We start from the raw sequence: 143024 nt of genomic DNA, 5'->3' as shown, positions 1-143024 counted from the left end.
GGGTGCTGGTAACATAGGTGGGAGGTAGGTTGGGCTGCTGTTAACATAGTTGATAGTTAGGTAGGGTGCTGGTAACATAAGTGGTAGGTAGGTAGCGGTGCTAGCAACATAGGTGGTAGGTAGGTAGGGGTGCTGGTAACATAGGTGGTAGATAGGTAGAGTGCTGGTAACATAGGTGGTAGGTAGGTAGGTTGCTGATAACATAGGTTGTAGGCAGGTAGGTAGGGGTGCTAGTAACATAGGTGGTAGGTAGGTAGGGGTGCTACTAACATAGGTGGTAGGTAGGTAGGGGTGTTGGTAACATAGGTGGTAGGTAGGTAGGGGTATTGGTAACATAGGTGGTAGGTAGGTAGGGGTGTTGGTAACATAGGTGGTAGGTAAGTAGGGGTGTTAGTAACATAGGTGGGAGGTAGGTAGGGCTGCTGGTAACATAGGTGGTAGGTAGGTAGGGGTGCTGGTAACACAGGTGTAGGTAGGTAGGGGTGCTAGTAACATAGGTGGTAGGTAGGTATGGTTGCTGGTAACATAGGTGGTAGGTAGGGGTGCTGGTAACATAGGTGGTAGGTAGGCAGGGTGCTGGTAACATAGGTGGTAGGTAGGTAGGTAGCGGTGCTGGTAACATAGGTGGTAGGTAGTTAGGGGTGCTGGTAACATAGGTGGAAGGTAGGTATGGTGCTGGTAACATAGGTGGTAGGTAGGTAGGGTGCTGGAAACATAGGTTGTAGGTAGGTATGGTGCTGGTAACATAGGTGGTAGGTAGGTTGGGCTGCTGTTAACATAGTTGATAGTTAGGTAGGGTGCTGGTAACATGAGTGGTAGGTAGGTAGCGGTGCTAGTAACATAGGTGGTAGGTAGGTAGCGGTGCTGGTAACATAGGTGGTAGGTAGGTAGAGTGCTGGTAATATGAGTGGTAGGTAGGTAGGGGTGCTAGTAACATAGGTGGTAGGTAGGTAGGGGTGCTACTAACATAGGTGGTAGGTAGGTAGGTAGGGGTGTTGGTAACATGGGTGGTAGGTAGGTAGGGGTATTGGTAACATAGGTGGTAGGTAGGTAGGGGTGTTGGTAACATAGGTGGTAGGTAAGTAGGGGTGTTAGTAACATAGGTGGTAGGTAGGTAGGGCTGCTGGTAACATAGGTGGTAGGTAGGTAGGGGTGCTGGTAACACAGGTGTAGGTAGGTAGGGGTGCTAGTAACATAGGTGGTAGGTAGGTATGGTTGCTGGTAACATAGGTGGTAGGTAGGGGTGCTGGTAACATAGGTGGTAGGTAGGCAGGGTGCTGGTAACATAGTGGTAGGTAGGTAGCGGTGCTGGTAACATAGGTGGTAGGTAGGTAGATAGGGGAGCTGGTAACATAGGTGGTAGGTAGGTAGGGGTGTTGGTAACATAGGTGGTAAGTAGGTAGGGTGCTGGTAACATATGTGGTAGGTAGGTAGGGGTGCTGGTAACATAGGTGGTAGTTAGTTAGGTAGGGGTGTTGGTAATATAGGTGGTAGGTAGGGGTGCTGGTAACATAGGTGGTAGGTAGGGTGCTGGTAACATAGGTGGTAGGTAGATAGGGTGCTCTTAACATAGGTGGTAGGTAGGTAGGGGTGCTGGTAACATAGGTGGTAGGTAGGTAGGGGTGCTGGTAACATAGGTGGTAGGTAGGGTGCTGGTAACATAGGTGGTAAGTAGGTAGGGTGCTCTTAACATAGGTGGTAGGTAGGTAGGGGTGCTGGTAACATAGGTGGTAGGTAGGTAGGGCTGCTGGTAACATAGGTGGTAGGTAGGTAGGGCGCTGGTAACATTGGTGGTAGGTATGTAGAGTACTGGTAACATAGGTGATAGGCAGGTAGGGTACTGGTAACATAGGTGGTAGGCAGGTAGGGTGCTGGTAACATAGGTGTTAGGTAGCTAGGTGTGCTGGTAACATAGGTGGTAGGTAGGTAGGGTGCTGGTAACATAGGTGGTAGGTAGGTATGGCTGCTGGTAACATAGGTGGTAGGTAGGTAGGTAGGGTGCTGGTAACATAGGTGGTAGGTAGGTAGGGTACTGGTAACATAGGTGGTAAGCAGGTAGGGTGCTGGTAACATAGGTGGTAGGTAGGTAGGGGTGCTGGTAACATACGTCGGTAGGTAGGTAGGGGTGCTGGTAACATAGGTGGTAGGGACTTAGGGTGCTGGTAACATAGGTGGTAAGGAGGTAGGGTGCTGGTAACATAGGTGGCAGGTAGGTAGGGGTGCTCGTAACATAGGTGGTAGGTAGGTAGGGTGCTGGTAACATACTTGGTAGGTAGGTAGGGTACAGGTAACATAGGTGGTAGGCAGATACGGTGTTGGTAACATAGGTGGTAGGTAGGTAGGGTACTGGTAACATAGGTGGTAAGCAGGTAGGGTGCTGGTAACATAGGTGGTAAGTAGGTAGGGTGCTCTTAACATAGGTGGTAGGTAGGTAGGGGTGCTGGTAACATAGGTGGTAGGTAGGTAGGGCTGCTGGTAACATAGGTGGTAGGTAGGTAGGGCGCTGGTAACATTGGTGGTAGGTATGTAGAGTACTGGTAACATAGGTGATAGGCAGGTAGGGTACTGGTAACATAGGTGGTAGGCAGGTAGGGTGCTGGTAACATAGGTGTTAGGTAGCTAGGTGTGCTGGTAACATAGGTGGTAGGTAGGTAGGGTGCTGGTAACATAGGTGGCAGGTAGGTATGGCTGCTGGTAACATAGGTGGTAGGTAGGTAGGTAGGGTGCTGGTAACATAGGTGGTAGGTAGGTAGGGTACTGGTAACATAGGTGGTAAGCAGGTAGGGTGCTGGTAACATAGGTGGTAGGTAGGTAGGGGTGCTGGTAACATACGTCGGTAGGTAGGTAGGGGTGCTGGTAACATAGGTGGTAGGGACTTAGGGTGCTGGTAACATAGGTGGTAAGGAGGTAGGGTGCTGGTAACATAGGTGGTAGGTAGGTAGGGGTGCTCGTAACATAGGTGGTAGGTAGGTAGGGTGCTGGTAACATACTTGGTAGGTAGGTAGGGTACAGGTAACATAGGTGGTAGGCAGATACGGTGTTGGTAACATAGGTGGTAGGTAGGTATGGTTGCTGGTAACATAGGTGGTAGGTAGGGGTGCTGGTAACATAGGTGGTTGGTAGGCAGGGTGCTGGTAACATAGGTGGTAGGTAGGTAGCGGTGCTGGTAACATAGGTGGTAGGTAGGTAGATAGGGGTGCTGGTAACATAGGTGGTAAGTAGGTAGGGTGCTGGTAACATACGTGGTAGGTAGGTACGGGTGCTGGTAACATAGGTGGTAGTTAGTTAGGTAGGGGTGTTGGTAATATAGGTGGTAGGTAGGTAGGGGTGCTGGTAACATAGGTGGTAGGTAGGGTGCTGGTAACATAGGTGGTAGGTAGGTAGGGTGCTCTTAACATAGGTGGTAGGTAGGTAGAGTGCTGGTAACATAGGTGGTAGGTAGGTAGGGTGCTGATAACATAGGTGGTAGGTAGGTAGGGTGCTGGTAACATTGGTGGTAGGTATGTAGGGTACTGCTAACATAGGTGGTAGGCAGGTAGGGTGCTGGTAACATAGGTGATAGGTAGCTAGGGGTGCTGGTAACATAGGTGGTATGTAGGTAGGGGTGCTGGTAACATACGTCGGTAGGTAAGTAGGGGTGCTGGTAACAGAGGTGGTAGGGAGGTAGGGTGCTGGTAACATAGGTGGTAGGGAGGTAGCCTTCTGGTAACATAGGTGGTAGGTAGGTAGGGGTGCTGGTAACATAGGTGGTAGGTACGTAGGGGTGCTGGTAACATAGGTGGTAGGTAGTTAGGGTGCTGGTAACATTGGTGGTAGGTATGTAGGGTACTGGTAACATAGGTGGTAGGCAGGTAGGGTGCTGGTAACATAAGTGATAGGTAGCTAGGGGTGCTGGTAACATAGGTGGTAGGTAGGTAGGGGTGCTGGTAACATACGTCGGTAGGTAGGTAGGGGTGCTGGTAACATAGGTGGTAGGTAGGTAGAGTGCTGGTAACATAGGTGGTAGGTAGGGTGCTGATAACATAGGTGGTAGGTAGGTAGGGTGCTGGTAACATTGGTGGTATGTATGTAGGGTACTGGTAACATAGGTGGTAGGCAGGTAGGGTGCTGGTAACATAGGTGGTAGGTAGGTAGGGGTGCTGGTAACATACGTCGGTAGGTAGGTAGGGGTGCTGGTAACATAGGTGGTAGGGAGGTAGGGTGCTGGTAACATAGGTGGTAGGGAGGTAGGGTGCTGGTAACATAGGTGGTAGGTAGGTAGGGGTGCTGGTAACATAGGTGGTAGGTAGGTAGGGGTGCTGGTAACATAGGTTGTAGGTAGGTATGATGCTGGTAACATAGGTGGTAGGTAGGTAGGGTGCTGGTAACATAGGTGGTAGGTAGGTGTGCTGGTAACATAGGTGGTAGGTAGGTAGGGTGCTGGTAACATAGGTGGTAGGTAGCTAGGGGTGCTGGTAACATAGGTGGTAGGTAGGTAGGGTGCTGATAACATAGGTGGTAGGTAGGTAGGGTGCTGGTAACATTGCTGGTAGGTATGTAGGGTACTGGTAACATAGGTGGTAGTCAGTTAGGGTGCTGGTAACATAGGTGATAGGTAGCTAGGGGTGCTGGTAACATAGGTGGTAGGTAGGTAGGGGTGCTGGTAACATACGTCGGTAGGTAGGTAGGGGTGCTGATAACATAGGTGGTAGGGAGGTAGGGTGCTGGTAACATAGGTGGTAGGGAGGTAGGGTGCTGGTAACATAGGTGGTAGGTAGGTATGGGTGCTGGTAACATAGGTGGTAGGTAGGTAGGGGTGCTGGTAACATAGGTGGTAGGTAGGTAGGGTGCTGGTAACATAGGTGGTAGGTAGGTAGGGTGCTGGTAACATAGGTGGTAAGTAAGTAGGCTGCTGGTAACATAGGTGGTAGGTAGGTAGGGGTGCTGGTAACATAGGTGGTAGGTAGGTAGGGTGCTGGTAACATAGGTGGTAGGTAGGTAGGGGCGCGGGTAACATAGGTGGTAGGTCGGTAGGGGCGCTGGTAACATAGGTGGTAGGTAGGTAGGGTGCTGGTAACATAGGTGGTAGGTAGGTAGGTAGGGGTGCTAGTAACATAGGTGGTAGGTAGGTAGCGGTGCTAGTAACATTGGTGGTAGGTAGGTAGGGTTCTGGTAACATAGGTGGTAGGTAGCTAGGGGTGCTGGTAACATAGGTGGTAGGTAGGTAGGGTGCTGATAACATAGGTGGTAGGTAGGTAGGGTGCTGGTAACATTGCTGGTAGGTATGTAGGGTTCTGGTAACATAGGTGGTAGGTAGGTGTGCTGGTAACATAGGTGGTAGGTAGGTAGGGTGCTGGTAACATAGGTGGTAGGTAGCTAGGGGTGCTGGTAACATAGGTGGTAGGTAGGTAGGGTGCTGATAACATAGGTGGTAGGTAGGTAGGGTGCTGGTAACATTGCTGGTAGGTATGTAGGGTACTGGTAACATAGGTGGTAGTCAGTTAGGGTGCTGGTAACATAGGTGATAGGTAGCTAGGGGTGCTGGTAACATAGGTGGTAGGTAGGTAGGGGTGCTGGTAACATACGTCGGTAGGTAGGTAGGGGTGCTGATAACATAGGTGGTAGGGAGGTAGGGTGCTGGTAACATAGGTGGTAGGGAGGTAGGGTGCTGGTAACATAGGTGGTAGGTAGGTATGGGTGCTGGTAACATAGGTGGTAGGTAGGTAGGGGTGCTGGTAACATAGGTGGTAGGTAGGTAGGGTGCTGGTAACATAGGTGGTAGGTAGGTAGGGTGCTGGTAACATAGGTGGTAAGTAAGTAGGCTGCTGGTAACATAGGTGGTAGGTAGGTAGGGGTGCTGGTAACATAGGTGGTAGGTAGGTAGGGTGCTGGTAACATAGGTGGTAGGTAGGTAGGGGCGCGGGTAACATAGGTGGTAGGTCGGTAGGGGCGCTGGTAACATAGGTGGTAGGTAGGTAGGGTGCTGGTAACATAGGTGGTAGGTAGGTAGGTAGGGGTGCTAGTAACATAGGTGGTAGGTAGGTAGCGGTGCTAGTAACATTGGTGGTAGGTAGGTAGGGTTCTGGTAACATAGGTGGTAGGTAGGGATGCTGATAACATAGGTGGTAGGTAGGTAGGGGTGCTGGTAACATAGGTGGTAGGTAGGTAGGGGTGCTGGTAACATAGGTGGTAGGGAGGTAGGGTGCTGTTAACATAGGTGGTAGGTAGGTAGGGTGCTGGTAAAATAGGTGGTAGGTAGGTAGGGGTGCTGGTAACATAGGTGGAAGGTAGGTATGGTGCGTGTAACATAGGTGGTAGGTAGGTAGGGTGCTGGTAACATAGGTTGTAGGTACGTAGGGTGCTGGTAACATAAGTGGTAGGTAGGTAGGGGTGCTGTTAACATAGGTGGTAGGTAGGTAGGGTGCTGGTAACATAGATGGTAGGTAGGTAGGTAGCGGTGCTAGTAACATAGGTGGTAGGTAGGTAGGGGTGCTGGTAACATAGGTGGTAGGTAGGTAGCGGTGCTAGTAACATAGGTGGTAGGTAGGTAGGGTGCTGATAACATAGGTGGTAGGTAGGTAGGTAGGGGTGCTAGCAACATAGGTGGTAGGTAGGTAGGGGTGCTACTAACCTAGGTGGTAGGTAGGTAGGGGTGTTGGTAACATAGGTGGTAGGTAAGTAGGGGTGTTGGTAACATAGGTGGTAGGTAAGTAGAGGTGTTAGTAACATAGGTGGTAGGTAGGTAGGGCTGCTGGTAACATAGGTGGTAGGTAGGTAGAGTTGCTGGTAACATAGGTGTAGGTATGTAGGGGTGCTAGTAACATAGGTGGTAGGTAGGTAGGAGTGCTGGTAACATAGGTGGTAGGTAGGTAGGGGTGCTGGTAACATAGGTGGTAGGTAGGGGTGCTGGTAACATAGGTGGTAGGTAGGTAGGGGTGCTGGTAACATAGGTGGTAGGTAGGGGTGCTGGTAACATAGGTGGTAGGTAGGTAGGGGTGCTAGTAACATAGGTGGTAGGTAGGTAGGGTACTGGGTACTGGTAACATAGGTGGTAGGTAGGTAGGGCTGCTGGTAACATAGGTGGTAGTTAGGTAGGTAGGGGTGCTAGTGACATAGGTGGTAGGTAGGTTAGGGCTGCTGGTAACATAGGTGGTAGGTAGGTAGGTAGGGGTGTTGGTAACATAGGTGGTACGTAGGTAGGAGTGCTGGTAACATAGGTGGTAGGTAGGGGTGCTGGTAACATAGGTGGTAGGTAGGTAGGGTGCTGATAACATAGGTGGTAGGGAGGTAGGGGTGCTGGTAACATAGGTGGTAGGTAGGTAGGGTGCTGGTAACATAGGTGGTAGGTAGGTAGGGTGCTGATAACATAGGTGGTAGGTAGGTAGGTAGGGGTGCTGTTAACATAGGTGGTAGGGAGATAGGGGTGCTGGTAACATAGGTGGTAGGTAGGTAGGGGTGCTGGTAACATAGGTGGTAGGTAGGGTGCTGGTAACATAGGTGGTAGGTAGGTAGGGGTGCTGTTAACATAGGTGGTAGGGAGATAGGGGTGCTGGTAACATAGGTGGTAGGTAGGTAGGGGTGCTGGTAACATAGGTGGTAGGTAGGGTGCTGGTAACATAGGTGGTAGCTAGGTAGGTAGGGGGGTGCAGTGCAGCAGAGAGGGCGATGCGCTCCGTGCAGACTCCGCGTCCCGCCCGGGCGGTGCCCGCGGGGCTTGGAGCCGCGCGCTATCGACTCGGGGATCTGCAGACCCCAGCACCGCGGGGGGCGGGGCAGGGGGGGGGGACTCACGCGCCGTGGATGAGAGAGAAGAGGAGCTCGTGGCGACGGCTCTTTGATGATGATGATGTGTGTACGCGTGTTTGTATGTGTATGTATGTGTGTATTTGTTGAGGAGCGGTGGCGCAATGGTTAGCGCACTGCGCTACGAACCCAGCGACCCGAGTTGGATTCCCGCTCACAAACAATAATAGTGGGGAATATTTGAACCGGTCCTGGGTCTTCCGTCGGTCGACTAAGTCTCAAATGAGTACCTGGTGCGGTGTCTAATAAACATCGCCACTCGGGAGACAAAAACGGCCGGGCGTGGTGCTGGCCACCCACCCCCTCGTTTTACCGTGCCGGCTCTCATAGGTGCTCACTAACAGCACTTGCCCCAACAGTCTCTGTAAGGCTATACGGGGGATCTTTGTCTTTGTTTTGCGTACATGAAAGTTAACGAATTACAAAGATCCCCCGTATAGTCGCACAGACTTGTAGGGGCAAGTGTCGTGGGCAAGTGCTGTTTGCGTGTACATATGAGTGCACGCCCGTGTGTGTGCGTAATCTTAAACAAATTTCCCGTGTGTGCGCAATCTTAAACAAATATGAATGCACGCCCGTGTGTGTGCGTAATCTTAAACAAATTTCCATCTGTCAAAGACTATACGATGGATATTTGACTTCAAAATGCCAAATTATCCGCCTGTTTAAATGAGCATAGATGGATAGTCCACGTTCCTATGGCGGGATCCAGTCTATCGATAGGACGAACCGTTTATTTTCAGGGCACCGGGAGAGCCCACAACGAAATCGACTTCTCTACGTGAAAGGAGTATCAGCACGAATTTCGAGAATAGGAGGCCAATGTATATTTAAAAATCGAACATAAAATTACTTTAGAGCACGGTCCATTTTGACTATGGGCCTCTAACACCATTTGTTTTACGGGCCGTACCCTGCTGATGAGACACAGATCACCCGAAACCAAATGTTTTGCTGAATATGTTTATCAAGAAGGACTTTCAGCTGATCGACTCACACGTGATATTTGTTGGTAGCGAAACAAACCCGTTTGAATATTTATGGGATTACAGTCATTCATAATGTTCTATTAAACTCTACTTTGTCCGTGCATCATCATTATTGTGACGCGTTCATTTAAGACTTGGCTATTATGGGTTGTTGTTGATCTATTGCAGCAAAGTCAATAAAGCTATCATGGTGACGAAACAAGATGACCACAATGCAGCTCTTCAGGGACTCAATCGCCCCTAACCCTGCCAAGGATCGTCCCCTCAACGATGACGACTTATGAATGTTTACGATTTGCGTTAACAACCCACAATTTATCCCCACATAGGAACACCAGGTGCTGTGTGATCTCGGAGGTTGAGAGGCGGACGGCAGATGGCAGTACAGCGATGGATTATTGAATGCATCTGTACGGAGCACTGATAATGTACCGCCTCGGATGCATTGCCGTCTCCTCCTCCTCCACACACACGCGAGACGCAACCCGCTTCCTTCATGGTTTTGGCCAAACATCCAAAATGCATCAGGGCCCTCCTGATTAAAGATTACCGAGGCCTCGTGGAAGATTTGCCTGTGCGCATCATTGGCATTAGGTCGTCTGGCTCGTTGATGATGCTTATCACTTGACTGTCCCCCCCCACCCCATCTCTCCCCCCACCCCATCTCTCCCCACCACCCTCAGCCCAACCCGTTCCGTCTCCCCGCTGCGTGGCGCCCGTCTCCCAGTGGGGACTCAACACCCCATCCCCTCGGCCCCCACACTCGGGCCCCTCCGTCTCTCCCACGGCCCAGGCTCTGAGCTGGCGGTGTCGGGAGGGGGGGGAATACGGGGTGGGTGGGGTGGGAGGGGGGAGTGTTGGAAGGTTCCTCGGCTCCTTCAAAGTGGGGAGGGCGGGGGGCTATTTGCTTAACATTACGCGGCCATTAGGCGGAGAATGCGCGGAGGAGAGTTTGACTCTTCACGCTGTGCCCCGCGGGCCTAATGATGCCGCCCCCCTCCCCGCCAACTCCTCCCCGCCAACTGTAATCGGGACTCAAGGACTTGGAGCGTCGCGCACTCCCACGAACACCCCTTCTCCTCCTCCCTCCTCCTCCTCCATACGCAGCCCAAACAAAGACAAAGATCCCCCGTACAGGCTGTTGGGACAAGTGGCGTTAGCCAGTAGCACCTATGAAGGTCGGCACGGCAACACGATGGGGTGGGTGGCCAACGCCACACCCGGCCGCCTTTGTCTCCCCAGTGGCGATGTTATTACGCACCGCACTTGGTAATTATTTTAGGCTGAGTCGACCTAGGGGAGGCCCAGGACTCGGGTCGCCAGGTTCGTAGCGCAGCGCGCTAACCGCTACACTACCGCTCCCCACACACACGCACATCGCCCAACAAATATACTCGGCTACGGCTCACATCAGTGGCGAGTTTTATATGAACCGATCCCAGGCCATCTCCCCAGTACACCAGCCCGTACTGACCAGCGTGGGGAAGTATGGTCAAGTAATCCCCAACAAACCGGACTGCAGTGGCGAGGTCTTCAACAGAGAAGGCTTTAAACTCATGTTAATTTTTCGATTTAAAGCTTTTGTGACTGCAAGGATTCATCTTCTTTGGTTTTTTCGGTAAAGTCACGTAGAATGAGAATAAAATAATAAATTGATAAAATAAAATAACACAATAATATTCTCACGACGTTTCGGCCATAACACAAGCGGCCTTCATCAGGTGAAAGGACCTGATGAAGGCCGCTTGTGTTGTGGCCGAAACGTCGTGAGAATATTATTGTGTTATTTTATTTTATCAATTTATTATTTTATTCTCATGTTAATTTGTTTTAATTATTCTACAATGACACTGTTGTTTTTAAACATAACTACTGATCGATACAGTTCCCCTTAAAACGTGCTGACACACCTCCACCTATTTGTATCGTGAGCATAATCATCTATATTCGATGTATATGGGCGCCACGCTGGCGAGATGTTAACCAAGGCCGTAGCCATGGAGTCAACCTTGGGGGGTACCAAACCTTCCAGGGGGTCTGGGGGTCCCGTCCCCCCCCCCCTCCCCAGAAAAAATCTAAACTAATTTCCTACCATTTCCTGCCTAAAATATAAAAAATTTCACTGACACATAGGATGGACTTTCTTTTTTACAATAATATCTAATAGTTGTCTAATACATTGCTGTTTGTCTTTTTTTACCTTTTCTTGTTGCATTGCATGTAATGGCAGAGAGGTTAGGTATTCATAAAGTACAACCATAACCACAATCATATAAACATAAATCTATTTCATAGCAATATATTGCCATATATTATAAATTACGGCATTGATGTTAACTACCTCGCCTGGTATGCTTGGAGGTTGTGGGTTCGATCGCGACCCTGACGCCTGCTGTATATTTGGAGTTTGCGTGTCTCTCCGCGTGGTCGCGTGGATTTTTCTCTGGGTTCTCCGCTTTTTTTCTCCCTCCACATGTAGAATCGACATCACGCGTTTAGAGTATTTGGCTGATTTTAATGTCCACTCGATAAGCCACTTTGATGCGCTATCAATTGTGGCCAGGTCGCGTCTGAAAAAAGTGCGATATAGCTCAGTGGGGGCTTACCTGGTAAAATAAAAAAAATGAATCGGTGAAATTCTGCTTCCCATGCCCAATTTACAAAATCAAATAAATTATTAATTCTCCAAGGCGGAGGGAGGTGGGCCAAGGAGGGGGGAAGCCCCAGGACAGTGGAGTGGTGAGGTAGCGGGGCGTATGGGGGAAGAGGTAAGTTCTCAAAACTCCTCTCGATCACCTCCGGTTTTCTTCCCCATCAACCCCAACTCTAACCACCGCCCATCCCCTTACTGCCCCCCTCCCCCACCACCCCCCCCCCCCCCCAACAGGCCGTCTTTCTTCGCCCGAGGTTAAGAGGCTGCTGCTGCTTTATGGGAGTCATTGGGTTTATGTCTCCTCTCCATGAACATGAAAGGAGAGAGGCGCTCTCCTATTAAGCGAGCCGGGACAATGGTGTGTTAAACGCTCGCAGCAAATAGGCGGCAGTGTCATCGTCTATAACAATACTTTGCTACCTCTTTGGCAATCCACTGCTGGATGAAAGGCCCCTTTCTCTCTCTCTCTTTCTCTGCCGACGCGGGTGTTGTGCGGCCACACATCACTACCGCTGGTTTAGTGCGGGTTCCTGCTGAAATGTGTATCGGTAGATCCAGGACCGATTCAATATTCATTTGCCCACTAATGCTAGCCGTGGCCCGGAATTGAACTCGGGTAAGCCGGATTCATTGCGCCGTGCGATAATCACTGTGCCATCGCTCGTGCACGACGTTACATAAACCACTCGTGTACGTTTGTAAAAAAAAAGCAGAGCTTTTAAAACTCGCCAACAAATGAACTAGAACAATCCACGTCGTCTCTTTTTGAGAGATGGTTAAATTCACTGACGTTTAATCTGCCTTGAGCTGTGATGATTGTCGTCTGCAGCGGTGATGTCGCGACTTTCTCAAGCACGCAGCCCTGGGAATCGCACCTGTGACAATGGACAATGCGTGGCGAGTGGGCGGTGAGTGTGACAATGGGTGGGTGAGTGTGTGTGATTGGGTGGGTGAGTTTATCAGTGGGCGGGTGAGTGAGTGACTGGGTGAGTGTGTCAGTGGGTGGGTGAGTGTGTGTGATTCAGTGGGTGAGTATATCAGTGGGCGGGTGAGTGAGTGACTGGGTGAGTGTGTCAGTGGGTGGGTGAGTGTGTGACTGGGTCAGTAAATATGTGGATTTCTGAGTGAGTGGGCAAATTTGCGAATGACTGCGTCAGTGGGTATATGGGTGACTGAGTGGGTGTAGGTATGGGTGAGCGGGTGAGCGATTGGGTGGATGTGAGTGGGTATGTTCGTAAGTGCGTCAATTGGTGAATGAGTGTGTGAGTGTGTGTTTAAGTGAGTGGATGATTCAATGGAATTGTACAGCTATAGCGGCTGCATGAAAGTGGTCACGGAAAAAAGAACTTGCCCAACTGTGTTTCAATTAACGAGCGCTAACCACGAGGCAATTGCATGTATTTAGGTAGGTAGATATGTGGCACAGTGGATATCACATTGTGATATTTTAACCGTTCCTGGGTCATATCCCCCCGTTCACCAACCCGCACTGACCAGCATGTTGAAGTGTGGTAAAACAACGCCCCAAATGATCGAGACAGACCTTCATCCAGCAGTGGATTGACAAAGGACTTTTACACGTGTTATGTGATGTATGAACCGTACTGAGATGCCTTTGGCACATCCCAACACAGATCTGACGGGGCAAGTGCTGTTGGCGAGCACCTTTGAAGGCCGACACTGCACACGAGGGAGTGTGTGGCCAACACCACGCCCGGCCGCCTTTGTCTACCCAGTGGCGATGTTTACACACCGCACGAGGTACTCGTCTGAAGGCCGCGTAAACCTAGGGGAGGCCCAGTACCGGTTCAGATAATCGTCACCGATGTTGTCCATCAGCGGGGATCAAACTCGGGTCGCCCGCTTCGAAGCGCAGTGTGCTAATCAGTACACCACCGCTCCCTACGATTATGAATATACGCACGCGCGCAGCTATAACCGCACAAACGCAGATGCACGCACATACGTAGAGCACACGCACACACACACACGGCTGCATACACACGTCCATACAAAGAGACAGATTCCCCCGTATAGCCTTAGCAGACTGTTGGCCCAAGTGCTGTTAGCGAGCACGCGCACACACGCACGCGCGCGCACACGTGCGCACACGCAAGCACGCGCGCTCCCAACACCGCGAGTGGCCGCGAGTCCCGTGCCTGGGAGATTGTTTACGGCTCGTGTTGACAGCCCTCACATTTCACACGTCTACCGAGTCGCGAGTTCCTCCGCGAAGAGGAAGGGAGTGGCGGAGAGAGGAGGGGAGGGAAGGATGAACGAAGGGGGTTGTGGAGAGGGAGGTGGGGGGTGGGGGAGGGGAGGGGTGGAGGACGTACGGAGGGAGTGAAGGAATGGTGGGGGGGGGGGGTTGTGAAGGGAGGGGATAAAACGGAGGTGATTGAGGAAATCGTGGATTGGGGGAGGGAGGGAAGGAAGGAAGGAGGGAAGGCAGATGGACGTTAGTAAGAGATGGAATGAATGGAGAAGATGGAGTGAATGAGGGAGAGAGGGAGGGTAGAGGGGATGGAGGGAAGGTGTATATGTCGGTTATGGACGAGAAGGAGTTAATGGAGAGGTTGGAGGGAAGGATTGAGTGAATGAGGGAGAGAAGGATGAATTAAGGGATGGAGGGGGAGGGAGGACCCCCACTACCCCGCCCCCCACAGACGCGGCGGCGCCACAACTTCGCGGCGTCGCCGCTCGGAAGTCGCTCGCTCCCAGAGTCGCTCAAATCGCCCTGCCAGACATCGGCGAGTGCCCTTTGATCCCTTGGGGCCCAATGACTTCATAATTAACCGCCCACCGCAAACAGCCCGGGCTGTCCGCGACCCCCCTTATAAGGTCCGCCGCCTCCCCAGCCGGGTCCCAGCAGACAGCAGCGCGCACCACAGTACCATGAAGAAGAGCATGTTCTCCTCGGTGGAGTGGCTGGCGGGCCTCAGCTGTGGAGAGAAGGAGCGGGGAGCGGTGCAGATGACGGTGGCTGGGGAGCTGTCGCCATCCGCTTCCTTCTTGTCATCACCATCACCGTCGTCATCGTCGTCATCGTCGTCATACTATTCCTTGTCATCATCATCTTCGTCGTCGTCGTCGTCGTCATCATTCTTCATCTCGTCGCAGTCATCGTTGGACGAACAGCGGCGCGCAGGATCGACCTCGCCTGACTTTCGTCCCAACTCGTGCCCCAGCAGCCCAGGTGAGATGGACAACTCGCGCGTGTAGATCATCGTCATTCACTCATTGCTCACGTTGTCTCAAGGATGGTCGGTGGCAATTGCTGAACCTACTTGGATGACATTCAAGGCGGGACCGCACTGAGCTATGGGTCTCTGTCGGGTTCTCACCTCCCCGAGTCTCAAGACATATTTGAAGGAGGGTCCTGAATTGTTTCACCAACTTTCAGTTTTACTTGGACATTCTTTTTTTACATTTAAGAGTTTTGATTCGTGTGGGATTTAAAGCCGAGTAGCCCGGAAGAAAACAACCACCACCACGCTTACAAAAATATCAGCTGTTACAGACGGATTCACGAATTCCCCTGGCTATAACGCCATCTCACAAACAGCTGTAAATCATTGTTTCATACGCTACGACCAAACACAATAAATATTAATATATTTAAGAACAGCCTATTTTCACCAAATTGCAAACCATCAATCAACTCTCGTGATTAAACCGGTTCACCTACACGACTCTCTGCAACCCATCCAGCATCATCACAATTGATGATTGATCATCACAATTCATGGTGCTGGGCGCAATCTCCAGCCAAACGTGGAATTGCATTGCCATCGTGTTGCTAGATTTTCAACGCAACCGGTTTCGCTGAAAGTCGCGACCAGTCGGTACATTTGCCCACGTGACGACTTGCCTTGTTTGTTTTGCGTCGGATGGTGGAGGGCGGATGGTTCGTCATTTGACATGACGCCTACGCACGATCGAACGCAAACAGAAACGCAATCATGAGTGAACCGCTGAGGAGTCTCGTGTCAAGTTGACGAGTCATTTTACCCGGTATCAGGAGCTGCACTCGCGCACGTGAGTGGCGAGTCCGCGTCTCGCGCGCCAACGTGGATTTGTCGCGACTCCCAACTTCATCTCCATCTCCACCCTCCCTTCCCGCAGCAGGTTCCCAGCACTCGAGCAGAAGCAGTAGCCCCGCGCCCTGCAGCAGCGGCAGTAGCCCCGCAGCAACAGCAGCAGCTACAAGCGTTGGCGTCACGGATGAGGAGGAGGCGGAGGAGGAGGCGGAGGAGGAGGAGGGAGACGCGCCGCGCCACGGACCGCGCCGCGCCGCCGGCTTCTGCCGCCGCGCGCGCACCGCGTTCAGCACCGCGCAGCTCGCGGAGCTCGAGAGCAGCTTCCGCCGCAGGAGATATCTCAGCGTGGCGGAGCGCGGGGAGCTGGGCCGCCAGCTCGGCATGAGCGACCTGCAGGTGAGGAGGCGGGCACACGTCGTCATGGTCATCGTCACGACTTCGTGCAGTCCACGTGGTAGCAGCACGTTAGCAGTGGATCATCTCTGCACGATGAGTCATCATCGTGCAGAGATGAGTCACCATCGTGCCGCCCACACCGGGCGGGTTGCGGACAGATGGACAGGGCAAAATGCGTGTCTCCAACTTTAATTGGAAAGCGAGACTGTATATGGAATGTACACACGGTCTCCACTGTTGTGCCGTTCGTGGGGGTATTTTGACCATACTTCACCACGCCGCTGGTCAGTACGATTTGGTGAAAGGAGAGTACCAAGAATCGGAAGGGATATTACTCTCCAATATGTGAGCCGTGGTCAGGAATCAAACTCAGGTTGCCGAATTCGGAGCGCAGTGCGCTCGCTCACCACTGCCCCACCACTGCCCCCCTCCCACCATCAATACACAACAATTAAACAACACAAATAATATTTAGCATTGTGGCAGTGACCCTGAAGACAATAATCTAATGATGTGCCCCCCCCCCGCCCCCCTGCAGGTGAAGACCTGGTTCCAGAACCGCCGCATGAAGCAGAAGCGCGAGGAGTTGGGGGCGCGGGGTGGGGGCGCGTTCCCCCACGTCCCCGCCCCCCCGCTGTTCCCCCTCGCCCCGCCCCTCGCCTCGTGGTTGACGCCCCTAGGGGCTCTGACCCCGCCCCTCTCAGCACCCCCCGCGTTCGCAGCCCCGCCCTGCTGCCCGTACCTGCTCCTCTACTAGGAGCCCGGACTCGGACCAAAGTGCCGGGGTCAAAAGGGCAGCAACGGGAGCAGAACCCAAAATCGGACAGCGCTGCTGCTCCTGCTGCTGCCCTCTGTGGTGCGATATACGGAGATGGGGGGGGTGAAGGGATACGCGGAGGGAGATGGAGGAAGAGAGGCAACGAAAGGTTGAGTGGGACATTGAGGGAGATAGGGGAGAGTTATTGACCCACCAGCCCTAACCATGACCCTGGGTAGCTCCTGCTCCGCTGGCGGCGTCTGTGTGTCTGGAGACGGAGTTCGCTGCTTCGGGTCGCACGCCGCTCCACGGGCATCGCACGTGGTGCGTCAAAGCGTGGGTAATTCCCCGGCTCTTCCAAGAACGTCTGGCCAGCGTGGAAGAGTAGGCCAAACACGCCCTGTGGCTCCACGTTGGTGGAAACCTTATCTGCCAGCAGGAGTGTGAGCGGGCCATTACTGGGCTGCACCTTAATATTAATTACGTGTCTTTGGATGTACTTGGCGTGATGGAAGGAGGTTTGTGTTACAATAATTACGGAAATCGTGCAATATCGGCGAGGTTTTTCTTTCGTATGGCTGCTAATGTAGATGCAGAGCTACTGACTGGAATTTCACATTCAGGTGGTCAAGCCAGACAACCGCGTCAGGAGTAAACGGAATGTAATCGCTGTGATGTCCCCGCCGTAACTGTGGATCGGGGCATTGCGTTGTACGGTCTGTTCTGGATGACCACAGTCGCACACTACTGGAGAGTTTTTTTTTTTAATTGCACATTTGTGCATCAGGTATCCGCATCTGCTGCTGCCATGCTTTGTGCAGTGGGTGATGCGGTTTAGGGGGAGGACCATGGGGCTTCGTGGAAGATCAAACCGCGTCAGGAGCCAGCGGAGTGTATATCGCTGTGATTTCCCCTTCGTATTTGTGGATCGGGGGCATTGCGTTGTTATACGTTGTTAGGGTCCCGTTCTGGATGACCACAGTCGGCGAAGTTTGAACCCCCCCCCGCCCCCCACGTCGCTCTCTCAATCGGTTAATTGTCTATCGACGGGGTCACGCAGTGACCTCTTTCAACGTGGTGGGATCTGGCGAGGTCAGACTGTGGGCCCCCTTCCTTTCTCCCGACTCACTTTCACTGAAATAGCCACGGATGTGTTTAAACCCGTACACAAAAAACAATGTGTAGGCTACAACTGTTTACTGTCATTATATTAGTTTTCGTTGCGTCGTGTATTGGGTTTTAAGGAAGACCGTTCCACAGTGACGGTATTAATAAATACAAATGTCAAGGTTACAATACTCACAATTAAGTTATCATGCGTCTTGCTTTAATACCGCCCCCAAAGGGGGGGGGGGGGGTTCGCTCAACTTGATGCTCCTCTGTTGATACGATAGCCAGATGCGTTCATCCGTTAATCGGGCTTGGTGCACGGTAGACCACAGGTTAATTTTAACGAGTGAATGTTTTAAAATTATTTTCTTAACATGTTGTTACTTGTTTAGCTGTTGATTCAGGGCGCCCGTGTGGCTGACTTGGCCCCTGTGCGTCGCATCACGTTGCGTTACCCCCCCCTCCCCCCCCCCATATTTCCCTATCGACGTCTCGCAACAGTATTCTGTGTTTACATTTGTTTCGCTTGTTGTGTTCCCATTGTTTACGTTTTTGTTTGTAAATTTTAATGCACGGGTCGCCTCCAACCCCACGTGAATTTTCCTGTTTGGTAATTATTATAATTGTTAATTTCTCCATTGTGTGTGGGTTTTTTTTTAATATATATACAACAGAATTGGATTTTGTTTCGTGAAAACTGATGTTGAAACCTGCTTCTGGCGAACTTTGTTTCAATATTCTGGGCTGTGACTTTTTATACACGACCCACGCTCCCTCTCCACCACGGTTTGATTTGTCACGCGCGGTAAATATTGTGTGCGGGTTGAACGCGAAGTTTGAATCTCGCTGCATGCGCGTGCATAAATATGTCTTTATCGGGACGGAGAAGCGGGTGAAACGAACAGCAGACTTCACGAGAGGGCCTGCATATTTATTTTACACGTGGTTTACAATTTAATCAAGACTCGGCCTTGGGCCCTCCCCTAGGTCGACTGAGCCTCAAAATTAGTACCTGGTGCGATATGTAAATATCGCAACTGAGGAGGCAAAGGCGGTCGGGCGTGGTGCTGACCACCCACCACCAGGTGCTCACGAACAGCACTTGCCCCAAAAATCTGCAAGGCTGTACGGGAGAGCTTTGTCTTTAAATATATGTGCAGGGTGGCCCAAAGAAAAGGCTCATGAGGTTATTTTATTCATATTAACCCTGGCAGTTAAACATTTTCATTGCTTATCTTTTAAGTTAATATTGTATCTATTATTAATATATCGTTATTCTTCCTGTGAGATTACCACAAATCCGTCCTTTACATAACTCGAACCAAGAACCCTGAATGAATTGAGCGAAACATGATTCATTTTCAAACATTACACCTGTGATATTTTTGTTAAAGTCCTACATTCGTTTGAAAAGAGAATTCATGCACGCATTCATGATGACGGAGGTCACTTTGAGGATGTGTTAAAATAAATGAAATAACCCTACCTGTCCTGACGCCACCCTCTATATATCGTCAGTTAATTAAGACCGGTGTATATTTGTGATGCGATTACGATGTCCGGCTTGTATATGAACGATCCTGAAATCAACCCTAAATTCGCAAGACTTTGCTTTTCATTTATTCGGATGTATAATGCGCTGTTAAGAAGGGCCAATTGCCAGAAACTTCGCCTACTATACAATATATATGCCCTAATCCCTTTTAAGACCGCATTGTTCTTGACGAATGTGTTTCATTTTTGGGACATTTTGACGACATGTAAAAGATCCGGAAATAAAACAATATATAAACATCTGAATTTGTCCATAAAAACCCAGAATCCGAAAGATTTCATCTCGAGACCCATTATTGGCGTATATACTTACACGGAGGGCAGCGGCTCACACACGGCGCTATGAACTGGTCGGCCCGAGTTCGATTACAGACCACGGCTAAGATCAGCGGTGATTGATATCTGAACTGGTTCAGGGTTCCCCTGCGTTTCACTTCAGTTTAGTTTAAAATTAAAAAAAATTGTTTTTTTAGTTTGAAACCGCATTGACCGTGCAACGTGGCGGGGATTCGTCTAGCAGTAGATTGGCAATATGTGCTCTCTATGTTATAACAATTAATGTTATCTATATATATAAAAGGGAAATTTGTGAATATGTGGGTCTGTTCGAAATGTTTAGCATACTTCCCAACATGCAACAAACTTGAAATTTGGCATGTGGGTAGCTTCCAGATTGTACACAATGCAAAACGTATAAAAATAGACTTTTGTATTTTGGGAGGGGAGGGCGCATTAATGGATATATTTTGCACGGCAAGTAAGCTGTGACGTCACATCTGTGATGTCACCCGCATGCGGCAGCGTCACGCAGTGTGCCTGCTGACGTCACGCATCCCCCCCCCCCCCCCAACCCTCCGCGTTGGCCGTGTATTAATCCAAGACAAGAATCCCAATCTCGGGCGAAGCCGGGTAGTAAAGCTAGTGTACCTATATATTTGTAACAATTGAGTTTATGTGCATGCGGTTAGCATTCCGCGTACACCCAACTCTGCAAATAGGAATGTGAGCGGCTCATTTTCAAACTACTTATTTACATTTTACGGTCCCTTTTCATGGCAATAGATTAAATTAAAGTCACGCAAGATTTGCTCGATTGCAAGACGCCCCCTGTTTCAAACAATGGTAGCGCTCGAATCACATCGCCTTTCTTTCTTGACAATGCGGATATTATTGACCCCCTTGCTGTAAATGCAAACATCTTCAAGCTGCAATGATGACTCACTGCGACTCGGTGAGACCCATCGTCTGACATGACCGACCACCCACTCTCACCGGCTTTCGACAACTCGTTACGGCTCTCTCGTAAACCTCCTGAAACAGGCCAGTGGGCAGAAACGTCGAGATCTCGCCTTCCTCTGGCGGTGACCGTGACAACGGAGGTGTTCTTTACGTGTTAACGTAAATGCCGCATAAATGTGACATTTGAGGCAGCGCGGTTTCGGTTAACGTTTTAAAATTTAAATAATGGCCGTTATTTGACGTGAAAAAAGACAAATGAACAGCACCCCACGCTCATTCAAGTAGCGGAGACTGCATTTTATGATTTAGATAGCGTAAAGATGCCTCTGCTGAATGATTTTCATGATTTATTCAGGGAAACCTCCCCAAGTCTCGAGACTGCTTTCCATAAGGGGTATTTTTCTTCTCTCGTTACTGCGGCTGATGCAGACACAGATCAACGACTGTAATTTCACATGCAGGTGGTCAGGCCCAGATAGCCGTGTCAGGAGCAGAGCGGGGAGCGTATCGCAACTGATGTCTCCTTTGTATTTGTGTATCGGGCATCGAGCCGTTACACGTTCCGGATGACCCTAGTCGCACACTGGAGAGTTTTACATTTTCCATTTGTGCATCAGGTGTCCGCATCTGCCACGATTTGTGCAGTAGATGCGGTTTAGGATGGACCACGACCCTCGTGGAACATCAAACCCCAGCGATCTTCTGCGTTCGCGAGACTTTCTCCACATTTGTTTTTACAGAACGCTGCTCGGGCTGGCTTAGAGTAGGGATTATGGGAACAAGGCACTGCCACTATAGTACACTATACAAATACTTCCAACAATAATGATCCTACATGTATATTATTGTACCCTGTGTTGCCTATAACTCTATGTTTATAACAAAACAAAACTTCGGGCAAAAATCAGACGACAATGACGTGGCGTGCAAAGAATGATTGCCGGAACGGTCTTCCGGAGTGTTGGGAGTCAACAAGACATCTCTGGTCATACACTGCATGGGATTACACCACGGATTAGCACTGTTGTCGACGTACGGTGCGAAAGAAGTTCAACATTCCTCCATACACCAATTATTTTTCGGATGATGCTGCGTTGGCGGTTGCGCACAAGGCACGATTAACAACTCGACACATTCGTCAACAACCACACCGTGATGTAATATGTATGTAATAGGCAACATTCCGGGAAATTACCCCTTCTTCCTGCCATGTAAAGAAGGGTTATTGCCCGCGACGTGTTGAGTTGATGAACGCGTAGAGAGTTTTTTTTTTATTTCCATTATTAATCGTGCTTGTGCGTCACTGCCGTCGCAGTAGCAGCAGCAGCAGCTGCTGCACCATCTACACAATCTCCGTACATCAGCGTCCGCACGCGAATCTTCGCGTGATCCACCAACCACGGCCCCTAAACCACGACGGCGGATCTCGGGCGTGCGCCAACCCGCCCGGTGTCCCGGAGCGAGAGAGGCGGTGCCGAGAGGGTGAGCGAGGGCCCGGACAGCGTAGAGGGGCGTGGGAACATTGCGGCCGCTAATCGTGGAGATTAATCTAATCCACTACCCCTACCACCCCACGTCCCCCCCACCCCAGACCCCAGAAAATTAAATAAAGGAAGGAGCGATAAATAAATAAATAACACGCCAAGAGTGCAGGCCTCGCTGCGTCCCAGACGGGCGAGGTGTTTTCGGCTGACGAGGCTCTGGCGCCGGCAGCCCCCTGCAGCGAGCGTTAACCCCTTCAAAGGGGTTCCTCCCTCCAGCCCGAGCCGTTCCCTCTCCTCCCCCCACTCCCCACCTCCATAGCCGCCCCCACTCCCCCCCCCCCCCGCTGAGTTATTTGGCCGTCGTTAGGGGCGTCCATTCACGTGCCTCTGCGGGCAATTAGGCCGCTGCTGCTGGTGTTTTGTGCCCGCTCCGTGCGTCTGAATGGGCCGCTTTGCACAGGTTAATTACTGATCATGGGCGGCGAGTCCACCGCGCTGTGTGGTGGTGGATGTGGGTCCTTTAATTCAAGCAGGTATCGAAGGGAAATTGAGATTAGAGCGTGTTTGGTTGTGTTGCAACAGTGCGGTGGACATGGGGCCTTTATTTCGTCATGCGCATGGCATGACGAAATATATATTATCATAGTATGTTTTTTGTTTGCATTTTGACTGCAGGTATTGTGGTTAATGCAGACATGAATCCTTGTAAAAAGGTTTCAGTTTTGTTGCCAGAAAAAAGGGGAAACCCCCTATTATTACATTTTGGTACTGGCAAAGGAGATCTAAATTTCGATTTAAAGCTTTCGTGACTACAATGATTCATCTTCTTTGGTTCTTTCGGTAAAGTCACGTAGAATTGTATTGTGTTATTTTATTTTATCAATTTATTATTTTATTCTCATTCTACGTGACTTTACCGAAAGAACCAAAGAAGAAAAAGGAGATCTAATGATGTAGATGCTCACCCCGAGCCCTCACTACTTTGATAGTGCATTGTCTTTGAGCTGTACGCCTTTTGGCGTCCTCTGGTCGAGCACCAATTGGGTGGAGGCTCAAAAGAAAGCTGTCCCTTGGTGTGGAGCAATCAGTTTCAAGGACAATGCATATATTATCATAGTATTTCTTTGTTTGCATTTTGACTGCAGGTATTGTGGTTAATGCAGACATGAATCCTCGTAAAAAGGTTTCAGTTTTGTTGCCAGAAAAAAGGGGGAAAACCCTATTATTACATTTTGGTACTGGCAAAGGAGGTCTAATGATGCGCATGGGATTGTTCAGGGGCTAGCTGCCAATGTCGTGGTCTGCTTGCCGCGATGAGAGAAACCTTCAGGAGTAGTCTTGCTGCTCCTCCTCCGTCGAAGGAGTGCTGACTACGGTGGTTAACTATACGCTCCGTTATATTCTGTTTAAACCAGGTAATTAGAACGCGTGTAGAGCATGTATTGAAGGACAACTGAGATTCGCGTATGTGGTACTTTATTTGGCATGAGAGATCGAGCGGTGATGTAATTGCAGAGGGAAAAGTGATTGCGTTTCATCAATGTTCATTTTTTAAAGTTGTGTTTTGTGAGATTGCAACTTGGATCCGATGTAATGACACCCTCCGTGGAATGTAAATCCGCTTCTTTGGAGCTGTTTTTTTATGTTCAGTTTGTTGTCCTTACCCCGCACCTCAGGTTAGCACAGTTGGCGACATACGGCGCGAAAGAAGTTCAACGTACATACCCACAACGGATTGCCCCTTGACCATGATGTCACGCGTTACAAATGGCTTGCTGTGTCGAACACATTCGCTCGTCGAGAACGATCTTCAGACAATCGTTTCAGGATCACTGCGTGTCCAGGCATGCCCCACGGTGGTTCGCAGCAAGCTTCATGAGTAAACATACTTTAAAGTTTAGATAAAGTCCGTCATTCTAAATTTGAAGCTTTCGTGACTGCAGGAATCCATACTCTTTAGTTCTTTCGGTAATGTCACGTAGGTAGAAAGAACCAAAGAGTAAAGCCCGTCATTGTAAAAACTCAAATTTTATTATCTTAAAACGCATTAGGTAAAACAAAAACTCTCCAACGTGCCACTGTGGTCATCCAGACCATGCAATGCATAACGATGCAATGCCCGATACATAAATACAAAGACATTACAGCGACACATTCCGCTGCTCCTGACGCTGTTATCTGGCTTAACCACTAGAACGTGAAATTGTAGCTGTTGGTCTGCATCTACATCAGCCATACGAAATAACATTATAGATAATAACATTATAGAAACCAAACATTATATATATATTTTTATTGTATCTACTGACGTCACCTACCTGCATATCTTACTTCCCAGTCACCTTCATCCACCTCCATCCCCCCCCTCCACATCGCTCTCTTCCCCAGTTTCCTTCAACCACCGTCTCTCTGCATCTCCCCCAATCGCTTTCTCCGTATTTCAACCTTTTTGTCGCTTAAAAGCTGAAATCGTTGAAGAATCCATTTGGGATCTCATATCACCGTTGAAACAACAATGTTTCCGTGAAAATAATGATGGTGATGATGATACATCCTTTATATATCCAGAAAGATTTTTGAGACTTTTTTTTTAGACTGAGTCTTGAGACTCTTTTTTCCCAAGACATTAAGAAGTTTGGTCAATTCTATGAATCCGTGTGGGAGGAAACAGGGGCACACAGAGAACACTCCACCGTGCCTACATGCATACGGAGGTCATTCTCAACGCTCCACACACACGTAGAATAAAAAAAAAATCCATCGTTATATTGCCATCCCCTGATCACTTCGGTGTCCACTATACAGCATCTGTTATTCCCAGGCAGACTTGCATACTAGTGTAGAGATACGTGGAGACGCCTTGCCTGTTTAATCATCATGTTGGGCATAACGCCCTGAGCAATTATCGACAGGAAAGCACAGGAGACAGAGAGTATGAATATATGTTGAACTTTTTTCGCACCGTACGTAGCCAACCGCGCTAATCGCGGAGGTGCGAGTGTCGGAGACTTGGAGGCGCCTTTCCTGATAGTCATCATCTGGGAGCAAAAGCTCTAGGCAACGATTTGACAGACAAAAGAGGAGCGACCTCCGATTAGCACCGTTGGCTACGTACGGTGCGAAAGAAGTTCTACAAGTGGAGAGAGGGAGAGCAGGAGCGGAGTTCTGAGTGTGGAGTTACTGAAGCGTGCTGTCTGCTGTATGACCGATTTCGTTACCTGTGGGTCATCAATGAAGTGACATTTACTGGTCACAGCGTGAGCTGGGTCCCTTCACGAGTACTAAACACGTTTGGTGATGCTGCGTTGGCAGTGGTGGACCATAAACTAAAAACTGTACATTTGTCAATAACGCTGCAATAATTCAATAATACGTAACACGTGACGCTTCGGGCAACGACTCTACCTCATAGCACATGAAGGGTCATTCCCCGAAGCGTCGCACATTGTAGATGTAACATTTGAAGGCCACGCGGTGTTGTTGTATGACGAAAGTATCGAGATGCGTTTCATTTTAAATGCCGCCTGTGCAAATACACCACGTGACAATGCGCGCTCGCAAACCGCAGTGAGGGCTGTCGCGGAGTGAGAGAGGTGGCACATGCAGTGACAGGACAAAAAATATATATTTATTAAAATACAATTTAAAATTCACATCTTGAAATATAAACGCGCATCGCACTCCCCATCAGCAACGTACCGTAGAAATATTATACAATATAAATATGTTATTAATTCGACGTTACGGAACTCGTACGACGTGAATAGTGCAATAGAAAAACCTCGCCAGGCCAGGTGACAATGTACACGTGATCAGCGGAGCTAAATCGGCTGGAGCGGTCGCGCATCGCTTTGCGCATTGCCACGCCGAAACCCCCTCAAACCCAAGTTCGATTCGCGGCCGCGACTCTCGTGACATAATTCAGCGCCGAGTGAAACCTGAACCGGTCGTGGACCACCACCAAACTACTCAACAACCCCCGCCACCCACCACCCATCATCACCAACCGGCATTGTGAGGTATGGTCGAAAAGTCACGTAGGTATAAAATAAAATACGGAGTTTCGAGTGCAACACAAGCAATCATCATCATCATGTGGAAAACTTCGGCAATAATATTTTTTATTGCTGTGGTTTTCCCACCTGATGATGATTACTTGTGTTGCAATTATTTATTTTATTTTATACCTACGTGACTTTACCGAAAGAACCGAAGAATATGGATTCCTTGCGGTCACGAAAGCTTCAAATCTAGATTATGGTCGAAAACATATCACGAAAACATCCGCACAGCTGACACGGCGTTGATGGGCCGACAGTCAACCATCAGTTGAGCAATGGCTCGACCCGTGTGTTGTTTGTCAATAGATGTTGTGAGCTCGTGTTTGATTTGCAGGCCTTGCCCAGCCCATTACGCTCTTGGCATCACGTGAATTGACGACGAGGCTCCGTTAGGAACGCTCGCGAAGCAGTGCACAGAGATGAAAAAATACTGATCTAGTAGGTTCCCCCCCCCCATCCCACCGCGAACCCCCCCCCCCTCTCCCCGCATATTGCACATTTTTTTATGATCCCATCACGATCATCGTCATCTCCAGGGTTGCATCAGCCACCTTGAAGAAGAAACGAAACGGCTCTTCTCCGGCAGCTAACCACCCCGGTTATGTGACCCGGCCTGCCCCCGGCGAGAGTTCGCAGCTCCACGGGGAGGCAGACGTTTAAGATGCGTCTCTGTTGGTCGGATTCCTCCACTACAAATACTTAAATATCCTGATCCTGGCCGTTATGTCGCTCGAGTGACGTCACGCCACTCAATATTATTCTCTCATTCCGCCATCCACCTCCAACCCACCTCCATCGCTCCCGATGTCCTCCACACATCTCTCCCCCACCCCCCCCCCCCCCCCATCTTCATCTCTGTGCATCTCCCCCAATACATTGCTTAGTCTCTTCCCGTGTGCGCCCCCCCCCCCCCCACCAATACTATATTTACATTTCCCACCCCGCCCCCCCCCCCATTCTCCCTCCCATCTCCTTTGAGCTACATCGAAGGACTGCTTCGTTATTCACGTGCATTGCGGCCTTTCAAATAACGTTTTTTTTACCGAATTCAATATAAATGGCTCTTCATGTTATGTTAGTTGCCGACCCCTGGTCTACATCAATCTACTCCCATCTCAGACAGGCAGCAGCGGGAGCAGCAGCAGCAGCAGCGGGAGCAGTAGCGGGAGCAGCAGCAGCAGGAGCAGCGCTGTCCGATCTTGGGTTCTGCTCCCGTTGCTGCCCTTTTGACCCCGGCACTTTGGTCCGAGTCCGGGCTCCTAGTAGAGGAGCAGGTACGGGCAGCAGGGCGGGGCCGCGAACGCGGGGGGTGCTGAGAGGGGCGGGGCCCGAGCCCCCAGCGGCGCCAACCACGAGGCGAGGGGCGGGGCGAGGGGGAACAGCGGGGGGGCGGGGACGTGGGGGAACGCGCCCCCACCCCGCGCCCCCAACTCCTCGCGCTTCTGCTTCATGCGGCGGTTCTGGAACCAGGTCTTCACCTGCAGGGGGGCGGGGGGGGCACATCATTAGATTATTGTTTTCAGGGTCACTGCCACAATGCTAAATATTATTTGTGTTGTTTAATTGTTGTGTATTGATGGTGGGAGGGGGGCAGTGGTGGGGCAGTGGTGAGCGAGCGCACTGCGCTCCGAATTCGGCAACCTGAGTTTGATTCCTCACCACGGCTCACATATTGGAGAGTAATATCCCTTCCGATTCTTGGTACTCTCCTTTCACCAAATCGTACTGACCAGCGGCGTGGTGAAGTATGGTCAAAATACCCCCACGAACGGCACAACAGTGGAGACCGTGTGTACATTCCATATACAGTCTCGCTTTCCAATTAAAGTTGGAAACACGCATTTTGCCCTGTCCATCTGTCCGCAACCCGCCCGGTGTGGGCGGCACGATGGTAACTCATCTCTGCACGATGATGACTCATCGTGCAGAGATGATCCACTGCTAACGTGCTGCTACCACGTGGACTGCACGAAGTCGTGACGATGACCATGACGACGTGTGCCCGCCTCCTCACCTGCAGGTCGCTCATGCCGAGCTGGCGGCCCAGCTCCCCGCGCTCCGCCACGCTGAGATATCTCCTGCGGCGGAAGCTGCTCTCGAGCTCCGCGAGCTGCGCGGTGCTAAACGCGGTGCGCGCGCGGCGGCAGAAGCCGGCGGCGCGGCGCGGTCCGTGGCGCGGCGCGTCTCCCTCCTCCGCCTCCTCCTCCTCCTCATCCGTGACGCCAACGCTTGTAGCTGCTGCTGTTGCTGCGGGGCTACTGCTGCTACTGCAGGGCGCGGGGCTACTGCTTCTGCTCGAGTGCTGGGAACCTGCTGCGGGAAGGAAGGGTGGAGATGGAGATGAAGTTGGGAGTCGCGACAAATCCACGTTGGCGCGCGAGACGCGGACTCGCCACTCACGTGCGCGAGTGCAGCTCCTGATACCGGGTAAAATGACTCGAACTGGAAATGAGAATTCACAGCGTAGTTGTGACACGGCAGTGCGGCAAGTGGACGGGTCTGTACAGCGTACGTGCAATGGGGTGTACTCCGGGTAGTACGGTTTAAATCCCAAACGAAGCAAAACTGAAATTTGGCCAAACTTCCCAACAATGCAGGACCCTTCTTAAAATAAGTCTTGAGACTCGGGAAGGTGAAAGACCAACTGAGGCCCACACGCTCAGTGCGCTCTCGCCTTGAATGTCATCCAAGTAGGTTCAGCAATTGCCACCGACCATCCTTGAGACAACGTGAGCAATGAGTGAATGACGATGATCTACACGCGCGAGTTGTCCATCTCACCTGGGCTGCTGGGGCACGAGTTGGGACGAAAGTCAGGCGAGGTTGATCCTGCGCGCCGCTGTTCGTCCAACGATGACTGCGACGAGATGAAGAATGATGACGACGACGACAAAGATGATGATGACAAGGAATAGTATGACGACGATGACGACGACGACGACGGTGATGGTGATGACAAGAAGGAAGCGGATGGCGACAGCTCCCCAGCCACCGTCATCTGCACCGCTCCCCGCTCTTTCTCTCCACAGCTGAGGCCCGCCAGCCACTCCACCGAGGAGAACATGCTCTTCTTCATGGTAGCAGACAGATCCTCGCCGCTTGCAGGAGAGCGAATGAGCCCGGCTTTCGTGTGCAACGAGGCTCATGTACCCTTAAGGGGCGTGGGGTGGAGGAGGCGGGGGAGGGGGTGTGGGCTCTCGTGGAAAGGGGTGAGGCGCGGTTTAAGGGATGGTGGGGGGGGGTATTGCAGACAAGGTGGGGGCACAACGTTAGATTAGCGTATAATTAATCGGCTCGGATCAAAAGAAATTTGCCGGTAGGCTGATACCGACTGATTGTCAATTTCCCATCGCCTCTCAATGAATGCAAGGCGCCGTAGAGTCTGGGAGGGAGGGAGGTGGGGGAGAACCGGTGGGGGGGGGGGGGTGCTACCCGGTGGCCTTCGAGAACAAATGCTCGTAATTACAACATTGACGCGACCCCTCTAATTCCACCGAAGCGCCACGTAAACTGGCGGCAATTAGCCATGCCTTTGTGTTCCTGGCCAAGGTTTCCCTCAGCCTCCTCCGCCACCACGACCCACGTAACTCTCGTCTCGAGAGACAAAGGAGGAGAGATGGAACACACCGAACACGTACACGTGCGCGCACTTGAATGCTTTGTTCGTAAATTCGATTTCCGAAAGTATTTAAAGGAAGGTCTCACTTAAAGAAAAAAAACATGACAAACAAGACAATGAAATACAGTCAATGAAATCTCTCATTTAAATAAACATTCACAATATATACTCTCTATAGAACAGATTGGCCGTTCCTGACAAATATAATGCAGCAGAATGATTTCAAGGAAGCGAACTCTGGGCCGGTTTCTACCGTCAGTGCTCTCTGTCAATCCACGACTGGATGCATCAACCATCACGTGAAATCCGGCCATCCTCACATCAGCGGCTTTTGGCTCGCCATCGAACAAAGGTGGTGGTCACTTCATCCTGCGGCGCATTCAGACGCGCTTCTGCGGCCGCGTGGAACTCTCTTCCTTCCGATATGAGGAAGCCACTGAGGACTTAGCCACTTTTAAATCATCTAGATTGAAAACTAATTTCTTTAGAACTGCCTTTTGTGCTCAGTGTGTTGCCCTTCCCCCGCACCTCCGATGAGCACGGTTGGCCTTGTACGGTGCGAAAGATGTTCAGCATATATACACATAAAATGCCTCCCCAACGCGGTGTCGTATATCGTGGGGGGGGATGTTTAACCATATACTTCAACCATGCTTGCGAGTGCGGGTTGGTGGTGAAGGAGCGTGTGGGCCTGTACCGGTTCGGGTATCACGGCTGGGGTCCTGTATGCCGACGTTACAATTGGGCCGATGGCTCGAACAAGGTGGCTCCAAAACGAGACGGGAGGCGATGTAAAATGAGCAACGATACACACGTTGGAGTAAAACGAATCGATAATTGACGGGTTATTTAGCGGTGCCGCTGGTGCTGCGTTGGGAATGATGCGCAGGCGCAGTTAACACGACCTAAAACACATTCACTGTGTGGCCTTACAAGGAAAATTATCTATACATATAAAGGCGACGTTTTGGGGCAATTGCCCTATTTCATAGTTCGATCCTATTTAAATCAATTATATTTTAAATTAAATATGTGCGCTGAAGAAGGGCCGAAACGTTTTCCTTTCAAGGGCACACACAGAGTCTTATTGACGAATACGCTGATTCTTTTCCTTAAAGGATCGATTATTGAACCCATTAGCGACAATTCCGATATATATAATTGTAGGTGGTATATCGAAACACTGTAATCGCCAGGAGCGTACACATCTACACCAGTTCCACGGACCAGAATCGGAATCCGATGAGCTATAAAGCTCTTTTTTGTTACAAATGTCCAGTCCGGGGCAGGTCAAAACGTGACACCAACAAACGATGAAAAAAAAACACCACGATAGGAGTGCAAAGCCTCGGGAAGGATAGAAAAGGCAGCATCGCACGGCAGGAACGATTCGCGGACACACCGCTTGAGAATCACTGAGCCGGGCCATCGGGTCGTTACTCGTCTGCTGCTACTGCTGCTGGTATCGATGTCTCGCTGTTTATCCGTGGTAAGTGGTGGTCGTGACCCCCCGCAGAGCCCCCCCTCCCTCCCTCCCCCATCCCGGCACCCCCCGCCGCCCCCCCTTCACCCGCGCCTCCTCATCCTCTTCGCCCGGCGGGTGCCCGGCGCCACGAGGCCATTTCCCGACTCACACCTTCCCCGGGACTCCGCCGCGCATCAAAGGCACCGCTCCTCCTCCTCCTCCCTCCTCCACCCCCCCCCCCCCCCCACCGTGATAGGCGCTCGCTAACAATTAGAGCGGATTGAAGCGGCACCCCCGGAGCAGACGCATTACGGGCGAGAAGTGCACACGGACCACGTGTGCGTTTTAAAAAAAAAGCGATGTGGAGAAGGGCTACTGCCCCACAACGTCGCCTATGATATTATTATTGTTATTTTTTTACGGCTGTGTGATTCAGGAATGTTCTGAGTGTTATTTTTTTTTTCAAACACCGTAGCTGAGCACAGCCCCAACAAAGGCCCTGAATGCCAAGCGGTCAGCAACAAGCAACGCCACTAAAATTGTACAAGCTAAGAGTCTCAGACGATTCTTGATTTGAGCAAAGCTACACGAATACGGGCAAAGTGACGAAGGGAAGGAAGTGTTGTGACCTGCAGTGTGGTGAGTGGGTGGATGAGTGTGAGTGAGCGAGTGGATGTATAAATGAGAGGATGAGCGAGTTGTCCTGCAGCGTGGTGGTTGGACACAGTGTAGATGAGACGAAACAGCCAGTGCCTTGTAAACCGAGTCCTCAACATGAGTAGAGGAATAAACGAGTGAAGTTCAGGGAAACAATCACCACGATAATAGCGATAAAAGAGTGATAAGAAGGCGGATGATCGACCGCCATTCAGTGAGTGACCGACCGCCATTGAGTGATTGCGTACGTGCAAACATGCCCCTCGCCCATCCTCTTTGTCTTCCCGATGCCATGATGTCTGATTGCTTTTTAGCCTCCCCCCCCCAGCTTTCTGTACACCCTCCAGCTAGGACCAGGCCTATCCCAACCCCTCCTCATCAACCCCTCTTGTTTTACTATCGTAAAAAAACTACAATAGCACTTACCATAACCCAATTCTTCAATTCAAATCATTATCAACCTGCTATGTACAATTTTATAATCCCTGTAAAGATATAATAACCATCAACCACGGTATATTCACTTGCGATGTAACAATGCAATGCACACGAGCTGATTCAATCGCTCCATCTCCCAGGCGGACGAAGGTCTCGGACGCGTTCCAATTCCTTGACTGCTACGCCGCTACTGTTCCTGACATAGTCGGCCAGCTTCCCTTCTAGTAAGCGATCGGATCTTCCCAGTTCCACTTACTTTCCTGAACAGTTTATAACATGCGGATGGTTAAAGACACCCTCCGATCAGCACGGTTCGGCTACGTACGGTGCGGAAGAAGTTCAACGTACGTATATGTTCTCTCGACCACGTGATGCACTTTGTCTCGCAATGTGATTCCACGCCCGCAATATCTCCAGGCTGATCTGCGCACCTTTTAGTTTGCGTTCAGTCCACATCTTTTTTAAGTGACCAAAATAAATGGGAGGCATTTATTTCAGTCCCATCTATTTGACTAACACGTGTGCAGTGTGCAGAAGAAAATTGTATCACGAATAAATTTGATTATGACCTTGGTGCGTGCAGAACGCAGCATGGGCAGCTCTATTGTCAATCCACTGCTGGATTAATACCTCCCCATACCGTGACGGTCATGGGAGGTTTTTTTGTACCATACTTCACCATCCTGGTCAGGGAGGTTAGAAAAAGAGGGGAGGTCCATGATTATAATATCACTCGCTAATGATGTTAGCCGCGGCCAGGTATCGAACAGAGGAGGCCAGGTTCTTGGCTTAATCCCTAAACCACTGCGCCACATATCCCCTTGTATAAACAAGCGAATGTGTTATACGGTGCCCCATAATATAGGTTGAGTGGTCTTGACAATAATATCTGGCAACCCACTAGCATTTGCTAATCAAGCGTAACTCTGGTGATGAGACAGAGAAGGTCAAAACCGGTCCAGAATCCATTGCTCGCTTAAATAAATGCCGATGGATAATATTGATCTTGAAAGCCTATATATGCCAATAGAGGAGACATTTTTTCGTTTTAAATGTGTATACCTTTTGGGACACAGAACAAAGTTTCGATTTCTTTTACCCATATATTTATTTTACCTATCATATAGCGCTGCCCGGGGCTGAGGTTCGGAAAATACCACCTTACTTCTGCCGCCGGAAATATTACAATAGCAATAAAGCCACGTTCTTATGTGAATAAAAGCGGGTGCCACGGTGGCGAGGAGATGTTAACTACCTCGCCTGGTATACAGGAGGTCGTGGGTTCGACCCTGACGCCTGCTGTATATTTGCGGGTTGCATGTCTCTCCCCATGGTCGCGTGAATGTTTTGCCGGGTCCTACAGTTTTTTTCCTCCACATTTAAAAATGTGCGTTTAGAGTATGTGGCTGTTATAAATGTCCACATTATAAGCCACTTCCTTGAGCTATTAATTATTTGTGAAAGCCAGATCGCTTCAGAAAAAGAGCTATATAGCTCAGTGGGTCTTACTTGATAAAGTAAAAAAATAGTTTTAGTTGATAGTTTTGTGTCGTTTACTTTGAGCTATATTCGATAGCAGTCCATTGAGACAAAGAATATCTTGTGAAGGGGGGCGGTTGTGTCAGTAACCGTGGTTCGTCAGACACACCGCAAACAAGAGCGGTAGTGCAAATATGTCGAGTGATCCATCCTCGCTCCGAATCCCAGCTCACACCCCCCTCCCCAACCTTCGCCAGCCAAGTCCCTCCTCGCGTTAAACAAAGAGAGTTTGTGGTGGGGATTCTCGTCTGGGCGTTAAGTCTCCGTAAACGACTACGTGCCAGTCGGGAGGAGCTAGGCGGGTGCCAGTTGCCATGAAATAACAAACGCGAGTACAAACGAATGCAGAACAATAACAAGACCAACAACAGCTGGGCGCAAAGAAGCATGCAGGATTGTGTTCCACTGAGATGTAGAAAGAGGAAAGCGCGAACGAGAGAACATACGCCGGTTAATAACAATCACACACACACGTACATTCAAACTGTTAAGAATTGTCAGCGTGGGGCTGGTCAGGATACGCCGCTGGAAGTGATGATGACTGATGGGCGCCGCGGTGGCGAGACGTTAACTACCTCGCCAGATATACGGAAGGCAGGGGCGGAGCCACAGGGGGGGCTGGGGGGGAGGCTCAGCCCCCCCTGAAATTTTGGAAAAGTCGGTAATCGGGATAACCGGATATCTGGCTGCTGCAAAATGCTGCAGGCTGCCACCTTGTACTGCCCTGCAGGCTGCCACCTTATGCTGCCCTGCAGGCTGCCACCCTGTGCTGCCCTGCAGGCTACCACCTTGTGCTGCCCTGCAGGCTGCCACCTTGTGTGCTGCCCTGCAGGCTACCACCTTGTGTGCTGCCCTGCAGGTTGCCACCTTGTACTGCTCTGCAGGCTGCCACCTTGTGCTGCCCTGCTGGCTGCCACCTTGTGCTGTCCTGCTGGCTGCCACCTCGTGCTGCCCTGCAGGTTGCCACCTCGTGCTGCCCTGCAGGCTGCCACCCTGTGCTGCCCTGCAGGCTACCACTTTGTACTGCTCTGCAGGCTGCCACCTTGTGTGCTGCCCTGCAGGTTGCCACCTTGTGCGCTGCTCTGCAGGCTGCTACCTTGTGTGCTGCCCTGCAGGTTGCCACCTTGTGCGCTGCCCTGCAGGTTGCCACGTCGTGTGCTGCTCTGCAGGCTGCCACCTTGTGTGCTGCCCTGCAGGTTGCCACCTTGTGTGCTGCCCTGCAGGTTGCCACCTTGTGCGCTGCTCTGCAGGCTGCCACCTTGTGTGCTGCCCTGCAGGCTGCCACCTTGTGCGCTGCTCTGCAGGCTGTCACCTTGTGTGCTGCCCTGCAGGTTGCCACCTTGTGCTGCCCTGCTGGCTGCCACCTCGTGCTGCCCTGCTGGCTGCCACCTTGTACTGCCCTGCAGGCTGCCACCTCGTGCTGCCCTGCAGGCTGCCACCTCGTGCTGCCCTGTAGGCTGCCACCTCGTGCTGCCCTGCAGGCTGCCACCTTGTGTGCTGCCCTGCAGGCTGCCACCTTGTGCTGCCCTGCAGGCTGCCACCTTGTGCTGCCCTGCAGGCTGCCACCTCGTGCTGCCCTGCAGGCTGCTTTCGAACTTATCGAACTCAGCGACATCAGCGGCTCCGACCTATTAATAAACTCCGCGTTCAAATCCAATAAAATTTGTTTTATACATTTGTGGCGCCCATTGGAAAACATAAACACTGGATATCTTAGAATATTGAAGTCAGCCCCCCCAAAGTCAAAATGCTGGCTCCGCACCTGACGGAAGTTATGGTTTAGATCCCGACCCTGATGTGTGTATATTTGTAGATTGTATATCTCTCTCCCCGTGCTCGCGTGGATTTTTTTATCCGGGACCTCCGGTTTTCCCCTCCACATTTGTGTGCTATAAATATCCATGATAAGCTATTTAATTGAACTATCATTTCTGACCAGGTCGCTTCGGGGAAAGCGTTATATAGTGGGCCTTACCTGGTAAAATAAAATAAAAATTTGAGTAAAAAATAGTTTCGTTTAATAACGGCAGTGCAGTCAAGGAATGGAACGCTCACACGAATTGCGCTACCACCAAGGGGGAGATGGAGCGACGAAATCAGTTCGTGTGCAGGTGCTGCGTGGATCATCACATCGCACGAAAACTTGAGAAGAGTTGGCGGCATTTGGGGAGATGAGGCCTTAATCCAGCAGTAGATTTACCATGGCTGATGACGATCCTATTCTTATTTCGTATGCCTGCTGATGTAGATGCAGAGCAACGACTACAAGCCAGACAACCGCGTCAGGAACAGCGGAGTGTATCGTTGTGATGTCTACATATTTGAGGATCGGGCATTGCGTCGCATGGCCTGTTCTGGATGGCCACAGTCGCGTACTGGAGAGTTTTTAATGTTCCATTTGTGCATCAGGTATCCGCACCTGCCATGGTTTGTGTGGATGCGTCCACACACATGATGATGATGATCACGAGAACAAATAGCGCCGCTCTCTGGGCAAGATACAATGCAGCACTAATCCAGTAACAAGGACAGACACTTTTACGCACGCGCGACAATTGCGCTGATGCGCAACCTAACCAGATTTTCTCACGTTTCCCAAACAAGGTGGAACGCGTTTATGCATCAGCTTCATCCATCTGTCTGTCCGTCTGTCTGTATCCAGGGAAACACACAGTGTGGAGCACAGGCGGGTGCATCTGCTAGGCACCTCGGTCAACCCATAACACCTGGGACCTGTCCCGTGACCTCCTGCCAGCAGCGAACCTTCGATACTTCACGTGGCATCAAAGTGCACTTAGCCTGGCACGAGCGCCGTGGTGACGTCACTGCTACTTAGTGGCGAGCGATATTGTTGTCTGGGGTACACGATAACGCTCGTCAATCTGATCCAATATGAACGAGAGTTTAGTAGAATGTTGGGTTGCTCTTGGGGATTCCCCTCTGATAAAGAGCCGTCAAAATACTCATTCGACTGTAGCTCCGCAGCTCGTCTTGACAATGGCCTTTATCCCTTTTAATGACGTATTCTACGCAGGCCCACTTTAATGTGACCGAAATATTTAAAAACGGAATCAGAGAATTTCTCTACAATTCTGGCCTGTCGCCTGATGAGGCTGGTTGTAATTACCGGTGAAACGTCAGGGTACTCGAATTGTAATTATTGTGGGTTTACTCTCCAACACACCGGTGTGCTGAACTAGTAACTAATTGTGGCTTGTGTTTTTTAACGTGACAACCCTTACTAATTGGTTGTGTCGGGTGGTGGCGAGATTAACGACACATTTATATTGACACAATCTAACACAAATTAAATTATATTATGTCTAATGACACGAATCACTTATCCGGGAAGGCCAAACTGATTCCAAGGATTTTTTTTCAGAAGGGTCCAGCTACATTGGCCTTTTTTATTTCAAGATGCTTTCAGACAAAAAAACTGTATTATTTATACACAAGTGGAAAGACATGAGAGCAAGCACCCAGTGAAAACCCACGTGGACGAGGGGAAAACATTCTATCCCCTGATGCCTTTGGATTTTCTCCCCGTGGTCGGGTGGATTTCTGAGACCTTTTTGTTCCTTCCACATTTAGAAAGAAGCGTTTAGAGTATTTGGCTGCCATACATTTCCACGGGTTAGCCGCTTCATGAAGCTATCATTTTTGACCTGGTCGCCTCTAAAAAAAGCGCTATACGGTGTAGTGCAGTGGCCTTCACCTAATAAAATACATTTTATTCAAGATGGAGATTAATCCACTTGCTGTACTACCTTCTCCTGGCGAGCCAGGGTACTGCAGCTCCTCGACGCCCACGGGAAGAGGAGTTTCACAACATTAACGTGATTCACCAACCCTCATCTGCACAGTGCTGAATTACAGGCGTGCGTCGCCACCACCGTATTGACTGTTTCTCTCCCTTAACAGTTAATGCGATGTCCTTAACTTGTGCTTGTTCTCTGATCCAAGCGTCCCTTCGTCTGTCTCGGTGTATTTATTTCCAATCATGCACCTCTTCAGGCCTCTTCCGTGAAGGCTGTATGTTGCAACAGCGTCCATGCCGCGTTCACGAGTTGTGGCATCGAAGCAATTAAACACTTTCTTTGAAACAAAACTATTAAACTGTTCTAGATTTGAAGCTTTCGTGACTGCAAGGATTCATACTCTTTGGGTTTTTCGGTAAAGTCATGTAGGTAAAATGAAATATATGAAAACAACTAAATTAAATCACGACGTTTCGGAGGCAACACAAGCTTCCGTCTTCAGGTGCAACAGTCACAGCAACATAGCTGATACAGCTATTTTTGCTGTGACTGTTCCACGTTTCGGAGGCAACACAAGCTTCCGTCTTCAGGTGCAACAGTCACAGCAACATAGCTGATACAGCTATTTTTGCTGTGACTGTTCCACGTTTCGGAGGCAACACAAGCTTCCGTCTTCAGGTGGGACAGTCACAGCAAAATAGCTCTATCAGCTATTTTGCTGTGACTGTTCCACGTTTCGGAGGCAACACAAGCTTCCGTCTTCAGATGGAACAGTCACAGCAAAACATCTGATACAGCTATTGTTCCACCTGAAGACGGAAGCTTGTGTTGCCTCCAAAACTTCGTGATTTAATTTAGTTGCTTCATTTATTTTATTTTACCTACGTGACTTTACCGAAAAAAACAAAGAGGATTAAACTGTTCTTGTTCATTGTATTTGACCAGGTAAGGCCCACTTTGTAAGAAGAGACCTGGCCACAAATAATAGCTCAACGAAGTGGCTGATTATGTGGAAACTTATCGCAGCCAAGTATAGTCTGTTCTCCTATAATGTGGTTGTTGCATTCCTGAAGAACGTGTTATAATAAATAATATATAGGATAAAGCACAGTCCGCGAGATGCGGACTGTGTGTACGCAGGCTGAACAAAGACTTAGGCGCGTGGGTAACATCTAGAAGCATCCAGCAGCATCCTGCCTTGTTGATGCTCCTCCGAGGCAGCCATACAACCGCTTAATCCTACTCGCGCGACATAGTTCCGTTCATTCAATTGCGTTATAAACAATTCGTATCCACGTTATTAAAACATTTTCGCTCATACATGCATCACGTTATATCTAATTCGCGTTATGAAAACAACACGCGTTATAGGAGAACATACTGTACTTTAAGCGCCCGTTTCTAAATGTGGAAAGAAACCCCGGAGGGCCCGTAGAAAAATCTGCGTTTTTAAGCCATGAAAACATGATTTCATGCTCAGTGTGGTGGTCTTGACTCATTTGGCTTGAGGGCCTGGGCATTGGGTCACTGTGGCCCAGATGGGTTGGTAGCCAAGAATTAGTGGTGTAAAATCATTTAAGAGGTCCCTTAGTTTCCCATCTAAGTCGGTGTATATTGTAAAAAGTGTTCACGTGAGGGGTTTTTTTTCGAATGCCACTGGCCGCCATGACATTCTTAATTCTAGTCATGTAATCTCAACGATTTTACCCAGAAAAGCCTCACTGAGTCTCAACGTCATTGTTCAAAGAGAGAACCCAAAGGATACTCGCACGTATAAGAGGATAACATTCAGCCTTGACATCTCTGAGGCCACCTACAACACCTGGCAAGTCCAGGCGGTTACCTATTCAAGTACTAATCAGACTTAGCCCTGCTTAGCTGCTGAGAATTTTGAGGTTTGGCATGCAGGGTGATTTAATTAAAGGTAAGACTCTTAAATTCCGTTTCGTTCCTCAGCATTGCCATCTCTGAGGCTATGCTTCACCACGCAGGTCAGTGTGGGTTTGTGAAGGCGAGAACTCAAGACCTGTTCAGATGAAACATATAAATCGTCACTGATTCTAGCCGTGGCAGGGAATTGAATTGAGATCACAACGTTTATGGTGGTGTGCTATCAGTGGAGGCTCGTGACATTCCCACTAGGTGGGGCTGTCTGAAAAGATGGTGTTCTAAATTTTGACTTAAAACTTTCGTGACTGCAGGAATTCATATTCTATGGTTATTTCGGTAAAGTCATGTAGATAGTAAAAATAATAACAATAAAAAATAAGTGAATCACGACGTTTCGATCGCAACAAAAGCGGTCGTCATCAGGAACAGGGAGGTTAGCCTCTGAGGGAAAGCTGTTTATAAAGGTTTAGATATGGGCGGGGCAGCTAATGTTAATGTAGGATAGGTCTCAGACACCGGCAGTAGGTCTACACCAATCAAAGAGCTGTTTATAAAGGTTTAGAGATGGGCAGGGCAGCTAATGTTAATGTAGGATAGGTCTCAGACACCGGCAGTAGGTCTACACCAATCAAAGAGCTGTTTATAAAGGATTAGAGATGGGCGGGGCAGCTAATGTTAATGTAGGATAGGTCTCCGACACCGGCAGTAGGTCTACACCAATCAAATTGCTGTTTATAAAGGTTTAGAGATGGGCGGGGCAGCTAATGTTAATGTGGGATAGGTCTCCGACACCAGCAGTAGGTCTACACCAATCAAAGAGCTGTTTATGAAAGATTATAGATGGGCAGGGCAGCTAATGTTAATGTAGGAGAGGTCTCCGACACGGGCAGTAGGTCTACACCAATCAAAGAGCTGTTTATAAAGGATTAGAGATGGGCGGGGCAGCTAATGTTAATGTAGGACGGGGCTTCGACACCGACAGTAGGTCTACACCAATCAAAGCATTGCACCTCGCTCCACACACCCACACTGCTGATGGTGGAGGTGGACAAGAAAACACAAATTAAGTCACGACCCAAGGTGGTTGATGACATCTTTCCAATGATTGCTGGGTTTAAAACCGTCGCCTCGGTTGAAATGGTGTCTGTATATATGGATGGCTTCGTGAACGAATCTTTGTTGATAGCCAGTCGGCTTGCAAAGTACCTTCGTCTTAGAGAAATCAATTTCATATGAGCCAGCCGCATTATAGTAATGATCAGCCACGGCAGAAGTATTGGTCCTGCCGTGTTTCAGATCTGCCTTATGTTCACGAACACGGTCCTAGACATGTCATTTAGTTTCCCCAATGTAACTGCTGCCGCAGATACAGTTTAGTTTGTAGACACCGGGATATTGCATGTTAGGAATCATGTCCTTCACAGATGGGATCAGGCCATGAATTTTATGCACTGTGTTAAATTGGACCTGGATCTTGTGTTTGTTCAAGATTTTGGAAATAGTTTTGGTTATTCCTGCTATGTATGGTAAGGTGATGGTTTTGATTGGATCTTCAGATGGCTCCTTCCTCGCGGTTGGAGTGATGGCTTTTCGGATTGTGTAGTCAGAATATCCATTCGCCTTGAGAGCTTGGTGTACGTGTTTGAGTTCACTGGTCAGGTGTTCATGGTCGGATATACATTGAGCTGTATGGTGTAGCGTTTTGATGAAGGAATTCTTCTGGAATGGATGGTGGTGGGAATCAGGTTTTAGTTATGCGTTAGTATGGGTTACTCTCCTGTAGACGGAATGGCTCATTGAGCCATCTGGTCTCTTTTTGGTTAGGACATCCAAGAAGGGTAGCATACCATCCTTTTCTACCTCCATGGTGAATTTGATGGCTGGGTGTATGGAATTGATGTGGTTGAGGAATTGTTCCAGAGCCGGTCGGCCATGTGGCCAGATGAAAAAACGTGTCATCCACGTACCTCTTCCACAAGGACGGGCGTAGTGGATGCCTGGATGACATCCATCTCAATTTTTTCCATGATAATGTTGGCCACAACTTGAGATAAGGGAGCACCCATTAGGGTGCCCTCTGTTTGTAAAATGTTCCATTCCAAGTGAAGTATGTATTGGTGAGGCAGTGTCTCATCAGGGCTGGTACATCAGCATTCAGTCCTTGTTGGACAAATCTTCAATTGTTGCAATGGTATCAGGCACAGGAACTTTGGTGAACAGAGAAACTACATCGAAACTAACGAGCAAATCACCTGGGGACAGTGAGATGTCTTTGACGATATCAGGTGAGCTGAGTTAAGAACAGAGGATGTGGTCTTACCAGTGAATGGCTGCAAGGTCTCAGACAGATATCGGGGCAGTTTGTAAGTGGGTGAGCCAATGGTGGAGACGATGGGACGAAGGGGTGTACAATCTTCATGGATTTTTGCTAAGCCATAGAGTCTGGGTGGTCTAGCAGCAGACAGTTTTAAGGAAACCCGTTTGGTCTGTTAAATTAATGAAGCTGAATCAGTGATGATACTGTTCGTTTTTGTAACGAGGCAGTTGGTGGGATCTCTTTTAATGTTTGTATAGCTACCATCATTAAATAGCTCCTGAATTTTGTTATTGTACACGTTTTTGTCCATGATGACCGTGGCATTGCGCTTGTCGGCTGAGAGGATGACGATATCTTCCCTCTTTTTTAATTGAAATAACTCAAAGCGCTCCTCCTTACTGATGTTGCTGACTGGTATCATGTTATTGGCCTCCTCGTAAAAATTGATAGAACTGTCTTTTCTACCAACGGTAGGCATTTATAAACAACACGAAACAAAACAAAGCACTCAAATGCTGTCCCAATGACCCTCAAGTCCACACTACACAACCCATTTGACACTGATAAAAGCCTAAAGAACAATTAAAGATCAGCTGACACGACTCAACAAATTAGCAAGGAGCCGTCCATAAATGATGTCACGCATCTGGGGGGGGGGTCAGACATTTGTGACGATGTGTGATGAAGGGGGGGGGGGGGGGGGTTTGAGAAATGTGACGTCACATCAAAATGCGCAACTTTAAATAAATATAGACAACACGTTCTACTTAATTAAATAGACTTTTTAATAAATGTTTTCTCCTACAACATCAGAGTGCAGCGCCACATTAAATACGCACTACAATGACAATAGTTTAAAGCGATTTGAAGCATGTTTTTCTTTTGGGGGGGGGGGCAGAGCTTTGTGACGTCATATTTGAGGGGGGGGGTCTGACTTTTTGTGACGCCGTTTGACGAAGGGGGGGGGCAAAAATCGTCCAAAATCGCGTGACGTCATTTATGGACGGCCCCTAAGGCAACCAAGACACCGCGCACTGTGCAACAACAGTCACGTGTCGTCGTGAGCTGCTACATCCTCACAGTGCAACCTCGCGCCGTGACATCGTCTCTCATCACAGCCACGGCCGCCGTTCTCACCGCCCTGAATTGGGTCTCAAGCGGCGTGGCTGCAGTGTGAGAAGCTCGTCGCGATGAAAGGGGATTGTCTCGCTCGGACGCCTTCATAGGCGCCCCGAGACCTCCCCGAGGCAAAAAATCAAGAAGACTGCGGTGTTGCAGCGGTTTCTCATATGAACAACTTAACAGGTCCCTGCAGGGTGGGCTGGTAGGACAAGTCTCTGCGCTGTCTATTGCTGATTTTACACCCAACAGCACGAGATTTCACTTCGTTAAATATTGAAAGGGGACGGACGGACGGACACATTAATCTATTGCAGGCTGGTACACTCAGTTTACAACTTCGTTCCTACCAGTAAAATGTTGTCTTCACTAGGCGATTCACGTTGAAAGAATCACAATATTTAAAAACAAAAATAAACACGACCAAACAATTAATAGAAAAGTATTTTTGTTTTATTAGAAAAACAATTTTATCATCTCCAGCTGCTTGGTGTGGGCAGTGCCCCAACGCCCCTAGTGGACGAACCGCGCCTCCAAGGACGTTTGCGTTGTGGCGTTGTGGCCGAAACGTCGTGAGAATTTTATTGTGTTATTTCATTATTTGATTCTCATTCTACGTGACTTTACCGAAAGAACCAAAGAATATGGTGAAGTTATTTCGCACCGTACCGGAGCCAACCGTCCTCATCGGAGGTGCGGTGTAAGAACAACAAACTGAACACCGGTTACATTGCATAGATAACAGATGGCCTTCACGACGAGGTAGCAGCTAATTAAGACCAGAAGTGTGTGGTTTTTTATTAATTACATTTTAGGTGTGTTGCTTTTAGTAAATGATTACTTCCTCTCGCGAAGGTATGTTTCAAAATGTATCATTGTCATTTTTTCAACCATGAAAAATCAACTGCTGGATGAAGTCTTCCCCAAGCCGTCACCATCTCTCGTGATTCCGAGACGCAACAATAAAACCCAGCACTGTGGAGGTAAGGGTTGGCAAGTCACACACTGATCTTGTGAAACTCCCTGCCCGTTGACGTTCTGGTGCCATACCCTTGCTTGCCAAAAAATGTTGATTCCTCCACTTGTTCCATCCGCTTCGGATAAGAGTGTTACCCTCTCGCACCGTATGGGTGTTCCTCTGTTTTTTTTTCTCCCACATGTTTCAACGAAATGGTCGATAACACCTTTATATAAAGAGGACTGCGAAGCTTGGGGCGGGGGGGGGGATACACTTGCGCACCAGCCCACAGCCTGGCTGCTGCCTTTACCGCACGTCTGAGGTTTCTCCGCGCGCCTCTGATTTCGTCCTCTCGATGAGACTGAGCGGATACCGTGTGGTGGCGGCGCCGCGTTAAAGGTTGACATCATTTGATTGTTAAGCCACCAAGCACCGACGCACGAACTGATTTCACCGCTGCATCTCCGCAGTGGACATCCTGTCAGAACATTCTCATCATAAAATATGCCCTGTTTCATTAAAACAAAAAGTTGTTTTCTTAAATCCTGAAATAATAAATAATACTTCCCTACCCCCCAGCGTTGCCTTCAATGAGTATTAATTAAGGCCCTCCTGCAGACACAAAAACACAAGCAAACTGTATTGGAAGGAAATGGCCCAGGCAGCCAGTGTTTTTCTATTTCAGACGCTTGAGTTGATGTTAATTGAGCAGAAAACCATTATGCGATGGCAATTAGGCGTGATTGCAAATCATAGTATTTGTCAGGCAGCTGCTTGCCATATTAGATCAGATATGGACCACACAATATACAATAATTACACGTGTTGGGAGTAATTTATTTTCAGTCCCGTCTATTTGAATAACATGTGTGGGCGTGCAGAAGAGAATTTAATGACTATGAATTTGAATATGACCTTGCTATGTGCAACATGCACATGTACAGCCGCGTTGTCAATCCACTGCTGGACGACGGCCTCCGTACGTCGAGCCAATCGTGGGGCTTATATGACCATACTTCATATGCTGGTCGGTACAGATCAGTGAAGGATGGACTCTGAACCGGTGGCAGATATCAATGTGCCATTGATGTTACCCATGGCTGGGAATTTAACTCAGGTGGCCAGAGAAATACATGCAGACCCCAAATATACAGGCGTCAGGGTCGGGATCGAATCCACGACCTCCTGTATACCAGGCGAGGTAGTTAACAACTCGCCAGCGTGGTGCCTCGAGGACTTGCGCACGAGCTGATTTCATCACTCCGGGATGCCTCATTCGATTTCAATCCAATTCAACCATGATGTAGGTTAGATAACCGTTGAAGTTCCAGTGAGAAAATAGCTCATTATGGGCTGTTGGAAAGCAATACGGGCAGTAAATTATCACTTGGAAACATCGCTCTCGTCTGTCTGGTGCAGCAAAACAGCCCCATCTACTGATGAACACCTGAAATACGTGACAAAAAATAAATCTAGGTGACAAAGTGCTTTGGTAAATAACAACACAAACCGGCGACACAAATCTGTCACAGACATGCTCGATGACGAAGTGTTTTCACAACCAAGCGCTTGCCCATTTCATGACGGCTGTAAAGGTGTCGAGGGCCGTGTGACCACGTGGTCGGGTTGTTTGTTTGTTAACACGGTGTTGCCGACATTTGGAATTGATGGCAATGGAAGTTATCCGCCCCGGCCTTTACAATCTCCCCACGGATAATGAACCCTATGTAGTTTACGTACATTATGTAGTGCATTCAAAACCAAATTATTGATGATTCAGAAGGTACGCAAGTTCAAGTTCGCAAGTCAGAAATAATTATTTCAGCAGAAAAGCAGCACTCATTTTACGTATGTGTTGCCAACATGTTTACATTCACAAGTAAGCAGTACCGGCAATATGCATTACAATACCGCCAGTTTGCGTCCCCGTGGATATTCCTTTTATATTATTCCAGACATAAAACAGCAACAGCATCATATGACTGTATGGGTAATGGCCACACACAAGTTGTACAGTAAGTCCAACAACACATTTATGGGAATGGTGGGCTGCGGAGAAGAACATAAGTGGTTCCTTGCGCAATGGGTAAACACGTTTCTCACAGAGAACCATAATCCTTGGGGCTTTCCTGATGTTATTGAACATCGTAAAATTGAGATGTGGGATAGTATTTTGTGGCCTGGAGGGAGCTCATTTGCTGACTTTTTCTCATGTCAAATGTAGATTTGATGGGAACTGATGTAAAAGGATGAACAATTAATTCGGTTTGCATTCCGTTCGCTTTCATTGCCATGATGTGAACTCCTTCAGTTGCAATTGCAGTTATTGTTTGGTCAGTTAATGCCCTCCATAATAAATACAAATTTGTGAGAATCATATAAAGACAGTAATCTATTTTTCTATTGACACATTTAATCAATACACCTCGAAATGTTCAATATAACCTGGCTTTCATTCATTTAGCTCACTCTTTTCTAATCCAATTGGCTCAGGGAGGCCCTCGTCGAGTAGTGTATTGAAAAGAAAGGCAATGCTGTACGTGTACAAGTAGCATGACAAAAATGAATGTTTTCAGATACATATTTCATATTTAATTATTTATCTAAGCTAATGCAAGCTCATTTGCGATGGGTAACCCACTGCATGCTCAATTTGCTTTGAATATGTATACCCACGATCTCTTCTTATGGCCCACGTGTTGATGTTTTTTGGTCCAGGGTTAAACATGAGCTATTTGGGAAAATTGTGCCCCATACGCTTTTCCGGTTTTATCATCGGATCACCAATGCAATGCACCTCTCTGCCGTAATGGATAAAATGACGGTAGTCTGAATATTTCTGGACATGGCCAATCTTCAGAGCAAAGAGAGAGGGCAGAGAGATTGACTCACTTAGCTGTACTTGTAGATCACACTTTTCACCGTGGGGCTTTGATAAAACTGGGACATTCTAATAACGTTGACGAGTGAACGGTTTTAAGCTGACGGCATGAGTCATTTTCCTTCAGTAAATATTGAGGGATCAAATATAGCCTTAAAAAGTAAAAAAAATGCATGCCTTCTCTCTGCTTTGAAGGGCCAAAACATGAGGCCGATATATTTTGGACACTATATTTTTGTGGTTTCTTGGAAGTCAGTCTTTTTACTGTCCTTCCCCTGCACCTCCGATGAGCACAGTTGGCTACGTATGGTGCATAAGAAGTTCAATACATAGTCTTCTTGTTTATGTATTCACACCTGGCATGGCTGATTTATAAACACCAGAAAACAACATTCTCATCTTCAACTGAACAGGTGCCTGGCCATTGCTTTGTTCATATTTCAATCCCGCCGCACTGAAGGATGCACCGCCAGAGGCAACGAGTCATCTACAAAAATCGGGGAAGAAATAAATAAAACAAAAACGACGTCCTGCATAAATCAAAGTGAATTTTTGACAGTGAGCCCTGCTCATTAAGGAAATCAGTCACTTGTTTTCTCAAACACTTCACTGGCAGGAAGACCAACCGGAATGTTCCTCTTGCCTGAGTTGAGTGCATCTCGCAGGCTCTGTGCACTGGCATGTTTGTTGCTATTTTTAATTCAAAATCTTTAGCCCATTTGATGGGGTTTTTTTTTGCTTGCACGGCACAGCTGCAGTAGTGCACGAGCTTTGATGCCGGGGTCTTGTGCTTGTTACATGTCCTTTATTCATGACCAGGTGAGAGACTGATGACGATTGCGTGTGTTGCGATCGAAACGTCGTGATATTTTTTTTAATTTACTTTATTTAAATTTTTATTATTTTATTGTTATTATTTTTTCTATCAACATGATTTTACCGAAAGAACCATAGAATAAGGTGAGAGCCGATTGAGACTCACTCACTCAAACGCCCATTCTCTCAGTCGAAAACAGGTCCTTTATATCAGGTGAGAACCAATGGAGACTAAAGGTGACTCTTTAAAGGTAGATCTTGATTAAAAACAAAGGATAAAAGTCAGACACGGCACACAAGCAGAAAACAATACATAAATTATAAAGTTTGAACAATTAAAAATGTTATAATACAAAAATATATAAATCAGTCTCCACAAATTAAATCGAGAATTAAAAGTTTGAATTTGCCTATGCATAACACATGTAACGCACATTTCAAAAAGACAGACATTAATACTTTGCACGTAAAAAAATAACTCAATATTGCCTGCAATACAATAGTTTCTAAGTGTAATTCCTATACTATATTGTTCCATATGTGCATCGTATCAAACAGATTTTCCATATGTAGAAATTCTACAACCAAGTGTTTAAGTGTATAGCAATGTGTTGTCTTTTTGTTTCCATCTCCCTTATGTTTAAAAACTCACCCTTTCCAGACAACCTTAATGGGAAATGGAATGCATTGTGCGGTCACGATAAATGTACGACATCAATGTCTATACCCCACCCAAACTGTCTTACAGAAACGGATGTTCCTTTAAAAAAAAAAATACTACTTCACTGCTAATTGTTTCTGAAAGTTTTGTTTTCATCTGGGGTTTCAGCATGTAACCTTTACCCTTGTGTATTGCTTTCTGACTCAGGTCCCCCTTGAAGAAGATACTTTTGGACTCAATAGACTCTCTTCTGGTTTATGTACAGATGTGACGATTGACGTGCTTTCGTAATGATACACACTTTGCCTGAAAATGATCAACAAAAGCACTTTGCCTGAAGAGAAGCAGTCAATTTAAATGCGTAATGTCTCATTATGACCACGCATGAACCATTGCCCAGAGCTACTTGATTTTGAACTCAGCTGGACTCAAAGATTTTGGCTCTCAGCAGTGCTGGCTCTGTGGCCTGGCAAGGCCATCAGCCCTGAGCCACACATCCACCCCACTGTTGCTGTCATATTTAAATGCCAGATTTTAACACGTTCCCGAGAGACTGTGTGCCAGAGCATAAATTGTTATCACCTGAGGTGGCAAATGTTGTGGTACAATTTATTCACGTGACCAATAAAAATAAAGTGACAATATTTTTAAAATGAATTATGCATCAAGGCGCTGATTCGGTCAATCGTAGTGTAGTGTAGCACAAGTCGGAGCCGAGGTAGTTGCAGGAGGCACCTTCTTTATTAACTCTCTTTAGGTTCAACAGGTTCACCTCCTTCCTTCTCGTTGTCGTGCAGCCCAGCCTAGACACAACCCTGACTGCGTTACACTGGCAGCGTCGACCGAGACAGCCAACAACTATCCGGCCGCGCAATTATCGAGTGAAGGCGGCAGCGACGAAGGCGGGGAAGACGACGGCGATGACAAGACGAGTCCACTCCCAAATCCGGCAGCCCTGAGATCTCGCTCTCCACTGCTTTTATCCTATTCGGTGTGGCCTGGCTCTGCCCTGGCCACGCCTCTCTTCTCGAACCCACTAGTGGGTTCTACGGGCTTCCCGATGAGGTCTTCCGTGACCTTTGCCCCAGTTTCTCCGCTCTGCCGGCACACCCGTATATATGCTCAACGGTGTGTGCACTAACTGTCCACCACAGTTGCCGCTGCTGGACAGCAGTCGGCGCTATGTCACCACAGTAGTACTGTAATTTAATACTTATTTTATATTTTAATCATAACTCTATGACTAAACCATGATGGCAAATAATCATTGTCAAGCTGTCCAGTTCACCAAAATGTGAAGAAATAGTTTTGCCCAGTGATATAAAAATGTTTTTCAATGAAATTGTATGAGAAATATTACTTGTGGACATGCCTGTAATCAAGTGCTTTAGAGGCAAGGATCGGTGGATCTCAAATTTGTGAATGTTCAAGACTCGCTGTGTAGTGAGTTGTATGCACACCAAAATATCATGACCCCACTATTGCGCACCTTTGAAAATAAACACCTCGAAGGCCAAACATCGCACCCCCTGGCTATCCCATTCCTCTTCCTCGAAGGCACTGGTATAACCATCAACGCCGTCAAAACCTCAACAGGCCAATGCGCACATCTCCCTCATAAAAGAAAAGTTGAAGACACGCCACATTAGTGTGATTGTAGCCATGCAACTCAAAGCTATGGGCCATATAAATAAATAATTGTAGAGGAGGAACAGCAAAACAACACAAACTATCACCTGAAGCCATCTCGTCGTGGCTAGCAAACCTCGGCATTGGCATTTAGCTCCTGACCATATTGCTGCCATCGCGAGAATTCTCTGGGCAATCCAGGCTCCTGCAAAAAACACTGATTTTAAAAAATCTAAACAAATCAATAACACTGCCTTAAAAGGAACATATATACAGCAATACACAACGGTTCTCGAAATCTCCTTTTATTTGTAAAACAATATCCTAATAAAGAAAATTATCCAAACATCACATCCATCACCCTCCTGAAAACGAGCCTTCAGACTCACAGAGGCTTTCTTGGATAAATAAATTACATTGTAAAATGATCAAATTTTCCATCCAAGTGCCCTTAAAATCAAGCATGTGGTCAGTTGCACCAACCAAGGTAGTTTTCACAAATCCGTACCTCTAAGACCATGGAAATTAAGGTGTAATTTTCTCACCCCAGTTATGACTATGTATAATGCGACCAACCACTGCTTCTGAGACCAGAGGGGGGGGCAATGACCCTGGTCTGAGACCAGAGGTTCAATCCACCAGGGGGTGGGTGGTGGGGGGGGGAAGCTGTCCCTAGGAGCCATCGGGCCCACGTAGCTCCCATTTTGTGCCCATCCCCAAGGTGAGTGCAGCATCAAAGAGGCACCGCCAGGTGGCGCACGCCTTGTCACCCGCGCCCACGGCTCGGCCTTCCCCGGGCGCTAGGCGGGCATGGAATGCTCTTTAGGAGCAGTGTTTGCGGCAACAATTGTATTCTTTTCTTTCGTATGGCTCATGCAGACGCAGAACTACAATTTCACATTCTATATTAAAAAATATATATATTGAACTATTTCATCAGGTAAGGCTGATCAAATCTAGATTAAGGCTGAGTTATGTAGCTTTTTTTTCAGAAGCCACCTGGCCACGACTCAACGAAGTGGCGTATCATGTGCACATTTTTTAGTAGCCAAATACTCTAAACGCATGTTGATTCTAAATGTGGAAGGCATCAACCACCTCCTGTATACCAGGCGAGGTCGTCAACATCTCGCCATCGTGGCGCCAATTCGGGTGGTCAAGCCAAGACAATCGCGTGAGGAGCAGCGGAGTGCATCGTTGTGACGTCTCCTTCGTATTTGTGTACAGGAGGCGGGGCGCATTGCGTCGTGGTAACGTCGTCGAGTTCGGCTCCCGGATGACCGCGGTCGCACCAACTACCGCGAGCCCTGAACTCGCAACGACGCGAACGCGAGAACATGGCCCCCGCGTTGCCATGGAGCTGGGCAGCGGAGAGGGGGAGGGCCGCCGGCCCCGCACTGCCCCATCCCCCGCCCTGCCCCGTCCCCCGCCCTGCCCCGTCCCCCGCCCTGCCCCGTCCCCCGCCCTGCCCCGTCCCCCGCCCTGCCCCATGCCCCGCCCCATCCCCCGCCCTGCCCCATCCCCCAACGACAGTGGCTCCTCACACCCCCGCCCCCCCCTGTTGCCACACCTCGTGATTACCGCGCCCTCCCCCCACCGCCGCCACGCACGGGGCAACTGCGCGGACGCTGCCTCGGCTCGTGATTTGTCCGCGAGCCGCCTAGCAACGGCAACTCCCCCCCCCCCCCACCTTTGCAAGCGCGCGCACGATTCGTCGGTCGCGCGCGGTGCCGGCCAACGAGGACGCGGGCCCGGTCGCCCACCCACGCTACGCTTGTGGTGAGGTTTGGGGGGAAGGGGGAGGCGTGGGGGGGAAGGGGGAGGAAAGGAGCGGGGGGGGCGAAAGGGGCGGGGGGGGCGAAATGGGCGGGGGGGGCGAAATGGGCGGGGGGGGGCGAAAGGGGCGGGGGGGGCGAAATGGGCGGGGGGGGGGCGAAATGGGCGGGGGGGGCGAAAGGGGCGGGGGGGGCTAAATGGGTGGGGTGAAAGGGGCGGGGGGGCGAAAGGGGCGGGGGGGGCGAAAGGGGCGGGGGGAAGCGAAAGGGGCGGTGGGGGGCAAAGGTGGGGGCGAAAGGGGCGGGGGGAGGCGAAAGGGGCTGGGGGGGGCGAAAGGGGCGGGGGGGGGCGAAAGGGGCGGGGGCGAAAGGGGCGGGCGAAAGGGGCGGCGAAAGGGGCGGGGGGGGCGAAAGGGGCGAAAGGGGCGGGGGGGGGCGAAAGGGGCGGGGGGGGGGGCGAAAGGGGCGGGGGGGGGCGAAAGGGGCGGGGGGGGGGCGAAAGGGGCGGGGGGGGCGAAAGGGGCGGGGGGGGGCGAAAGGGGCGGGGGGGGGGCGAGTGGGAACGCCTCCTCCTACTTCAGCCTCGGCCCCCGTGAGCCGCGAAATGGCGGCGCGGCGGGCGCATCTCGCTTCACCCTCCTCCTCGTCGTCGTTGTCTCCCAGCTCGGGCTCGCTGGACACAACAACAACAGCGGCAGCGGCGGCGGCAGCAGCAACAACAACAACAGCAGCAGCAGCCGCTGCCACTACAACTGCTGCAGCAATGACAACGACAGCGGCGGTGTCTGCTACGTCTTCCCCATCCACGACGGCGGCGGCAGCGGCCGCCGTAGCGGCGGCGGCGACAGGGTCCGGGCCGGGTTCCGGCCAGGACAGCTCCGCCGATGGAGGCGATGCGGGCAAGGAGCTGTTCGAGGCGTGCCGTAATGGGGACGTGGGCCGCGTGAAGCGCCTCGTCAGCCCTCTCAACGTGAACGCACGGGACACCACGGGCCGCAAGTCCACGCCGCTGCACTTCGCGGCCGGTGAGGACGTCGGTGTTGTTGTGGTCATCATCGTGACCGTTATTGTGTGCGTCCTCATCATTACATACATCATTGCCATAGTTAAAGTCACCTTATAATCATGCTCACGGCGGTCATATTCATAATTGTCAACATTATTACAACGGTGTATTCATGCTCGTAATACGGTAATCGCCATCGTAGCAATCGTAATGATAATCGTTCGTTGCATGTTCATCATAAACCATCAGTTGGTCATAATCCGTTATCGTGTTTATAATAATCGTTATACTCACGATTACATTAATCGTTAGTTATCTTCAGCAGTAGTATAAACAGCTTCGTTACTAATTATAATCAAACAGCAGCATTGTCATATTTTATGAACATCGTCATTAGCATAATGATCATAACAGCAATGTTAGCACCAACGATATCTTTGCAATCTTCACAATCGTTATTACCACCATCCATTTCCATAAACGTAAGCATCACCGTCATCAAAATTAACACCATTATTTTCGCTCGCAGCACCCACCACCACCACCCAGTATCACTGATATAATCATCGTTTCCATCACAACTAACGCATCACTTGCCATCATTACAGCACCCATCACTTATACCATCATCATTACTGCAATCTTCACCCATTACGACCATCACCACCATCGTGACCATCACTGCTAACCCAATCGCTTCGATCAAAGACAACGATGCCCCGTCCAGCCTCAACAGACTGCTGGGGCAAGTGCTGTTAGCGAGCACCTATTAAGGCGGGCACGGCACACGAGGGGGGGGGGGTGGCCAACACCACGCCCGGCCGCCTTTGTCTCCCCGAGTGGCGATGTTTATACTCCGAACCGCACCAGCTTCTCATTTGCGGCCGAGTCATAGTTCATTTCATAGTTCATGTATTCGGTATAGCCCTGTGAGCCATTCGGCTCTTGAATCGGGTGCAACCGCAACAAACAAAAGGACCAGTTCAGACAACTCCCGTCAGCGGCGTTGGTGGCCGTGAGCGGGGGAATCGAACTCTGCTCGCCGGTTTCGTAGCGCGGCGTAGCGCTAACCGCGGCGCCACCGCTCCCTTCGCCACCAACGCCGCCGTCGTCGTCACACGAAGCCGTGGGCGTGAGATCGGGCCTTGTTTTTATTTTCTAGGAAAAGCCCGAGGCTTCGGCCTGTGCGTCGTATGCACTTGGGGGGGGGGGCTTTAAGTTCACGTCTCTCTGAAGCAAATTAACTCAATTCGAGCGATGGATGAGGATTGTGGTCATGATGGTTATGCTGATGGAGTCATGAGGGAGGATTTTTTTTTTGGGGGGGGGGGCAAAGGTTTGGGGTCGGGATGTTGGAGGAAGCCTGGGCCTACCTAACCCTGATACAGGTTTTATAATCGTTGAAAATTAACGCTTTTAAATATTACTGTTGTTCGTTATTGGAATAGAAGTTTGTACGTAAACAATACGGCGGTGTTGAGGTTATCGTGGAAACAATGAGACGATTAATTAACATCAATTTACGTTCATGTGTAGGCTAGTGAAGGCTTTCAAATTTAAATAACGTTTTCTCTCACTGAGAGCGCTTAAAAATAAAACGAACAAAACTACAACAGAAACCCTTTATTAATTTTCCTTTTCTGAAGTTTTAAATGTTGAGTTGCGTTAATATTAGACGCTTAGGATTATAATAAACCTGTAAACATGATGCACTATACAGTACTTTAAGATGAATCACTCCGTGCACGGTGTGACACATTACTGAGAGCAGTTTAATTACCGCCTTACCTTGGCAGCACTGTCAAGATCTCTAATGTTGCTGCATAAGATAACTTTCTAATAATACTGGTAATGACGTTGACTATACTGTACGACGACGGTGTGGAGAGATCTTCATCCATGAGTAGATGTACCGTAGCTGAGATTCTTTAATAATGCCAGGTTATCCAGGAAAGCCTCGTTAGTTTCAAGTCTTCACTCTGGTCCCTGCATTGTTATGTTTTTAAAATAGTTTTTTTGGTATCACGTCAACACGACGATTTGTAAAATAAAATTGATATTTTAGGAAGTTTAAAAAAAAATGCAGTAACAAGGTCGATTGTGTGTTTTTATGCTGGTACAAAATCCTGCAACCATTTGAGAACTCCGCTGCTATGATGTCATATAACTAACGTAATGGCTCATTACCGTCGATATTGTGCAGTGCCAATCCAGTTGTGCATTTTTCCTGATTGTTGACTTCAGTGAATATAAAGTGTTAGAATATTGTACACCAATAACTCTGCGCTATATTTCTCTGCATCAATACCGAGCGTGAATAATTCAAGTTTATTTGTTGGTGCGCACGAATATTTAGCTGCTTGTAATGGCTTTGCATCTCATGCATGTCCTTGGGGACGTCTGCTGTTTTTTTAATTTGCTGGCCTTTACCTCATACTGAAGCTAATCAATTAAGCTGTTGGCGCATTTTCTCACGCGTTAATGCATTGGCAGATAAATCAAGATACTGCTTCATGTACAGGAGATATCATTAATCTAAACTAATTTAATTGCAAAATAGTTAGATGTATATTTATACAATAACAATTATCTGAATGTTATTATATATTTACGGCTTAGTGCAAAACGTATGTGGTTTGGCATGTCAGTCAAGAATTGCTTTGTTTTATTGAATCTAAATTTTGATGTGTCAGTGTTGCTCCCCCAGTTGCTCCATTGGAGCCATATCTGCATGGGATACTTCAGTCCAGTAATAAGCCTTTCATCTTTTGGCTAACCTTAGTCCTATTTAGCTGAGGGACCTCACCATGCAGAGTCACTGCAGTTCAGGTCCTCCACTGTTATGGAGTACGGCTTTGGCTTCAGTAACTAACGCTTTGTGCGTGTGTTTGCATTGAACTCGCGCAGGCTTTGGCCGCAAGGACGTTGTGGAACACCTCCTGCAAAACGGGGCCAACGTGCATGCCCGCGACGATGGCGGCCTCATTCCCCTGCACAATGCGTGCTCGTTTGGCCACGCCGAGGTGGTGAACCTGCTGCTCAGGCAGGGCGCCGACCCCAATGCTCGTGACAACTGGAACTATACCCCGCTCCACGAGGCTGCAATCAAGGGCAAGATTGACGTGTGTATAGGTGAGTGTCGACGCAACACGGATAAGAGTGTTTATGCCTATATTGTTTACTAATCCGTTGTCAACTCGGACTCGTCGGCAACGCGCAGTGACCTTATTTTCCTACGCATAGAGATTGAGATACGGCCGCGCAATTTTGTGCTCTCCGGCCCATCCACATGGAACTCACTGGTCACTGTCCTGGATTTGTCAACGTGAACAAGTTCTGCAGTAGACTATGGTTTTAAATGATCTGTACAGCTGATGCGGCATGAGCATAGTGCCTTAGTGATTGCTAGCCTTTGTGCTCTAAAAATGGCACGAATATCAAATCATTTGTGTGGCACGCAGTCCACATGAGCTTTGGTTGGTCCCACCAGCACACAGCATGCAACTTAATCAAGCTTCACGCTGTTAATATATGGTTCCCCAGATTTGACGCGGCCTCGATTTTCTGCACAAACAGGTGTGGCTAGTACAGCTGACTACATCTATACTGTTCCCCCTGTTGTGTCGTTGACAAATTTGGATCTATACATTGCCTGACAGGAGTCTACTTGAATAACTGGTCTCTCCAATTTGCACGCTCTTGTGATCTGAAGTGAATGCGGATTTGTGGAAATTGCGTGCAAATGGAATAATTGCTCAAATGTGAGGTTTGGAAGAGAAGCGTTTGTTTTTGCTGTGACATGCTGTTAAACTACGACGTATTTTTTTGTTAATTGCTTGAGTGCCGTACATTTTAACTGAAATGCATGTTGCTCAAGTCAGATTTTTTATTCGAGTGTATCATCAGCCCACCAATATTTTGTAGACAGCACCACTCACTATTAAGCATTGGCCATAACAACCTCTGTGCGGTGTTTACTAGATGGGAACATCAACTGCCTTTATCTTGTGCTAACAGGAGATGAGTGACTGTACAAGGATATTTTAAATAGGGCTTTCATAGATTTATCTTGTATCAAAGGGCAACAATGTTGGCAACGTGTAATTGGTGGGAAATGGTGTCCGGAGCGAAGAGAGCTTTCATTTTGCTATCATTAAGCAAGCGTCAAGATTGCAGTCAAGGGCTTTAAACATTGACCCAGTATTGTTTAGGTCAGCATTTTGTGTCGGTTTTTTCCCCCTGTGCCTGCCCATATTTAGTTGTAAGCATTTGCGCAGTACTCGTAAATATAGGAGCCATTAATTGCCAAAATTTGGTAGAATTTGTAAGAGCTTTTGCTGGGACTGGACTAATTATGGTATTGATTCTATTTGTAAATGTGTTTATGCATTTCATTAAAACTGTAAATTTACTTACCATGTTTTGAATTTGTTATACTTCATTATAGTTTAGGTGACTTGCACAATAATCTTTGAAGCAGCCATTAACGTCTGCCTTTTACTGGTTTTACATGTTCGTCTGTCAGCATATCAACAGTGATTAATTTCTCAAGTTATATATTTATTTCTAATCATTAATTAGACCACCACATTGTTTTAGATACAATTTTGGTGCCTGGTGCATTTTTTTCCCTCTACGAAAGCGTTGAGTATGCGGTGGGAGGAAACGTATGCAGTTACGTCAGCATTGTTTTGGGAGGTAACGAATTGATTGTTCAGTAGCAGTTATTGGTCTTAGGTTAGCCGTGCCATCCACAGCCTGTGATGTAATGGGAAAGCTGGAGCCACGCCAGGTTCAAGCCCATCTGCAGGCGGTTGGAGAGGAGGGGGCATGCTGTGGGGGGAAAAAGGGAGATGGACCGATTCGGTTTATTTATCTGCTGCAGCGGACGAAAGCTGAATCGCTGATGTGCGTGTTTCTATAGCTGGAAGGTTCTTTTGAGCTGCACACCAGTCAGAAGCCACGATGTTTGCAGTGAAATTTTGAGCGGCGCTTCTCTGGACATCCTTCACCCTGTTCCCAGCGCGTGGGATCTCTTAATGCTTTACGGAAATTACCACGTCTTTGGGGGAAACTACGAGGCAGCCTGCATTTAATGATGAACGTTCACAGTGCAGCTGAGACAGCCCTTCAGGAGGCTTGCCGAGCAAGCTGTTGATCTCAGCCGACGCCGTGCTGTTAGATCACTTTTCGTAAAAGGAATTTTAGCAGCATGCAGTCGCACAGCGGTTATCTGTGATTCATCATCCGCAGAGAAAGATTTCATCGGGAGTTTATCTGGGTTTTTCTGTTCACATTTTTTTAATTTAAAATAGTTGTGGTGTGAAAGATGTTGCTGAAGTCACCAGTTTCATGGCGTGTTTATAAATTTAAACCTAACATAAATTTAAGCGTGATAAATTATGCAATTGTAAGAAAACTGATTATGTATTCTGTAGTGCATCTCTGCAGCTATTAAGTAGTGCATTAATGCAGTTTACTGAATAACAGATTCATATCCATTTTATATTTTATTGGCGAGGTTATTGTATTTTTTTGTCTGATTTACTTTAAGATAGCAGTGTAATTTATTTATGTCAAACTACCAGCGGGAGTTTTATTCTATATTACAATGCTTGTACGTGCTGATTTATAGCTCGATAGGCTAGTCTGCTGCGTGGATTTAGCGTTGCAAGAATTGACAGTTAATCTGCGTCACCATTTTGCATTTGGTACCGCTAACATGATTGTGTTGTCTTTTGTAGTTCGTGATGTAGCAACAGCATATTTTATTTGTAGCCATCTACAAACCCTTGTCTTACCATGCGCTAGTTATTCAGTGGGTTGCCTCTATCAAATTGCTTCGGTCTTGGTTGCTTTTCCACTTTGGATCTACATTTTAACATTATTTATTGGAGGGATTTGCCTTGCGTCAGCTTGCTAGTCGTTTTCACTCGGCGGTGCTTTCAAACTTGCCTTTTCTGGACAAGGATAACATCGGACTGGATCGACTACGTCTCCCAACAAGGCACCAGCCTCCGATTAGCTACCCTCACCTCGCTGTGTGGCTCGCGCCAAGCCCAGCTTCGATGTTGCACTCGTGCGGAGTGGCGACTGACATGTGGTACTGCCTGCCGTGCTTCCCCTGCCTAGTGCTCTTGCAGCATGGTGCCGACCCGGGAATCCGTAATACGGACGGCAAGACGGCTCTCGACCTGGCCGAGCCAACTGCTAAAGCAGTGCTCACAGGTAAGCAGCGCACCGCATTCACCTTGCATCTGCACCGCACAACACTGCACCGCACCACATCGCACTACTGTACACCTTTAATGCAGGGCTGCACCATACTCGAGTTAAAATCCCAAAGCCTTAAACCACTACGCACGCATTTGATGTGGTCGGTATGCTTCTTTAAAAAAAAAAAACTTAAAGGACTGCGACTAGCAATGTGTAAAAAAAAAATGCCTAAATTTTCAGCCTATTATGGGCTCTTTCAAGGCATTGTCAGTAATGATGGTGGTGAGGTTGTATCACTCGCTGAGTAGTGTGGACAATCAGCTCGTGTGGCTTGTGCAGCGTACTTGCAAATGAAGCCGTGATGGTGTGACGTCTGCTGGGCGTGTGGATTGTGTGGTGCTGCTCTGCTTATAGATGCCATCAAACACTGCTGTGGTGAGGGCAGGCATCAAAAAAGCACACCGCATGGAAACATCACATCACTCGGTGTGCTCACCCCGACCTCCCTGAGGATGGCTCTTTCACGAATTCCCATTACTCCCTGGGGTCTTGAAAGGGGGAAAATATTTCCTGGCAGATGACCAGTTTTTGCCAATGTTAGCAAATTTACAAGCGAGTTAAGATTAGGCTTGAGAAAGCAAAATGCATGTTGCTTAACATTTTGGCTGATAGGATTTTACCAGGACTGGTGGTTGTGCCACTATTTTCCCTTTGCACTTTAAAACTTCTGATGCCTGTTCATTGTATTTCTATTTATTATTTTGAAGATTCCAATTGACCCTCTGATTATAATTTGTATAGATGTTGAGGATGGCCATTTTACATTTCATTCCAAGCGTCTGTGTAACGGCCATGTGTCATATACTACATGTCAAAATTGTTATTTGTCCATTATGGTTTGTAAGAATTTTTATTTAAATGTTGCCAAATTGTCAACAGCATGTGTACGGATTGTGTGCATATTGTATATACTTATAAATATTGAGCGTCGTATTGGTGTGTTGCGCATCAAATTAATGTATTGGACTAATGGAATTGTAGTGTTGTGCGCTGTCTTCAGTCTAATATAATTTAAAGGAAAATATAACAAAACAAATAAGCCCCTGCATGTCAGTGATAGTATTTTCATTTCACTTAATAGTGACTAGATGACATTGATAACATTGAAGTTGCATTTGAGAGAGGGGATATGTGCTCTAAATTGGCCTCTTTCAGAAACATGTATTGATTACGGCATTCATGATTTTCATCTGTAACGCACAGCTAGGCTTCTCATTGAATGTCGACCAGACACAGGGTCCTGCAGTTTATTCCCAGCTGCTGCATAATGTCAGAGTAGGGTTAACCCCTGCCTGCCAGGAGCGTGCCCAGCTGTGTGACCTTGGCACACATGCAGTTTGACTTTTCGAAAGAATATTTATTTTTCTTCCAGCTTAATGGATGGTTTCCCCAAAGAAAATTTACACAGTGCTTCTCTCATTTGGAATCTGAATAATAATATTAATTTACAGCCCATCATTAATGTACTGCTGGGTGAAAGTCTTTCTATGCCATGTCAGTGAGGTTTGATTTGGGGCGTGATGGGGGAGCCCTTGAGCAGTTCAGATATCACTTGCCACTTAATTAGCCATCATCAGGAATTCAACTCCGATTGCTTGTTTCATAGGACAGTGTGTGCTACCTCCGGTGCCACAGCATTATTTGGCATCCTAATTGTTGACCCTAACATTTCACAGCGTCCTGTATATGAAACTTGTGCAAATCTTTTTAAGTTATGTTCTTTCAAGGAAAACGTTATCAGATTTAAAGCAAAGTGCTATGTTTCTTCTGAGTGGCCTATAATACACTACAATTCCACCTTTTTATTAAATGCCATTTAAATTATTTTAACTGGAGAGTCCTGTTTCTCATTTTAACTGTCCAATGTGAATTAGTAATTTCCAGAACCACTGACCATAGTGGACTCAATCGTTGTCGCCTCTTCGCACTCTTCACACAGCAAATTATTCCATGTTAACCATTGCTATTGACGCACATGCTACCTCTTGATTGTCACAAGTCATCGGCACATTGCTTGTTTTTCACACGAGGGGAGAGGGTCTCCTTGGGTGGCCGATTTTTCCCTGCCTGTCAGACCCCTGTGTTGTGCCCTTTCGCTGGAACTGCAGTGGTTAATTTAATAGAAAACGTGCCTTGTTCGTGCGTAATGGAATTTGAGCAGGCTTGTGTATCATGCGGTAGAATGTAATGCTGACAACATGATGGGGAATTTTCAAAAACATTTCTTTTTAATGGCATTTTGGTGACATACGCGACTACATTTAACGCACTCTTGTTATTGTGAAGTGTCCATGGAAGGCAAGCATTATGGATGGTTGACAATTACCCAGCGGAGTTTGTTAATTATGCATCACTTGAAAGTTAAAATTATCCGTTCTTTGTAACCTAATTTAAATAAAAGGCATTTTTAATAGTTGACATACCATCCTGTTTAATTAGAATGGCCATTCCAGCACAGCTTTGTCTTTGTCAGGCGCAGGGTATATTTAACTTTCCTGCAGACACGAGTGCTACTGCGGTGTAAATTGTTCTCTGCAAGCAGTTATGGATTGGTAGGCCTCGCTAATGAAATTAGACCTCCCTCAGCCTATCACATTTCCCGATTGGTGTCATGGAAGCGGGCGGAGAGGGCAACCGAGCGTCGCGGCGAGTGGACGCGTGGGGAAGGGGGGGGCAGCGGCAAGGAGGAGTGGAGGGCAACAGAGTGGGGTGGGAGAAAGTCGGGTGGGAAGGAGAAGTCTGGATGGATGCAGAGGCAGTGAATCTTGTCACTGATGCGTGAACATGTCCCAGCCGGGCCGCAGGGCCACTTGCTCTGCTCCACGTGCCTGTGTCTTGCTTCCATTCGTCCGGAGAAAGTTGGGTCCGGTGGTTGGCACATTGTGGTCCTGGTTCACCGTGCCTTGTCGCCCCGCAGGTGAATACAAGAAGGATGAGCTGCTCGAAGCGGCCAGGTATGCTACTTGCACTTAGCTTGCCCTCTCGCAGCCCCACCTCCTTTGTCCCCACCACAACCTCGGCTCCAAATCAAATGCATGAAAATCAATATTTGGAGCGGTGGCACATGGAGAGACGGCTTATCGATTTCGTAATTATTCTCCAGCCGTGACAACATTTCTTCTCAGAAATATTGATGTGAAATTTTCAGCATAATGGCAAAATTTTCGTGAGCCATGCGGTTTGTAATGCTGTCTCGTTACCATATCTGTACTTATTTGACAAATAAGCCCTCAGCTGCTAATTTATCAAATTAACCTAATCATTTTCGTTTTGTTTTCAATTAAGTTGTCAGAATCATAGAATGTTGATGGTTGATGTGAAAAAAAAACACTTGTGCTGATTTTTCACAAACACCATTAAGATGGCCCTACAAAACAGTGTGATATTAGGATGAGAGCTAAAAGCCATTCTGGCGGTGCTGATCATGCCACTTTGTAGCATGCGAATGCCTTTCTGTGTGACTAAAGGATCTAACACGTGGTGTCTTGATTGATTCCTAGGAGTGGTAATGAGGAGAAGCTGATGGCTTTGCTCACGCCGCTGAACGTCAACTGCCACGCCAGCGACGGCCGCAAGGTACTGCGAGCCCGCCTTTTGGGAAAAAAAACCCGGGTGTTTACATTTTCCCGAACATTGCACACCATCCTCAAATATGAGAATGATAATTGGTATTTTTTATACATGTTTTTTTTTACGTGCGTTGGAGAGTGCGCCCAAACATTAAAGGGGTTTTGTGAAACCTCTGCACCCATGCGTGAAATATCATTTCCCATTGTGAGCGGATCGCGCGTGCGCTTCCTCGACGCATTCACGACCAGTGCACACGCTGGCTCCTCGGCTGCGCGGTTGTGACCTTTGCAGCTTCGCAATGGACATCACTTTCATTTCAGCTGCTCAAAGTGGTAGGGGGTACACCAGTAGTCTGATCCTCAGGGCTGTGTCACTCTTAACCTGCCTGTGGCAAGAGCGCGAGTAACTAGGAGCTGTCTTTCAGTACGGCCGTTGTGGTTTTTTTTGGGACTCTAAAGTCCTGCACATATGTCATTTTCAGCTTTGAATACAGCTGGCAGTCATATTGCCTTTTTATCCAAGAATTTCTATTTGGATTCAGTGTTACCATTGCAAAGTAGTTATGGAAAATAGCCGGGCATAAAAAAAAAACATGGGTACGAACGAAATGGCTGGAAATCCATGCGTAAGTGCTCTTGCTGCATATTTTGCAGCGCCGTGTATAGTGCTATGGTTATAAATAATTAAGTGTGAAATGAAATTGCTCTTGAAATCGCAGCTTTAAAGGCGATGCATTAGTTTGTGTGCAGTGCCGCAAAATAATTAATGTTTTTTCGCTGCGGTGCAGTTTCACTTGTTTATGTGCCCTCTCTTGATGTCCAGTCGACGCCCCTACACCTGGCAGCCGGATACAACCGCGTGCGCATCGTTCAGCTGCTGCTGCAGCACGGAGCCGACGTGCATGCCAAGGACAAGGGGTGCGTGCCCTCCCACCCCTTCGCCCTAGCCCCCAACCCCACCACAACTTCTACCCCACTTCCCCATCCTCTACTGTCTCTCCACCCACCCCCCACCCTTCTGTCCACGCCATGCTTCCAGCAATGCGCCACTGAGCGGCAGCCACACATGGGTGCGTTTATGCTTCTGCCCCGGCTCCCAAAGTCTTGATGTCTGAGTATTGCGTGTTTACTCGGGAGGGAGGGAGCGTAATTTAATGTGCACCTCTTGGCTGTGTTGGCTGTGCCTTGCCACGGCCACAGAGAACATTGCGCCATCATGCAGCATGAGTTATTGGCAGACTTGGTTTGCTTCCTTCAACAATCTAACTTTGCACGGTGTTTTTTTAATGGGAAACGTAGATTTTTTTTATATTTATATGGGTGTACTGTAATGTATAATTTAGTGCATCTGTGGGACTTGGCCATGAAGGAGGACTAAATTAAGCTTTTTAGTAGACATGCAGTAATCCTGCCTCCCACCTTCCCCCCAAAAGTCAAAGAATAGACAGGATTTAGGATCCCTATTCCATTCAAGAATATTTTTATGTCTTATTTATACGGTCTCATTTGTACTCTTGTAGACCACTGACTCGTCTGTATTGTAACGCCTCCTTTGTATCATCTCCTTTACCATCATCACATCGGTCTCATTTGAACTGTCCGTTTCATTCCTTTCTCATTTGTCCTGAGCATTAGCGTAATTAAAACATTGGCATAAACTTTGCACAAATAAAATAAGAATCAATTCCTAGGCGCACGATACATTACGTGTATTGTGAGCGTAAGAATACTGTTTAATCAATTGTGTCGTGCCTCTGTGTTTTTGTAGGGGCCTAGTTCCTCTTCACAACGCCTGCTCCTATGGACACTATGAAGTGACGGAACTTCTCGTTAAGGTAGACTATTTTCTTAATGTCATAAAAACAGTCTGCCTCGGCAACAGACAATGCTTTCCCACCTGATGATGGACACTTGTGTTGTGCCCGAAACGTCGATTTATTTTATTGTATACCTACATGACTTTATTCAAAGAACCAAAGAGTGTTTCAAATCAAGATTGATGTGGTATTTAAGTTTTAGCCTTCAATGAATTTCCATGTCGCCATGCACCGGGATACTATGAGGGTCTCGGTGTCCTTAATGTAAACATTTGTTTCTTTCGGCTCAAATGAGTAAGGAGTGGCACTCATCTATGCAGCCCTGAATCGGTGGTGATAATTTAAATCTATTCTGCTATCAGACAAATACTGTTTACTGATGTTCTTTAGAAGGGCTAGGAAGTTGAAATTTGAAAAACTTGGTTGAAACTATGATGATAACTTACAAATTCCAAAAAACTACATTGTCTTTGGAGCTCCAAAAATTTCCTCCCTGGAGATTCATTGGTTTCGCGCACCGTGCATGGTCATCCAAAAGTTTAAAATGTATTTAAAGACTGATGCTCAACACTTTAAAATACATAGTCCCCATCATCATTGCATCAAGTAAATATCTTCCCCTGTAGTGTGACACAAAAGTTGATAGAAAATAAGCAAAGCCTTTTACGAATGCATTTTTTTGTGCATGTATGTTCAACGTTTGCACCGTACGTAGCCAACCGTGCTAATCGGAGATTCATGATGATGTGTGTCTATGGATGTGTGTCAAAGCCACCTCTTAACTGGTATTCATGACACAAGTGTAATGGCCTCGATTATGCTGAGACTGCGGTTACTGTTGAGGCCAAATGATTAAGGCAGATGTGGCTTAGTTTGTGCCGAGCTTGTACAAATGGATGTTCAAGTGAGGCTCTTACATTACAACACGTCAGACTTAATGACGGTGCACTCAAAACTGTCATTTTAAGAGCAGTGTGATTTCCATTACGTTCACCATGCCAGTGTTTTTTTCTTCGATTTTCTTTAGAAAATATTATACGCAACTTAAAATTCCTAATGTATGACATGAATTTTTTTTTAAACCATCTCTAAATTTGTGCTTTTGAGGGTTGAATTTCGAACAAAATGAAAATCTGCCATTAAAATGTATTAGCTGACATCCAAACATATAAAATAAATTAAGTGAATATTTATATTCAGCTGTTATCTGTTTCGGAGTCAATCTATTTAATTGCAGAACGTGTAAAAAATTTAATCTCACCAACCAAACATTACAAAAAATGATGAATAATCCTTTTCTCTCACAGAAAATAAGAAGAGTTGTCATTTTTATACTCTTCTCATAATCCTGTATTTGGAGCAATAAAAGTAATCTGCTTTTTTATGTTATAAAATGGCAAGATAATGTATTGAGTTTTTTTATAATTAGGATTTAAAGAATATTTTGGCAAAATAACTCATTAAGAGTACAAATTGAAAAGTTAGAGCAATTTTAAATTAACTGTCAGTCTGCTGTATTCGTTACTGCCACCTCTTCAGTGTTGCTATCGATTACATGGCTTCCTAACTTCTGCCGTTTCAACTCAATGGTTATTTGTTTCACGTCAATCCCATTTGTCCAGATACCCAGCTAGTTTTGGTTACAATGTCCTGGAGAGGAGCCCAGCCAGCAGCCAGCCATAAAACTAGAGAGATTATTTTTAATAGTACTCTGGTTATATTTTCATACTTTTTTTTGTACGGTAAGGTTTTTGTTGAATTCCAAATTAATATTTTGTAGGCAAATTGAAAGGAAAACCAAAGCGAGCGTGGGTTTTTGACTTAACCACATCTCAGTGTTTAATTATCATTCTATCTCGCGTCTGTAAACTGTTTTCGCTCACGTTCCACGTGTGTGTGTTAGCACGGCGCCAGCGTGAACGCCATGGATCTGTGGCAGTTCACGCCACTACACGAGGCAGCGTCAAAGAACCGTGTGGAAGTTTGCTCGCTGCTGCTGAGTTACGGCGCGGACCCCACGCTCCTCAACTGCCATTCGAAGAGCGCCATCGACCTGGCACCCACCTCTGAGCTCAAGGAAAGGCTTGTCTGTGAGTTGGCGACCGAGTAGAGTCTTGTTGACACTACCCCTTAAGCTGCAGGTTTAGTGGTGGCGGAGCTTGAGGCACTGCTTGCGAAAGACGTAGTGAATCTCAGTGGGCTGTTATCACGTTAAATATAATATATTTACTTGGGATAGATAAAAACATTTTAAATGCGTTTATCAGACAGTCATGCTCTGTAACTAGAAGCACTTGAGTGCCAATGCCGGGTCATATAATGTATTTGTTTATAGATCGAGGAAAGCATCAAAGAAACTCAAGACTTTTTTAAAGGAGTGTCTGGTATTATTACCTACTATAATCACCGTACCCCTCCACAATAACCATGAGGGGGTCACTTCACTCCACATGCCGCACCCTTTGCCAATAACCATTAATGGGTGACGTCACTCTACATGGGGCAACCCCCCTCATTAATAATCATGAGCTTAACAATTTTTCCATGGAATATTTCCGATTTACTGCAATATACACCCATCCTTGGATGGGCAAAAAAGCCAGTTGGGGATGTTTGACCAGTTCCACTAAAGAGTTTGGCTCATGGGAGGAAAACAGACTATTCAGAAAAACATCACACTTTTGGGGCGATACTCGAACAGCTGCACAGATATATTCATGAAGCCACTGATTGATTTGAAACTCTAATCTATGTTATCTGCCCACCACCATAGCCTCCAAAGTACTGGATCACAGGAGCGGGCCACAACGCTGATAATGGTGCCAGGGTAACCCGTGCATGAGCTTTCATTGACCACTGACCGGGCGTGTCGATGCGCATGTACGCAGATGAGTTCCGGGGACACTCGCTGCTCCAGGCGGCGCGGGAGGCAGACGTGACGCGTGTCAAGAAACACCTGGGGCTCGACATCATCAACTTCAAGCACCCGCAAACGCACGAGACCGCCCTGGTGCGAACCCGAGCTGTAGCGTGCTCTCAAGTGGGGGTCTCCCCAGAGGTCCACTCAGCTCCTAATGAGCACCTGGTGCAGTGGTTGTCATCTTCGGTTCGGGAGAGACAAAGGCAGCCCAGGGGTGTGCGTTATGTTGGTCGCACTTGCCCGCCACCCTATCATGCTGGCCTTAATAAGTGCTCGCTAACGGTACTTTGTTACAGGCTAGAGCAAGCCCATAAGACTAACTGAGGGGCAGGGGGGGGTGGTGGAGGATTGACGACTGATCCTGACTTATACATTTACTTCATTAGCTCTAACTTTGAATGGAAACATGTAGCATTGTAGACTTTAGCAGGTAGAGGACAGACATGATATTTATTGACTGGGAGAGTATTGTGCTACCAGTCATTTACTTTCGCGTGTTTTTGTATCGTGCGCTGTGTGCGTGTTTCGACAGCACTGCGCCGTTGCGTCTCCCTACCCAAAACGCAAGCAGGTGTCCGAGCTGCTGCTCAGGAAGGGGGCCAATGTGAATGAGAAGACCAAGGAGTGAGCCGCCCGCACTCCTCGCGCGCATGCTGTACAACAAGTGTCAATGTTTTTTTTATATACTCTTCATTGACGTTGATGGTGTGAGATTTTTGTGGGCTGTGGGTTTGGGCCGTTGCACGGCTTTGTGTTACCTGTAGTGAAAGCCTCTGTGATGAAGCGGTATAAAAAAAACTAATGGCGCGACTATCTGTTTATTTGCAGTCTCTTGACTCCTCTCCACGTGGCCTCCGACAAGGCACACAATGATGTGATCGATGTGCTCTTGAAACACGGCGCCAAGGTATTTGCTTTGTTACATTTGGAGCCGATTGACGACTCAAAAAATTGTTAATGCACATCGTCGACACTGTTTGGGTAGTGAAGAATATGTTGGCGGGATGTATAGGTGAAGTGCAGAGGTGGCTCAAAGGACTAATGTGTCGGCACTAAGCCAGCATGTTGACATGAGCTCATGGGTTCCAATCTGTGTTTCAGCAACCTGTTAATAAACCAGTTTCCCAAGTGTAATCAATGCATTTTTTTATTCCAATTATCAGAGTGCCTAAATAACATTCAATTTCGATCTTCACTTTGTATATTTTAGCTTTTCATTGATTTGCATATGCAATAAACACGCTTTATTTGGCATTTATAAGAAAAAATATTCCCCAATTGTGGAAAAGAGACCAATCGAAGTGACTTCAAGTAATGTGTTATCTTCCATCTGCCATTCCTAACAAAAGATCCTGCACAGCTCTGCAGTGATAGCTCCAAAAGTAAATGTCCTCATCTCATGGCACGAGTTAGGTAACACAATTGCAATATAATTGTCAGTAAATGACGGTATCATTCGTAGCACACGCTGGCATGTAGTTTCATGTAACCAATAGTTGTGTTTACCAATCTCACACACTCGTGGTGGTCCTTTTGTCTCCTACAAAGATCAACGTGACGGACTCGCTGGGCCAGACATCCCTGCACCGGGCAGCCCACGCGGGCCACCTGACTACGTGCCGCCTGCTCCTGTCGCACGGCTGTGACCCCAATTTGCCCTCCCTGCAGGGCTTCACCGCCGCACAGCTGGGCAATGAGAGCGTGCAACAGATCCTGCATGGTGCGTTGCAGCACAGGAGGGGTTGGCACTTCCACGTAACCACGACGACAATGATGTAACCATATAACCAATGCTGTTATGAAGTCTAGAGACGTGGGCGTGGAGATGGAAGTTGGGAATATCTCTTAACAGAAAGGAGACGAACTAAAGTAGTGAGGGGTTTAGCAGGGGTTACAAATATTCTCAAGGATTTTAATCGATTTGAGACTTCGATGGGTTGAGAATGTAACAAGAGATAAAGAAGGTGCAATGATAAGGGCTATGAAGATTGTGGTGCAGTGCATAACGAATAGTGGGAGAAGCAAGGGTGACGCCAGGATGTGTTGGAACAAGAGATAAAAAAAGAAGGGGCATAGAATAGAAGCACATAGAGAAAGAAAATCTTAAGAAGCTGACCCCATGCAATAATGAGATTTTTGGTTTTGAAGGGAAAGCGTATTCCCATGTTGGGAGTGGAAGTGGCACAGTGGTTCGTACGCTGCACTACGAACCCGACGACCCGTGTTCCATTGCCCAGTCTTGCACGGCATCAATGTCATTTGGTATCTGATCCTGTTCCTGGCTTTCACTAGGTCAGGGGTCTGCAACCTACGGCTCCTGAGCTGCATGCGGCTCTTTAAGGACTGCTTCGTGACGTTATTTATTAAGGACCTTCTCGTATTCACATGCATTGTGGCTCTTGAAATATTGAATTTGGTACTGAATTCTAAAAAAAATGCCTCTTGTTATTTTGGTTGCCGACCCCTGCCCTAGGTAAACTGGGCCGTTTTGTGTTGTGCAAGCATTTGCACTGGGGTGGAAATGAAATGTCATTCGTGGTGTTGTGGCCACCCCATACCCTCGTGTGACATGCTAGTCATAATGTTTTCTTACAGCATTTGCCCCAGCTGCCTGTAAGGCTTCACGTTGGGGATCTTTTTGCTCGCACATTATATTGCATAAAAATCTCAACTTTGATATATTTCTTTCATCTATTTTTAAGACTCAGAAGTATAACATGCTCAGCTACAGCTTCACCCGCTACTTAGTGTGTCTGTAACCCAACAAAAATATTACTGCACCCACATTTCAGACAAGCAATGGGAACACACGAATGGATCGCTGGGAAAAAAAATATTTGGCTGTTTCATTTTCCGAGGAAGATCAATTGAAAGAAAAAAATAACTGTGATTTGCGGTCTATCAGCACTTGTGTTGTGCCTGTTTTGGCACACTGCATAGCTAGACATAGATGCCTCCTGAGGACAGTTCGCAAAGTGGAGAAACACAGACAAGCGGTGTGAATCACCGAAAGCGTGTTTTGTGTCTTGCTGTCCCCAGAGAGTAGCCTTCCGGTGAGGAACTCTGATGTGGAGCATCAGCTGCTGGAAGCTGCAAAAGCTGGGGACTTGGACACAGTAAAGGTAAAAATCTGCTTTTTCCTTTTAAAATGAATTCTGTGTTTTTAACCTATGGCACCTTTTGCCAGTTTGCAAGATGATGAAAAATAAGAATACTTGTGGCATGTTTTAGCCACAAGTATGATTGGTTAATGCAGAATTGATGCCTTACAAAAGGTATCAATTTGGTGTTTGAACATCTTAATTACCTGCATTATTGCCAGAAAGGGTAAAACCTATTATTTTTTCATGTAGGTTTTTTGAACTGACAACTGGAAGATTCTGACTTTGGACAGTCGAATGCGCACTTACTTTTTAACATAGCAATCTTTTTTTTTTAATGTAGCAAACAGTTGAATTGCTTTCACGTTAAAAATGAAATTGTATCGCATTTTTCCTCTTTGGCTTTTAACTTATGTTCGCATATAATTTTCCTTCCTGGATTTTACTTCAGTTTTGGTGGGGTTTCATTTTTCGAATTGCTTTTGCTATTTTATATTTTCAGGAGAGTTGCCTCGACATTTTTCAGAAGGGTCCTGCCACGTTTTGGCAGAAGTGGATAATGTTTTTATCTGTTATCCCAATTGAATAATTTGCGGCTAAAATGTTCAGCATTAGGATGTTTGGCCAATACCAGTTACATTGTATGTTTTTTTTAGCTATGGGAGGAAACCGGAGAACCCGGAGGAAACCCATGCAGAACAGGGGGAGAACATACAAACTCCACACAGAAGGGCGCCCGAGTCGGGAATCGAACCCAGGCCCTTCTTTCTGTGAGGCACAAACAAGTGTTCCCATTGCGCCACCCTTGTGACATTCTGTTTTTATTTGTATTGAACCTGTGTTTCGTTTTGTTTATATTTTTCATTTTGTTTTGAGTCGCACTGGAATTGATTTGCAGTCCAGTTTTCTTTTTTTGGGATCCAGGTCTTCCTTGAAAAAGAGACGTCTGGGCTCATACCCCATTTTAAATAAAGTGTATCTGTCTATAAATCTTTTACTGCAGCTTGCAGTGCCTTCAGAGTTAAATATGCATTTCAGCACTTAACATGGACATGCAGGCGCTGTGTTTCCAATCCAGTATCCAAAGATTGGCAGCAAGTACCGGAGCCCTCGCTGGCTATTTAAAGTAAATCGGTGAAATTGTTCACGTGGAACCGATGACACAAGCGTTCATTTTTCCCCATTTAGTTGGGCAATTGGCATGCCAACACCGTCCATCTTGTGTGCGGCATCCCTTTTAACCCCATCTCACCCACCATGTGCCTTCCTCCCCCACCACCACCCCCACCACCACCGTCACCCCCGCCTCCATTCTCCCATCCAGCAACTGTGTACCACGCAGACGGTGAACTGCCGGGACATGGAGGGCCGGCATTCTACGCCGCTGCACTTTGCGGCCGGTTACAACCGCGTGTCGGTAGTGGAGTACCTGCTGCAGCACGGTGCCGACGTACATGCCAAGGATAAGGGGTAGCTCGCGCTCTCCACGACGCGCCGCAAACACACCACACCGCTCGCTCACTCGCTCGCAGTGGCAAACGCCAAGGCCCGTAGGGCACAGCTCCCAAGCCCGTGTGGGTGGAAAGGCAGTTTCTGCTCATGTTTGGTGTGAAATGTATCAAGTTGGTGCTGTACAGATATGGCCTCTTTTTACGTAAAAAAAACTGCTGGTTTAAGCGTGTCGCAACAATGCGGTCATGGCCGAGTAAGCATTTTGCATGAGGCATGTTCTTTTTTTCGTTTATATATTCTATGGTCTTTCCCCCCCCCCCCCATTTCCAATTATGCGATTGGAATGGTGCCATGAAACAAAATAATCCATTCAGCAACGTCGTGGAGCAGTACCATTTGTCATAAAATGGCTGTGGAAGAGACGTTTTTCACAAAACACTTGAAAGATTGTGAAAGTTACCTGTATTTTACTCGGCATTAATTATCAGAATTGAGGGAGACAAAAGCAGCTGGATGTGGAGCTGGCATATCACTTCTTCGTGAGACGTGCTCGCCTTTCTAGGTACTCGCTAACAGCAGGTGCTCACTATAGTTGAAATTGCTCGATGGAAGATCTGTGTGTTGAGTGATATCAAAACCAGTGCTGGGCCTCCTCTAGATTGCCTCGGCCTTAAATATGTACCTGGTGCGGTGTGTAAACATCAGCACTGGGGGAGACGGTGACATCTGGATGCGGTACGAGCCATACCCTTCCCTCGTTGCATTTGTCAAAACTACGTCTGGGGATATTTGTGTGTGTGTTTGGTGCCGCCACAGGGGCCTCGTACCCCTCCACAACGCATGCTCCTACGGCCACTACGAGGTGGCAGAGCTGCTGGTGAAGCGTGGCGCCGTCGTCAACGTTGCCGACCTGTGGAAGTTCACACCGCTGCACGAGGCTGCCGCCAAGGGAAAATACGAAATCTGCAAGCTCCTGCTCAAGGTGGCACATGCCTTGTCACAGTTCAACACCCCCTCTGTCTGGTGCCACTTGCCCTTAGTTGAACAATTGGGGGTGCTGCAGTGGCAAGATGTTAACTACCTTGCCTGGTATATAGGTTGTCATGGGTTCAATCCCGACTGATGCCTGTATATTTGGAATTTGCATGTTCTCCCTGTAGTTGTGGATTTTTCTCCAGGTTCTCTAGTTTTTCCCTCCACAGGAACATAAGTTTAGATGATTTGGCTGCTTTAAATTTCCACGTGATAAGTTACTTCGTTTAGCTATCATTTGTGGCCAGGTTGCTTCTGAAAAAGAGCTATATAGCTCAGTGGGCGTTACCTGGTAAAAGAAAAATAATTTTAGTATTTAAAAATAGTTTGGTTGCTTAGTTTTAGTAATGATTCATGGCACCTCCTTTGCCAGTACCAAAATATGAGAATAGGTTTTCCCCTTTTTTCTGGCAACAAGACAGGTGTTAAGATGTTAAAACACCAAACTGAAACCTTTTACAAGGAAGCATGTCTGCATTAACCACAATACTTGTGGTCAGAATGCAAAAAAAATACTGTGATAATATATGCAGGCAGATTCAACACGTGCGAATCAGTTGGCCAAACAAATTGCAAATCTCGCAACTTAATTGCCTGCTTACACGTGAACGCCTCCGGTAGCCGATACGTACACACATGTAAGCGATTCATTTGCATGCAACCGATTTGCACAACTGATCACTCAGATGTGGTATCCTCCTTTGTAGGAATTGAAACTTTCCTCTTCATATGTTTGCCAAGATATAATGTTGCAACACATCAACAGTGGTCAGGTCTCAGAAGTGCAAACAGCCATAGGCAAGGAATCGAAGACAACAAAAGCAGCTGCAGAGAAGGCCCCAAAACCACCCTTTGAGTGGAGGGTTGACTCTGTTTTGATGGGACGTTTTGTTGACTGAGAGTCTTATTTCAAACCACGAAAGGACAATGGCAAAGCAACATGTATTTGTGGAAAAAGGCATGACCCCAGATTGACATTTCCTTGTTGTGGAGGGGTTGAATGGTAACATCCACATCCAATGGGACTGGCTAAAGTGAATGGCAACTGTGAAAATGTAATTGAAAATGGTCGCATTCATCTTGAAATCAGATTTTTTTTATTCACTCAAGTTTTAAAAAAAAAGTCACTGCTTGGTTTATTGATGCACTTTTCTTATATAAAGTTTGATATGTCAGTGTGTGACTGGTGAAACTATTGTAAGCAATATGTTCTATGCCATGCTTGCATGCATTTTGCATTTCCTTTATTTGTCTAATTAAATTATGGCAACTTTTGGTCTTGGGACAACATTTTTATATTATACCCTCTGCACGAGTCTATGATTGATTATGATTGGTAGTTAAGCATTTAATTCACATAATTTCTGTGTTTTAAATCTATAGTGATTTTCACGTGAGCAATTCTACAAATGTATCGGCATTTTTTTTTTTTACAAGATTTGTTATGAAAGCTTTCGGAACCATAATCTTTATTTTTCAACGCTTATCGGCCCACACAGCACGGCGCTGACCCAACAAAGAAAAACCGTGATGGGAACACGCCATTGGACCTCGTGAAGGAGGGCGACACGGACATCCAGGACCTGCTGAGGGGCGACGCCGCGCTCCTGGACGCCGCCAAGAAGGGCTGCCTGGCGCGCGTGCAGAAGCTCTGCTCCGGCGAGAACGTCAACTGCCGCGACTCGCAGGGACGCAACTCCACGCCGCTGCACCTGGCGGGTGAGCCAAGCTGGCGCCGGCTGCAGTTGCCCGCTGTGACCCTCTCGTTTAACATCTCTCTTTTTTTTTACTTACCAGGAGCGGAGCTACCGAGTGTCGTGTGTTTTATCCAGGAAAGTTTGACTTAAGTCTCGGCATTCTCTTGTTGTCAAAGAGTCGCGCATTTGGGATGGTGGGCAAATTTCTCCTTTAGGATGTTTTTTTGTTTTCCCCATGGAAGAAAACGCACCGCTTATGAGTGGGCAAACGCTCGAAGGTGTCCAGAGATGGGTTCATGAGCATATTTGGTTCATTGCCATCTCGAAACGCGGCAGGTTTGGGCATCTGACATATTTTTGCGATCCATCAACTCTTGCTCACTAAGTGCTGGGTCACCGGCGTGTGCTCTGTTACCCGGCTGACAAATTACCGCACCTTTCGAACAACTAATGTGTCCCTGCATAACTAATGACGAGGTCTCGCTTTGCAAGACAGATGCGTTAACCTTAATAGTCTGTCCACTGGTAAAATAAATGATGTTCTACAAATTTTACGTTTTTTTTAACTCCTGCTTTTCAGCAGGCGGTGATGCGCATAAGAGATTGTGTATGATCAGCGCGCCATTACCTCTCCGTGTGCCCTCAGTGTACCTAGTCGGGCATAATTGATGTGGTGACGTCACAGCTGTTGAGTGATTAATGACAACTTGTGCTGTTGATGAATGTAAGGCAGCTTGTAGTCATCATGCAATTACATATACGTTGAGCATTTTTTTAAATTATTTCTTTAAAGAAATATGGAACCCAAAAAATAGATACTTATGTAGGCTAGTATCCTGGGCTGTACATGAGTTAAATGATCTGTAAATGAGAAAAGACTTTAAAGTCATGGTCTAGCACATTACCATGTTCTGTTGTAATGACGTAAATACTTTCACGTTTTAAACATTTCTAGGTGTGTGGTCACACTGAATTTACTCTGGTACTGTCAGGATGAGCTTCATTATAGCTTTAAGAAACTATTTTCTTAAACCCATGCTTATCAGTCTAGGACACAGCTTAAGTATACACATGCGTACATATGTATGTTGAATTTCATTCGCACCTGTAAGTACGTAGCCAACCGTGTTAATCGGAGGTGGTGCAACATGAGACCTGTGGCTTTGTTTTGCCGCTTGCATTTTAATTATCGCGTGTTTGTCCACTGTTATCCTCCCCCCCCCTCCCCCCAGCCGGGTACAATAACCTGGAAGTGGCGGAGTACCTCCTGGAGCACGGGGCAGACGTCAACGCACAGGACAAAGGCGGGCTCATCCCTCTGCACAATGCAGCCTCCTATGGGGTATGTCAGAAACGACCCAACCATCTCTGAGACACACTTAAGCGTTTGTGCTTTCGCTACGTTGTCCCCTCCTGAAGAAGAAACACGCTTGTGTTGCGCCCGAAACGTCGTGATTTGATTTAGTGTTTCATTTTTTTTTATTTTTTACCTACGTGACTTTACCGAATAGACCAAAGAGTATGACCCATGCCACACTGCCTAGACATGTATCTACAAGACAAAAGCTGGGTAGTTTATTTGGTTGAGTCTTTACATTATTTAGTTTGAAAGTTTTAGACACAATTACATCACAGGATCGTAAAGAGATGCCGATTGCTTGAGGACCTTTAGAAATTGATTGATTAGGATTGATGATGCTGACAATGCTTTATAAACAATGAATGATGATTTTGATTTAAAGCTTTCGTGACTGCAGGGATTCATATTCTTCGTTCTTTCGGTAAAGTCACGTAGAAGGGAAACAATAAAATAATAAAAATAAAAAACAATAAAATTCTCACGACGTTTCGACTGCAACACAAGCAATCATCATCAGGTGTGAAAACCACACCTGATTTTACCGAAAGAACCAAGAAAATGAATGATGATGTTAATCAAGTGCCAATTCACATCATCGCATCGCCTTTAGTGACGCTGGTGGTGTCGTCCTTGTTTTTCATGCAGCACGTGGACATCGCAGCACTGCTCATCAAGTACAGCGCGTGCGTGAACGCCACGGACAAATGGGCGTTCACGCCGCTGCACGAGGCGGCGCAGAAAGGGCGCACGCAGCTGTGCGCTCTCCTGCTTGCGCACGGAGCTGACCCCAGCATGAAAAACCAGGAGGGGCAGACACCGCTCGACCTCGCCACCGTGCGTAATTCCCGCAAGCTCAACCTCTGGCTCCTTGCACGCTTGCCCACTTCTTCCTCTTCATTCGCTCGATTGCCCAAAACCCTTGTGTATGCACAATCATCCAAGATTTGGTTTGTCCACTTGCTCTCTCGTCCACACAAGCAACCTCATCCTTTTGTCACTTTCGCACCCACCGCTGCCTTGCAAGCGTTTGCCCCGTCGTTTGGGTGTTCGCCCATTCCCTCGTAAGCACAATCGCTCCATTGCTCATGCGCTTCCTTGCCCCATTCCCTTGTTTGCTTATATTCCCCTATAGCACACCCACTGTGATCAATCCGCTCACTCAGATAGACGCTCACCCATTCTGCACCGCCAGTGGATTGGCAGGGCTCCATGTTGAATGACATTCTTGTTTCTTCAAGAACTTGCCCTTTGCAGCGGGGAAAGTGCTGGCGCACGTGCCAAACATGTAAACTAGCACCTGCATGGTGAATGTATTGTAGTGTATTTCACCTATGTCAAACTTCAATATCATGATGGGCTAGGTCTTATAGTCACACTTCAATATCATGATGGGCTAGGTCTTATATGCCTAAGGGTGTGTGCTGGGTGTGGCAAGACATATGTAAGTGTCATAACAATGGCCACTGGTTGCAATCTTTTAAAGTGAGGTCACACTGCTCTTCACATAATTGGCACGAGGCCAGTGTCTCTCTAATACCATTAGTGGGCAAGGCATATCGAGATGAATTTATCCTCGGCTATTATTCACTGCTCGATTAAGGGCCTCCCCAACATCGTTGGCATCCTTTCAATGCCACGGTTCACCTCTCTCCTGCAGCACATGGTAGCGTATGCCTGGAGCCCAATGCTATGAAGGAATTGGTTGGTGGATTACACAGATATCTGAAGTCCCAAGCCCAGTGGGCACACTGGGCTGCTAGTTGGCCAAGAGCTGGCAGCACAGCGAGTGAATTCGTGAACCCATCTTTGTGGACTTTTCATTGTTGTGCATAAGTGTGTTTGTCTCCACACTACCCTTTGTTTCCTCCCATATGACGCGACAACTCCATTTAATTATCAAAACATCCCATAGGAGGGCCTGTGTTTCAGCATTACTTGGAACTTGCTGCAAATCACGTTTGCGCTTCTTGGCTGCAGGCGGACGACGTACGAGCACTGCTGATAGACGCCATGCCACCCGAAGCCCTGCCTGTCACCCACAAGCCCCCCAGCATCCCGACCATAGCTGCCACCTCTGCTGCCGCCACCGCCGCTCTGGCTCTGGGTCCCACGCCAGCCCTGGCCTCGCTGGCACCGTCTCCTGTCCCGAGTGGAGCTTCGGCGAGCGGAGCGGGTGGCGTGCCGCTCCTGGCCTCTCCGTCCTCCACGCCGGCGTCCCTGTCCGCTGCCAGTAGCATGGACAGCCTGACGGGGGCCTGCGGCGTAGCTCCATCGCCGGTGCCGGCCGGCGCCATCGGGGCGGGGGCAGCGGGAGACGGCACACTGCTGGGCGCTTGCGGGGTGTCGGCGGCCGATGGGGCAACGGGCCCCGCCGACAAGCCGGACCGCTCGGCCGACTTTGAAAGTGAGGGGCGGTGGGGGTGGGGGATGGTGGGCGGGTTGAAAATGAATTACTAGGCATGGAACGATTCAATTTGACAATTGATTAGGTTTTTGTCACATTTTTGTTTTGTCTTATTTTGTTCGATTTGCCAAAATGTTACATTTGCATATTATTTACATTTTACATCGATAACATTGTTAATTTTCACGTAAGATGATGTATGCATCGTGAGCATAAGATCGATTTGAATTGATTGTTGAATGCCTAATAATCACAGAGGAGTTGATATGCTTCCAGTGTACTAGTTTTGATAACAATACATGTATAATATTTCTGCTTCAGTGAACTTGTACAGTGATTTACAAGTTGATATGATTATGGCGTTTTTTTACTTTGAAAAGCAAAAAATATCTTGACATGTTCACAGAAGAATGGACTTCGGGAAGGAGCTTTTCTTTAAATGGTATGGTAAGTGTCTCCAGTAGTCGCTGTGTGTTACCAGTAAGACATGCATTTTGTTTTATGTAGTTCCAGGTTTGGACATGAACATTAACATGTTCCTGAAAGGTCTGGGACTCGACCACCTCCGCGACATCTTTGAGAAAGAGCAGGTATTGTTGGCATTGCTCCACACAAACGACTAGTGTCATATTTCATCATCATCTAGGATGTTTCAGGGCAGCAGGGTGGCAACACAGTGGTGTAACACACATGCCTCGCAGCAAGCACTGCCTTGCTTCGATTCCTGACTCGCCTCTGTGTTGAGTTTGTATGTTCTCCCCCTGTTCTGCATAGATTTCTCCAGATTCCTCCCATAGCTCGAAAAAAACATACTATGCATTGGCCAAACAACCTCGTGTTGAACAATTACATGAAAATTTCACAATTGGGAATACACCATAGCAACAACATCACCTCCTACTGCAAAAAGTTGGCAGGACCCTGATAAAAACAACTCGAGACATAGTGAGGCTTTCCTGGGTAAACAGCAATAATGATTTTAAAATAATAATTTCAGCTGATGACTGAAGGCATCATCATCACACTGTCACCTTCCCTCATGGTCCTACAATACCATAATCCATCTCACTCCTGTGCCAATATCCAATCTCATTACTCGCATGTCCGCAGGGGGTCATCTTCCTTGGCACGTTCTCACCTTTGGCTGCCGTTCCATCGGCAGCTTCATCCATCAGCCATTATCCCTTCCGGCAATACGTCCTGCCCGACACCCCTCCCCCCCCCCCCCTCCTACATGTTTTGACAGTCGCTCTAATGATTTGTGTGTTGTTGCTTGATTCAAGTTGCTCCTCTTACTGTCAGTGTAATTCTAAGCGCCTATCTCTCCACGCTTTTCATGATTTTTCATTTCTTCCATTTTATTTGTTGGTGACTCATGGTACCGACTCGTACGTCAAGGCTGGCAGTTGTTTATTTACAGCGAATTAAGTGTTGTTTTATGCTTTCCAACAAAGGTGTAAAGTGTTTCTTCATTAGCTCTGCCTTTCTGTAATCGGGCAAACAATATAACGAATTAAGATTATTTAATATGAGTCAACCAATAGTATGGAATAGTGTTTGCTTTTGGGGACTTGCCGTGCTGAAAAGCTACCAAATTGAGTTAAAGTGTTTCCTATAACCCATGGACACATACCAGAACAAAAAGGACTGTTTGCAAGTTCCTCGTCTGCTTCTGTACTGCTAATTAAGTACTTCCCAAGACCATGCGTATGCATGATTTCTCATTAACGTTTTTTCCCCTCCCATACGCCATCTGCCAATGCAAGCAAAAGCTCGCTTGAACGCCAGTGCGTTTATTGTGCGCACGTGGCGTGTTTAGATCACCCTGGACGTCCTCGCGGACATGGGCCACGAGGAGCTCAAGGAGATCGGCATCAACGCCTACGGACACCGCCACAAGCTCATCAAAGGCGTCGAGAGGCTCCTCGGAGCGCAGCAAGGTGACCCCTCGTTATGCCGCACGTGCACATGTACCAGGAAGCCTCGCCAAAAACTGGCGCAGCTCCTTTGCAATTGCAGAAAAGCATGCCCTAGCTGCTCTGCTAAGTGCGAAGTGAGATTTACAAATGATAAGACCTTCTAAGTAAGATTCCTGGGGCGTGTTCAACGAATCGTATCGATAAAATGCCTCTCCTCAGTTGCAGAATTGATTGTGGAGTATGCCCGTGGGTTCCTTGGTGTTTCCGTGTGCATTCCTGGCCTTGGCAGACCCCATCTCTGCGGTGCCACCGCATGAATACTTTTTAAGACCACGAGTGATTTTGACTAATCCTGCAAAACACTCGAAGGACGCAACCTTGGCTGCTTTCACCCCCCCTTCTTCCCACCACCCTCTTTCCCCAGTCAGTCATGCATATCCATAAGCCTGCCGCATTAATGCAGTGCCAGATTCATTGTGTGGTAGTCCTAACCATCGTAGCTTGTTTGATATTTCGTGTGTGTGCGCACGTTTCTGGGTAAGCAGTGGCTTGCACACTGCTAAGATTCTGGTAACTGAGGTTTGATTTCCTGCCAATGACTTGCTACCCCTCTCATAACATTTTCCTATTTTTTTCCGATTTTGCGTATGACATAGTGAATAGCAACTTAACGAAAGCTGTGGCTTGAGATGCGGTTGCATCTTGACACAATCTAAATCCAAATTGTATTCTAATAGTGGTGTCAATTCAGTCATAAATGAGTAACTTGTGCGGTGTATGAACATCAGCACTGGGGGAGACAAAGGCAGCCAGGCATGGTTCCAACCACACGCCACCCTCTTGTGCACCTTGCCGGTTTGAACAGGCGCTCGCTAACGGCACTTTGCCCTGCAATTCTCTCGGGTTAACCGGGGAATTTGTGCGCTATTCGTTTTGCAGGTGGGTTGGCGTACCCTGGAGCGAACCCCTATCTGTCTTATCACACGACGGCACAGGGCACGCTGCTCATCGACCTGCCGCCCGACGATAAGGAGTACCAGAGTGTGGAGGACGAGGTGAGGTGACTCCGGCACTGCTGTGTGCAAAACAGCTGCAGACGATACCGCTGTTTGCAGCCACGGATAGTGGAAATGCAAATAATAGTCATCGGTTAGAAAATTGCCTGGAATGTGCCCGATTTCCAATCCCGGAAAATAAGCAAAGTTGAGCTTTGATCGTGGTTGGATGGGTGACCCCCATCCACAAACAGTTTGTCGTGAGGTTACAGGATTACTCCGTGGGCACCAGAGGGCAGCGCAGAAAAATCTATTTTCCTCTACTTCTGTGCTAACCACCGTAACCTAACCTGCTCTGACTGGCTTGGTCAAATAATCCCCACTACGACTTGAGGCATGGGCAGGCCTTCATCCAGCACTGGATAATGCAAGGGCTTCACGTGTAGTCATGCGGGTGGTAACATTGCAGCTACGGAGAATGGTAATGGTGATAGTGCAGCTGTTGACGGAATTAGAGCCACTGATAATTATCAGTTACCAGCAGCACTCATTATAATGCATGCTGCTGGTAACACTACACCAGATAAAGACAGTGCTGCAGAAACTGATACAACTATTGACAATTCTATCGCTGATAATGGCCGCGTTAATAATGCTGTCATCGCTGTAAATGTTATTTGCATAGGGGATGATATGTGTGGTGGGTGACAAGAGCTGTGTTCTTTAATCCTCTTGGGTAATTCAGATGCAAAGCACCATCCGGGAGCACAAGGATGGTGGACAGGCTGGCGGAGTCTTCAACAGATACAACGTCATTAAGGTGCGGAGGCAGACATGCAGCAGCAGTTTCAGTTTTCAGTTTTTCAGTTTCTTTATTTTGGTATAGCCCTGTGAGCCATTCGGCTCTTGAATCGGGTGCGACCACAACAAACAAAAAACAAAAACACGAACAAGAAAAACAGCTTGAAGTGACTATGTGACTGTGCAAACAGAAAATCCATGGGAAAAAACAGCGAAAATATTGCTGAAAAAAGCACCGTACACCAACGCTGTGTGCAAAAAATTCCAGTGGGATACAAGTCAAACAACAACAACCACAAGAAAACTTAGATTAAGGCCATCAGTCTAACTCCGTACTACAACAAAACAAACATGTCCACACCAAAAAACTTTACGAAATCGCGAAAAAATAAAGCGATAATTGCAATGTAACAGTGATCATAGGGACTGTGACCGGATTTTTACAATAAACTACATAAATAACATGTAACACCAAATCCTAGAGCCATAGCTGGCTGCATGAGTTACTCCACATCAACAGAAGCATCAGTCGGAGTATCAAATTTTTCAATGCACCTTGAAGATTAGCACGCTAAATCAAAATACAGATAATACTTTGCTGCGTCATCCGGAACCAAAACATTTTAGTTTATTTTACGCCAATGAATAGCAGTGGCAGCTAGGGGTGTACAACTCCTCTAGAACAGTTTTGAGAGAAGATCTCATTGGTAACGATTCAAGTTGAAGTTTATTGACAATAGCATTCCAGACCCTGGGGGCATCAATAGCAAAGGCCCTTCCTCCAGTTTTTGTATGGCAATAGGGAATGTGAAGCTGGTAAATGAGCAAAGACCTGAGGTCAAATTTGTTCTTTGAAACAGAGAGGAGATCCAGCAGGTAGTCTGCGGATTTTTTGTAAGTACATCGTGAATAAATAAGATATGTTGCACAAGCCGTCGAACATTAAGAGATGTTAAGTTTGACCCAATGTAGAGATCACAGTGATGAGTCCTATATGGGCAGTTCAATATAAATCTTAAGGCCGAGTGATAGATGGAATCCAGCTTCTTCAGTACAGTACTTGGGGCTGATTTATACACGATGTCACAGTAGTCAAGTAGAGGCAGTATGGTAGCTTTCATCAGTTCCAAACGGAACATTGGGGAGAAGCAGTGCTTGTGTCGATACAGAAAACCAATTTTTTTTGTCTTTTTCCTAATATAATCAATGTTATCTTCAAAATTCAGTTTTGAATCCAGGATGACACCAAGATACTTATAGATCTTGACTTGCTCTATTTGATAATTATTTAAGGAATGTAATTGGGGAAAAAATAACTTCCCGCTCTAGGCCTGGTGAGAAGCATAGCAGCTTGGTTTTGGAGGTATTCAGGACTAGTTTAAGAGCAGTGGCAGCAGCAGCAGAAGTCCCCACATTAAAAACAAAAGATCTAAGGCGTAATTTTAGCTACTTAAGATTTTTTTAAAGCGTACAAGAGGGTATTCTCTTCCAATATTTCGTTCACCTCTTATAATTCTTGTAAAAGTTGATTCTCAGAAGAATGGTTTAAAAAATATATACAGTATCTTTTTAGTAAAGCATACATAATTCTTTAATTCCCTGCTCCTTAAAGTATTGGTTGTATACTTGGGACAATAGTTATGTTTACTGAAAGGGAATTACATTACACTTATTTGGCCTTAATAGAATTAAAAAAAGTTAGAACAGAAAACAGCAAATTTAAAAGTAGTATTCTGGGGGAAGGGGTGGTTGAGGAGGTCTGTGGTTGTTGACGGGTGAGGCACATGTGTGCAGGGTGGGGGAGCGCAGGTTACTGAGGCAGCATTGCAGTGGCACGTAGAGGTCAGTCATCGAGGAAAAGACCTGAAGCCAGATGGTGGTCATTATCATGACCATGGAGATGGTCTGTAAAGGCAGACCTTCCAGGTTGGGGGTTGACTTTCAATAATTTGCAGGATCTACCAGAAGAAATGAAATGGCATGTGGTGGCGTCAGCGGCGGTGGCATTAGCCACGGTGGCTCCTTGACCCCGTGGTTACTGAATGTTGAATGGTCCCTAATGTGTTCTCTTGGTGACCCCACTGCTTCGTCCCCGTTGCACGTGTTCAGATCCAGAAGGTGCGCAACAAGAAGCTGTGGGAGCGCTACACGCACCGCCGGAAGGAAGTGACCGAGGAGAACCACAACCACCACAATGAGCGCATGCTGTTCCACGGTCAGACGTCGCGATGCCCCCCAGTCATGTAGTCCCTCTTCGTACACCAATTTCCAGTCGGGTTAAAAATAATCGTCTAAAAAATACAAGAGGCCAAGTAAGGGCTACCGGAAAAAACGGCATTATTTGTCTTGAACTTCTCGCGATCTAAAATTTGGCAGGGCAGCTGTGCCCCCAATGTCCCTACATGTGTGTAAGCAGCTGGAGCCTTAGCATCGGTAGGAGCAGGGTCTTTTAATGCGTTGTCAATCGCGTTTAACTAATTGTGACAATTGAGCATTGCGGGGACACTTGATTCCACTTTGCCATCCCCTTGTCCCCCAAACTCTCCTTTCTCCACTCGGTGCGCTTGCCACAGGCTCCCCCTTCATCAACGCCATCATCAACAAGGGTTTTGATGAGAGGCACGCCTACATCGGCGGCATGTTCGGCGCCGGAATCTACTTTGCGGAGAACTCGTCAAAGAGCAACCAATACGTGTACGGGATCGGCGGGGGCACGGGCTGCCCCGTGCACAAGGATCGCTCCTGCTACATCTGCCAAAGGTAATGGTGATCGACTATGGAACAAAACCAGAAGAAAAAAAACATCCACACACGTTGGTAAAATCGGTCGGTCAATCGATTCAAGATTTATAATGCCGCCGCCGCCTCCCCGATATTCAAAAGTGAGACAGAAGCACGAATGGCATGAATACCACGGTGGTGAGATGTTAACTACCTCGCGTGGTATACAGGAGGTGTCGTAGGTTCGATCCCGATCCCTGACGCCTGTATATTTAGAGTCTGCGTGGATTTTTCTCGGGGTTGTCTGGATTTTCCCTCATTTAGAATCAAAGTGCATTTGGAGTATTTGGCTTCTATAAATTTATGCATGGTGAGCCATTTCGTTGAGCTGTCATTTGTGGTCATGTCACTTCTGAACAAGAGCGATTTAAATTTTGATTTAAAGCTTTCGTGACTGCAGGGATTCATATTCTTGGTTCTTTCGGTAAAGTCACGTAGAAGGGAAACAATAAAATAATATTAAAAATATTTTTTTATTTTTAATAAAATATAAAAAAATAATTTTTATTATTTATTGTTTCCCTTCTACGTGACTTTACCGAAAGAACCAAGAATAAGAGCTATTTAGCTCAGTAGGCCTTAACCATTAACATAAAACAAATTGTTTAGTTTAAGTTACTAAATATACTGTGAAATAAAAACAAACTAAACGCAAAGAGCAGAAGAGAAAATAAATGTTTTTTAGTCTGGTCTTAAAATCACCAATTGTCATGGATGACCGGACACAACTCAGTTGGTAGAGACAGTCCACCGAGGCTGCAGATGAGAATCTCCATTGTGCTGTCCTAAGCCGAGTGGATTTCACACACAGCCTCGGGTTCATACCGGATGAGCGTAGATTTCACGATGGTAAGTAATGGGTGCCACCTTTGTTGGAGGAGAGCTGCCACTGCTGCCTTGACCATTTTAACCCTTTCCTGTTCCGAGACGTCTGCGAGTTGCAGGGTGGGTGTCCTGTTCACCACTGAATCTTGGAATGCGCAAGTGGTTCAGCCTTAATTTTATTTAGAGTCGTAGCACCGCTGTTTTTAAAGACATTGTACTCGCCGCAAATAACTGTAAAGACTCGACCGGACTCTACGATAGCTGGTGCCAAACTGTGCCACGCCCTCCCGCATGGTCTTGTGCGAGCCTCGGTATCGATGAATTTATTTTATTTTAGTTTTATTCCCGTTCTGTACATTATCGGAACGGAATAGGAATAAAAAGTTAATCGGAACGGTAAAGGGTGTAATGGCATGGTGCAGTGGTTAGCGCGCACTGCACTCTCAAACCGCAACCCGAGTTAACATTCACAGCCACGGCTTAACATCAGTGGTGAAGTATAGACAAACGACATGGTTGGAACGTACGGTGCAAAAGAAGTTCAACATACATCAACAAAAGGTGCAGGGAGACCATCAGTGGATTGACAAAGAGCTGTACATTATCAGTGAATTGTTGTTGAGTAGAGCAGTTTTGTGGCAAAATGTGATGCGCTGCAAAGATTTATTTTGTCAAATATGGGTGCCAAACAGAGTCCCTGACCCCGAGGGACATGGTTGGGAAGCCCTGGCTCGAACTTTAGTCCTTGCCGTATTCCATATCTCTAAGCACGAGCTTTTTAACCCTTGAACTATCAAACCTTGGACAGCCCTCAGACGAACACCATCTCTTATCTCCATTGTTGACAGCTCCCGACAGCATCGTTTTATAAATCTAGACTACGCCAAAGCATTGATAATTGTGTATACATGGCCCTGCCAAGGAGTTGAGGTGCAACTACATGATGGGCAGTAGAGGGCAGTGCAGAAAAATATATTAATGTTCTTGTACTCTCCCACGTCTATGCTTCCCATCTTCACCATGAAAGTCAAGTTGATTGTCAAAGGGCTGTTATGTGAACACAAAGAGCTGTACGTAAACACGTGCCATTGGTTCGTTTCCTGCTCCGAACCTCGGCCTCACTGTTATTTGCTATGTAATTGCTCAGCCCTCTTCTCTGCTCCCCTCCCCCCCCCCCCGCGTCATCCCCTTACCCCCGCAGGCAAATGCTGTTTTGCCGCGTGACGCTCGGCAAATCCTTCCTGCAGTTCAGCGCTATGAAGATGGCGCACTCGCCGCCGGGACACCATTCCGTGATCGGACGGCCGAGCGTAAACGGCCTGGCCTTCGCCGAGTACGTCATCTACCGCGGCGAGCAGGTGAGCCATCTCCACCGCCTCCTCCTCCAGCTTCATTCTAACGCGTAGGCAACTGAGCCACCATCACAGCCCCAGCAACTCCTGGCGGAATAATCGGCAGCCGCCCCACCAAGGGTTGTGAATCCACCGGTAGGTTGTTGCACCAAAATCGAATAATGGAAAGATGCAACAACAACAAAAAAAACACACAAGGGTCCTTGTAGATCTGCACTGAGGATGCCTTGCCCTGGGCTGTCCAGCATGAGTTTGAAGTTGTAATGCAACTTTAACAAACATGACGATCAGGTGTGCCGTGCCGTCGTCGGCATTCTGAGACCGGTCAGTTGGCAGCGACGTGCACCACATTGATGCGTTAAAATGTGTAAGAGTGTCGTCACTAAAGTGCTTTAATGGCATGCATCACCATAATTTTAAATCTTGACTTTAAGCTTTCGTGACTGCAGGAATTCATATTCTTTGGGTCTTTCGGTAAAGCCACGTAGATAGAAATAATAAAAATAACAATATCACGACGTTTCGATCGCAACACAAGCAATTGTCATCAGGTGAAAAAAGGGGGAAAGCTGCTGAGGCAGCCTGTTTATAAAGGTTTAGAGATGGGCGGGGCAGCTAATGTTAATGTAGGAGAGGTCTCCGTAACCGGCAGTAGGTCTACACCAATCAGAGAGCTGTTTATAAAGGTTTAGATATGGGCGGGGCAGCTAATGTTAATGTAGGAGAGGTCTCCGACACCGGCAGTAGGTCTACACCAATCAGAGAGCTGTTTATAAAGGTTTAGAGATGGGCGGGGCAGCTAATGTTAATGTAGGAGAGGTCTCCGTAACCGACAGTAGGTCTACACCAATCAAAGAGCTGTTTACAAACATTTAGAGATGCTTGTAAATGTAAGCTCGGAGAGAGCTAGGAAAGAGCCATCGCCACATGGAGGTGGAAAAGGATGGCAAGCTGCCATTTACTAGCACAGCTAACGGTGGCCGTGTTAGTAAATGTAACTCAGAAACGAAGCTGTGGGGGTGGCCATTGTATTGTGAGAGATTAGCATGTCAATGTAAGGATGTGATTCCTGATATGCAATACCTGGGTGTCTACAAACTGAGTTGTGGCTGCGGCAGCAGTTACATTGGGGAAACGAAACGACGTCTCGGACCGCGTTCGTGAACACAAGGCAGATCTGAAACACGGTAGGACCAATACCTCATCCGTGGCTGGTCATTATTTTAATGCGGTGGGCACACAAGAAATTTATTTTTCCAAGATGAAGGTACTCTACAAACTCACTGGTTATCAGCAAAGATTCGTTCATGAAGCCATACAGATATCTAAACACAGACACAATTTCAACCGAGAAGATGGGTACAAACTGAGCAATCATTGGAAGGTCGTTATTATATGAAGATGGCACACTCACCGCCATATCTATAAACACGAGCTTTTTAACCCTTGAACTATCAAACCTTGATGGGCGACTCTGAGTACATTCACTATCACAGCCACCTTTAGCTGTGTTAGTAAATGGCGGCTTGCCATCCTTTTCCACCTCCATGTGGCGATGGCTCTCTCCGAGTTCTCTCCGAGCTTACATTTACAAGCACATTTCTTACATTTACATGCTAATCTCTCACAAGCAATCGTCATCACCTGGTGATGATTGCTTGTCATCAGGTGATGGCGATTGCTTGTGTTGCGATCGAAACATCGTGATATTGTTATTATTTTTTTCTATCTACGCGGCTTTACCGAAATACCCAAAGAATACATAATTTTAAAGTCTTACTAATTTTTGTTGGATGCCGTGTTAGTTATGGACTTTGTTTAACTGCACTTTATACCGGTTTGGTGTTACAAGAATAACATTTGGATCGCTGGTTTTATATAGCTCATTGCATGAACCACTTCTCCAGTGTTGAAAATTAAGGGCAAATTTTTGTTAGGTATACATTTTCCAAATTAACTGCTTTAGCAGTGCTGTGTGATTATAAGCGTGGACTTGATACGCCTTATCCATAATAGAGGTTTTTGGGTTAGATAGCGTAAATCTCAATGTGTCGTTAAAACCGCCACCACCCGACAGCCAAACCGGTAAGGTTTGTCACGTAAACAAAAGATACCAATTCGTTACTAGTTCAGCACACCGGTTTGTTTGAGAGTAAACCTACAACATTTACAATATTTACGTGATCTAACCCAAAAACCTCTTGTGGATAATGTTGGCCGCGAAAGCCGACGTGTTAAGCTTGATGTGCGCCTTATCAGCGGCATTGTTAACACTGTGTACTGCTGCTGCCGCCGTGTGTTTACTGTCCTCAGGCTTACCCGGAATACCTGATCACCTACCAGATCCTGAAGCCCGAATGCACGCCAGACTTGACCTCGGCCGCTGGGCAGAAGTCTTAGTGAAACAGCGCACGACTTGTTTGTAAATAAGAACATGGACATTATTATTCTTATTATTGCTGTAACTGAGAAGGCATTGTTGTTTTTTGGACTTTTGGATATACAGTAGTAAGAATGAGTGAACGGTGATGTTGCCACCGATTTAATGAAGCTTGTGAGAGCGCCCAGCAAGATATCGTCCCGAAAGCTTTGACCCAAGGTCTGCAAAGTTGCACTGTCGAGATCCCCTTTTTTATTTCAGCGTGCTGCTTCGTTGTGCCATCGACAAGTCAAGTTGAACCGGTCCGCAGGATACTGCGGGCAGTTTCTTTTTCGTTGGGGGTAATGGCTTCATCCGCTTGAGGAGCGCGTCGCGGCTGCCACTTTAAAAAAAGGTCCTGGTGCGATAGTGGGGGTGTGTGCAACCTTTTTGACCTTTTGTGGTGTTTGTGTCTCCGTCGTGGAGCTTTTTAATTGCCGGGAGCAAAGAGGTCATAATGAGGGGTTTTTTTGGGGGGTTAGATCCCGTAGGTATAAGTGTGACGTTAACCTGCTGCCATCCGACACTGCCAACCAGTAAGGTTTTGTCACGTAAACATAATGTGCCAATTAGTTACTAGTTCAGCCAACCGGTGTGTTGGAGAGTAAATTTGCAACATTTACAATTTGAGTACGACGTTTCGCTGGCAATTACATTCAGCATCATCGGGGGATTTTGCTAGAAGAAATGTCGTCCTCAAATTGTAAATGTGGATTTACTCTCCAATACACCGGTGGGCTAAACTAGTAACTTATTGGCAAGTTTTGTTTACGTGACACAGCTTACTGGTTGGCTGTTTCGGGTGGTGGTGGGTTAACGACACGTACGTACGCGATCTAACCCAAAAAAACAATTATGAATAATATTGGTTGCGAAAGCCTACATGTCAAATTGAGCAAAGAGTTGTTGAGAATCTGGTATTCTACGTCGCAAAATGGAAGGAAATTTAAGTGAATGCAAACTTAAACGATTGATTTCCCACTGCTGATACCAGCTTAAACAAATTTTAAGATTTGCTTCAGCTGGTCGGTTCTTGGAATAACAATTATACTCAAGCCTGGGGTTGTGCGAGAAGGCTGTATTGTATTTACCAGTTCTTGAGAATAGTAAACATTGTCCACACGTCGTTCATATTTCTTACAGTGAAGGTTTTGATTTGTGGTTTTGACGAGGTCCTGGAAACTGTTGCAATACTGTTATGGGTTTATATCATGGCCTGTTTAGTTCCTGTGCACGTAAAAACCCACCTTTATAAATAACTTAACTGAAAATTTAAGGCAATAATTCTATATTTAAGAGTTCCATAACAAACGACATGTTTCGGCTGTTCATAGTTCATTATAACTTTTGCTTTAAAATGTTGAGCTGTTTTCAAAAGCGCTCCTTTGAAATCCAATTTGTTGGTTGACAGGAGCCACGTAATGGTACCGTACGTTTTGGTGAATGAACGACCTTTCGGGGTTTAACCCGCCCAGCGCTCGCTCGCTCACTCTAAATAATCTCTCCCATGTTTACAGAAATTCCGTGCGTGGTCCAAACATTGCCCCCGATATCCACCGCGTCCCGACGTCTCCTCCCTTTCGATGCGTAATGCAGCGACGGCGGTGATGGTGGTGTCCGTGGCAGGACGGTCAATATTTATGAACAATTGATCTTTGCAATAACATAATGAACTGACGTTAGACCACCTACCTGGAAGGCAACTTGTAATGTTGAACACGTTTATTTCAGTCTTTACGAAGAAGAACACGGCAAGAGTGGGTTTCGGGAACGGACGCAATATTATAATTATTGTATCATTGTTATTATATATATAGCTCTGTTGTTAAGCCGCTGCTTTGTCTTGTGCTGTGATGTCTCGGCGTTCTGCATGTGCTGTTTTATTTTATTTTGAAGTTTGCTTTTGTCCGGTTTGTATCTAGCATACTCCCATCTTCTGTATCATATTTCACATTTTAGATTGTCTGCTGTGAAATTAAATAAAAACTTGTACATTGTTGAGTTTGAGAGACGTTTGCCTGGAATGTGCATTTGGTTTTTTACCAATAGTTGGAAGGTTAAGTCACATTCTTAAAACATGATCCAAACCACAAGAGATAAGTACATTAATGTCACTATATATTTATTTTATAGCCAGCTGAGAGTCCATTGAGACAAAGTATCCGTTACAAGCGAGATTTGGGATCAAATACAACAAAATGTGGGTACCTTAGATTAAAATTGTGTTCAAAATATAACCATAGATAAATATACCATACAGAATAAAAAATATTTGTACTGAAGGAGTCCAATGAGCGATACAGCTTTTTTTCACATGTCCAGTAGGGGCGGGGAAGAACGTTACAACACTACGAAAACACGATGGGAGTGTAAGTATAAGAAAGGTAAACAAATCACCCAAACAAACTAAACCATCGCCCATCCTACCAGACAGCGCCCACTGAGGTATTAACTTTATAAAAAAAAAGCGACCTGGCCACATGATAGCTCAACAAAGTGGCTCGTCATTTGGACAGTACCAGTGTCCGAAAGACACCCGAAGCGTTTACGAAAAATATTTTTTCCCCCCGGTTGTAAACGGTCTGAATTCACGCTGGAATAATGACAACACGGAGTCCGGACTCTGGACGGCGCTTTAGGAAAGTGTGCGGTGCTGAGCGCGCCAGCACGCCACGTGCACCAGTTGAGCTTCCCATGTATTTTGGTGCCTCGTGCTAAGGTTTGGATACTTAAAAAAAAGGAAATCGTGTATGGACGTCAACGTAAGTGCGAATTGGACGTCGCTGCTTTGCATTGTCCGGGTTCAAACTTTGCCCAAACTCTGGGCGATGCTGCGATGGTTTAGACGTGTGAATCGATTTCCTCCAGTAATACGATACCAAATAAGGTTCCATTTTAGGCTTCACTGCCATCTCCCGCATAGTACCAGGTATTGTACTTAACGGCTAAATATTAAGAGACAGGCTCGCATGTAAACGAAGCGGCCGCACCTCGTGTATCGGCTGGCCAACTTGCACGTGTACGGCAACGTTGGACGAAGTTGAACAGTCGACCGCGAATCGCCGCCACCACTTAGCCATCTTAACGATTACAGTCGTGATTTGCAGCTGCTTGATGAACGAAAGGGCTGCCGTTCCTGTCATGGGGATTACTTGCCCATACTTCACCGTGCTGGTCATTGTGGGTTGGTAAAGCGTGTGTTCAAGACCGGTTCAGATGTTACTCGCCACAGATGCAAGCCGGGGTCGAGAATCAAACGCGGGTCGTTGGGTTCGAAAGCACAGCGCGCTAATCATTGTGTCACCGCTCCACATGGCAACACCCTTGACGATTGGAAATTCCGCCCGTGAGCGTTCGTACCTGGGATTAGTCCGAGCACACCTGGTGGGGGCGAGTTCTGGCTATCACCTTCACCTGCATGGTGGTTCACCAAATCGGACCTGGCGATTGGTGATCGTGGAGGTGTAAATGCGGACAAATGTTAGTTCAAGGTACGGGAGTCGTAATTGAAGTGAAATTCCAGTTTTTTTCTTTACTGTACAGGGTGGTCCAGATGTCTGGTGATCTCCAATCCATTGAGCCCTAACATGTCTTTTACCCTTTGCATATTAATTTATGTTTTAAATAAACCTTTAAACATTTACGTTTTAGAGAATTTAAATGGGGATCACAAGACATCTGGACCACCCTGTACAGTTAAACTGTTTCAGCATTCAAGTAGCCCGTTGGGTCTACAGATATCGAATTTAGATGTGAATAAAACACATTCGTGTTATGCAACAGGCTCCTGATTAGCAGCGACTAATTTCATCCGGAACGGTCCCGAGCGCTCATTCTGCAGTTTTTGTTGGCACGACACAGTCATCCATCTCGCCTTATTGTGTCCTCTGGAAACGTCAGTCATGTATATAGGGTTTCAGCCAGAATAATAATCTACAATAACACGATATTGTTCTGCATAAGCGTACCCTGTATGTGTGTATGTTGAACTTCTTTCACACAGTATGCAGCCAGCCGTGCTAATCGGAGGTGCGGAGGAAGGACCACAAAGCAGTGGTAGTGCCTTACGCCGATAAGCCCTCCCAAACTAAGCCTTGCAGCATTCCAAGTGAGAAATTAAGCCCTGCCCGATAAGTGACCTACACAGCCTCATCCCTCAATGCAGTTGGTCTCAGCCCAGGTTGAGGTGGCGTTGTCAGCTGTGGTGCGGCGTGACTTCCACGATTCCGATCTAAAGCCCCCAAACTTGAGCCTATGGTCGCTTGCGCCAGTTGCTCCTTCAGACGGTGGTGGAGGCGGCAGTGAATTCGGGCACGAATTTCCTGCCGGCGTGCTTGGAAAGGCTTTGCCAACGCGGTTTGTGTCGTTTGCTTCTGCAGATAAACCCACGCCGGCGGCGTTGCTTAAGTCTTACATTTCGGCGCTGTTCGATTCCGTGGATTTAGCTTCCATCCGTTAAAAAAAAGAACAGAAATTAAGGAGCACGCGCCTTGAAAAAATAACTAGGCCACGCCAAAAAAAGTGGACTTGGTCGTTTACAGACAATGTAGATTTTAGATGAAGGAAAATCCGTTTAATTTTCGCTTTAGCACCTGCGCGCCTACGTGGCACAAATCGGCCACCCAAAGTGCCATCACAATAATTATCGTACATCTGTTAAGATGAACACCTAATGTATATTTAAACTTGGCGCGTCTGTTTAAAATAATAAAAATGGTAAGGCAAGCTGGTCTGTCATGATCGCACCTTATCAGCGCTACATCATGGGACCTCCTTTGCCAGTACCAAAATATGATAATAGTTTTTCCCCCTTATTTCTGGCAACAAAACAGCTGTGCAAAGATGTTAAAACACCAAACTGATAATATATGCATTGTCCTTGAAACTGATTGGTCCACACCATTCCTCTGATCGTGCATTGTCTTTGTGCTGTACGCCTTTTGGCGTCCTCTGGTCTAACACCGTTTTGAGACTAGGCTCAAAAGAAAGCTGTATTTTTTGTTGTTTGATTGTGCCAGCATCATCTCCCCACGGCCCCCACGGCCGCACAAATAACTTCATAAGTGAATTAGACGCACGTAATATTGACCACTCGGCACAAGCAAACTCTGGTCGGTGCGACGTCATGTGTTCCCAAGTTGTATTCCACACCGACACACTTATTTTATTGGAGAATCGGGCTGAGAAAAAACAAATCTACCAAAAATATAAATAGGTGAAAAAGATAAAACATCGATTCTCGCATCGAATCACCGGTGGATACCTAATTGTGACCGAGGGATTGCTAGTTCGTGGGAGGCTACTCGTGGAGTTGATACATAATGCGCACACAATGTACACACGTAATGCACACAAAATGTACATACACAATTTACACACACACATGCAAAATGTGTATTCATAATGTCCATACATGACGTGCATGCATAATGTGCATGCGTGATGTACATACATTACCTATGTTGATTAACTGTGAATAACCCAACCAATAATTATAGATATCCTCAGGAGCGGAGCCAGGATTTTCAGCCCGGGGTGACATTCAACAAATGTTAATTTCAAGAATGATTAGAGAGTCAGGCTGTTGAGCCAGACGCCATCGGTTGGCGACACACTCTGACAATGCAGTTGCACGGAGTCCGCCAGACCGAGTGTCGTACACTTATACGCAGAATGTTTCAGATTTTCGATTTTTTGTTTTTTTTCGGGGGTGACAATTGTCTACCCTGTCACCCTCCTGGCTCCCCCCCTGGATATCCCCCCCCCCCCGTTCTTCGCACCTAATTGGCTCACAAGCGACGTTTATCCCCCGCTCTATTGAAGATCGAAACGAGGCTTTCTCCCCAACTCTGGCTGTCGCCTGATAATGCTGGTTGTTGAATTGCCGGCGAAAGGTCACGGTATTCGTTTACGCGACAAACCTTACTAATTGGCTGTGTCGGATGGTGGCGGGTTTCACGACACAACATTTATATATTTACGCAAACTAACCCCCCCCCCTGCCCCCCCCAAAAAAACCTCTCCATTATGAATAATATTGGTCGCGAAAGCCCTCTACTGCTGCTGCTGCGTGTTAGGGGCCGTCCATAAATGACGTCACGCACCTGGGGGGGGGGGGTCATACATTTGTGACGATGTGTGGCGATGGGGGGGGGGTTGAGAAATGTGACGTCACATCAAAATGCGCAACCTTAAATAAATATAGACAACACGTTCTACTTAATTAAATTGACTTTTTAAAATAAATGTTTTCTCCTACAACATCAGAGTGCAGCGGCACATTAAATACGCACTACAATGACAATAGTTTAAAGCGATTTGAAGCATTTTTTATTTTTTTAGGGGGGAGGGGGGCAGAGCTTTGTGACGTCATATTTGAGGGGGGTCTGACTTTTTGTGACGCCGTGTGACGAAGGGGGGGGGGGTCAAAAATCGTCCAAAATCGCGTGACGTTATTTATGGACTGCCCCTTAAACGCAGTCGGTGCTGTTCGCGCACCTCGCCACGAGGGGGCGACTTGCTGTAGCAGCAACAGCGATTCGTGATCAACACAACACTTTACAAAACTAAGACGCATTTGTTTATTTTACCAGGTATAAAGGCCCCAACTGAGCTACACAGTTCTCTTTCAAGAAGCGACCTGGCAATCACAAATGATAGCTCAACAAAGTGGCTTATCGCGTTGAAAATCATAGCAGCCAAATATTATGAACGCTTGACGTTGATTCTAAACGTGGAGGCAAAACCCCGGAGGACCCGGGAGAGAGACACGCAGACTCCAAATATACAGCAGCAGGCGTCAGGGTCAGGCTCAAACCCACGACCTCCTGTATACCAGGAGAGGTAGTTAACATCTCCTAGCCACCGTGATGATGATGATGAGAGAGAGAGAGACACGCAGACTCCAAATATACAGCAGCAGGGTCAGGGTCAGGCTCAAACCCACGACCTCCTGTATACCAGGCGAGGTAGTTAACATCTCCTAGCCACCGTGGTGATGCTAATGAGAGAGAGAGAGAGACACGCAGACTCCAAATATACAGCAGCAGGGTCAGGGTCAGGCTCAAACCCACGACCTCCTGTATACCAGGCGAGGTAGTTAACATCTCCTAGCCACCGCGGCGCCCGACACAAACATCTCAACATGTTCCATAACTGTTGCCTTAAAATCAAATAAAAACCGTGCATAAGGCGATGCTTTGGGCAACGGCCCTTCTTTATAGCACGTAAATAATGCATGTATACGAGGTATTTCATGATCAATTGTTTATTTATATTATGTGTCGTTATGCACCACTGCCAAATGCAGTCGGCAAATAATGTGCATGATTAATGCCGGGTCTCGTGAAACGACACGAGCAGAGACAAAGAACACGTGGACACGTGACCGTGGTGCAGGGGAGGGGGTGATCAGTGTTTGAGTGGAGTTACTAACCAACCCTAACCCCAACTAGACAACCACCCATAACAACTGACACTTACCCTAATCACCAAGCCAATCATACACTCGTACTAGCTCTACCATCTAGCCCAGGGGGTGGCAACCTGCCGCTCCGGAGCCGCTCACGGCTCTCTGTAAGGACTGCTTCGTGACTTTATTGATGGACCGCCGTCTCGTATTCACGTGCATTGCTGCTCTTGGAATATCGAGGGGGGTTTTTTTAACCGAATTAGAACAAAATGTGGCACTTCTTGTTACTTTGGTTGCCGACCCCTGACCTAGCCAATCATCGTACTAGCTCTACCCATAACTCTAACTACATAGCCAATCATCGTACTAGCTCTACCCATAACTCTAACTACATAGCCAATCATCGTACTAGCTCTACCCATAACTCTAGCTACATAGCCAACAAGACACTTGCACTGGCTGTCCTCATAACCTCTATCCAACTGCCCAACCAGCCACTCATGACGCCGTGAGGCGGCCCACACACTGTTTGCCACGGACGCATTTCACCTTCGTTGGGACTCATCAGCGAACCGAACCCCCATCCACAGACTGCCCAGCGACAGCCAGGCGTGTCGGAACCGTCTAAGGCAGCCTTCTTCATTGCTCAAGGCCCACGGGGCCACTGGCGGCCCCCCAATAATAATAATACACAAAGTGTGAAGACACCCCCCCCACCCATCATCATCATCGTCGTCGTGCTGTGGTCAAACCCAAAAATGGTTTCAAATGTGTGGCGGCCCTCACACTTATGATGTCTTACCGGCGATGCACTCACTTCGCCCAGCGAACCCTATACGGCGATGCACTCACTTTGCCCAGCGAACCCTTATGAGAGATAGTCAGGCAACCGTGGACAACTTGAGACTGCCGAGGAGAGCTCCGGAGAGATTGGGTCCCTAGAGCCAGCAGCCAGCATTCTCACCAACAGTGGCGTTCATCGGTACCACAGAGGGGTTTGGCATTCGCTGAGAATCCATCTCTGGAACATTGCATCTTTAACACCACTCGCGTCTACGATAGCAAGGTCGGCGTGGAAGCCGATGAAGACATATATACTGTACATATTGAAAAGCAAACGTAGTATGTTTGATGTATAATATTGTGTTGGGCACATGTACAAATGAATAGGAAGATAGCACCGTGTACAAAACGGTGTATACTCTTAAACTTGTGGACGTTCTCCAAGGTGGACACTGCGCGCAAGGTGGACACTGACCGTGGTGGACAGTTCCTAAGGTGGACACCGTCCATTGTGGACACTGCCAGTGGCGTCACTAGGGTTGGTGTCACCCAGTGCGGTAACTCGTGGTGCCACCCCCCATGGACCTCTTCCCGTACCAGACCATACAGAATCCTGAGTAATGTTTTTTGTACCAATGTTACTCGTAAATCGTAATTCCCTTATATCACTGAATGTGATGGCAATAGTAGTGACATACACAACTAGCAAAATACAAATTACACCTTTAAATTACAATATCATACGTACACCCTAAATTTACTTTTACATAGTTTCATGTGGTTAAAGTGAAAATTTTGTAAGAAAACAATATAATTCGAAGTAAAAAAACATCAAAACATTTAAGAACTACATGAAATCAGATATATATTTGCAAGACAGTGATGTTTTAAAGAAAATTTTAAAGACCAAAATGAAAAAAATATATATTTTTAATTATATATTTCTAAACTTCGTGTTTTAAATTGTCAATTTCTCTATTTAGTTATCAGAGTTATATAATCAATAATTGTTCTACATGTAAGTTTATTATACATTTTTATCATAGAATGTGATATAGTTGTAAATTGCTTAAATGTAATATTTATTAAATTATATTAATACTAACGACAAATTGTTTTGTAAAATATTTCTACATTGAATTACAACATTACAGTATTAGTAACTGAGCGGAAGCTTTTTTTTATTTTTCTCCGTTTCCTTTAATTACTTAATTCTCAAAAAAGTTACTCATATAGGTTCACAAATACTAATACCACAATATTGTAGCTAAAACACCAGAAATGTTGACAAAATCAGCGACTATAAAAACGCCAGCATCGACGAACAGCGCGTGCTCGTAGCACGTGCAGCCGAAACCACGTGACTCGAAGCGTCACTGTAGTTCGGTAATAATGACGGCTCTGACCGGAGCGCATAAGTTTCAAAAAGTAAATTAGCATCGAGTTTTATCCTTGAAGGTGTATTGATACAGTGCAAATAAGCTGAGCGTACGAATTTTTTTTTTATAACTTACAGGGGAATTTTTATTATTTATTTATACAATTCTGCTGAAACACTGCACGAAAATTGTTTATAGACAGTAATTTTGGTGTCACCCCCTCTGATGGTGTCACCCGGTGCGGTCCGCACCACCCGCACCCCCCCTAGTGACGCCACTGGACACTGCTCATCGTGGTTACTGGCCGTGGTGCACGCTGTCCGTGGTGGACAGTTCCTAAGGTGGACACTGCCCGTGGTGGACACCGCTCAGTGGTTGCTACCCGTGGTGGACGCTGCCCAAGGTGGACACTGCCCGTCGTGGACACTGCACGTGGCGGACATTCGTATAATTTTCCACCACAGGTGATACCGACCAAGCCCCTTGACTCATGGACTTATTTATAGCCACCGAGGGTGCGTGGCGGTACTGCGTACGTGATGTTACATAACACAGTCACCTGCGCGCCTTAGCCGCATCGTCTGATGTTATCGCGCCCATTTATAGCCTCGGTTTATAATTACTTTTAAATATTACCCAGCACGTCTCCCTCTCTCTCACACAGCATCGTTTCATTGGGGTGCCTTCTGTTTACAGGGCGGTCCGGTTACAGCAGCACTGCGCGTCTAAACCATACACCACATGGGAGTTCGATTCCCGGTCACGGCCAACGTCAGTGATGAGCTATGTCGGACCCACTTGATGGGCTCCCTCAATTCGTCACCTAGCCGTACTGACCTGGATGGTGAAGTACGGTTAAACAATTCCCATGACCGATAAGGCTCGGGAGGCCTTCATCCAGCAGCGGATTAACAAAAATACGTTGTTACTTTTTTATTGTTATTACTCTACACACGTTGAGAGATCTCCACTGCAGATTGAATCTCAATGAGGCTTCGCCTGGTTAAATAAGGGGCCCGTGGGTGGAAGGTTGCTTGGGAGGGTGATAGGTAAATGATTAATGTCCTTATTAACGAGCTGCAAGGCGAATAGGTTTCACATGAGGACTTCCACATTAACGCTTTGGCCACTGAATGTTACAATATAATAATGTCGTGCCTTTGCCAATCCACTGCTGGATGAAGGCCTCCATCTCAAACAAAACACCCTCCAGAGGCGTCGACAAGTGAAAACAACGACATACTTTATTCATATAATTTGTGCAAAAGGCAACATTTTCTTATCCCTCACACAGGAACGGGTAACAGCACGCATTCTCCCACTCCCACGCCCCCCGCCCGGCCAAGCTAACCGGCTTCAACAAAATAAATTTGACCACAGTTCACACTATAGGTAGTAGAAGGGGCAGCGCAGAATTTGCATTCGTCTGTTAATGCACTTGAGAGTTGCCCGTCAATGCTGGCCTAGGTACTACGCGTCACCACGGTAGCCATACAAATTTCAACCTTTGGTTAACAAAGAAAATTACGATCCAAATATACATACGAGCGATTTTTTTTTTGTCACTGGTATAACTGGTTTCAAAAAAACATTTTGGATTTACATTTATTTAACAGGCATGTCATAAAATAAAACTGACCTTAAGACACCCCCCACCCCTTAAAAACAAGTATGGTCACTACACTAAATACTTTTGACTTTTTTTAAAATTTTCCGTTTAAAAAAATGTTCCTGCATGTAACCCAGGAGCATAATAGTGACTAAACATTTAAAAAATAACAATGCTGGAGGGGAGAATAAAACCTAACTACATTCTAGATAACTCGTGTATTCGTCTGAAATATAATGCCCCTGAATAACCTCTTATGAACAAACTCCGGATCGATGCCCTGTGCATCACCACCAGTGCTAAAGCAGATGACCGCAGAAAGCCAAGTCGGTTTTTTTTTTTCCCCCAAAACCAAATTCTACGACACCTCTTCCCCGCACGTACAATCAACGCAGAGAGCTCTCCAATGCCAGGTGAGTGCGTTATTGCCATTTATATCACATCTCGCAACTGCGTCTCTGGGAATGCTAAAGTGATTACACCTCTTTGTGGGAGGTCAACAGAGATTGTTCTTGGATGAAAATCGACCCAAGCCACAAACAAAACGCATGCATTTCCCAACACAGGCTCGGGGCAGCAGAATGAAAAGGAGCCGCCGCTCATTGGTGTGGAGATATCCGACCTTAAGTTGATGACTTTAATGTCGTGAACCCCAATGTAGTGAACCCAACGTAGTGATGACGCGGCTGGAGGTGGGCGCGAACTGGAAGTGACACCGGGCCAACGTCTGCAGAACACCCTCTCTTCCCAACGACAGCATCGGAACACGAGACCCTGGCAACAAGAGCCTGAAACCGAGCCTGCGTGTTGACAATGGAGAGGAGAGGGGCTCCACGCAGCAGGGTTAGTTCATCACACCCAGGGGCGTAAATTTTCCAGCCAACTGGCGCCCCCACCCCACCCTCCCTCGCTCCGCCGCACAGGCAGTCGGCGTCACAGCGGGGCCACGACCGCGAGCGCCGTCTTAATGCGATCCTCCAACCCCGAGCAACGAGCGATCCATTGGCACAGCACAAAACTCCGTTGCTACCAGTGAACTGTTTACATCGCTATTAAGGCAGCTCGAGCTAATATTTAAATTAATGATTTTTTTTTTACAGTTTTGTTATAGATCTATAAGTTGTGTGCGTGTATGTACACATACATATATACTGTATATATATACACATACATGATGCTCATGGGCTGTTGTGCGCAAACTGTCTCAAATCAATTGTCATCCGAGCCCAACGGTAAAAAAGCAAAAAACTATAGAATATGACGCGGTTAATCTTAACGTACGAAAGCAAATCCGGAGAGAGAGAATACATTTTTCTTCTCCTCCAACATTTCTACGTGGGAAAACCCAGCAAAGTAGCGCTTAGTGAAGCCGTCAACGACAACCGCGCGGTCGCAACGTTGACAAAAAACCCGGGGACGCTGCACGCCGCCCCCCCCCACACCCCAAAAACCAGCCAATGGCAGGCCGCGGACCCGTCGGTAAAAATTGCACGTGAAGGCTTTGATTTGAAACGAAGCTGGGCGAGCCACGGGGTAGGCGACGGGCGACGGGGAGAGCGACAGGGCGCGTCGCTGCGTGGAGGCGAGTCCAGATTGCGCCTCGCTTGTCTCGGCACTCAAATTCCGTCAGCAGCTCACAGCGCACATTGCCGCGAGGGGGGGGGGGGGGGGGGGCAACCCAACAACAACGTCGCCAAGGAGGCCAGGTCTCCACTCTCTGTTTTAAAGGCGCAACCAAAAAAAACAAAAACTCTTTTATCTCGGCCGCGTGACTTTCGCGGTCAGAAACGAGTTTTGAATCTCTGTTGGTGAAAAATGAAGAGTTTAAAGTGACTCTCAGGTGACACCCCACCGCAGATAGAGCTTGAACTACAGCCTTGTGGAGGTGCCCTGCGTTAGCACCCTGCTGACATCACTGCAATGCCATAGTAACTAAACAGGCGCAAATCCACAGCCAATAACGCGTTTGACAGTAACTTTAAGTTTCTCGTCAACTAAATGGAGATCACCCAGCACACAACCTACCCATGTATCTACAAGGGATAATCTTTTTTTGGGTCATGCACTCCCAGGGCTTGATTTGTCACTGAATATTTTCTGGGTCACTCCTAGACTGGTGTAAGTGGCACGTGACTGGCAGTAGCCACAGCCTGCAGCGAGAGGCGTACTGGACGTGGTGTGCCGGGTGCCGAAGTCTTTTCCAGTTCACCGACACAGTCAGACCCAGCTGTACTCAAACCCCGCGTAATCCTTTCACGACGATGAGAACGTGCAAGGCAACGTCCGTGACGCGAGGTCCGCAACAGCAACGTCAAGCGGGTGGCAGACGAGAGAAGACGACACGGAGTGGGGAGGTTGGGGGGGGGGGGGGGGAGGGGACGCTCTCTCAGTTCTCAACAGGCGTCGGCGCGGGCGGGGGCGGCGCCGGCGGCTGAATCGGCGTCACCACCACCTGCACCACGAAGTCGCGCGGGATCTTAAGGTCGGCGAGCGCCACCCGGTCGGCCAGCAACCGCCCGGCGAAGAACCAGCGCTGGCGAGTGGGCTCGAGCGAGGGCTCGGCGATGCAGAGCCGCCGCTTGGCGTGCGCCACCATGTCCGTGGTGCGCGCCGCCAGCGTCAGGTCCTGGCCGGTGGAGAGCCGCAGGCGCAGCGGGTACTCGCGCCCGCCCGCCGAGTCTCCGTCGGCCGCGACGGCCGCCGCTGCGTCGTCGTCGTAGGCGCCGCCGTCGTCCTCGGTGATCAGGTTGACGGGTGGCACGAGGCAGTAGACGGGCAGCTGGTAGCGGTTGCCCAGTTCGTCGTAGCAGTCCGTCAGCGTGCCTGCGTGCGTGGCGAGGCGAGGAACAGGCGAGTCACCATCAGGGATCTGGTGCCAAGTTTACTTTCCCGAGGGGAGAAGCAGCACTGGCTATTTAACCGTCCAGAGCGTTTGTAAAGTGTTTCACAGTTGTTGCAGGTGATAACATTGACCTCTAACAGGAAAATATAGCGCAAGACGATGCTACTGGCATTATCTGAAATAAATAAAACCTTTTCTTGAAAGCATTGTGTGGCATCCTCAATCGTCTGAAATCCAAAATGATCCGACATCCAGAATAAAGAGGAAGGCCTGAATTGTGTAGGATTTGGGCTCAAATGTGGTTTGGAATATTGTGGAAAGTTGAATCACGTGGGATTTGAAACGATACGCCATGCGGGAATCATCTTGTAAATCTGGAACCACGTGCAATCTATAATCGCGCGCAATCTGGAATCGCCGGAACACGGGGAGACCACGGTAACGCACCGTGCGGGAGGGAGATGTTGGCCCCGTCGGCGATGGCCTGCGCCAGGTCATAGTCGGAGCACTCGAAGGCGTAGGCTGCGGCGCGCAGTGCGTCCCAGATCTCCTTGCGGCCCTCGAATGCTGGCGCCGTGTCCCAGAACTCGTCGCGCTTGCTCCGCAGCTGCCCCTCCGTCATGGGGAACTCGCTCTTCCACTTGGGACGCTCCTTGCGCAGTGGCTGGTTCCGCCCCAGGGCCACTGTGGTATTCGGTGGGGGGGGGGGGGGGCCGGCAGGGGAAACCGGGGAGAGGAATCAGTTAAGGTCAAGAGGTCAGCACGACGCCTGTCACCCCATTGTCATTGATGCTGCCACACCTAAGCATTGTTTCCCTTCCTTCTGCTTGATCCCAATTGTTGCACAGTCGACAACTGACCTTCAAGCTGCCCACCGTCTGTCTAGGTCTTTCCGTCGGTTGCTGACGTTAACGATTTAGCCCTGTAATACATGGCAGATTTTTTTTAAAGTACCTCATTTTCTCCCCCAGGTTTTTTTTTTACTTCATTGACATGTGACAACAGAACACCTCTCCATAACTGACAGCAGTCCAATGTGATGTCGTGCGAGACAACAAGCCATGGCAGATGAAGTAACAGAATCAAGGCGTGCCAGGGCAATTCTCCAACATCGGCGGCTGGTGCACTACCTGTTCCAAGTATCCTCGATGGAAACGTCTTTGTCTCGTGATGTACTGCTAACATCACAATTGGAATATAATTGGGACCTCGTGGGGTGGGGGGGGTAGTGGAATGGAAGAAACGTCAGCGTGTAGCAAATTACACTGCACCCACGCCCTTGAAATAACAAAAAAAAACCTACAAACAAGTTGCTCTGAAAATAGCTTCTCATTGTTTTGAATACATCTATTTGATTGAGATTCTCGCCGCAAGACTGCACCGTAATTAAAATACTTTAGAAATTATATTTTTTACGCGCGTTTTCATTTTAAATACATAAAATATAACGCAACACGTCCTGCTGGTTGCTAAAACACCAGCGGAGAAACTCGACACGCCGGGGTGCCGGTAGGTGCGCGTGGGGCCCACCACGCTGCTTGTCCCAACCTGTTTGGCACAGTGCGCCGCCTCTGCGGGTTCACGCTTCGGGAGCCGCGTGAGAGACGCGCTATCGTTTGCGCTCACCGGAATTATAATGCGAAGCAATACGATGTATCAACCACACACACACACACACACGTGCGCGCGGACACACCTCGGCCACGTATGTCACTGCGCCCCTGCAGTGACTTCAGCACGCTAAAGTTAGAAACGCAGTGTTGTTGCCAGGTCGAAAATATCCCCCCCCACTCCTCCAATACCCGATCAGTGCGACCGCTGATGGACAAACCACAGTCTCTCCCTTGCAGGCCGATTCGAAGTGTGGAGGCCGAATGCGGTCACCGGCCGCGAAGAAAGAAAGTCGCGAGCCCGATCCAAGATGTTACTAAGGATACAGGGACACTCATTTTTTCCTCAAACGAATTAAACGTGGGTTTCCGTTTATGCAATATGTGCAACCTGCACGTGCCAGGGTAAACAATGAACTATTGATCCATTTACGTTAGCCCGTGCACCAAATCGTGCGTCCAAGGGTCGATCACGCTTTACAGAAAATTATACGCCGATTCGCCTGCGGCTGTGTGGAACAAGACAGCGAAGGAACGAGACTGAGCATGAGATGGGGAATGCAAACACGACGGTGCACTATAACCGACTGTTGAATTGAGCTGTAATCCCGATAAATAACGTGTCAACCTGTCCAGCATCGACCATGATCTACGCATTGCTGGATACAGGCGTAGGCCAACATCGTATCCCAGCAGCAGCCTACAACACCCGTTTTACGCATCGGCGGTCGCCCATCCAAGCACTATCCAGCGCCAGCCCTGCCTAGTTTACAGGACATGACGAGGTGGGGTGCACTCGGTTATTCGGTCAAAGGCAAGCACTTAGTACAGTATTCGTAAACAAACAGAATCAGTTTCTTTACCCGAGTAGAGCCCCCACTGAACTAAGAGGCACTCTTTGAAGGACGAGTGGTGATAGCAGCATTATTAAGAGCCGTACTTTAACGAGGCAGGATTTACACATATCTAAATATAATCAGATGCAAGTCTCGTGACATCAGGGATAGGTCTGTCTCCCAAGGGAGACCTGGGGATAGGGGTCTCGCTCCCAAGGGAGACCTGGGATACAACAACAAAAACGAGCAGTAGGAGCACTTAGGCCAACTACCGCAGCCTTAAACCAACAACGGAGCACTTATCTCTCCATCCTTCCTGCACGGCAGATAGCCCAGCTGCCCGCTGTGTCCACACACGGCGAGGATTTTTTCATCATCATAGGCGCAGGCCTTTGGACTCGGATGAGACGGTCATTGTGCACCAATAATAATAGGGCCAGTGTTCAGAAATAAAAAGCTCCCATCCCCACGAGTTATCAGCATTTCCTTTCGCCCGATTTCACACGACGGCTTTGTGGGGGTTTTTTCAATATTTTTTTAGAAAATTGGGGTGGGGTTTTGTTGGGGGGGGCGCATTATTTCGAACTCACCCCCCCCCCCCCAGTCGGAGTGGCAACAGCAGCAGCACCAGCAATACAAAACGTGACAGCAACACAGCCAGCCGCGGTTAACAGCAACACAACCGCAAGCCGTTCATCCACCCGCATTCCTCCCGAGATGGGGGGGGGGGGAAATGCCAACAAAACAGCGCTGCTGCTGTGGCTGGGGCAGCAGACACGGGCCTGGATCTGCGCTGGGGTCTGCATTCCAGAAGCGAGGCGATGATGATGATGTCGCCTTGATCCAAAACAGGTTCTCGAGAGGAACCCGCTTGGCTCAGCTGCACTCGGAATTTCGAGCGTTCCAGCACTTTTTTTTAGGCAATGAAATGGCGTTTGGGAGCGAATAGTCCATTACGAACAGGGTTTGCGGGTCTCGGTTTGCGAGCGCTTTCAATTACCGCACGCGTCTCTGCAATGCCCGTCTCACATTTTCAACGCCTGTTCCCCCGTGATCTTGTTCCTTGATCGGTTGACCAACCTTCACCACTCGGCACGGACCCAAGTGTGGTCAAACAGGGCCCAACGACCGACACCGCGTGGGCGCGGCCTTCATCCAGCAGTGGAATGGCAATGGGCAAGCAACGTGTCATGATCTGTTTTGTTCTGTAATGGGCTGTGACGAAACCTATCACATGTGAACGCACCGCGCGGTTTCAACATTGGCGCGTGCCAAACTGGCCCATAGTTACACTCAACATGCGGCGTGCATTTTATTATAAATTCCACGATTTTTGGAATCATACATATTCTATGAACGATTATCAAAGAATCCATTAACAAGCCCAATTATGACATTCCGTTGCGTCTACGCGCCTGACCGAAGCTCTCATCCGGAACCGCACCCTCCTCCCTCTCACCTCCGCCAGGGCTACTCCTCTTACCGCTCTCCAGCAAGACAATTCAGTTTTCAAAGGTCCGACCGTGAACGTTGTGATGTGGTAATGTACGGCTGTTTCATTACCGTGGCTGAGAAGTTTGCTTTGATGCATCTTCTCCGATTTACTAATTACATCTCATAAAACTTGTGCAACACGTGTCTCTTTTAACACCTTTATGAAAAAAAGTCGTTTAATGTGTTGATTTCGAACAATTTTGGGGACTTTTAATTTAAGAGCCAGGCGTGGTGGCACACACCCCTGATCCAGCACTTTGGAGGCGAGCATTGGTGGATCACGCAGATTTGTAAAACTCCCAAAGCTGCTACGCTGTCAGGTGGGCCCGGGAACTGCGGTTCACCACGTGGATTTGTGAACCCATTTGTGCAGAACTTCGAGTTAATCCCCTCTGTCGTGAGTTTTATCCACGTTCTCCAGTTACTTCCCACCTTGAAAATGCTCAGGATCCTCCTGAAGAACCCAGACTTGGTAAGGCTTTCCTGGGCAAATAAATGAAATTGCAATCAATATTTTGGAGGATAACCCGAGATGACTCACGACAGCATGGTGGAATGAGATGAGGATAGTGGATGTGACAAAGTGGCACAGAATAGAATCTGAGCAGCCGACCCCACACAATTATGACTTTTGGCTTATAAGAAGAAACGGCAGGGCGGTGACAAGGCAACAATAAAACACCGATGCCCCCCCATGCGCTGGGTTGAACCAGAAAAGTTGCCACGGAGTCCCCAGACTCGAAAATCCTGCTCGAGGCTCAAACGCAACCGGCAGAACCTGCCTGCTGCACCAACTGCTGGGAAGAGCATTGGAATCTGAACAAAAAGCAAACCCTTATTTGCAGTTGAGTGCTGAATTTGATGAGTATGCGCGCGCGCACACACACACACGCCTGTTTGTGTTATGTGATGTTGCGTTCAGCTCAAGGACCCTCCCCTCATACCAATGCCAACCGTTTTCTCATGGCGGCTGACAATCCGTGAGATTATCTGCCCTATGCAAGCAAGGGACACGTTCGGAAATTTCCCAAGCCAAATTTGCTTTGCAACACTGGAACCCGCCCCGAACACGAGAAGGTAACGGGAAGATAAGGGAGGCGTTTTGCATGTTCGCACATACTCGGCGGACTTTTCTACGTTACGCTGCGAGAATAAAAACAAACTATTCTGCGCAAAAACTAAAAAAAACTGAAGCTGCTGGATTTCTTGCAGTCGGGCGGCGCGGGTTAATAATTGAGCCGCACGTGGCAGAGCCGTGAGGTGGCCTGGCACCGTCAGCGCCGTCTGTCGTCCGCGAGCACCTCACCCGCTTCCCCTCTTCGCTCCCCACGGGGTTGAATTACGTGGCCTCCTTACCCCTTTGTAACCATCCCGACCTCGGGACGCAACTTTTTTTCACAAACGCCATCGCATCGTAGGCCTGACCTTTGCCCGAGCCAGTGCTACGTGGGACAAGGTTGGAAACATTCAACACTCGCCAGCACAAACAAAAATAAAAACTCGCAACCTTCATTGTTGCCGCCACTTTGTGAACAGAGGAAGGGCTGGAGCAGTGGTTAGCAGGCTGCACTATGAACCTGATGAAGTGAGTTGGAGTCTCAACCATAGTTAATATCAGTGGCGAATGTGGGCGAGCCCATCTTCCCTGACCAACATGGTGAAAAGTATGGTTAAACAACCCCGATGCTCTTCGCAGTATAGAGCCCTTCATCCAGCAGTAGATTTATAATACTCAGAATTATTTTCGACATAACAGAAACATACATAGCAGTCCAAGACGGAGCACATATTGAAACTTCAGCATCGTGTATTTTTCAGTCATGAGCCGGTGTCATTAAGGTAAGAGCGCTCTTTTGATATGTGCTTTCGCTGTCTATGAACTCTTGTCTTCACAGTAATTAAAATCTTGACTTTATGGTGGCAATGATGCAGAGTATAATCGTGGGCCCTGGCAAAATTTTGTATTGGTTATCTGGTGCTTTGACTTCGTAAATAAAACATTTACACGGCTGAAATGCATTTTAAAAAATCCCTGATGTAGCCTACAGATTTCTGCGGCAAATGCTGTTTTCGAGTATCTAGTAATGTTGTCCACACGCCAGACCGGTTGCTCGTTTAAAACTAAACTATTTTTTATTTTACCAGGTAAGGCCCACTGAGCTACATAGCTCTTTTTCAGAACAACCTGGCCACAAATGACAGCTCAACAAAGTGGCTCATCACGTGGAAACTTGTAGCAGCCAAATACTCGAAACGCATGTTGATTATAAATGTAAACCGGAGGGTGCGGAGAAAACTCCACGCGACCACGACGAGAGCATGCAAACTCCAAATGTACAGGTGACAGGGTTGACAGGTGTCAAGGGTTGGGATCGAACCCACAACCTCCTGTATACCAGGCGAGGTTGTTAACATCTCGCTGAGCAACCTATTAGAAGCTCACAACAGCTTCAGACGCCACTTGCCAATGATGCTCTCCAGGTCCAATAATCTTACTTGGCGTTGTTGGATTCCTAGTGCTGTCGTGAACCACCGCACCACCGTTCGCCACATCATCGTCATCATTTAATATTTATACCGTGACTCCTGTGGCAGTACACCTCGAGGCGCGAGAACAAAGGGGCATTTGAGATAACGACAAAAGAATCACTCAGGAAGTGATTGCAGAACAAATACAATGTGGAAAAATAATCCAGTACTGCACAGAAAATATACGGTACATCGGAAACGCTCGAATAAACTAAATTGAAAGTCTAAACTGCGCTCGGGACCACACTCTTGTTTGTTCGCTTCATGGGAGTTATTCATATACCATCTGAATATAATACTCGCGACCGAGAGCTGGACGTATATCTCGCGTTACATTTGTCAACAAACAAAACACTGCTGCTGCACAGGGATATTATGGTTGCTTTGGGGCAGTTTGTCCACGAGTAACGAGTTATGTATATGACACGGGAGCTGCAGATGATCGATGTTTTAAGAAGTTATTAACCTCCCGCAGATGTGAAATTATTAAACCAGCTCGTGTGCACGTATTATGTTGACTTACATCACTGGACTGTGAGAGATGACGAGGGATTTGGGAGGCCTTCATTCAATGGAGTAGTGAATTAATCATGACTCCTGATACCACCCAAGTCCGTGTGGCAGAATATGACCATTGTCATCAATCACCAAGTCATGATGTATCCACTACTGCATGAAGAATTTAACCCAGCCATGCTGGTTCCCCCTCTTCAATGCTGACCCCATACTTCCCCCAGCTCAGGCATGCCACCTTTACTGCCCCGTGCCCTGCCCTTTCTCCTCTGTTCGAGCACCCTAACCCAGTGATCCCTCTGTCCCGTAATTATCCTCTGTGATATGATGATCCTGCCAATGTCATGTATCCAGGAAAGCCTCGCCGAGTCTCGAAACACGTGTTCAGGAGGGGCCCTGCTACATCCGAATGTTTGGCCAATTCCATTTTCAAGGAGATTGTTTGGCTTTGTTTGGAAGGAAATCGGAGTAACCAGGGAAATCCCACCACGCATCCGAGTGCATAACACTCAAAACTCCGCACGCACGTGCTTACAAACCCTCCTGCTTTCCTGCCATATCCTGGCCACTCCTCTCGCTGCAAAGCGGATTTGGAAATTTCACTAGCCATCTCGACGTGATCCTCTAACGCTTGCCTACAATGCATTAAATCACAGGTGACACCATACCCGGCATTACTTGGCTACCCATTGACCTAATGGCCCGATAATGCCAACTAAATCAACCCCGCGATTCCCTCCCTTCATTCCACAGCTCTCAATGTCCGCCTCCATCCCGATCGCGCGTTCCACCACGATCCAACACATTGGAGCACGATTGGCTATGTACGGTGCGAAAAAAGTTCAACATACATTACACATTACCTCACTGACGGAACAACCCATGACCCTTCTCATCTGCCCTTTCTCAGTAACCACCCCACACAGCCAACTCTCCCTTACGTGTTCAACCAATATACCACCAAACATCCTTTGCTACTTTTGACCATTGCCATCATAGCCTAAATGACCCAGCGACCCGATGACATAATAAACCCGTGAACTTCTTTCGCACCGTCCGTAGCCAACTGTGAGAATCGGAGGGGCGGGGGAAGGACAACAAACTACGCAAAAAAACTGTTCTAAACCTTTCCTACCACGCTTATGTGGCGACACTTTGGAATGGTGACAAAAACCCAGTAACCCAATGCCCTGTGCGCCCGTGCCCCCGTCACCCCGTCAGTCCGTCAGCGGTGCCCCGTGAATCCGTCAGTCCGTGTCCCGTGAGTCCGTCAGCCCGTGTCCCGTGAGTCCTTCAGTCCGTGCCCCGTGAATCCGTCAGCCCGTGTCCCGTGTGTCCGTCAGACCGTGCCCCCGTGAGTCCGTCAGCACGTGTCCCGTGAGTCCTTCAGCCCGTGTCCCGTGAGTCCGTCAGACCGTGCCCCCGTGAGTCCGTCAGCCCGTGTCCCGTGAGTCCTTCAGCCCGTGTCCCGTGAGTCCGTCAGACCGTGCCCCCGTGAGTCCGTCAGCACGTGTCCCGTGAGTCCTTCAGCCCGTGTCCCGTGAATCCTTCAGCCCGTGTCCCGTGAGTCCGTCAGTCCGTGTCCCGTGAGTCCTTCAGCACGTGTCCCGTGAATCCGTCAGTCCGTGTCCCGTGAGTCCGTCAGCACGTGTCCCATGGGTCCGTCAGACCGTGTCCTGTGAGTCCGTCAGCCCGTGCCCCGTGAGTCCGTCAGACAGTGTCCCGTGAATCCTTCAGCCCGTGCCTCGTCAGTCCGTCAGCCCGTGCCCCGTGGGTCCGTCAGCCCCCGTGCCTCTGTGTACCCCGCCAGCGCGTGCCCCGCGAAGCCCAGGGCCTGTGTGCGCCCCGGCGAGCCCCGCGAGCCCCCCACGTACCGCCCGTGAGCCCCGCGAGCCCCCCACGTACCGCCCGTGAGCCTCGGCGAGCCCCGCGAGCCCCCCACGTACCGCCCGTGAGCTCCCCACGTACCGCCCGTGAGCCCCCCACGTACCGCCCGTGAGCACCGCGAGCCCCCCACGTACCGCCCGTGAGCCCCGGTGAGCCCCGTGAGCCCCCCACGTACCGCCCGTGAGCCCCGTGAGCCCCCCACGTACCGCCCGTGAGCCCCGCGAGCCCCCCACGTACCGCCCGTGAGCTCCGAGCTGCCGTGCGCGCTCCCGGAGGTTCCGCGCCGCGCGCTCACGCAGCCGCCCATGTGGCCGCGTCACCCGGGCGCGAGGACGACAGCAGCCTTCGCATTGGCAACCAGATACAAGTAGTAATTGCAACGTGCACGCACACACTAGAGAAAAAATAATTTAAAAAAAAAACTAAAATAAATTTTAATTTTAAAAAAATGTGAACTAGAAGTGGACGATGAGGAGGAACGTTACGCGCACGGGACGCGGCGAGACGCCATCGCCGCGGATGACGTCACCGGTCCACGTGACGCGCGCACAGCTGACCGAGGTCGTGACGTCACTTCAGAGGGGGGGAGGGATGGGGGGCGGGTTCGTAACCGCGGCCATCTTTGTAAGGGACGGGCAAACGCGGGTACCAATTGGCGGTCAACGCGCGGTTCGGTGACGCCGGTACATGCGCAGCCAATGGAGACCCTTGAAGGAGGGTTCTTACTCTAGTAAGATGGCCGCACGATGCGCGACTGTAATGGATGAGATATTGTTTTTTTTTAATATATAAAATAAATCATTGTTACAAGGCGACCCTTTATTGTAAAGCCAATCAAGAGATACGTTTCAGAGTTTCGCTGACAATTAAAATAATGACGCAACGTCAAATAAAAATAGTGTTGGGGGAGGAGGGGGCGAGGTGAAGGGGGTTTGTGCGAACCTCACAAGGTGATTGTTTCCGGGTTTTAGGTCAGAGGTCGCGGAGGAGGTGGGGTCGCGGTCCACATGGCAGCCTCGCACGTGGCCTCGGGGCTTACGGATCCCGCGGCGGGAACGGAGTCCGTGGAGTTGCGGGAGCTCGACTCGGGCAAGGTAAGCACAGGGCAAGGCCAGACGCAGGGGCAAGGGCAGGGGTAAGGGCATGGTCGAGGTCCGAGGCACCAGGCAAAGGCACGGGTGGGGGGAGGTGAGCGGCAAGCTCCCGCGTGTGGGTTTAACGCGGGGCTCGCGTCGAAACGCGCGCGTCTGGACCAGGAGTCGTGTTTGAGATTCGAGTCTCGGTTCGGGGCTCGAGGCGAAGTCCTTGTCACGAGAGTGTCTGAATATTGTACTGTGGGAAGTCCACAGCGGTTGGTTAATCCACGTACGCTTTCGCGACCAATATGCATAATATAGTTTTTTGGGGGGGGATTAGATCGAATAAATGTAAACCTGTCATTAAACCCGCCACCACCCGACACAGACAATCAGTGAGGGTTGTCACGTAAAAAGAACATGTCAATTCGTTACTAGTACAGCAGACCGGTGTGTTTGGTGAGCAAATCCACAACATTTACAGTCTGAGTACGACGTTTCGCCAGTGATTACAACCGGCATCATCAGGCGGACAGTGCTGTGAATGGCAAAGTCCTCGGCAACACGAATGGTGAATGTTATTCTCAGAGCTGCCAACAGAGATGATTGTTCGCTTGAGCATAGATACACTTGTACATTGGGCCAACCTTGTTGTTTAGCTCGATAAAGCCAGCACGATATTGTGAAGAGGCATTTCATAGGTCTATCGATAAAATGATCCCCTTCCCTGCCCCTAAAATGTGTAATGTGAAATCAATAAGTGGTTATGGACAGACTGCTCCCTGCCACGGGAGCGTGACATTTCCACCCTGGGCTTCATCATTGACGTCCACGAAGATGAACACCGCGCCACGTTCCTTTAGCAGGGACACGCGTTTGGGTCCAGGTGCGACATTGTGGTCGGTTTTGGTCGTGGTGGCTTTAATCAGGATAGTCGGGGTTTTCCATCCTTCACTGTTTCCGGCCTCTGCCCCCCCCCCACCACCACCACCACTTCGTGTCGCGCACAGGGCCGGGGACTCGTGGCCAGAAGGAGAATCCGCAAGGGAGACGTCCTGTTCTCGGAGCAGCCTGCGGTGTCCGCGCAGTTTCTCTGGAATGAACACTACACGTATCGAGGTGAGGACGCGTTTGTGTCGTTATCACACGACCTGTCATCAGCTCCACTACTGACACCGGCACCAGCAGCAGCATGATCGTCGCCGTTGTATTTTCAGGGTATTGAATTGAGCCTTGTCCGAAGGGAGAATTGTTGGCACTTGCATGTAACGTTTGTGTGTGTGTGTGTGCGCGCGCGCTGCCCCGTGATCCCAGGAGGCTGGGTTGAATTTCCGGCCATGATGCACAACATCAGTGGCAGAGTCGTACCCGAATATATCCTGAGCTTACCCCAACACACCGGTGTGCTGTACTAATATATACGTATAATAATCATTCGCACTTGCGGCATAAAGGTGGCCGGGCATACGTGATACTGGCCAAACTGCTCTGCTCCAGTCTTAATAGGCGCTCGCTACGAACTTGCCCCAGGGCTCAGTGAGGGAGCCTGTGCATGCGACTGTGTGTGTGCTTGCATGTAGCGGTTAGCGTGATGCACTACGAACCCGTCGATCCGAGTTCGATTCCTGTTCACGGCAAACACCAGTGACGATTATCTGAACCGGTCCTGGGCCTCCCCTAGATGGACTCAGCCTCAAATGAATATCTGGTGCGGTGTTGGGGAGACGAAGGCGGCCGGGCGTGGTGCTGACCATCTACCCCCTCGTGTGCCGTGACGGCCTTCATAGGTTCTCGCGAACAGCACTTGCCCCAACAGTCTGTTTCGGCTATACGGGGGATCTTTGTCTGTGTGACAGCATGTCACCACTGTCTCCGCGCGCTGGAGACGGCCGAGGAGAACGCGCGCCGCCTGACGGGGAACCCCGCGCTCTCCCTGCCCCACCCCGAACTCTGCCACATCGACACGAGCACTCACCAAGTGTGTCCGGGCTGCCAGGTTCGTCTCGCACCGGGGCCGCCTAACCCCCCCCCTCACTCCATCTCACCTGCCAATATATTATCAGCACGCCCCTCTCCTCCCATTAACCCATCTCCTCCCACCTCGCCCTCCTATACTGATCGTCCCCTTTGTCATACCCCACCTTTTCCCTCCCACCAAACGCTTTCCCTCTCCTTGCGGTCCCCTTCAATCCCCACCCTTCCCCTTGCTCATACCTCAACCCTTCTCCTCCCCTACCACCTCACCCATCCCCTTTCCCGCCCATCCTCCTCCCATCCCAACACCCCTCATCCGTAATACACCACACTTCTCGCCTCTCTCTTTCCACCCGATCCATTCATCTCTCTCCCTCACTACTCTTACCCTCTTCTTTCACCCCTCCACTGTCACTTGGTAATGATAGTGATGGTTGTTGATGATGATTCTAGATTTGAAGCTTTCGTGACTGCAAGGATCCATACGCTTTGGTTCTATTCGGTAAAGTCACGTAGGCAAAAAATAAAACAACAAAAATCACGACGTTTCGGCCACAACACAAGTGGCCTTCATCAGGTGAAGGGACCAGACTGTCTCGAAGACTGCGCTGGAGTGAAACAGAGCAAAGCTTAGACCACGGCCTTTAAGCTGTGTGAGAGGGATTAAGGTGCCTTGACAAAGGAATTAGCATAAAAAATTGGCATTTAATTGGCGGCCTTAGCATGATGAAAGGTGTAGAGAGGGTGAACATGTGGGTGCATATGCACCCGCATGTGCTGCGAAAGTTTGGGGTACCACTGCTTGAAAAATTTTAATTGGCGGACTTAGCATGATGAAAGGTGTAGAGGGGGTGAACATGTGGGTGCACATGCACCCGCATGTGCTGCGAAAGTTTGGGGTACCACTACTTGAAAAAATATACTGTGCCATTGAAAATTAGTTTAATGTTTGGTTCGCTTTAGAACATCTTTCCAATGGTTGCTTAATTTTAAACCATCTTCTCGGTTGAAATAGTGTCTGTGTTTGTAGATCTGAATTGCCTCGTGAACAAATCTCTGATGAAAAACCGTGGTTTGCAAGGTTCTTTTCAAGTAGTGGTACCCCAAACTTTCGCAGCACATGCGGGTGCATGTGCACCCACATGTTCACCCCCTCTACACCTTTCATCATGCTAAGTCCGCCAATTAAATGCTAACTTTTTATGCTAATTCCTTTGTCAAGGCACCTTAATCCCTCTCACACAGCTTAAAGGCCGTGGTCTGAGCTTGGCTCTGTTTCACTCCAGCGCAGTCTTCGAGACAGTCTGGTCCCTTCACCTGATGAAGGCCGCTTGTGTTGTGGCCGAAACGTCGTGATTTTTGTTTTATTTTTTGCCTACGGACTTTACCGAATAGAACCAAAGAGTGTTGATGATAATGTTGGTAAGTTGTGATGGTGGCGATGGAAATAATGATGATGGTTGTTGATGATGATGTTGATAGTAGCGGTGGTGATTGGAATGATGATGATGACGGTGGTCGCCACCAAGGATGATCACCGCTCTCCCTTGGCCCCCTTGCAGGTGCGGTACTGTGGCACCGCTTGCCAGCAAGAGGCCGAGGCCCGCTATCACCGCGTGCTCTGCCCGGGGCCCTCGGCGGACGATGTCGCCCACCCGCTCACTCGGCTACGCGAGGCGTGGAGGTGCCGGGGGGTCGTAGGCATCTTGCAGCGTGTGTTGTCACAGACTCAGCCGCGACGTGGATTTTTGCAAACCGTCTGTAAAGTCGGCTGCTTTTCAGGACACCGTCGTGCAAAATATTCACGAGGCGGAAGTAGCGGTGATCGCTAAGTTCGATTGGAAAAGAGTGCCTCTATATTTAAATCGGCCTGCGAAGGTTGAAAAAGGGGTGAAAGCCTTTTTAATGTTTGTCAATTCAACGCATCGCAGTGACGCACACAAAAAGTACATTGTTCCCGTGTGATTGGATCGTGTAAGAATAAGTTATAACATAGGGGGTTTTTTTCTTAGTTGGATCGCGTAAATATAAATGTGTCGTTAAACCCGCCACCACCCAACACAGCCAATTAGTAAGGTTTGTCACGTAAACAACATGCCAATTCGTTATTAGTACAGTACACCGGTGTATTGGAGACTAAATCCACAACAGTTACACTCTGAGTTCGACGTTTCGCCAGTAATTACAACCGGCATCATCAGGCGGACAGCCAGATTTGTGGAGAAATCCTGATTTCGTTCCTTAAATAGAGGGATAAATTTGATGACATCACTTGTGAGCATAAGTTAGTTACGATTAAAGCAAAACATATACAGTTGCTACAGTCAGTTGGATTAACGGAGCGAAGCAAAACTTTAAAAGACGTCGCAATAAATTTTCACGAAAGAAATAGACAAAATAGACCCCAAAATTATAACAATGTATTGATTCATGTAGTGGGTTGGATTGTTTTTTGTCTTAACGCAAATTCCATTCTCGCTGTTGGCCAGGATGATGCACTACCCTCCTGAAACGTGCAGCATCATGTTGCTGGCGAGGATGATCGCCACCGTGAAACAGGTGAGTGGCGGCAGTGGTGGTACCGGCAGTTATGGTGGGGATCCCCACCCTTTGCAGTGGAGTGGAGATGTTGGTGGAGGCGATGGTAGTGATGATTATAATGATACAATTTGTAACGCGCACAGCATATTTCAGGGACATAAACGACTGTGACTGAGACACGGAGCCAAGCTGAGTGTCGCTCGAAAGCCATGCGAGAGAGGTGTGGCCTTTAAGTGTCTCTTCAAGTCGGTGTAGATTGAACGTCGCTGCTGCCAATGTGCAGCGGGACGATGGTAATGGCCGCATTCTAGACAGTGGGGGCTGCCACGGAGAAACCACACCTAGCAGTGACGATGCTGGTGCTTGGTGTAGAGAGGGGGTTGTGAGCCGCGCTGAGGAGAGAGGTCTTTCGTGAGCGGTAGTAAACGGTGGACAACCGAAAGTAGAGCTGCTGGTGGCAGAGGAGTAAATCTTGAGGCTGACTGCTGGCAATGGGAAGTTGGTGGAGGATAGCTTAGGCAGGCCAACTACGCTGCAGGCGAGGGTGTCGGTGATGTTGGTGGTGATGAGTGGATGTAAATGACGGAGGAGATCTGACGATGCGGTTGGTTTGACTGTCACAGGTCAAGGTGGAGTTGAGAGTGACGCTGAGGAATTTTTTGGATAGTGGAACCAGCAATTATATTCTAGAAGGTCGCGTGGACGTGGTGAGACGCTTTCTGGTGCGGATCAGGATCCCTTCGGATAGGAAGGTGGTGGTGGTATGGCAGTGATGAATGTGGCGATTGGTGATGGCAATTTGGTAGTGATAAGCGGTCGTGATGATGGTGGTGGTGGCAGCAGTGATGATGGTGGTGATAAGCGGTAGTAATGGTAGTGGTGGTGGCATAACAAAGCCACTGCTTTGTGAATTACTCCAAGCCGTGGCTGCACGGAGAATTAGCGACGCTGTGTTAACATGGCCAGGGATTTGTAAGGAAGCGGACCAGTGATGCGTTATTGTAATGCTTTTCAGTGTATCATCGTCGGGGCTTTGCGCTATATTTTATAAAAACACTGAAAAGTCATCGCGCAGTCGAACGTGGAGTGGTGGTTGTGTCCCATTTACAGGCCGGAGCCTGTGGTTGACTCACTTCCCCCGTTGTTTCTAGAACAAGGAAACACATTTCCCGGTGTAGGCCTAGGCCAGTGTTCTTAACTAAATTTCAAAGGGGGGGGGCGCCACTTTCGCCGATAAGACATCAGTGTGAGGACCGCCACACATTTGAAACTATTGGGTTTAACACCATCATGATGTGGGGGGGGGGCGATTTACGCATTTGTGGATTTTTCGGGGACCACATGTCAGGAGCTGCACTAAAGGACACCAGGGGCCGCCAGTGATCCGCGGGCCTTGCAATGAAGAACACTGGTCTAGGTTCGACCTTGAAAACCCTTTTCAAGAAACTATTTTGTCTTTGACCCATCAGGAGAGACTATGTGAACATTGGTCATAGATCATGTGACTTTGCCCATCCTGCATGGAAAGGTTTCCTGACAATGTCGCCTGACATTTGAAGAAACTAGTTTCTGGGAACCTGGTTTCCCGTGCGTGCCACGCTTTTAAATTTATTTTCGAATGCAGATCTCGATCACGAAAGAGAAAAATATGCAAAACAATGACGCTTGTGTCGCAATGCATCACATATGCTGAGTGTGGTGATTTATTGTTGCAATTGCCTGTGCTTGTGCCCTGCTTGCGCAGCACTGCCAAGGCAGTCCCCATGATGGTTGTTGTTTAATCGGTGCTGGTTTTTGGTTGCTCGCCATATGGGCCCAGGCTGACGACAAGGAGAGCTGGGTGGCGCTGTTCTCACGATTCTGCAGTCGCACGGTCAACGAGCAGGAGGAGGTCGCGCACAAACTGCTGGGGAAGCGATTCCAGGTGAGCAGTGGTTGTGGTGTTGGTGGCAGGAGTGGCAGGTGAACATTTTATTAATGGACCAGGTAGTACGGTACCGGGTTACTCTGGAAATCCATCCACTGGCTCACTCGCTAACCTGGACGTGACCATGCGTTGGGCAATTCCTCACCGTATGAAAGTAAAAAAATATTTTATCGTTCTGCCCGCATACAGTAAAGTTCCATGGGGACGTTTAAAAATGTGTCTGCTATGTTGACTGCATTCTCCTCTTATGTGCGTATGTATCTTGAAATATCGGAAGAGCGTTCCAGACGGCCACAGAAGCGCGCCTGAAGGCACTCGATGCGGTGGCCGTCTTTGTTTGGTGCCTAGCCAAAAGCCACTGCTGTGAGGATGACCACTGGAGTTCACGTGATGGCTCATGCTTCTTGACGAGATCGGCAAGGTGTCGTGGCACGGAAGGACATGGAGGTACACCGAGGGACACTGTTAAACTTCACTTCCCCTCTCATCCTCCACCGCTCCTTCTCCCCCACCCCGCCTCTCAGGATCAGCTGGAGCTGCTGCGAGAGCTGCTGGCCGAAGCGCTCTTCGAGGAGAGTCTTGCGCAGGCAAGACGCTCCGCGCCACGCTTCCCCCACGATTCACTGGGCGACGACCCTTCCTGCTCTACAATAAATCATCATCACCACCATCAGCGGCCATGATCAATCAACTGTTGGATGATGGCCTATCCAAGCCGTCGCAAATCTCTCAAGTCTCGTGGTGCAATAATCCATCTAACACCGGCACACTGCTTTTTGTGTTTAGTTTGTTATCCTTCCCCCGCACCTCGGATCAGCACAATTGGCTCCGCTCGGTGCGAAAGAAGTTCAACATACACCATACATACACGAGCAGATTCCATTGTGATGATCTCGTGCGGTGAACGTCCACTCCTGGCACGTTCCAGAATCAGAAGCGTTATTTTATCCTGGAGAAATCCGATGAGCTAGATGTCTAGTTCCCTGGCCATCCGTCGTTATTCTCGACCTCCGCTATCGTCCCTTCTAACCGTGACGTGTCCTGCCCAAGGCCACTGATCGGCCAATACAATGTCTCTAACTAGGTGTACGTCCTCTAGTCCACGCGGTCCTCTTGCCGTCCCCTTACTTGCAGTGTGGATTGACCATGGCTCGTGATGATAATGATGATGATGCTGCCACGTAGGTTTACTTACAGTTTGCAATATGAACGTTCGGTTGTTATGTAATTGATGAAGTTTCCATTGTGACCTCTTTTGCAGTGGTTCACTCCGGAAGGGTTCAGATCGCTGTTTGCCTTGGTCGGCACCAACGGGCAGGGGATCGGAACCAGGTACGGACGTGCTGTGACGCGTGAACACCCACTGCACAACGACCCCTGCGAGTTACCCATTGCATCGCCAATTAACACGGTTGGCTACGGTACAGTGTGAACGAAGTTTATGCATGCATGCATTGAGTAAAGTTCACCCTCGAGGAGTCTTTGAGTTGCAGATCAACCCTGCTTGCAAAATATGAAGAAAATCTATTTTTATTTAACTGCTCCTCGCTTGTCGAGGGTCAGCGACAAAGTGCCCAGCTGACCGCGAACACGGCGGCAAAAGGACATGACAAACTGTGCGCCTCATCCAGCAGTGGATTGACAAGAGGCTGTGTGCGTGTACCCTCGAGGAACGTTGGCATGATCGTCGCCAGCATGTGTCTAGCACCTGGAGATGGCGACTTCCATTCGGATCACAGATGTAGGTCCCATGATTACCCAATTGTTCTTTACTCTGTAGATGAATCATTGACTGAATTGGGCTACCATCACTTTATTGTGCCATTGTTGTACCAAGTTGCCACAGAAGATTTAACACCGAGGCTTTTGCGACCAACGTTACGATTAGCCTCCGCGGCTGCCTGTCTGCCCGCGTGCGTGCGTGTGCGTGTGCACACCGCGCTACAAACCAGGCGGCCCAAGTTCAATTCCCGGCCACAGCTAACGTCACTGGCGAGTGACGTCTAACCCGGTTCATGACCTCTCTTACGCACACTCGGCCTTAAATTATTACCTGGTGGGGTGTGTTGATATCGGCACTGGGTGGACGTTGTGTCTGTAGGGGGTATGGTGCTGGCTACGCCACCCACTAACACGCACCATCTCTCCCATAGTCTCTTCCCATTTCCTAAGTTCTTATAACCTTGCTCAATTCATTATCAATTATAACTTTAAGTGTGCTGCTTGTTGCCAATCACTTTGCATTTTGCAAATTTGGGGCCCTGTGCTCGCCAACTGTGTTTAAAGACAATAAAACTGCCGTGCCGACCTTGTTACGTACTCGCGAAGAATCCGAATATTTATTGATACTGGAAGAATCCGATGAGCTGTAAAGCTCTTTTTTACACATGTCCAGTATAGGCGGATCGAAACGTTACAACAACAATACAAAAACATGACACTAGTGCAGAGTATAGGAAAGGTAAACAAATAGCTTTAAAAACAAAACAAAAAAACGTATCTTACCAGATGAAGCCCAACAGAGGTATTACCTGGCCACAAATGATAGCTCAACAAAGTGGCTTATCATGTGGAAATGTATAGAAGCAAAATAATCTAAACGCACGTTTCTAAATGTGGAGGGAAACACCGGAGGACCCGGACAAAAAAAATCTACACGACCACGGGGAGAAGATGCAAGAGAACTCGCCCCGATGGTCCGGTAGAGGCTACCTGGGAGATCTTAATATATATGTGTGTGTGTGTGCGTCTGCCACACATGGGAAGCAGTAGTGTAGCGGTCAGCGCGCCGCACTACAAACCCGGCAACCCGAGTTAAATTCTCGCTTCATGGCCAAAACCGGTGACGGCGGTCGGGCATGGTGCTTGCCACCCACTCCCTGGTGTACCGTGCCGGCCTTCATAGGTGCTCGCCAACAGCACTTGCCTCCAACAGTCTGTTAAGGCTGCATGGGGGATCCTTTGTCTTCACTTGCCACAGCTCGCTGAGCCAGTGGGTTCATGCGTGCGACGACCTGGAGCTCCCCGCGGAGCAGCGCGAGCATCTCGACTTCTTCATCGAGCAGCTCTACCGGGACATCGACAACGGTGAGCAATAAGCGATTAGTCAGTTTAACACGTAAGCTTTGGTGACCAATATCCATAAGAGGTTTTTTTTTGGGGTTAGATCGCGTAAATATATAAATGTCGTTAAAACCCGCCACCACCTGACACAGCCAACTAGTAAGGGTTGTCACGTAAACAGAACGTGGCCAATTCGTCACTAGCACAGCATCACCGGTGTGTTGGAGAGCAAAGCCACAACATTTACAATCAGAGTACGACGTTTCGCCAGTAATTACAACCAGCTTCATCAGGCGACAGCCATAATTGTGAAGAAGTTCACCTGTTACGTTCTTTATATAGAGGCTTAGATGTGGTGACCACGCTTCTGCGCTCTTGCGCGAAGTGGGGGGCGGGGTTGATTGAATGAGTCAACGTACATTATGCATGCGCATCATGCGAGCCCTTTGATCTTGTCCTTCCTGTCCATTGTATGTACAGTATTAAAATAGCCGTACCAACGGTAAAATCCCTATTGAAGTAATGGTGGCCTGTATAGGCATGCATTTAAACAATGTATTATTTGATGATTCGCTTCCTCGCAGCACTAAGTCGGTAGCTATCCGAACAGTTACAATTATTTTTTTTTCTTAAAAAAAAAAACCTTATGAATAAGCAATTAAATAATTGGGCAAAAATAAAGCCAGCCCAGCAGAGCCAGGTGCAGCCTGTCCGGATCAGGGGTGGTTGCGGCGTTGACCTAACTGTGCCCCCTGCACGGAGTAAATTCTCTCGTTGCAGTTTTAATCATCATGGAGGAACAGTGGTGCAGCGGTTAGCGTACTGTACTCCGAACCCAGCGACCCGAGTTTGATTCGTGGGCACGGCGAGGTAACATTGGTGGCCCTGGAATATCCAGGAATGTGGAGCGGACGTGGAGATGATGGCCCAGGGACATGCTTGAGTACAGATTGACGGCCCCCCAGGAAGACAGAGCCCGCAACAACACGAGAGTGAAAATCCCGTGGGAATGTTGACGAGCGTGAATTTGAGGAAGCCGTTTGTCTTGTGTCGCTGCAGTGTCCGGGGACTTCTTGAACTGCGAAGGTTCGGGCCTCTACGTCCGGCAGAGCTGCTGTGAGTAGCGGACTCTCCCGAGCGGTTTCCCCGGCAGACACCGATCCGCGTCGCATTGTCGCCGATCATTGCGGTGCTTCCACTCGGCGGCCGATTCTTTTTGTTAGTTTCTCAGTTTTTGACGTCTCGTCAGTAGTATTGCTGTTTTAACCCTCTCTAGTGCGTACAGTTTTCTTAAACTCTGTTCGCCCAATTGTAATAGTTTGCTTGGAAGCGGCGTGAAGCATAACACGCACATCGCGAGCACGAGAGTCGACGTCGCAGGAACAGGTCAGATTTTACTCACCACCGACGTCAGCCGTGGCTGGGAATCGACACTCGCCGATGGGGGAGAGTGGAGCGGTGGCGCAACGGTTAGCGCGCCGCGCTATGAACTCGCCGATCCCAGTTTGAATCCCGATCACAGCGAACATGAGTGGTGAATAATATCCGAACAGGTCCTCTACTCCCCTCCACCCTTGACCAACCCGCATTGACTAACATGGTGAAGTGACCGATACAATGTGTGGAGGAGTTTATCCTTTAGTACATTGACTTAGGGATGTAAGTAAAACATTTTAAACAATAAACTCAAATCATGCCTCGTGAGCAACTGCAGCCATTGGCGAACTCGACGCATCGTGACACTAAAATAATAATTACAAATACACCCAGAGGAGCACATTGAGGCTGAAGACTCTTTTTCAGGAGGGTTCTGCATTGGCATGTTTGGCCAACACCAGTTACATTTTATGTTTTTGTTAGCTATGGAAGACGGAACCCAGGAAACCCCATGTTGCAGTCACAACATGGGGGGAGACAACATGGGGGGAGACAACATGCAGACTCCACACAGGGAGGCACCCGAGTCAGAAATCAAACCCAGGTCCTTCTTGCTGCGGGGCAGCTCGTTAGATTCCATACCGACGGACGCTACGAGCTAGTACCCCCCCCAACCCAGTTTAATCCCCCTACTCCCTCTCCCCCCAAACCCTCCCCCGTGCCAGGTAACCACAGCTGTGTGCCCAACGCGGAGGCCACTTTCCCCGATAACGACTTCACACTCCACCTCACGGCGCTGAGCGACATCGAGCCTGGGGAGGTGAGTACGGCGGGGGGACGGAGGGGGCAGGGAACAGGGAGGATCCGCCCTGGACGTTTCGCCACGTTGGTTGGTGCGGGCTAGAGGAGGGAAGCATAGACATGGGAGCATAGTGCAATACAACAATATAGAGCATGGCACTGCTGCTCACAACAAAGCCCTTCTGCAGCCTGCAACACCTGCTGTACGTATGGTGATCGCCCATCCAAGCACTGTCCAGCCTCAACCCTGCTGAGCTGTTGGCGTCCGAAGAGATGCAGTGTGTTCCACCACGCGAGTTGGCCCTAGGCTGCAAGCTCTCGCTGCCTGTGAAGAGTGCTCGGAATGATGCCCATAACTCCTTCTTCATGTGCGATTAAGGCGCAGGGGTACTGCTTGAGGCTCGGGGTGAACTTATGGGCCGCCCACCGAGCGACGCGTGGGGGTTAAGACTGTGACCCCCTGTGGCCCGGCAGGAGATCTGCATCAGCTACCTGGAGGGCTGCCAGCGCAAGCGCAGCCGACACAGCCGACAGAAGATCCTGCGGTGAGAACCGCGGACGCCCTCGGATCCATCGGATTCATTGACAGGGAGGCCAAGCTCTCACGGTCATTGTCCGAAATGAAACCTATTTAAAACTAAACCATTTTTTTTATTTAACCAGGTAAGACCCCCACTGAGCTATACAGCTCTTTTTTCAGAAGCGACCTGGTCACAAAAATGATAGCTCAACGAAGTGGGAGATCACTTGAAAATGTATGAATCCAACTGAATGCGACATTGACAGCTGCTGCTGGTGGTGATGTTGAGAGTTATAAATGGGGGTGCTTACGTGGGGGGTGGGTTCGTGCCCATTTGTTTTGGTGTCGGAGGGTGGAAGTTCCTACTCTCCAGACATGTGCATATTCTTTTTGTGCGTTCCCCGTCTCCAGGGACAACTACCTGTTCACCTGCGCGTGCCCCAAGTGCCTAGCTCAGGCCGGAGATCCGGATGAGACCTCCGATGAGGATGAGGACGAGGAGGATGACGAGAACGATGACGAGAACGAGGCCGACGGCGAAATGACCGACATCTGACACGGCGGCGCCAAGCGCCGTCTTAAATCCCGCGACCCGGTGACATAACAGAACTCATTGGCAACGCTCCCGACGATGTGGATGTCGTCCCATAGCTCCAGCCCTCGCTCGGACCGCCGGTCGCTTGCGACCCCGGAAACAGCACGTGGGAGTGTTTTTGTATTCCATATTTTGTTGCATGCTGCTCGCTCTCATTCCGGCTTGGTCCAACTCTTCGCACTGCATTTCATGGTTGTGAAAAGTAATTGGCGCATGCCTGCTTGCCCCTCCCCCCCCCATCGCAGTCGTTAATAAACGAGACCTGAATGCAAGTGTGGCTTCTTGACATGTTTTTAATGAACAGATAATGCAAAGTCTGATGCTCATTTTTTCAAAAGGGATGTATAAAATATTTCACTGAAATGGGGCATTTGACCAACATTTTGTGGGCATCTCAAAATGTTCTATTCGCCTGAGCAGACGCCTTAACTAGGGCTGCCGCGATTTCATTTTTGCAAGATACGATAATCGAGGTCAGTTTTCCCTTCCGCCGTGGTTGCAATTCGCGTTTTTATGCGTTAATGGACTTCCAGGAGGAACGATGACTAATCCGTTCAACTGCATTTTTCACTCGACACAAGCTGCCACAAATCTTCCAATCGGCGTCACTCCGCGGCCTAAAGCTCAACTGGCGGTGTTACGCAGGAAACGATCGACGAATCAAATGGACTACGGAAGCGATGTCGTATAGCCAGCATGCAATGAAACTCCGGAAAAGGTTTGACAAGGCATGATGTAAATGCGTAACAGCTATGTTTTAGAACTTTAATTATTGATATCTTTAATTTATTGCAATTTCGTAAATGTTCTCGTAAAAGTAGTTATTAAACATAAGACGAGCGGCGACAATCGCGATATTTTGCAAGACGGATCTGGTTATCGCAGCTCTTATTATATGACGTGGCGTACCATCTCCACATCGCGGCACCTCCTGCTCAATGCCAAATATTTGAAACAAGTTAAGGATAAAGGGGGGAGGGGGGGGGGTGCCAGTGTGTGGTGTGTTAGGTGTGCATCTTGTGTTCTTTTGTGATGTGTGTATTTACGTGTGCAGTATTTCAAAATATCGCTGTGCATTTGAGTGTTTTGTGTATCGGTGTGTGGTGCTTGCTAACAGCACATGCCCCAAATGTCTGTTAAGGCTATATGGGGGATCTGTCTTTTTTGCTGTTTGGGGGCGGTGGCGCAGTGGTTAGTATACTGCACTTCAAAGTCGGCGACCCGAGTTCGATGCCGGCTCATGAACAATAAGTGAATATCTGAACCGGTCCTGGGCCTCCACTAGGTCGACTCAGCCTCAAGTGGGTACCTGATGCGGTGTCTAAACATCGCCACTCGGGAGACAAAGGAAGCCACCCACCCTCTAGTGTGCCGTGCCGGCCTTCATAGATGCTCGCTAACAGCACTTGCCCCAAGTCTATTAAGACTATATGGGGATCTGTCTTGTCGTGTTTTGTGAATGCGTGTATGCCACTGCATACGTTTGATGGATGTGATGTGGATATATTGCATACGTATTTGCGTGTGTCTGTCCTTTTTTAGTTTAAATATTTCACCTGGAAAATCTTTTAGATGGAACATCTCATATGTAATGGTGTCCTGGGTTGTCAACCCACACGCAACACGTCAGGACATGTTAACTTGTACATCTCACTATGCGTGTGTGTGATACTATTTACATGTTTTGTGTGTATATTTACCTTTGTGAGGTGTGGTGTTTTGCAAACGTGAATGTTTGCATTGGTGTATAGGTGCGTGTGTGTGTGTACGCACATTGTCAGTGCATCGCACTTTTGGATGCGGTTTTGGGGCCGTCTGGAACGCTCTTCCTTCTGATTAGGAAGCCACTGGAGCTATGCACTTTGAAATCTAGATTGAAAACTAATTTCTTTAGAACTGCTTTCTGTGTTTAGTTTTTAGCCCATCCCACGCACCTCCGATTAGCATGGTTGGCTCCTTACGGTGCGAAAGAAGTTCAACATACACCCATACATGTGTGTTTTCGCCTTTGTGTTCATGTTTACTATCATTTGGTTCACCCATCTAGCAGCCGGCCTAAATATTGAGAGACAAAATAAATCCTGATCATCCGTAATAATTGGTTCTTAATCCCACAGCATTCAGACGAGAATGTGTTGGCAGTACGTGCCCATTGGTCCATTAACCCCCTGGCACAAAGCACCAATGTTGTTGTAGACAACCATGAAAGCTGTTATTGCTCATTCTTGATCTGTAAATAACGCCCGTTCATATAGGTCAGATATGCAGAACGCGCACGCGCCACACAGATAACCTGGTGTCGGGTCGTGCAGTAAACGTCATAATTTACAATAAAGACTTGCAGCACTGTCGGACTGCACAAGCCGCTTCACATCATAGGAAGTCGCTGGGCGTTTTTGAGACGGCAAGTTTTCGGGTTCAAGAGGAAACCCTCTCTCTTTGCTTTGCCCAATGGGACAAACAAACAAAAATAAATCGGACATCACCATCAACGCAACGGGCTGTGCTTTACATAAAAATAAAAACATACAAATACAAGATTAACCCGTAACACGTTTGATTCCCTGCAGCAACCGTCAGTAGAATGTAACAGTTCAAAATACGTCTTCGTCCCCACCCTCCTCTTCGTGAAAACATTCAACGATGGCGGGTCGATTGCCGGGCGTTCGCTGCCCCACCACGGCAGTGCCAGGAGAGCCGTGGGCGACGGTGGACGTCGCGCCGTTCACACCGTGACGGAGGGGCCGTGGCGGTGCGCCGCGACCCAGTCATCAGGCGGGAGCCACACGAGGCCGTTGCCCTGGGGCGCGTGGCCGGAGGGCAGCAGCACGCGCGTCAGCCAGTGCCTGGGGCAGGGAACGGCGGTGGGGGGAGAGGTGGCAGAGGTCGCGCGCGTGAAGACATGCGGTGGCGTGAGACGAAGTGGCGTACATGTCGTGCACAAGTAAGCTGGTCTCCATTGCACCGATCGCAATTGAATGTTTGGTTCCGAATGCGAGGGACAATGGTGTTGAGAGTTTTGTTTACGTATGCGGTGTATTGTGCTGTGACCAAGGTCTCCCTTGAAGAAGAGCCTTTTGGTTTCACGACGATGATACGCAGGGTGAGTTGGGGCAGCGGTGGAACATTGGATGTAGCACTGTGTTATGAATCTGGAGACCTGAGTTTGATTCCTGACGAATGCTAACAATCAGTGGAGAGTGATATCTAAATAAGTCCTAGAACAGCCACCTTCACCAACCTGCATTGACCAGGGTGGTGAAGTATGGCCAACATAACACGGGGAGCCCTTCAGGACACCAATTGATTAACAACAGGGCCTGCAAATGATTCCCGTTATGACTCCTCACGGCGAGGAGTTCTACACACAGGTCACACAAGACGCGAGTGTCACGTCTCAAAGAAATGACGCGTAAGATAAGTATGACAACAACACGAGCGCCCACACGACAATCCGCGTACAGGAGAGCCACCCCCACCTGCGACGAGAGTACAAATATGCCATTCAAACACACTACTGTACTCGGATATGGGGCGCCATGGTGTCGAGATATTAACTACCTCGCCTGGTATGCAGGAGGTTGTGGGTTCGATCCCAACCCTGACGCCTTCTGTATTTTTGGAGTTTCATGTCTCTCTCCCCGTGGCCGCATGGATTTATTTTCTCCGGGTCCTCCGGTTTTCCCTCCACATTTAGAAACGTGCATTTAAGAGTATTTGGCTGCTATAAATGTCCACGTGATAAGCAACTTCAATGAGCTATCAGTTGTGGCCAAACGTCTGAAAAAGAGCCATGTGGCTCAGTGGGCCTTGCCTGGTAAAATAAAAAGTTTAGTTTAGCTTGTAATATTCACACCCTATGACAGGGGTATATAAAATATTAGAATGAGATTCAAAATATGACATTCGTACCAACTAAAGTACCTACCCGCGTTCAACACCTGCACAATTTACGGACGGACTGAGGCGAATGGGACGCACTGTTCTGCCCGGACGTACCTTCTGTGTTTGACGCCGAAAAACTGCTTCCAGTTGCTCAGAGATCCGAAATGGTAGGGGTTTTTAAAAACCTGCGGGAACACACGTGCGATCATCGACGGGAGGTGAGCCGTCTTAAGTACCGAAGCGTCCGCCACTAAGGAGCACGTCAAAGTTTGCAAATCTCTAATAAATGTTGCACATATATCCACAGGATAAAGCGTGAAGCAGCGTATTGTTTCTGCTGTGCTGGAATTTCTTCCAAGATAACTTTGGTGGAACAGTATAATTTATACAACGGTGCCCCAGGTCAACAAATGTAAAGGTTCAAGGCCCATAGTAGCTGTTGATCTTTTAGCAAAGTGGCAGAGTCCAAATGCGATTGCAGAAATATTAACATTAGGGTTGAACAATATAAAGTCACGTAGATATGTGACTTTACCGAAAGACCCAATAATATCATTTTTTAAATGAATTTTTCACTCATCTCGTGGCCAGAGCAAATCCAACTGAACCAAAGCAGAAAATAAACACCGGTACAGTACACACATACCCACACGTACACTGGTACACACCTACTGGAACTCGCACAAACAATATATAACGACAATAGCCACCGTGACAACACGGCGCTTGTGCCAGGCTAGGTGCACTTTTCTTGTAAAAAGATTTCAGTTTTATTGCCAGAAAAAAGGGGGGGGAAACGTATTATTACATTTTGGTACTGGCAAAAGAGGCATCATGATGTAAATGCTTACCCCGAGCCCTCATTACTCCGATAGTGTGTTGTCTTTGAGTTGCGCGCCTTTTGGCGTCATCTGGTCGAACACCGTATGAGACTAGGCTCTAAGGAAAGCTGTCTCTGGTGTGGACCAATCAATTTCAAGGACAATGCATACATTATCAGAGTGTGTTTTTTGTTTGCATTCTGACGGCAGGTATTGTGGTTAATGTAAACATGATTCCTTGTAAAAAGGTTTCAGTTTTGTTGCCAGAAAAAAATGGGAAAAAACCTATTATTATGCTCCGTATAGCCTTAACAGACTGTTGAGGCAAGTGCTGTTAGCGAGCACCAATGAAGGCCGACACGGCAGCACCACACCCGGCTGCCTTTGTCTCCCCAGTGGCGATGTTTACACACCGCACCAGGCTCAGTCGACCTACTGGAGGCCCAGGACTGGTTCGGAAAATCGTCACTGGTGCTGGCCGTGAGTGGGAATCGAACTCGGGTCGCTGGGTTTCATATGCATGTGCTCACTCGCGCATGTGTACATACAGTCGTACTGGTGGCTCATTTCTGTGACTCGCACCTTCCCTTTCTTGTGTAGGCGCGCGCGCTCCTTGCGGTTGATGTGGCGCTCGACGCTCGTCTCCCCGCGCGAGATGAGCGCCGCGTGCCACAGCGTGAGCGCCCCCAGCACCACCGACACCGTGCTGCCCCCACGCAATGCACAGCAGCGGACACAACACCCGCAGCGATTCGCAAAAACGACAAGGATTGCTATCGACGCAGCGGCGGCAAAAGCAGTTAGCGCGCTGCGCTACGGACCCCACGACGCGAGATCGAGTCACAGGCACGGCCGACTACAAAACCTATCCCAAGCCTCCCCTAGGTGGCGAGATATTAACTACATCGCCCGGTATACAGGAGGTCGTGGGTTCGATCCCGAATGATGCCTCTATATTTTGAGTTTGCATGTCTCTCTCCCCGCGGTCGAGTGGATTCTTCTCAGGGTCCTCCAGTTTTTCCCCTCCACATTTAGAATCAACATGCATTTTGAGTATTTGGCTGCTATAAGTTTCTACGCGATAAGCCACTTTGTGATGTCCCAGGTTGCTTCTGAAAAAAAGAGCTGTATAGCTCAGTGGAACTTACCTGGTAAAATTTAAAGTTTCGTTTTTAGTTTTAGGTTAATTCAGCCTGAAATTAGTACCTGCTGCGGTGCGCGTGAACATCCGCACTGGGGAGACAAAGGGTGGCCGGGTGCGGTGGTGGTCACACCACCGCATCTCGTGTGCCATACTTGCCCCTATAGGTGCTCATTTAACCCTTTGTCGTTCCGAGACTGCTGCAAGCCGCAGGGTGCGAGTCCCGTTCACCTCGGAATCTCGGAACGCGCAAGCGGCTCGGCGTTAATTTTATTTGGAGGCATAGCGGCGTTGTTTTTCAAGGCACTGTACTCACCGCAGAGAACTGTAGCGACACGACCGAACTCCACAATAGCTGGCGCCAAACTGCACCACGGCATGGCCTTGTGGAAGCCTCGGTACCGATAAAGTAATTTTATTTCGGTTTTTGTTTTTATTCTGGTTTTGTTTTGCTGATGTTGCATGTACGTCATCGGAATGGAATCGGAAGAAAAACTGGTGATGTTCACGTCATCGGAATGGGAAAGGGGTCAACAGAACTCGCCCCAACCATACCATTACGGGCCACACAAGGGACGTGTGTGAGTGGGCCACCTGGTGAGGACCCACACGAAGACGATGCTGTTGTGAACGTGGTCCTCACGCTTCTCGGGCTCAGCCGTGGTGGACGCCGGGGAGAGAAGCTTGAGGGGCGAGTGGCTCGGAGCGACCTGCCGGAAAAATCGGGGGATGGGGAATCAAGCAGGCGTCCCACGTCGTGTACACGTGCACACGTACAGCCGCTGACTGACACGTAGGGTGAGAAGTTGTTCGATCTGACTTAAATGTATGCATGTTGAACTTCTTTCGCACCGTACGTAGCCAACCGTGCTAATCGGAGGTGCGGGGAAGGACAACAAACTAAACACAAAAAGCAGTTCTAAAGAAATCGGTTTTCACTCACGCCGGTCAGTGCGGGAAAGTGAAGCCGAATGGCGGAACATATCAGACGCAGAAATGGAAGGTGCAACAATGGGTTTTTGCTGCACTGTCCCCAGCTGACAACAATTTTCCTGCAGCAGCTCACGACACCTGTTCTATGCACGGTGGTTGCTCATCCAAGCGCTAGCCAGGCTCATCCACGCTCAGCCTAAGACCTGAAAATGAGGTAGAGGACATATTGCAAGCGATTTGGTAACAGGCGACTTCAGCACCCGGAGAAATGAACACACAAAAGCGAATACCATTCAAAGGTAAGCGTCATTGCCCGGTGGATGTTGGGAGTTTCACAAATCTGTGTTCCAGAATCTGAATCTCTTTATCCTGGAGGAATCCGATGGGCCATGAAGCTCTTTAACACAAATGTCCAGTAGGGGCGGGTCAGAAGCGCTAGAAGAGATCCAGCTACCCTCGGTTCGAAAGTGCGTCATCACAGGCGCGTAACACAACGCACCAAATTTCCGCATATTGTTGTTGGTGGCTATTGTTGTTGCTGCTGTGGGAGTTGGTGCGTAATGGCAGTGGTGGGGGGGAGGGGGGCGGAAGGGGGAGCCGCCGAGCGACCCACCTGCGAGGGCGCGTGTGTGCGGAAGTACGTGCGGCTGAGCGTGATGCTTGTGAAGGCACAGCCCATGGACATGTAGAGGCAGAAGGAGAAGAAGTAGCGGTGGTTGTAGTTTCCGACGCAGTTGTTGAGCCAGGCTGGCAGACAGGGCCGTTAAGGAGACCTCCGAGAAAGTGACAGCCCACCTCTTTTCTCATTTAAAGAAACTTACAATAGCGTTTTTGTTTCCAAATATTTAATCCCGATTGTGCTATCAGTGTCGTGTCATCTCTCGCAGAGCAGCGCGACCCTTCGTGTCTGAGAACAACCCATGGAAGTGGATATCACAGAGCTGCCTCTGAGATCCATTCAAGTGTCCTCTGGTCCACACATTAGTGTAGGGCAGCACTTCTCACTCGCTTTAAATATGACGTTTAGGTTTGGCACATGCCAGTAAAACTGATATTTAATATTTCGAATATGGAATGCATCCATATGAAAATGCATAACCAAATGTATTGTGATGTTTTAATTTGTACAATCATGGGTGGCTGGGCTAAGACTGTCAACTCACTAGACTTGGGGAATGGTTTTAATCACAGGCGGCTGCCTGGATTCGAACCCACGTGCTCAGCGTTGCCAGTCCAGCGGCCTGACCTCTGAGCCACCTGGCCACCTGCCCCTCCCCATCTCCTGTAATGGACACGTTTTTTTTGTTACATACGCTTCAAAATCTCATTACCCTTTAATGAGAGTGTTAGCATCACAAGCAACATCTCAATCGAGGAATCTGCAATTGTTCTGAAATATGATGCAAGGAACAATTGTGAGGGTTGGTTGTTATTTTTCACTTGCGGTGTAATTGATGGATGATTACAGATTAAAATATATCCAAATGGATCCAGAGCCCCCAGTGCGAACACGTCAGGATACGGCAGTGATGATCCATCTTCAGAATGCACCTGTAATCGAGAGGAAACGATCAAATGAACACGCTGGCGTTTGTCTAAACACAAGACAAAAAGGAAAATGGGTCGTATGTAAAATATCGGAGGGCCAAATCGGACTTCCGATATTTTACAAAACGGACTTTGAAATACAAAGACGCGTCACGTTAAAATGCACATCAGTCACCTCAATTTGTCAGTGGTGCAGAAGCACAAATAACAATGACACTGCCTAAAAAGAGCAAATATTTAATAGGCGATGTTTGAGGCAATGGCCCTTATTCACAGGACATGGAGAGGCCAGCCAGTGACACAAGTGACTTGCCAGATTAGCGCAGCTAGGATATTTGCAGTGAGTAATATTTATTCAGGCTGTTCTAACCGTGGGCCATATGAAATGAAGGCACAGTCCACATATGGCCTGCGGGTCGCAGGATCCCCACCACTGGTGCAGGACAACGCCAACGGCAGGAAGTTCACGCACTCCTGCCCAGCCCGCAGCTCGATAAAGCTCCCCCCCTCACCTCCCGTCCCCACCCCGCCCTCACCCCTGGCCACCGCACCTGTTGCAGATGCTGCAGTGGTGCGTACGCGGAGGCTTGGGAGCGATGCACCGCTTGCAGATGGACACGGCCGGCAAGTCCACTTGGCCCTGCGAGCCGGCACAATGAGCGAGCGACGTCAACCTCACGCCTCGCCGTGCACGCCGCAGAGAACTGCCCCCCCCCTTAGGCCGCAGCAGTTTCATGGATTTGGGGGCCAGGCTGACGAGATGTTAACTACCTCGGCTGGTATGCAGGAGGTCGTGGGCTCAATCCCAATCCTGATCCCTGTAGATTTTAGAGTTTGCGTGTTCTCCCCGTGGTTGCGTGGATTTTTCTCCGGGTCCTCCGGTTTTCCTTCCACATTTAGAAACGCGCGTTTAGAGCATTTGGCTGCTATAAATTTCCACTCGATAAGCCACTTCCTTGAGCTATCATTTGTGACCAGGCCGTTTCTGAAAAAGAGCTATATAGGTCAGTGGGTCCTATCTGGTTAAATCCAAAAAATAGTTTTATAGTAGTTTAGCACACTGGGGAATCTGAGCATTACCAGGTTGCCACGTTTGTTTGTTTATTAAGTTTTGGAGTCAGTTGGCCAGGATTGTGCAAAACATAGCCCACTTTTCACCCAGGCAACAAGGCAGCACAGGCTAAGTGTTTCTGACATAACATTAAGATGAGCAATAACACAATTAAGAATCACAGTTAAGAGACAAACAACATTGATACTATATATAAAAAAAGAAACGATTGCGGAGTGCCAGTTATTAGGTTAATGGCGATGGCTATGGTTATTCAGTGCTATTATCAGGTAAAAGAGAACAGGTTATGGCTGTGTATGTTGATTATTTAGTGTTGGTAAAGGTGCATCCGCTCCCAAACCTCCGCGTACAGGAGCGGTTCAGATGTCACTCGGCACCGGTGTTAGCCGTGGCCAAGAGTCAAACTCAGGTCGCTGGGTTCATATCGCACCGTGCCACTGTATCATCCATCACTACTTTACATGCAAATTTAATCGCTTGTGAAGGACTCTTTGCTGGAATGGAACAAATTTTACGAAAAGGAAATGTGTCCAATTGGTCGTTCACCAAGGCAATGGAGTGCTGGAATCAGCTCAGGTGCAGGTCGTGGTTCGATGATATTATTACATCACAGCATCGTGAGAGATAGTGGCGGCTTAGGGAGGGCTTGTATCTATGCTGAACTTCTTTCCCAACATGTAGCCAACCATGTGAATCAGAGGTGTGGGGGAAGGACAACTAAGCACAAAAAGATATTCTAAAGAAATTAAATCTTGATTTGAAGCTTTCGTCACTGCAGGAATCCATACTCTTTGGTTCTTTCGGTAAAGTCACGTAGGTAGAAAAAATAATAGATCTCCCACTGATTCCTCATCATGATCGCCTTTCACTACTACAAGGGTCTCACAACATCGCCCAGGTACCTGCCGCCGGTAAGCCCATAACAACATATAATAGATCTATTATTTTTCTATCTACGTGACTTTACCGAAAGAACCAAAGACTAAAGAAATTCGTTTTCAATCTAGATTTAAAAGGCTTCATCCAGCAGTGGATTGGCCATGGCTGATGATGATCTCCATAGAGCAAGCGCTGTTAGCAAGCATGTATGAAGGCCGGCCGGCACGGCACACAAGGGGGTTTTGGTGATGTTGTTTGCTCGTTATGGACTTACCGGCGGCGGGTACCCGGGCGATGTTGTGAGACCCTTGTAGTAGTGAAAGACGATCATGATGAGGAACCAGTTGGAGACAAGGATGAGAGCGGCGCTCACCGCTGGGCCATACTCGGCCAGGATGGCGGGCAACACGCACACGTAGCCCACGACCACCACGCACGATGTGAGCCCTACCACCAGCGCTACAAAGACCTACACACAGGCAAGAACAAAGATCCCACCGGATAGCCTTTAACTGACTATAGGGGGAAGTGTTGTTAGTGAGCACTGATACACACAAACGTACCGTACTCACATACAAAAACAACAGCCCATTAACAGTGTCGGCTACATCACCAGGGTGCCTGTGCCAGGCTAGGTGCACTCTTAGGCCACGTGCAGGTGTTGAAGGCTCGCTGACAGGTCACAGGACATATCTACACAAACAATGACGTAGCACACAACCACCAAAAACGCCTATAAACGTTAAGATCCCCTGTGTAAAGCCTTTAAGAGATCGTTGCAGAAAAGTGCTGTTAGCGAGCACCAGTTAAGGTCAGCATGGTGTATGAGAGGGTGGTGTAGCCAGTCCCATGCCCAGCTGTTGATGTTAACACACTGCACCAGGTAATTACTTATGGCTAAATCAACTGGGGAAGGCCAAAGACAGGTTTTATATTTCGGTACCACTCGGCACTGTTATGCATGGTAGTCACCCATTAAAATACTATTCCAAGTTCAACTCCGCTGAGCTTCCGAGGTCTGATGAAATCGGATGCATTCCGGCTGATATAGATCGTAGGTGACTCTGCATTATTATCACGATAATAATTCCAATCAATGGATGGAATGGATCACCGAACATTCCTGGGGGCGACAGTTATGACGACGCGTCCAACCATGCCCTCGTCTCCCCCGCAACCTAGACACGCGAGCTCGCCCCACACGTACGGACCAGGCCAAACCATCGCGTCAGGCGGTCGACGAGCCAGAACAGTGGCTCGAACAGTGCGTCCACCATCGTGTCGTAGCTGGAGAACGAGTTGTACACAAGGCTCTTCAATGCCAGGCACGTGTACGCCCACGTCTTCCCGAGGCCGCGACCTCGGCTTCTGCCGCAGCTGCCCGCACACAAGCGGCCCAGTCCGCGGGCCGCCTGTGCCACGGCGCGCATCCCGACGGAGTAGCCACCGGGTCCAGGTCCAGGTCCAGCCTGGCGTGGTTGCCAGGTACAGTCCTGTGGAGCAGCAACAGAGTAGTGGTAGGTTCACCTGGGCACGCGGATAAAGAGAGGAGCTTTACTCTGAGCTGATGCTCTTGCACTTTGCTCCTAACACTACTGCTGCTTCTGCTGTTAATGCTGAATGCTGCTCTATCTGTTAATGCTGAATGCTGCTCTATCTTGTTAATGCTGCTACTATTACTACTGTAGTGCCGTTACTGTTAATAAAGTTGCTGCTGTTGCTATTACTGTGCTTGTAGTTATTGCTGCTGCTGATACTGCTGCTGCCGCCGCCGTTACAGAAGCTTGCTTTTATTATCTGATATTGCTGCTATCGTGCCTCTGTTAATGCGGCCACTGCTTGTGCTGCAATGGATGCTATTGCTGCTGCTGCTTTTTGTGGCGCTACCGCTGTTACTCTTGCTGCGCCGTACACAACTAAAATAAGGCAAAAAAAACACCTGTCAGCATCACGTGAGCGTACGTCGCGTATACAGACTTACAAAGTAAAAATTTACCCGGTGAGAAATCCGCAACTTGTCCTTAAAGAGGCGACTGGTCAAAGAACAACCACAAATCTGTCTCGTGTAAACAGTTGACAGCGGGTGCCTCAACTGTGCAAAGCTCAACTGCTGTGAGTGACGCACAGCCACATGTCTAAAGTAGAGACGCTGCATTGTGGGGGACAACGTGGACAGATTAATTATGAATGATGAGCATGGCCTGATAACCATCCACACGTGTGGTGGTGCCTAAGACGGAGACTCCACCATCCACCCCACGCTGTCATTCTTGCCATCAATAAGGTTGCAGATGAAGAAAACAAGAATGTGCTCGTCAATTGCTCCCAAAAGTGCACGCCTCTCTTCAAGCCGATGACTGTGAATCCATCGCAAAAGATTTGGTGATGGAGCGGGGCACGAGCAGGTGGGTCGGATCATTCATTAATCCGTGCATTTATCTGGACCGCACAGGCACCCCAGCGGATGGGATTAAGCACGCAAAGGAATATGATTCAAGTGTCCAAGGGCTGCATATGGACTTTGTTTTTCATTATCTACGTGAAATGTAGTTGTCATGTGCAATTTGAGACAAATTACACGGTTGTTTTTTTATGTGCAAAAACACACTTCCATTAAAGACTCATTGGGGTTTGTCTTTGTGAATTCAAGCTTCCAAAATCCGTTCAGGTTTAGCATCTTATCGAGATTCGCACGACAGAAAAATGTAATGCGAATCATGCCCATGTGCATTTCACTTGTCACACTTTGCTGCCTCATGACATGTACTGCACTTGGTCAAGCCGCTGCTGGATAAGGGACTCCCTTGCACATTTGGGTTATTCAAGATGTTTTTTTACGATACTTTACACATCTGGTGAGTGCAGGTTGAAGGCAGGTAGCATAGATTTGGGAGTATACACAGTACAACAATGGATGAGGCTGCACTGCCTTATTTTATTTTATCCAAATAAAGTTATCAGAAAAACGACTTGGAATAAAAACAACGCCACAGAGGGAATCTGACATCTGGATAGGTCTCTAGTATTCTATTATTTTATTTCTTTCGACGTGACTTTACCGAAAGAACCATTGAGTAATTCCTGCAGTCACAAAAGCTTTTACTCTAGTTTGGATCGGTCTCTTTGGACGAGTCCTCTATCTGCACCTCCCGTTCAAATGAGCGGATGGGATTAAGGGCGATTATAAACCGTGCATCGTCCCGTGTCTCTTAAAAACCGAACAGGCGATGGGATTAAGGCGACCCAACAGTTCACGCCGGTGGGTTCCACACCTCGACGCGCTAGTGTCGCTAACAGGCCCTATTGGAAGCCGTTTTGCGTCTAATAGCGGGGCAAGCTCTATCCTAGACTCAGCGTAGTCTCCTCGCTCGCATATTTAATAGTTCAATCCAGCCACGCGATTTGGCGTAATACTCCATTGGCTCAGAATAATTATTTCACTTATCCTTACTACCATGTGCGGTGCTACGTTATTGGGCAGCAGTGGGCAGTGAAGTAAAAACACATCCATATTCTTGGTTCTTTCGGTAAATATGAATCCCTGCATTCACGAAAGCTTTAAATCAAAATAAAAACACATCGTTCTGCTGTGCTGCCACTGCAACAACGTTAACGCCCCCCCCCCCATTCACCAACCCACGCGAACACCGGCGGTAGTGAATTCTGGTCAAATAACCACGACGGCCGGCACGGCGTGATGAGGCCCTCCCCAACATCCACCAGTGGCTTGACAAAACTCTGTGCCTGCACACTGAAGGCCCCCGCGACCCATACAGGCAGACACAGGGGTAAAGAGACCCCCACTTTCACACGAACACTGGTGAGGCAGCAAGTAAAAAAAAAGACATCAGTTCCGCGTGAGCAATTACGACTGGGTCTGTGTGCGCCCGATAAACGACAATGGAATCAACGTTCTAGGCGTTGAATCCTGAAACCCATAACCTTGAAACGTTCAATTTCTGGAACTCACTTCAATGGAATCAAAACTAGACTGGAGCTCGTGTTCTATTGAACCTCCTTTGAAAGTTGGGTCCACTGAACCGTAAACACGTGCCGTTAAAGCAGACTACCCCGGATTATCAACAACCTGTAACCTAAGGCCATTAGACTACTGGCACCGCAGATTCATGGCAAGATAAGCAGTGTCCCGGTACAGTCTAGCAGTACTCTCCCTAGCCCACTAGAATCCTAAACCTTAAACCTCTAATCCTTTAACCCCTAAAACATAACCGCAACTCGTAACCTCTTACCCCATACGTGTAACTGAAGAGGCTAGCCCCATTAATATTTCATCGTCAGAAACCCAATTCATGTCTGTGATTGATCTTAAATCTGGTCTGTGATGGTATTTTTAAACAAAAAATTCTCCGGAGCAGTAGCCATGTCCTACTTTGCGCCCTCTGACCTGGACCATAGAACTCGAACTCCCCTCCTGGTGAAATTGAACCCTTGCGCTATAATAATTCAAGCCGTTGTCTGGAGGCATAGAAGAAACCAGCCGGAACTTGCAAACCCCTGCGACCCACCCTGGTCCGTTCCAGCAGCAGCAGCGGCGGCTTCAGCAGGGCGAACGCAAAACTCCTCCTCCAGGCGGCTGAAGCGGCAGGGGTTGCGGGATCAGGGAGGGATCGGGTTTTGTTGTCGGGGATTTTTGCTTCAGTGCTCGGCGTCCCGGCTGGGTCCCGGGACCACAACCAGAACCAGGATTTGAACCAGCAACAGAACTCGAGACCAAAAAAAAATCAGGTCTCTCCGGATTCCTGCAACTTGGGTCTCGGGAGCTTGACACCAGGAACCAGAGCGTGGGACCGTAGCCTGTGAACAGGATCTGGGAATAGGAACCTGACCTAGACGCTAGTCCCGAGACCGCCAACTAGGTAGGACACGGGGACCCAGATCCCGGTTGCATCCGGTCTGGGCCCTGATCCACAGGAGCCCCTTTACAGCGGGCATGAGCGGCCGGCGCTTATGGCGACACAAAAATGAACAAAATCCCAGGCCGGTGAGGTTACTGCTGCTGTAGGCGCGGGCCACAACAATGCTTGTCGGTGCGCGAAGGCGCTTCTCTGATTTGTAATCAATGAGAATTGGAGCAGCAAACAGCAGCAGCAGCACCAGAGCGGTCAGCAGCACCAAAGCGGTCAGCAGCACCAAGCGGTAGCAGCACCACGACCCTCCCACCAACACCGCACCTCGTGAACTGCACGAGGAGGGGGGGGGGTGCCCTGTCAGGGAAGAGGGGGCGTGGCTTCGGAATTCCTACACCAGATGCGCGCCCACGCCGGCACCATGGCCGCCTCCGATTGGTCCACTCGATTCAAGAGGGTGGTGGGAGGGGGGGTGCGACCAATGAGCGCGCGCGCAAGCAGGGCGGGGGGAGGGGGGGTTGCGCTGTCTATGCGGTCTATGAAATAAAAAAAGTGGAGAGCGGTCAATTTTCCGGTTGGGACGTTTTGAAACCGGAAGTGGCTCGTGCGCGCCCCCCTCCCCCGTGCGTGTTCCGCGGCCACGTGACCCCACCCCCACAACGCACTCCCCTCCCCCCCCCGCGTGAACGATTTAAATATTCAACGATTTAACCATGCCATTAGTTATAATCGATGTTGTCGTTTTGTACCTGTACAGCCAGAGTCAGGGAGTCGGCAACAAAAATAACAAGAGCCAGCTATTTATTTATTTTTTCTCAAAATTATCTTATCCCAAAAAAATCCCTTAATATTTTAAGAGCCGCAATGCAATGTGATGGTGAATACGAAACGGTGGTTCCTTAATTAATAACGTCACGAAGCGGTCCTTGAAAGTAGCCGCAGGTTGCCGATCCTCCTGGCCTCAGTCTTTACCGACTGCCTCGTCCGTTTCGAGCATTAGCCTAAAAGGGAGACGTTGAGTAAACGCTGAATTAATCGACAATGATAGGTTCTCACACGATTGCATGCATTAATTGCGAACACGTGAATTGAACTGGATCTAAGAATATCATCATAGGGGCCGTCCATAAATGACGTCACGCACCTAGGGGGGGTCAATGTGACGTCACATCAAAATGCGCAACTTTAAATATTAATTAAATGGAATTTCTATAACAACACTAATTTTGATCAATTTTCATCATTAACTATTTGATTATTTAAAATTACTAAGGTCACCTTTTATTTATTCCATGAAGGAGCATTTTGCTTCTCCATGGGAGAATGGAGAAGCATACATTTTGTAAAAAAATTGTAATGATTGTTATTAAACATTTTGATTTTAATGATTCTACCAGGGCTTTTCATTCTGTGAAATGAATGTGATTGTTATAATTGTACTCTCCATTTTGCTTCGTTCTACTCCAAAGTTAAGTATTTTTTTAGTTATAATTACTTTTAATATTACATAATTATAAGAGAATTTCAATATAATATTCTGAACATCTGCAGTTTTAGTTAGACGCTGAATATTTTCAAGTGAATTTTCTGCAAAATTTCAGCTTTCCAACGCCTCCGTTTTAATAAATGTTTTCTCCTACAACATCAGAGTGCAGCGCCATATTAAATACGCACTACAATGACAACAATAGTTTAAAGAGATTTGAAGCATGTTTTATTTTCAAAATGGAAATATGTGGGGTTTTTTTTGTTGGGGGGGGGGGGCAGAGCTGTGACGTCATATTTGAAGGCGGTCTG

At 48.1% G+C, this 143024-nt stretch overlaps 5 protein-coding genes across 9 annotated transcripts; 2 read left to right on the top strand and 3 right to left on the bottom strand.

The window, feature by feature from the left end:
* Positions 1-27028: 27028 nt before the first annotated feature.
* Positions 27029-29338, bottom strand: LOC116940680 (uncharacterized). 2 transcript variants are annotated; one of them, XM_032950818.2, is made up of 3 exons: positions 28847-29338; positions 28080-28375; positions 27029-27543 (listed from the first exon to the last, which is right to left on the bottom strand). In XM_032950818.2, the coding sequence occupies exons 1-3, from the start codon at positions 29139-29141 to the stop codon at positions 27325-27327; spliced, it is 810 nt and encodes a 269-aa protein (XP_032806709.2). In that variant the 5' UTR covers positions 29142-29338; the 3' UTR covers positions 27029-27324. The 2 variants fall into 2 exon arrangements, with proteins under 2 accessions (XP_032806709.2, XP_032806708.2); XM_032950817.2 differs by having other exon boundaries at positions 28080-28378; positions 28847-29309.
* Positions 29339-52153: 22815 nt separating this feature from the next.
* LOC116940681 (poly [ADP-ribose] polymerase tankyrase-2) lies at positions 52154-91312 on the top strand. 2 transcript variants are annotated; one of them, XM_076065826.1, is made up of 28 exons: positions 52154-52612; positions 55501-55725; positions 58726-58821; positions 61787-61823; positions 62370-62445; positions 63262-63356; positions 64207-64273; positions 66159-66345; positions 67144-67265; positions 67708-67799; positions 68004-68082; positions 68724-68895; positions 70215-70297; positions 70933-71046; positions 71601-71746; positions 72545-72710; positions 74260-74479; positions 75690-75799; positions 76463-76651; positions 77795-78221; positions 78729-78811; positions 80041-80161; positions 81080-81195; positions 81881-81955; positions 84046-84151; positions 84510-84696; positions 86744-86900; positions 89208-91312. In XM_076065826.1, the coding sequence occupies exons 1-28, from the start codon at positions 52192-52194 to the stop codon at positions 89292-89294; spliced, it is 4056 nt and encodes a 1351-aa protein (XP_075921941.1). In that variant the 5' UTR covers positions 52154-52191; the 3' UTR covers positions 89295-91312. The 2 variants fall into 2 exon arrangements, with proteins under 2 accessions (XP_075921941.1, XP_032806710.2); XM_032950819.2 differs by lacking the exon at positions 70933-71046.
* An 8795-nt stretch (positions 91313-100107) lies between these two features.
* On the bottom strand, positions 100108-112789 carry LOC116940682 (ubiquitin domain-containing protein 2-like). Of its 2 annotated transcripts, none has more exons than XM_032950820.2 (3): positions 112444-112789; positions 103785-104021; positions 100108-103318 (listed from the first exon to the last, which is right to left on the bottom strand). In XM_032950820.2, exons 1-3 carry the CDS (start codon positions 112511-112513, stop codon positions 102882-102884), a joined length of 744 nt encoding a protein of 247 aa, XP_032806711.1. In that variant the 5' UTR covers positions 112514-112789; the 3' UTR covers positions 100108-102881. The 2 variants fall into 2 exon arrangements, with proteins under 2 accessions (XP_032806711.1, XP_075921942.1); XM_076065827.1 differs by lacking the exon at positions 112444-112789 and adding an exon at positions 107710-112059.
* Positions 112790-113147: 358 nt separating this feature from the next.
* On the top strand, positions 113148-126352 carry SMYD5 (SMYD family member 5). 2 transcript variants are annotated; one of them, XM_032950821.2, is made up of 13 exons: positions 113148-113300; positions 114293-114401; positions 115139-115278; positions 116819-116940; positions 117746-117815; positions 119617-119721; positions 120249-120311; positions 120986-121056; positions 122705-122811; positions 123847-123903; positions 124890-124984; positions 125440-125510; positions 125897-126352. In XM_032950821.2, exons 1-13 carry the CDS (start codon positions 113214-113216, stop codon positions 126039-126041), a joined length of 1242 nt encoding a protein of 413 aa, XP_032806712.2. In that variant the 5' UTR covers positions 113148-113213; the 3' UTR covers positions 126042-126352. The 2 variants fall into 2 exon arrangements, with proteins under 2 accessions (XP_032806712.2, XP_032806713.2); XM_032950822.2 differs by lacking the exon at positions 125897-126352 and having other exon boundaries at positions 125345-125478.
* Positions 126353-126355: 3 nt separating this feature from the next.
* Positions 126356-141577, bottom strand: LOC116940684 (palmitoyltransferase ZDHHC16-like). The gene is made up of 10 exons (XM_032950823.2): positions 140886-141577; positions 137571-137852; positions 136634-136828; positions 134960-135048; positions 134383-134411; positions 133474-133607; positions 132522-132637; positions 131369-131492; positions 130080-130150; positions 126356-128926 (listed from the first exon to the last, which is right to left on the bottom strand). Exons 2-10 carry the CDS (start codon positions 137787-137789, stop codon positions 128806-128808), a joined length of 1098 nt encoding a protein of 365 aa, XP_032806714.2. The 5' UTR covers positions 137790-137852; positions 140886-141577; the 3' UTR covers positions 126356-128805.
* Positions 141578-143024: the final 1447 nt, after the last annotated feature.

The sequence above is a fragment of the Petromyzon marinus genome, chromosome 9 (genome assembly GCF_048934315.1).
Source record: "Petromyzon marinus isolate PM22_M1 ecotype Great Lakes invasive population chromosome 9, UKy_Petmar_22M1.pri1.0, whole genome shotgun sequence".
NCBI lineage: Eukaryota > Metazoa > Chordata > Hyperoartia > Petromyzontiformes > Petromyzontidae > Petromyzon > Petromyzon marinus.
Note: the sequence above shows the minus strand (reverse complement) of the source record. Positions and strands in the feature narration are given on the sequence as shown.

Excerpts from the sequence above, each read along its gene's own strand:
- LOC116940680 (XM_032950817.2), bottom strand. The coding sequence starts at position 29,141 with ATGAAGAAGAGCATGTTCTCCTCGGTGGAGTGGCTGGCGGGCCTCAGC. Across the intron at positions 28,379-28,846 it reads CTCGTGCCCCAGCAGCCCAG|CAGGTTCCCAGCACTCGAGC; the intron begins GTGAGATGGACA and ends TCCTTCCCGCAG. Across the intron at positions 27,544-28,079 it reads TCGGCATGAGCGACCTGCAG|GTGAAGACCTGGTTCCAGAA; the intron begins GTGAGGAGGCGG and ends GCCCCCCTGCAG.
- LOC116940682 (XM_032950820.2), bottom strand. The coding sequence starts at position 112,513 with ATGGGCGGCTGCGTGAGCGCGCGGCGCGGAACCTCCGGGAGCGCGCAC. Across the intron at positions 104,022-112,443 it reads CAGCTCGGAGCTCACGGGCG|TGGCCCTGGGGCGGAACCAG; the intron begins GTACGTGGGGGG and ends CGAATACCACAG. Across the intron at positions 103,319-103,784 it reads CAACATCTCCCTCCCGCACG|GCACGCTGACGGACTGCTAC; the intron begins GTGCGTTACCGT and ends CCACGCACGCAG.
- LOC116940681 (XM_076065826.1), top strand. The coding sequence starts at position 52,192 with ATGGCGGCGCGGCGGGCGCATCTCGCTTCACCCTCCTCCTCGTCGTCG. Across the intron at positions 61,824-62,369 it reads GAGCTGCTCGAAGCGGCCAG|GAGTGGTAATGAGGAGAAGC; the intron begins GTATGCTACTTG and ends ATTGATTCCTAG. Across the intron at positions 64,274-66,158 it reads TGACGGAACTTCTCGTTAAG|CACGGCGCCAGCGTGAACGC; the intron begins GTAGACTATTTT and ends TGTGTGTGTTAG.
- LOC116940684 (XM_032950823.2), bottom strand. The coding sequence starts at position 137,789 with ATGCGCGCCGTGGCACAGGCGGCCCGCGGACTGGGCCGCTTGTGTGCG. Across the intron at positions 133,608-134,382 it reads GAAGATGGATCATCACTGCC|CCTGGCTCAACAACTGCGTC; the intron begins GTATCCTGACGT and ends CCTGTCTGCCAG. Across the intron at positions 130,151-131,368 it reads GCCTACACAAGAAAGGGAAG|GTTTTTAAAAACCCCTACCA; the intron begins GTGCGAGTCACA and ends GTGTTCCCGCAG.
- SMYD5 (XM_032950821.2), top strand. The coding sequence starts at position 113,214 with ATGGCAGCCTCGCACGTGGCCTCGGGGCTTACGGATCCCGCGGCGGGA. Across the intron at positions 116,941-117,745 it reads CGGCTACGCGAGGCGTGGAG|GATGATGCACTACCCTCCTG; the intron begins GTGCCGGGGGGT and ends GCTGTTGGCCAG. Across the intron at positions 120,312-120,985 it reads TCGAGGAGAGTCTTGCGCAG|TGGTTCACTCCGGAAGGGTT; the intron begins GCAAGACGCTCC and ends CCTCTTTTGCAG.